This window comes from Anser anser (assembly GCF_964211835.1).
Source record: "Anser anser genome assembly, chromosome: 3".
Taxonomy (NCBI): domain Eukaryota; kingdom Metazoa; phylum Chordata; class Aves; order Anseriformes; family Anatidae; genus Anser; species Anser anser.
Window position 1 is genome coordinate 34,556,126 of NC_139722.1, and position 144,179 is coordinate 34,700,304.

A 144,179-nucleotide genomic window follows, 5' to 3' on the forward strand; every position below is an offset into this window, starting at 1 on the left:
TTTCATGTTGACCTTCTTTTTGGCCTTCTTACTTTATCAATACTTATCCTCTGTTCCTGGTTATTCTTTCTCTAAATGCAGACAAAATGACTATCATTGTAAGTGGAGAATAGTACCTTTCAAAGAGATGTATTTTCACGGAACAGAAATTTTGTGTTTGGTATCAGTAATCGGGTGTTTCTAAATTGGAAAACCCCACATACTTAGGTGGGAGTATATCATCACTATTTGCCTTCATTAAAGGACTTTCTGTTGCTTTCATGTACCTACAAATCTATATTGCATCAGACTGTTCAAGCAGCTTCTGAATCTGCTAGTGAAAAAATGCTGTCTATTAAAAATGAGTGTATTCTCCCTTTTGCAAAAATTGTGCTCCTTCCATTTTTATGCCTTTGTAATATTACTACTGCTGATCTTCCATGTTTAGAGTATTTTGAGGTATGTGGAATTAATTATTTCCATTTATTACCATGTATCAAATAATCATAAAGAATTTTTTTTTCAGAAGGCTAAGTATCCCCTATGTTGACTACAGGTTACTCTCTTATTAAAACAGTAAAATAATGATACTGACACATGGAAGGCTGATCAAGGCCTAGGGTGAGACTAAGATCTTCTGAGTGAGAATAAGATGTTCAAATATGCAATGCAGCCACTGAATTTATGTTTAATACCTACAGTACATAATACCATGTTTGTTTTTTTATTATTAATATTTTTTAAAAGGAGTCAAATTTTAAAATAATGCAAGGAATGTACCAGAGTGATATTGTTATTTAAACTGCATAACTGCATGTTCCATAAAGAAGCTGTGATGGAAAGACTAGGAAAACAGAATGGTTGTGGAAAGTAGTTTAAAAATATAGTTTGGCCAACTAATCATATACCTATACCATATGCTTCCCAGGGTAGTGGTCATGGAACCAAGCCTGCTGGAGTTCAAGAAGCATTTTGAAAAATTTCTTAGACATGTGGTTTAATTTTTAAGTAATCCTGTTTGGAGCCAATAGTTAGACCCAATGATCCTTGTGGGTCCCTTCCAACTTGAGATATTCTCTTCTGTTCTAGTCTGTTCTGTGGTGTCATGACTATTCCACATGAAGTAGAAATCTAAAGCAGTAATTTGTGTGCTTCATAATGTGCTGATGGACAATGTTGACCCACATTTCAAGCAGCATTTAATCATTGTGGACTTAAAAGATGAACAGTTGAACAATTGAAGTGAGGCTCTGAAAAGCCACCAAATAAATCTGTGTTATAAGCCCCCATGAAAATTAGGTTTCTTTACTAAAGCTACCACAGAAATAAAGTGATTGCACAACAGGATCAACATGGATTTGATGGTCTGACTTAAAATTAGGTATTTAAATTCAGATTCTTTTTCCAATTGAGTGAAATCACTACATAATCAGTCTGTAGTGAAACATTTGTCCTAATTGTACTTCTTGAGAGGTTTCCCACCAAATATCCTTTCTACCTTGATCTCAACAGGTCCATAAATTTGCTGACACATGCAGAGCACCCTGCAAAAAATGCATGTCCCAGATAGTTACCACACAAGGAATTTTTTCCACACGGTTTGATTACAGCTTGACCTAGCAACAGCTCTTGGACAATGTGGTATATGTGGACCCATTCCATTATACTTGGTCTTGAAATGGCTGAAGTGCTGCCCTGAGGAAAAGCTCTAATGCTTTGTATGAAGGGAGTTCACTCAGAGGGGGTGGCCAATGGGATATGGGCTGGTGGAAGCCTCCACTTCCCTGTCTGCTGCCCACCTTTTCAGAGACCACTGGTGTTACTGGGCTGACCTGCACAAAGCTGCTGAACAGGAAACACTTGATATGTGTCCTTGGTGCGTCCTTGGCCTACCTTCCCTAGCTGTGTGAACTGGGATCCTGCAAAGTAATGTGCCCCAAAAGAGCCTGCTGTACCTCTCAGATGGAGACTGGAGGGTGAGTTCTCTGTTTTTGGCATAGGAAGAAAGCATCTCTAGCACAACCTGGCACTGTGTCTTGCTCTACAAAGATTGAAAGAGGCATAAATATGGGCACTTCCTCATCAGCTCACAACAGGGCATGGCCAAAGTCAGTGCTCAATGGAAGCTAATTTCATGCCAGATGGAGAGGTGCAGGTGTTGGATTTAGCTTCCCAGGCAAACTCTTGACTTCATTATCACAGCTGCTTAGCAAAGCATCCTACCAGACAAGATATGTGAATCTAGCATCGCTCCTTGGCCTTTCTTGAGCCATATAGCAACACCTGTGTATAAAAGGAATATCAATGTAGGAGGAAAAGACATAGTCTGATTTTAATAATATCTCCAACTTTTAGTTGAAATGCAAACCAAAGGGAGCCAGAAATATGGGATCTGAATGAGCAGAAAGCGATCAGTAATGCATGTAAATGTCAGCTTGTCTTTGTCTGAAGCTGCATGAAGTTGCGTTTGTGCAGTGTGAGAACAAAAAGAGGATCTACATAGGGCTGGAGGAAGAATGAATTTCCACATACAGTAGAGTTGTAAACCAGATTTTTCTTGAATATCTCTAGGTGATTTTCATAGGGTTCAAGAAGATGAATTGAGCCAAGAGCAGAGTCTCTCACCTGTTTTGTATCCATCTGGTATTCAGTAAATTGGCAATATCTGCTTAAGAGAGATGAAGGAAAAAATTGAAGAAACTTCGTCTTCCTCACTTTTCATATGCACTGCACTGCTGAGATCAGGATATACATTGGAAAAGGCCCAGTCAAAACCATGCTTGCAGGATCTCCTGCAGTAAGTGACTTAAAAATGAGTCAGTCCTGCAGCTGCAGGAGATGTGGTTTCTAAATGACTTGAGCATATGCTCATGTTTTGTATTAAAAAAGTGTTGTCTCCTCACTGTTGAGATAACCTGCTTTTTCGACCTGTTGGTATCTTTCCTAAGATAAGACTGTTTTTAAAATGTCACTTAAGATTGACCTCTCATTAAACTCACAGTTTACTTGGAGATGTAGTGCAATACAGGCAGATCACTGCCTCTGCAGTAGTAAATACTGCAGAACATTTGTATGCATCTCAAATCTTTGTTTCCTAGCTTCCACTCCTCTGTAGAATAATTTGATTCATTTCTGCAATGCATGAGATTAAATTCTGACAGGAATTATCTGAAGATATTCCCAGTACTGTCTTTCCCTCAATGCTCAATGGAAGACTGTATTTTTCTTCTGAAAATTCTCAGCTCTGTAGTCCCTGAAACAGTCCCCCTACAGATACAGTTTTAAGTATGATTTGATAATCTGACTAATGAGGAAAAAAAAAAAAAGATACCAAAAGTTAGCTCCAACAACAAATGAAAGCTTTCTTTATGAGTGTTTGTAAGTGAACTTCCATTCAAGGTTACATTCAGTGCAAGGTCTGATTTTTTTTCCTGAGCACTGGGGAAAAGGAAAAAATGTATTTTTTCTTCTTGAAGTTAACCTAAAGAGTGAAAGGTCAGTCTCAAGGGACCTGTGGCAGCAGCTTCTCGAAGTACTCAGATGAAAGACAATACCAGTGCTGAACTTGGAACCGGAAAGGTAAAGTTTGAAGTTGAAATCTTGTATAAGAGGAAGCCAAAGTTAAACTCGCATGAGTTTAACTTTGGAGGAGGACTGTTCTGAGCCCTAGCAAGTGTATGAACAATGTTTGTTAATATTTGAGGGTAAGCACAGCAGATTAAAAACATAATGACTTTAGGGATTTTTAATCCAGCTTTATGAGTTTTTTTTTTCGTGAAAGAAATTTAAAAATAGCACCCACTAGCCTTTCTAAATACAAAATTTACTGAGAAGATCTATTCTGTGTGAAGAAAAAAATCCTAATATTCACTTTGTATTTATGTCTGTCTGTCTATGCATGCATAGCTCTCATTAGAAAAATGAGAAAATATTAATACATCTAGAGCGCAATTTGTCAGTCAAAGCATTAGGTACAATTTTAATCATATAATCACTTACTGGATATTTATGGAATGAAAAGATCAGAGGTGGAAAACCTAGAGCAGGAAAAAGTATTTTACATTAGTAACAACACCTTTTGTTACTAGTGTTACATCTTGTGTCCTCATCTTCCATTTTACTTCATATATCACCTGTCTCATTTCTGCTGTAATGTTTTTCTACTTGCCATTTTTACTGTGTTTCTGTGCAGTTGCTTTCGCTGATGACATAAAAGCTATAAGGAATTTGAAGTGTTAGATGCTTTGTGTGCATAACATGAATACCACCATAATCAAAATCTATGAAGAAACCAGAGACTGACATGATCATACTAGTCTTATCATATTGACATTTAAATCTTCCTATTGATGTGGAGCATTTTTTGCCTAGAATTGATTTACATATGAAAACAAGACTATTTCTTATTGAGTGGAAGTAAATGTGTTTTGGAAGTTGAGTTACCAAGTCTGATTCCAGTACAGATTCAAAGGTTCAAGGCAGCTCTAAGTGAACTAGTGAATCCACACATTTGTTCACCTCTAGTGAATTTCTTGAGAGGTTATTATAAATAGAGTAGGTAAATTGGAAGTTTGGGACCCATCTTCATAGCCCTTGACATTCTTTATTTAATTTCAAGAAATAAAGTCAGATTTTTCTCCTTGAAGAAACCTGGAAGAATGCCCATGTAGGAAGGTTAGTGGTAGGAGGAAGACCATTGTCACAGGGGAACCTCTGGAAGAAAGGCAGTTAGAAAAAGCCACTTGCTACCATGGCATCGATAAACCTTCTCTGTTTGTAAGGAAATCTCCCCTTCCTTGTATAAAGTTATTGAATGTACATTAGTAGCATGCTATATAGACAAATTATTAACGGTTGTTAAACATCTTATGAGTATAATTTTGATGAACTGCAGTTTTATAAACATTGATTAGCCACTTATCAAAACCCTTCCTTGAATTTATTTGTACAAATATGTCAATCTGAATAAAATTTTATCCTTGTCTGAGAAAAGCACAAATTAATCCATCGCTCACCTCTGTCTTCTTTAATTTCATATGCATGGAAAATATGTGGGAAATGTTATTGAGATTTTATTTAAAATCAACTTCAGTTTTCATCTACTGTAGGAACCCTTTCTCAGGGGCCATACTAACCCTATACTAACCCTAAACTATTAAGTTTTTCAAAAACAGTCTCTAATTGACAATCCACCATTATTCTCAAACAGGACATGTCATGGAACTGTTTCTTATTTCTCTTTTTTCTGGAACTTTTCTCACCATATGATTTTCATTGCTTGCTTGACTAAATGTATTCATTTTCTTCAAATATATGTATATATATTCAGCAAAAAATAAATTCTGAAAGTCAGAGATTAGTTGCAATTTTAGCACAGATTCATTAGATATTTTTCGTTGTGGGGACTTTTTTTAATTACAAAATAAATATTTCATTTCAATGCTTTATTTGCCTACAGTTAGTAGCAAAATTTTGTCATATAGTTGTCCACCAAGAAAAGAACTTTTTAAAAAGTCTTACAATAAAAGACTTAAAATGAAATCTTCTTGATCAACCTTTTTTTTATTATTATTTTTGTTTGTTTCCCATTTCTTTTTAGCACTGCCCAAAATTCTGCATAAAACCTGTTTCAGTTCAGGACAAGCCACTCTTTTCTCCGCTGTTCAACCACCAGACTGAAGTATCCTGTATTCCCTCAATTCTGGCTGTTCACAAACTCCAACTTTTTATTTCAGCTTCACTTCATCAGTTCATACATTTGAAGGCCAACAGGGATCATTAGATCACTTAGTCTGAGCTAAAAATAACACAACCAGTACAATTTCACTTAGTTAATCTCTGTAGTAAGCCAAATAACTTGTAATGGGCTCAAGCTTATGTCCCAGCACAGCCGTCATTCTTGATTTGAGGAACTGGAAAAGTATCATCACTTTCCTTGATAGTTCTGATAGTTAATCACCACTGCAGTTAAAAAATTTGCCTCATTACTGTTTTGAATATGTCTAGCTGTAAGCTCCAGCCATTGATTCTTGTTATACCTTTCTCTGCTAGTTGAAAAAGCCCATCGGTGTCCAAGAGTTCTCTCAGTTCTGCACCTTTAGGGCAATCTATGCTGCAATAATACAATAAGCCTCAAAAGATGTCACATTTGAGAACAGTTAGGCATTGACATTTGGATGCTCTCTTTACTATCTATATTCTGCAAAGACTGCTGAAAACAGACTACTTGGAAGTAGTAGCATCTAGTTAACTGTCTAGTTAACTAATTTAACTACTTGGCATCTAGTTAGAAACATCATTGCTGGGAACATAAGTATTGATTACATTATCCTTGTTTTGTGAGGAAATGAGGCTTTTTAATCATACTGTTTTTCTGTCTCTCTCATCTTCTCTCACCTCCCAGGGAACTTGGGAACATACTGAGTATTTTTGTTTGATAGGTCAGTAGAAATCATAAAGTGTTTGTTTTCCTTTATCTTCTTATAGAAGACAGGGGAGCATAGAGGCCTCTGTTCAGTTCAGTTTCCTCTCTGCCCATTCCTCACCCACTGAAAGAATCGCTGCTCTTGCCTATTTAATTTGTGCCAGTACCAACAAGCTGATCGGTATTTGAATGGTTCAGAACCAGCCACATTAAATGCATCTTCACCATCCAGCAAGAAGGAGCTGTGGGAGCAGTTTAAAGGGTGGTTATGAGAAGAGAAAGGGTGGTTATGGGATGGTGGGTGGGACTCCTGCAAGAAGCAGGAATCACAAGGGTGAATGAAAGAATGCAGAATCGGGGTAGGCTAGAAGAACTTACAGGGTAGTATGATATTCGCTGGAGAAAACTGCATTTCTTTAGTTTAGTTACTGACTCAAATTGTGGCAACAAGTTTTTTTTTCTGCAAGCACTCAATATTCTAGATCTGAATATAACAACAATCCCTGCAATATATGTATCAGAATCACAGTAAACAGTCTTTACATTATATTGTGCAGCTTCTTGTTCTAAAAGGAGTATCAGAAAATTTATATGCATAGCTTATAGCCAGAAGACAAGTGTCCACTTGGTATGCAATAAGGTTGTAATACACTGTTTAAAAACAATTCTCTCAGCTTTAATCCTGGTTTTGTGGCAGAAGAAAATATCATTTGTCTTGTGCTGTCATCTTCAGAAACTACCTTTTAGGACCAAAATATAACTTCATAAAGCCAAAAATCAGGTTTCTTGCTACTTCTCACCTTTTCTTTAAACGTCTTTTATCTACTGTCAGACTTATTTTACAGGCGATAATTCCCTTTCATATCTAAGACATGCGAAAGGAAAAATAACCTTTCAGAACTAATTAATGAAGATTATAACTCAGTAGGTTAAAATATGTTTAAAATAATTAACCATGCCATTTACTGGTTGGAATTCTCACAGCTTTTTATTAAGGGTTTTCAGCAAAGGGTTAGCCCACAAGATATGCTAGAGTATAAATAAGTGTCTGCTATGCTTCTGACAGAAACCTATAATGACCTTATTTTACTTCCAATTCAAAGCAAAGTTTTCTTTCTAAAAGTCTGTCTCATGCTGGAACTCTGACTGGAAAAATGAATGAAAACTTTAAACATATAAAAAGTTTCTTTACGGAGAGAGTCCTCTTCTGTGGGAAGAGGATGCTACACAGCATTATCTGGTGTGTGCAAGGAAAAAAAAAAAAAGACAAGTATGGGAACAGAGAACTGGATTTCTGGCAGAATTGCTACATGGACTTCGAGAGCAAATCTCTTAACTTCAGGGTAGTGTTCTGGGGGAACCTGGAGAGAGATAATTTCTCAAGAAGATTTTTTTTTTCTTTTAAGAATCTCATCATTCATATCAAAGATTTTTCTTCAGCCTGATCCCTCAAAAAAGCAGTGAACCTTTTAAAACATTTTTTTTCAAGAGATTTCAAAATAAACTTGAAAGGAAAATTCATATTTGAACTCTACTGCTGAAATTATACATTTCTCAATGGTCAAAACCTGTAGAGGATGACTAAATTTTAAGGAAACTAAGGGGAAAGGCAAACCTCTATCCTTAATATTGTGCATAACTCTATTGAGACATGCATGTGCTTAAAAACACTAAACTGAACTGATTAGCTGAGATGTGCTTTAAACTGGCTTCTATTCCCCTTTCTCAGTATTCATAGCAAAAGTAAATTCACTGACAGCTATATCAAACTCTAGAGTCTGGCTACTATGGACCAAAATAATTTTTTTTTTGGAAATCAATAGAATCTTTTTCGTTAACTTTATTGGTGATTGGCCCAGTCCTTAATTCAAGTACCTCCTAAATACAGAATACCATTGGCTCAGATAATATGGAATAATGTGTCCCATGTTAAGCCTCATTATGCAGCTTTCTCACCCTGTGCAATAAAGAATAAATAAACAAAACTTTAGTATTCTATTTGTGAAACAGTCTCTTTCTATCTTGAGAAAAGTCAATTTCATGATTTTAAATAGTTGCTAAAATTCACCCTTCAATTTTCTAAGCCACTCTGTCATCTTTTTGCAGTGTGTTTAGCTTAACCAATATTTGTATTTCAAGAACTCTTTTTTCAAGTTTCTTATTTCAAGTTTCTATTTATATTTACTTCTCTGCATCAGTTGTTTCTGATTGCAGCCATAGGAGTACTGGAGCCAGACTAAACGATGGCTGATCATGGAGCTTAGTTTAAAAGGGACATAAAACCACCACCAAAACAAAGAGTAATTTAAATGTGACACTGGATAAAGATATATCATTAAACAGAAAATAAGAGATCAATGAGGAAGACAGAACTATCACTTAACAATGACTGGGCTGCAATGCAATTAGTGCCTAATCAAAGATAGGCACTATCTGACAGGCAGTGGTCAGTTGAACACACCGGTGTATAAAGTATTTGTAAAGTAATGGCAAGACTACAGGCAACAGAATGGAAAAAGTAATAGGAGGGGCACACAAGGTGAAATTCAATACAGGGTGGGCTAAAAGAAATGCAACTGGAAAAAAATGACTGAAACAACTATAAAATGTATGTTGCTCATGAAGAATGAAATGGTGAGCTACATATTCTCTTTTGCTGTTTTTAATTGGCAGTACAAAACTGGACGTTTCCATTGTTAAATTGAACCTCTATGAAGTAGAACAACTTTGAGAAAAATAAATTCTCTTGCAGTAGCCATAGGAGCCTGCTACTGAACAAAACAGGTATGGCTATAGTACAGGCAAATTTTTCAGCAGAGAGAAATGCTATTAGAAATTTACTAGAAAACTCACTAGCCTCGTATGGCCATCTGATTATTATCCATTATTATGGATTATTATCCATTATTGTTGTAATTGTATCCATTAATGTTGTATCCACATTGCCAGAGATGAAGTAACAAAGTGTGTCACTAGGGCTCTTACAAAACCTGTCACTAATCTGTCAGTTGTTTGGAGCAATCAACGTGAAAAAGCAGAATTCAGTTGATATCTCCTTCTCTGAGTAGTGACTCAAAAAGATGCTTAAAGAAACTGGATATGATAGAGAGTATCACTGCGTAGATAAACAACTGAGAACTGGAATTGATGGTCAGCTTTTTCAATAAAGCACAATGTACAGATGCCTGAAGTTATTCAGAGAATGAAAAATGAAAACCTGTTGCAGAGTTGTAGAAGGGCTTTGCAATGCTGACTGACTGAAAGAAATAGAATGGCTGGTGGAACTCAGCAAAGATACAGGCAAGATATAGAGGGGGAAAAAAAATCTTACCTTTTACATAGATAATGCTGGGATCTGATCTGTCTGTTACCATTCGGGAAAGAGACACTGAAATTAAAATAAACTGTTCTTGTTAAGGATCTCACCTAGTTTCAGCTGGGATAGAGTTAGTTTTCTTTCTAATAGCTAGTGTGGTGTTGTGTTTTGGATTTAGGTTGAGAATAATGTTGATAACGCCAATATTTTTATTGTTGCAGAGCTGTGTTTACACTAAGTCAAGGACTTTTCAGCTTCTCATGCTACCTTGCCAGTGAGGAGGTTGGGGGTCCACAAGGAGCTGGGAGGGGACAGAACCAGGACATCTGACCCAAACTAACCAAAGGGATATTCCGCACCATGTGACGTCACGCTGAATAATAAAAATGGGGGGAGTTGGCCAGGGAGGTGGTCACTGCCTGGGGACAGCCTGAGTATCAGTTGGGAGGTGGTGAGCAATTGCATTGTGCATCACTCATTTTGTATATACATTTCTTCATTATTATTATTATATGTAAATATCTGAGGGGAGGGCATCAAGAGTGTGGAGACAGTCTCTCTTCAGTTTTGCCCAGTGACAGGACGAGAGGCAACAGGCACAAACTGAAGCACAGCAGGTTCTGGCTGAATATGAGAGGGCACTTCTTTAATGTGAGGGTGGCAGAGCACTGGGACAGCTTTCCCAGAGAGGTTGTGGAGTCTCCTTCTCTGAAAATATTCAAAACCCACCTGGATGCCATCCTGCGCAACGTGCTCTAGGTGATCCTGCTTGGAAGGGGTTTGGACTAGATAATCGTCAGAGGTACCTTCCAACCTCGGCCATTCTGTGATTCTTGATTATTACTATTATTATTATTTCACCTTCCTTTTCTGCCCTATTAAACTGTCTTTTTCTCAACCCGTGTTTTACTTTTTTTTCCCAGTTATTTCCCCCGTCCCACTGTAGGGGAGTTAGCGAAAGGCTGTGCAGTGCTTAGCTGCCTGTTGGGTTAAACCACAAGAGGATCTTGTGTAACTGTTGAATGCAGTGGAATCTGGGACCCCAACATCCTCCTTCTCAGCCAGTGAAGCCCATGACTGCACTCCAGACCCAGGAGGCTTCTCAGTCCCCACAGAAAATTTTACATAATCCCACAAGTTCCCTATGGAACTTCCATTTCCCATTAGAAATTTCACACAAGTCCCTTGAAAAATTCTGTAGTGTTCATGATAATCATGTCTCTTTCCTTATCAGTTACACAGTTCAGGGTGATTAACATCAAGGCTGTGCCTGAGCAGTTCCCTTAATGGCCATCAACCACTGGCCAAACAACTTTGTTCTTTGCTATTGCTCACCTTTTTCTATATATATATTTGTCTGTTTAATTTATTAATTTCCTTGTTATGTGTTATTTTATACTGAACAGATAATAAAACAGATGTGAACTCACAAACTACCCATGCGCTGAACAATGTTTCTGGTTATCTAAAGGATAAAGATACATAGAAAATTCATATGGATGAGATGAGTCTGTGGAGTGGTATGAGAGGAAAGCCAGGACTCAGTATCCTGTAAAAGAGCTGATGATGAAGTTCTACAAAATCACAGAGAAATTGAACAGGGAGATTGTTCATACTTAATGTGGGGCTGAAGTGAATTACTGGGTGAAAGTTTTTAATGAGCAGTTGGAGGTACTATTTCAAACCACACATTCTTAAAGTCTTTGCTTCAACATACTATGAATGCAAAGACTTTGCATAGATCCAAAGTGCAATTAGAGAAAGTAGTAGAATAAAAAGCTGAGAGGAACAGCCTTCCATCTTGCTACATTATACAAGGAAAATTATCACGATATGCTTACATTAATATTATACCTTCTCTCTGCATCTAATGATGTTTATTTCAGGAGTCACCATACCGGGTTAGGGTAACAGCTTGTTGAACCTATTACAGCTATTTTATGTAATTCTGTGAAAAACTATGGCTTACTTCGCTAAACTGACTCTGGAAAAGATCTCTTATTAGCAGCCTCCAAACCAAACCATGAATCAGTTTAGTGTCTTAGTTATCAAGCCACTAGGTCTCCATAGGTTGCTCTACGTCTCTTCCAGAGTCATCCAAATATTTTAATATTCAAGACTACCCTAGTGGAATAATTTATTTATTACTCATCTGGAAAGTACCCATAACTCAGGCCTGGATAAAGTAGAAGAGAATAAAATTATTCATTTCCAAAATCCAAAATCGGAAATGAAGTTAAAAAGTCATGCAAAGACCACCTGAAAAAGAGAGGAAAGAATCATGATGAATTTTCTTATTAAGTAACCAAGATGAAATCCAGAATAACTCCCTCTTATGAATCCCTCTTGCTACCCGTCTTGCTATGTATTCAGTTATTCTGTAGTTTGGCATGCCATATAGTCAAGAACCGCATCTTTGCACACTCCATAACTCTCTGGCTTCCCTCACAGAGATGAATATAGAATATGGGGACTACACTTGTTTCTTATTTTCTGGTGGTTAATTTAATGGTAAAAGAGTTGTTAACCCAGTGTAAAGAAAATGTTATTTGTCTTCTAAGTTATGCATTTTCATACCCTAGACTTTAAACTTCATTTGAAACTTTTATCTTGCTGCTGAAATATCTTTGGAAAACTTCAATAATATTTAATAGCTTGTCTTTTCCATGTAAATTGTTTCAGCAGTTCAGTTCTGAACTGGATTTGCTTTCATTCAATTGTTCTCTAAAATTCAACAAAATAATGTACGTTAGTAGAATCTGGGGATGCTGACCTACAATTTAGAAGGAAAAACAGATAATTTGCCATATGTAATGAAGAGCACCTCATTTGTGATAATATAAAGTGTCTGTTGTATGGAAACTGTTGACAGTCATACTGAATTGCTTGTGAACTGGCCCTTATTACAATTATGCTTCAGAAAATCTGTCACTGTAAATGAATAATAGGATCCAAACTTTGACATTGCCCTGAAAGTGCCTTCAAGCTTACACTTAAATCAGCAGCAAATTGGACCTCTTCCTGAAACAATTTTTTTTTTCCTATCAAGCTTGTTCTATATGAACAAAACAGAAGCAGCAATAACATGGTCAGTATAATGATGTGAGCCATAATTCACTGAAAGCAACAAATGCTGATTGCATGCATTAGGAACTAGTAATTATACAGTGGACAAAAAAAAAAAAAAAAGCAATAAGGGGAACTCAAAAGGATTTCAAATCAAGCTTTTCCATTGTACCTCAGGAGGTTTATAGTAATTTGCAGATGTTATTTTTCATGAAATATTTCATGTTTAGAAGATATCTACCCCCTTTTTTTTTTTTTTTTTACTGATTTTGTGTTTTAAAATATATATCTGAGAATCAAAGTGGAATGCAGGCAATGAATGTAAAGGGAGAGAACTGTGTGTGGATATGTTTGTGCCTACTTTAGTATCTACTGCTCACTAAGATCTTTTCATTCAGAGGCACCTCAGATATCTGTACTTTGTCAGCATAAGACTTGTATGTTGCACAGTACTGTGAGGACCTGTGTCTGTGTTCTTAGGTGCTGTCTGCCTGCATGGAATAGGGAAAATCAACTAATTGCACATATGAAGCTTGTAGAAAAGCACACGGACAACAAATTAAGATATAAAAACATTAAATAAATATTAATCCTCTCTTGTAGTTGAAGGATTAACTTTCTCGACATGTCATTAGAACTCTGGGTGGAGTTTGCTTAAAACATGGTGATATCCTGAAATAACATACTACAGCCAGACAGAGTGCAGAGCATCTTTCAGAAATATGGTATGGTTTTTATGCATTACTCAGTTTTTGCCTGTTTTAGAACCACAGTACGCTCTCCTAGAAGCTAAAGGCCCTTATGAGAGAAAGAATTTTCCTAATATGTGGAATATCTTGTAATGAATTGGTGCCTCTCAAAAATTAACTGTGTAGACCATGTTCTGACCCTGAACAGTGTTACCTAACTTCAAAGTTGGATCTAACTTTGAAGATAATCCTGCTTTGAGTGGTGTGGTAGAGCAGATGATCTACAACCAATTAGGTTTCCAGCTTGATTATTTTGTGATCTTATGTTTTAATTGTTAATATAAATACTCATTACTGTGGCTTACTGCATTATGACTTGGAACAAAGTAAAATTTTCAGCACAAAGATTTCTATTTTCAATGTTAACTGTCTCACAGTAAGCACAGGAATATGTTTTCAGGGTCAGCCATTCTCTTCTCATTATATTAAACCAGTTGAAAGTTATCTGTATACCTAAGAACTTTGTTATATTTTATATATTTTGCTAGCTAAAAGGAGAAGATTCCCAAGATCTGTTACAATAAGGTTGTTCCAGACTCAGTTAGGGACTCTGTCTCTTGCACTTCGGTTCTTAGAATTTTTTTCTTGCAAGGAAAAAAAGATAGTTAAATCACAGATTCAGCCTAGGACTTTCAGACAAAAGTTATTATTTATATTCATTTACTCTTGAATCTCAGCATGATCAGGACTTCTCAGAAAAATACTTCTAAATCGTTCCCTTGAAGGCAGATGGGAGTATCTTTGTCTAGACTTTCCTAGATTTCTCTGAGACAAAGGTCAGAGTGGGAGGTGGCTCCTTTTGTGAACTCTAACATGTTTTCATGGGCTTACCTAAGCTATTTATTTATGTCAAGAGCTAAACCGGAAGGAGAGACCACTGTTCATTTCACACAACACATTTATAGTCTAAAAAGCTCTGTGAGGTACAGCAATTCTATACTTTATTTCATTAATTTCTGTTTAAAAATAATTGCTGTAAGAGAGTAAGAAGATTTTGTGAATGATGAAAGGATCTTGGAAGAAAGAACGGACAATGTTACCATCTGAATCACAACTAAAAAGGCTATTGGTAGCGGGGTTTACGATTATTAGGAGAGATTTTAATGTGTATTGATGCCAGTTACGAAACTAATCACAAAGTTGGGTTGTACAGAAAAAAATGAGACTTTGACCTCCATGTAATTTGAGCTTTTGTTTTATGTCACAGCAGTTCATACTCTTCTCCCACTGTTCCAGTTATAGCACTTTTCCCCATGCTGGTATACTTTTCTCATATTGAATAAAATGAGTTTTTTCTTCCTATATTCACAATAACCATTTGTATAAAACCCACTATGCATTCTTTCTTTTTTCTTTACACCACAATAAAACCTTTTCTCTCTGTTTTAGTTTACAACTTAGTGTGTTGGTATTATCCATTATGTTTAAGAATGAGTTCATTATTAATGATTCCATTGAAGAGCCTTTAATGGACTTGTGAAGCTTCCTCCAAACCCTCCCAGAAGTTTTGCTCATGTGTTGTTGCGCTGTTACTTTGTTATATTCTGGGAAGAAAAGAAGAGAATTTGGCGCATATAATGCATTTGTGATTGGTCTTATTACAAAAACATAAAAATAAAAAATTTCTTAGAGAGAATTATATTAACAGTAGTTATAATGACTGATCATTAACAATAGAATATTTACAGTTACACCATTATTTATCTCCTCACTTTAGAACACATTCAATGTAATAGTTTGATTAATGTTGTTATAAATAAAATCCAAATTTTAGCCAAATATCATTAAATATTTTCCCCAAATCTGACTTACAGATAGACATCAATCACATCTCAATAAACTGCTGCTCAGTAATCTGCTCAAAAGTAATAACTTAAAAGTTAATTGGTTGCCTTGATGTGATAGGTTTATTCTTTTAGACATTACTCAGCTAAAAATCCTTCTAAAATTAACATAACGTTCACTATGTTTTCCTATTTATTTTATGATTGGCAAAGCTAACAAGAATGTTAACTGCACAATGACTGAATACTTGGGAACAGAAGTGCTACATCTTAGAAGCAGAAATACTTAATCCAGCAATTAATATGTATTCTCTGCACAAATGTCTTCCTGTCATCCTGTTCTATTAAACTCAAAGGACTGAAGAAAACAAATTATTAGGGCTAGCTCATGATAATCACCTTATATTGTACTTCCCACTGGAGTTCCTTAGGACACCAGAAATTGAAATCAATGGGGCTTTTGGAGGTGTAAGGAACTACTCAGAAGAAACAGATTTCCAAGGTTAGACATCAGGTTCTCTGAAATTGCTCCCTTTCCTGGTAGTCCATCTGAATCATTAATTTTCTTAAAGACTTACTGCTTCTGAAAATGTGAAGTCTGTCTTGTATTCTCTCTCAATGTTCCCAGTTACTGTCTTTCAGATTACTATTAATCTTCTAGCTTGGATCTGTTCCTGTCACACTCCTTAATGTCATCTTTTTTGTTTTATAAAAGTTGGTTTCTATTTTCTGAAGTTTCCTGTCTGACTCTCTAACAACTTGAAAATCAACCTTTATTCTGATTTTTATTTTCCATTGAATTTTTACCTTCCCATTTCATTTCTTTCTGTTTCTGTCTTATGTGTTATGTTTTGGTGGGATTCTTCAAGACAGCTGTTGTATTCAGTGTTCATTGTTATAGCAGTCCTTGAACCAATTGCAGTGTTCTATTAGGCCTAATATCAATAAAGAAACTGCTTCATGAAATACTTGAGTTGAACTTTTTCACCTTGCAAAGGAGAGGTATGTTTTTCATGCAAAGGACTGGCCTTTTTTTTTTTTTTTTAACTTTGAAATATCAATACCTGTTGCAGCAGCTGTTGTACTGAATTTCTTCTCATTTTAAATTTATACTTAGTTCTTCCACCACACATATGGTTCTCACATGAATAATATGTAAGGAAAGAGAATTGGTTACATAGCTTAAGTATCACAAAGAGTATGATACATGAGTATTCATGAAACACAACATTTAGAGTTGAAACCTGAGTCTGAAAGCTGGGAACTCCAGGAAACTCAGATCTGAATATTTACCCTTGTCCCATCTCACATCAGGATCTGGGTGGGGGAAGTAACAGCTAGTCATGGGAGGGTCTCAGGTTCTCTGAAGAGGCTGGGAGGAGAGCTGTAAATAAGACTGCAAAACTAAAGAAGTAATCCCGCAACCACAGAAAACCACATGGATAATAAAGCTAGAACCTTGCAAAAGGGTACAAGCAGCATGAAATGGCATGTGGATCCCTAAGGCTATATTTTTCCTCTTGGAGAGGATGAGCAACTTGTGCCCTGAGAGACACTTGTGCCCTGTGATAGAGAACGGTGTCCCAAGAGCCCTAATTTGACTTAAGCTGTGAAGATGAATAGATACCTGATGAAAGGGATGATTCAGTATGGTTTTTATTAACATGCTAATTTTGGCAGAAATCATCTGCCAATTTTTGAATAGCTGTCACAGGCTGCAGAAATGTCTCTAGTTTTAGTATCTTGACATTGAAAATGTTTTGCTTGCAGCACTCTTCTGATGGTTTCCTTAAACCACCTGGGCTTTGTCGACAGTTAACAATTTTAGTTTTCCATATATAATCATTCAATGACTAGTTCTATCCCTCTTTTCAAGACACTATAAAAATAAAATAAAAATTAACAAAGTCTTTCATACAGAAAATGGGTGCAGAAAGAGCATTTTCTGATCACTCTGCCAAGATATAACTGTTTCATAACTCAAAGTGTTGTACAGCCCATACTCTGCTCGGTACCAGAGATGTAGGTCTCATGGTAACAGCTGCTTTGTCGTCTCTCACCGTTTAATTAAGATTTTTTTTTCCCCATCCCGTTTATTTTTCATCATATTGTTCATTGTTTCCATGGTTGGTCCATTTTCTTTTCTTGTCCTTGGTGCCTAATTTTTTAATATATTTATTTATTTATTTTTTCTAAAGGGTTTCATTAAACTAGTGTGTTTTCTTTAAAGAAAACGTTTATTCAGGTGATGTCTCTGCCTTCTTTGGACTGTGAACTGTCAGCACCAGCAAGCTCACTAGAAGTTCACCTGATTATTGAAGAACACTTGGTTTTATTGTGATAATGCCTCTCTAATTGCCCTTATCAGGACAGGGCATAGAGAATTCCCAATCCACTTGTAACTCACAGATCTTATTATCCTCTGCTCATTCAAATGTAATTTTGTTTTCACTGCCTTTCTCAGGTCACATAAATGAGACAGCAGGTTCTTCTTTTCATTACATTTGATGTTTTGACCTCTGTTGCTTGAGGCAGATCATATGCTAAAACCAATTAAAGCCTCATTAGGCTTGTGGGGGAGCTTCAGCAGAGGATACAGGGACCTTTTTTCCTTTTTTTTTTTTTTCCTTTTTTTTTCCTTTTTTTTTTTTTTTTTTTTTGTGGCAGGTAGGTTGCTCTGCTCCCTGCCTTGGCTACCTGGAGCCCAGAGAGCTGCCACGAATGCCTCCTCCTTAACAGTGCTCATGCCAGTTTCTCTTGCAGCAAGGCAGCAAGCCCACAAGGCTGGCTGCTGTAGAGCAGAGATGGGACGTCCTGCTGCCAAGGTGGCTGGAAAAAGGCAGGCTCCCAGCTGCTCACCTTCCTCTAAGAGTCGGGATCAGGGCTGATGGAAGGGTGTCTTTTGGCTAATAGCATTTTCTGCCTGTTGCTGGAGGTGGCACTGATTATTCACAAACAGCACTTTAGCCTTTTAAGTCGGTGCTGACAACACGTTCCAGCATGAAGCTAGAGTGCATGGGGAGACCCTTTGAAAGAGAAATAAAGCTGAAGCCTAACTCAGTGGGAGCATTAAACACCTTTTGATAGACTTTATAATAGCATCATCAAAAAGAAAGATTGTTTTCCACAGCAGTTTTGAACGGACTGGAGAAGGAAGTCCCTGCAGAAAACAAAAACAAAATAACTTTTCTGTTTAATTTTCAAATGTTATATATTTTAGCTAGTTTCATGTATTCAAAGCCACTTTAAAACTTTGTGATGTTTTAAAAGGATATAGAAGGTTCTTTAGAGCAAAAGGAAATAATATGAGATTAATGTGGAGAAAACTAATTTGCATCTTTTACTGTTCTGCTTTTCATGAGGTGGAAAATAGTGAGGAAAATTTTTTTTTTTTCTTCTGCCTCCTGAGACATAGCTTTATCCTACTATATCAAACTTCCTCACGTGTGAGCTGAAAATTGGATTGAAGAATAGTAATTGAAAACTATTATGTGAATTTTGGAAATATCCTGGAATGTTATTCTGAAACTTTTAAATACTAGCAATTTAGGAGTCATCAAGTGCTGTTCCTTTGGCTTTATGCTTTCTGTGATTGCACCTCTAACATTTTAAAAGATAAAAGGTTCACCCAGCGTGATTGAACTTGGAAATACATGAAAAATAATGTGGCACCAGATTTCTAAATGTCAGCGGAATGAGGAGAGTAAATTTCTTTTCACTACTTTGGAAACTATGTAGGAGAGAACAAAACAGACTAAGAAATGGTGACCCACTGCTATGTGTTCTGTGTTTCTACAGACTGAGGAAGTTCAGCACTTGAGAGGAGCACTGTGTTGTACCGTAATCGAGAAACAGGAAAGAAACCTGTATGGTGTGGCAGTAAATGCAATTTGTAAAAGTGAACGTCAGAGGTGGAATGTGCCTTTAATCCACTGTGTTAGTTCATACAGCATTTTATCAAGTATGTTTTAAAAACCTGCTGACTGAAAAATTTGATTCCAAAATTAAATAAGATCTAATGGATCAGCTAATATAGCTATGTGGGCTTTTGTCTTTATGTGGGAAAAGATCTGCACCTTACAGGTGTATGCAGTATTGTGAAAACATCATTCAAGAGGATAAGACCACTTTGGCATGTCAAAAATAAGCTGACTCTTTTCAGATCTCTTTTGATACTTTCTCCCTAGTGAAGTCACTGCAGGCAGTACCTCCATCTCCTCCTCTCCACCCTTTTCTCCCCAAGGCACCTGTCAGTCATCCCCCAAATTCCAGAAAACACAAGGATTTCTTCCAACGTCCTTATTAATACATACATGGGGCATGGAAAAGTTCTACTCTAGAAGATTCTTCAGTTTAGCAGACAGACAGAAGACACCAGTGGCTACAAACTGAAGCTGAAAATAATTGGACTAGAAACAGGAAACATGGTTTTAGCCGTTGTGACAATAACTTCTTGGAAACACTATGTGTGCAAAACTTTTTGTTATAATGAATGCCTTTTTTTTTTTTCTTCCCCTGAAAGTCAAGTACATCATTGATCAAACAACAGTTAAATCAAGGATGTCTTTTTTGTGTGGAGATTAAGTTTCAGTATGCCAATGATTTTATAATATATGGAATCCTGACTGTGGCATTGGAACTTATTTTCTGCTTCTCTGCAAATAATGTTTTTTATTATTATTATTTATTTTTTTTAACCAACAACTATGTAAATTATGATGACAGGTGTTAACACACTACTCCCTTGTCAGACTTTGTACACTTCAATTTCTGTTTGCTGAACCAAAGTGATTTTGAAACTTACCTTGGGCTCCCTTGGGCTCCTGAGTTGTCTCCTCCTTTGATCTTTCTGTTGGGATGTCTCATCTCAGACCCATGTTGTAGTTTTCCACAAGCAGGTCGTCTTTGTCTTGTGGCACAGGTCCAGGGATATTTGTTTATCTCCCAAAATAATCCAATTGCTTAAATACATCCTTTCCCAGAGCTCTGTCTCACAGTTTAATTACTAAAATATATAACAGGAAATGTACAGAGAGATTCCCCAAAATTAGGCTTTACTTTAGCCACCTTTCCAAACCGATTTGATTCTTCTCTCCTCTTTGTGTTTGGAGGCAGACTTTCTGTCTTTCAAAAATTAAAGAAAGGAAGGTCTTTTATGATACAATCTCTTCTGTCATCTAACCATGTAAAATCTCCATTGTGTCATCCAACCTTTTATCTGTTACTTAGTTGGCAGTGCCTTCAAGTAGGTTAATTTCCTTCATCTGTCCACTTTCTTTGTACTTAGAAAACTAAAGACCTTCTAAAATCAGCCCTGTGTCACTGTCATTCCACAGCAGAGCAATACAAGCAAAATTACATTTGTCTTGTGATGATGTATGTGAAAGAGCACAGAATCTTACACTGGGATTCATTAACTGTACATGGGCTCTTCAAATAGTCATGTCTTTGTAGCAGTCATCTTAATTATTTTGAATTAATTATTTAAAGTGAATTAGAATTGAACGTTTGGGAAGGGCTGAAATATGTACAACAACATCAAACTTTTCTATAGGGGGTATTTTTTCAAAGTAGTGTTTATTATTCAGAAAAAATCAAAGATATAAAATAGGATCAAAGTAGCTGCACTTCAGAATGACACAGAAGGAGAGCACTAGGAAGAGAATCAAGTATTCTGACCTACTTGAAGGCCCCTGGGCTCTCTTTAAGTTTTGGTTGAATGCATCAGCAATGCAATATTACATCTCTAAAAACCAACATCTTTGGGGGGAGCTTATATCAATGTTAATGTTCTTTAAGGTTGTGATTTCCAGAAAACATGTTTTTATGTAGAGCAGTTAGAATCATAGAACCACAGAATAATTTAGGATGTCAGAAGGTCATCTCGCTGGGATCCTGCTCAAAGCAAGGCTTTGATGTTTTCTTGGGTTATTGTTAGGTTAGGGATCTATAAGGGAGGATCTTAACTCCAAAAGACAAAATTTTGTCCTGTTAAGGCAGAAATCTCATCAACATTAATTTATGTCTATTTCAAATAACTATGTGTATTCTAAATGGCTATGAAAATATTTTCTTTTGCACTTTTTATTACAAGCATTATTCTTGATGAATTAATTACTGTCAATATCAGCCAATATTCAAGATCCAGTAAATAAAAGAAAAATTCATGCTGTGATCTCTTGTAGATAAGACTGCTATTACCATTTGCTAACTGATATTTTCATTTTTTTGGCCCTATTATATCTGTATTATCTGTAAGAATAATGTTATTTTTCATTTATATGTGTAACTAAAAACAAAACAAAACAAAAAAAACTCACAACAAGCAAAGCAGGAATTAATATGATTTTTCAGAAAAAAAAAAAAAAATCTTATGGAAAATACTCCAAAACCTGCAGAACTAAGAGACAAAAATCACTTCTTTATACATTTCAGTATCCCCAGGATTTTATAGCAAAGATTCAATTCAGCATTCATTTCAGAGTTGTTCTTAAGAGTTATAAAGAAAGCTGTCCTTTCGTTCTTTAATTTTGCTGTATGATGTAAGTATAAGTCATTCATTGTTCTGTCTGGGCCCTGTTGATCCTACGTAAATTAGTTTTTGTTTTCAGTGTTGGCTAGAGGTTTTTTAGTAGCTGAAGAAAAGATGATGAGGTTGTTTAGGGTGAGAAGCGGACAAAAGCAAGTAAATATTTTATAATGGTTGTATTTGATCAGATTGTGTCTTCTCTGTGCTAATGCACATATAATTCCCCTTCCCAGCTATTCAAAATGCAGCTATCGATATTTTCTTGATCTGGCCATAATATTTTTACACTCTGAATCCTCACATTGATCCCCTTGTTTTGTTGCTGACTGCAGGATCTTATTAAGTTCTAGTGAATGTCTTATTGACAATCTGAATTTTTCACATCCATCTTGAGTCCCCAGTCTTTGGTGCTTTTTCTGCAGATGGAAAATTCTCCTTTACATAAGGTACTGGCCTGGCAGAACTGTCTGCTCTCTTTTCCCTGAAAATGTACTTCTCATAGGGTGTTACAGCAGGAAAACTAGCTATAAAGAAGAGGAGATAAGAGATTCAACATTTACTTTGCTTTTACTATTTCTTTTTACGAAGTGGAAGCTCTCTTCTCAGAGATTTAGGTCTGTAATTTGTCACATTTTAAGAACTGTTCAGATTTTAATACAATAAACTTAAAGTAGTTATTTGCTATTGGATTCAAACTAGGCAAAAGTTGCTTCAGTATTATTAGATTTAGAATATGTTTTGTGTTAAACAGTTTCCTTCTCAGAGCAGAATATAAAGGTTTAGACAACTCCATTGAGCTATTACGGCAGCAGGAGATTTTGATTATTTCCCAGTTAAGATCCAATCTCAGCATCCAAATCGGGGAAATTCAACCTCTTGCTGTCAAGTCACACATTTGCCACTTTGACTTCTACGAACAAGTGACACCAAAGCTGGAAATACTCCACATTGTTTTTATGGATATTTTTATTTTGCTTTCCAACAATAAACCACTTTATTTTTTAGTCAAGCCATTGAACATTGCAAACAGTAATTATGTATTTTTCTCCTGTCCCCTTTCCTTTTTCTTAACTCTGACTGCAGACTTAAAAGACAACGCACCAAGGAAATTGCCTGATCTAAATTTTCCTAGAGTACAAGTCACTGCTTTTCAACCAGTTGGCAATGCTTCAGATTAATGAAAATTTCCTGGGAAGAAAAAGATATTCTTGATCATATGAATTTGATCAGGCCATTTACAAAACAGCATAGCAGTGTGACATTCACCACTACACCAAAGAAAACTAGGGAATGAAGTAAATGAATCTATTTTCAGCTGTAGAAATTACCACTTTCTCTTTTACTGGCAATCTTCCCAGTTCAATAATGATTAGCGAATTAGTGTGTAGCAAACAGTTGTGATACATAAACTTTCTCCAGCTGTTGCCAAGTCAAAAATGAATAAAATCACCAAGAGGCTTACAACTCTTTTATGAGTTTCACTAGAAGCTAAATTTAATTGGCTAACTTAATTTCTGCATTTACAGTCTTGACTGTCCAATATGAAACAGTGAAAGTCACTGAATACTTGACCAAATGACCACCAAAGCCTTCTCCCACAGCTAGAGCTGCCAAATCAGTGAAATGGCTGTATTGATGCATCACAACCAAAGAGGGTTTATCTGGCCTGTATGTATATATAGGGAACACAACAGTGGGTTTGAAGGATGCTGTAATATGCAAGGACATGGAGGTTCTATTTGCTAAAGATTTCTATTTATTACAGATCACCACAAATCACCACTAGCAAGTACACTAAGATTAATAAAGCAAATATATAGCGATAGATAATAAACGATTAGGAATATTATTAGGAAAAAATATAGTAGTAGATATTAAAGGTATAGAAACAATAGTAGCAACAGTTAGAAACAGTAAAATCCCTAATATAGCAGCAAATATGAATTGGTATGACAGGTTCAACAAATTTATCAATAATACTATAGTTGTGAATATATTTGTTAATAACAAAGTTAGCAATATTTTGAAAATATACTTATCAAGACTATACCTATCACAAACATATTTGTCACTTCTATACTTATTAAGACTATACTAATATACTTACAGACGTATATGTTCATTAAATCACTGGTACCGATCACATTTAACCAATCCCAGAAGGGAGCAAGTCAAGGTCATAGTGACCTCAGATGGTCTAATAAAACTGATCTCAGAGACCAATCTTCCCCCTAGAAGTTAGCCCAGAAGGGAGGCCAAAGTAATGGAGAGGGTCTCACTTTGAAGCTGATCCACATCTATGGGATGTGTAGTGCTGCAAAATTTGTGGGTCAGTCTGATGTCAGTGTCACAGAGTTAACCTGATATTCAAGTGAAAGTTCAACCTGTTCAAAAATAATATAGAGATATAATATAATATAATATAATATAGATATAGATATAGATTAGATATAGATATAATATAATATAATGTAATGTAATGTAATATAGAGAAGCACATGCAGTACAAGATGTGAGAGGAGCTCCATTTTGGGTAAAAATCAGGCCCTTTTTATACCATTGAGACATAAAGGGGGATTAGGATACCACCACATGGTGTTAATTTCTATCTTCCTTTTGAAATAACTAATAGATGTTGTTGCATCTTATTTTCTCTTACTTTCTTTAAACAAATTTTTATTTCTTACACCAATTCCCTCTTTCTCAGGCTTATTTTCCCTTATTTCAGGCTATTCTTTTTCCTTCTCAGGTGATAAGTTATTCCTCAGTTTCTTGTTTCATCTTTGTTGATGTAGTCTTCAAGATGTCTCTGCTTCTCAGAATGCCAACTGCACCTCTCAAGGATGCTCCCTGGTTCCTATATCCTGTTCCTAGGTAGCAAAGACTAAGTTCCCATGCAGAGTTCCCAGGCTGGCAGACATTTTCTCGTGTCAGAGTTTAGCAGCCATTTTATGTCAGTAGTATCTCATCGTAGTCAGGTTACCTCTGTAACTGCTCCCATCATGGTACTACTGCTAATAGCATTTTAGCACTGGTTGCATCTCATATTTCATAGCTGCTGGAGATTGAAAGAATTGATAAGTATCAGGAACTCCATCTCACTGCTCTATCTGTGCTCCTTTTCTGATTGCTTTATTTTGAAAACTTCCCACAAAGGTCACATAACCCAGCTCTCAATGTGATACTTTCCGTCTCACATCAGTAGCTCTGTGTGTCCTTCACTGCTTTTTCTGTTTTTACTGTCTCCAAGGATACTTCCATAGCAGACTTTATTTTTTTTTTTTTGTCCTATCCAATGCCTGTTTGCACCACTGGGAAAATAAATAAATAAATAAATAAGTAAGTAAGTAAGTACGAGCTGTCTTTGGAGAATCTAGAAAATCTAGAGATGTTCTTTGGAGAATCTGGAGATATAACCAGATCTGTTTCTTCACTTGAAATTATGAACATAGAAAATTCTGAACTCAAAGGCTGAGTTGGAATTTTTTGTCCACTAAAATTCATATGCAGTCTATGTCCCAGTTCCCTTCTTCAGTTGGTCCAATATATAAATATTCCCTCTAATTTTGAAATTTATTGGATGGGACATGCAAACAGACCATTAATACTGTTTAGTGCCAGTTTCTTGACCAACCTAATAATGTGTTTTATTCTGACATTGTGCAATATAATTTTCCAGGATAAAGCATAGAAGCAAATATGAAGGTTAAGCCACTTTACTTCATAAGTAGATCTGAACTAAGAAATGATAGCAATGCATTTCTTATAATCCAATTTTAGGGAGGTGCCAAAACCAGAATTCTGTTGCTACAGACTTTTTACTTCACACTGAACAGCTAAGAGTGATATCTTGCATCTCTGACTAGTTCAGAAGTCCTGTAAGCAGGTGTGGTGCTTTGACAACATCCATAATGCTTGCTTAAATATTCTGTAGACATCCTTTTGCTTGCAGGCCTTGGAGAGGAGCAAAAGCTGACATATTTGTCTTGTATAAGCTTCATTACATTTTGTTCTGTATCTTTGTATGTGAAATTAAATGCAAAATGCATTACTGGTGTGAATACAGACTGGTGCAGGGGTTACTCATTTGACATACTTCTGTACTGAGCATTATGCATTTTTGTATAACATATAACAAAATCCAATGCAATTTGCAAATTAAAAATATTACATTAAGCTATGAGGTATATGGAGGGACACTAAATTACCTTGTTACATGTAGATATTGTAGATACATGTAGAAGTGTGTCCTGGTTCCAGTTAGGACAGAGTTAATTTTCCCTCCTAGTAGCTGGTAGGGTGCTATGTTTTGGATTAGGATGAGAAGAGCGCTGATAACATGCTGATGTTTTAATTGTTGCAGAGCAGTGTTTACACCAGGCCAAGGACTTTTCGGCTTCTCGCTCTGTCCTGCCAGCGAGCAGGCTGGGGGTGCAGCAGGAGCTGGGAGGGGACAGACCCAGGACAGCTGACCCAAACTGGCCAAAGGGGTATTCCATACCATCTGACGTCATGCTAAACAATATATAGGGGTGGCTGGCCGGGGTGGGGGGCCGGCTGCTCGGGGATAGGCTGGGCATCGGTCAGCGGGTGGTGAGCAATTGCATTGTGCATCACTTGTTTCTTACACATTATTATTATTAATACTATTATCATTATCACTATTATTATTATTATTGTTATTATTATATTCCTGTCTTAATAAACTGTCTTTATCTCAACTCACCGGCTTCACTTTCCCGTTTCTCTCCCCCATCCCAGAGAGGGAGGGGGGAGGGTGAGCAAACGGCTGTGTGGTGTTTAGCTGCCAGCCGGGTTAAACCACAACAAAGTGAAACTGAAAAGACCATATATTTTGTATAGTGTGACCCATAAGGTCTATATAAGTATTATTATTTGGATATTTCCCTACTGTGTCTTTTTTTCTGTGACCTGTGAGGAATTTTATGTAATTTAAGGAATACGGATATAACTCATTGCCAAGTGCTGTCTTTTTTTTTTTTTAATACTTATGTTGATATTTTTTGTTGTCATTGTTGAGAACTTTCATTAAATTAGAACAATATATTTACCGGTAATAGCAGTAAAGCTTTGTGGATCAAGGACATTTTATTCAGTATTACAATCATGATATTCACAATTTCTTTGTCCCTCACAATCCAATTTTAAAAATAAAAGTCATGGGTATTTCTTACTAGGTTCTTTTTATTTATCATCTGGGACATTTTTCAAGCTTCAAGAAACTTATTTTTTTATTAAATAAATTCTTATGGATTCCTGTGACTTCAGAGCAGGGACCTCACATTAAATATCTACTTTTTTCTAGACTCACTGTAAATTCAAAAGAACCAGAAAAAAATATTTTCCCTGTAAAAGCCTTTCTGTTATAGAAAAAGACAGAAAATTGATTGAAATTAAAATTTCTTAATCTACGTTACGATTCTGGTGTAAACAAATGATCATTATAGCTTATACTGAGATCAGTGATATCAGATTGAACACCTCAATAGTGATTTGTTATCTTCAAAGCAATTACTATGTATAACATAACAAATATTCATGATGTCTTTTCTAGGAAAATACCGAACAGGTACAATCACCAGTTTGCTGTATGACTACATAAAGAAATCAAGGGTCTTACTGAGGCCCCTGACATATTTCAGTGGGTGTCCTGATCAAATACAGGAGGACTTGACAGAATAATGGCTTTATTGAATGAGGTGGAAATCTAATTCAGTCTTTTTTTTTCTTTTTTTTTTTTTTTTGGTTTCTAGTTATCTGAAGCCCAAAGTATTCCTGAACTTCATGCATCATGTACCATTTTTATCTTTAAGACGCTTTTCTTCCATGAATACTTTAAAGTCTCTGCGAATCCAAGTTAACTGTCAGCATCTCCAGCAGACATAACTCTGCACTATGAATAAGTGTCAGAAATATGTCCTCTTGTTCCTTTTTAACTTGCTGTATATTAACTATATTTCAAACTCGTTAGTCCTGGTTGTGGAGAAGACATTAATCAACCGTTCCTTGTTTGCTGTCTCTGTGTCACTTTTGATTTTGTTTCATCCTCCTTCAGTTGTCTCTCCATGCTGAAGTCACTGTGTATCACTTTTCCTCATACGCAAACCTCATTATATTTTACTTGCTGCCCTTATTAGTATCATTTTTGGTAGAACTGTACACATTTTGAAATGCATAGACTAGGGCTGCACAGTGTTCAAGATGTTTTCCACTTTTCACAATGTTAAGGGTGTCCTTCTCCTTCTCCTTCTCCTTCTCCTTCTCCTTCTCCTTCTCCTTCTCCTTCTCCTTCTCCTTCTCCTTCTCTTTCTGTTCTCCCCCTGTTCCTTTATTCCCAACTACTACATCGCACTTGAACTGCTTTGTGCTGATTAGCACCAAGTTCCCCTTTTCATCAAACTGCTTAAGTCCCAAGACTCCATTCTTGAGTAGTAGCAGCTAGTGCAAAGCCTGTCTTTATGTATGCAAAATCAATTTTTCCTTCCCCATGCAAATGATTTCCCTATACAGACTACAGTACTACTAGCACTGAAGCAGACTTTTTTCACTCCTCAATTTATTTTTATTAAAGAATATATCAATCTCATATAACATACCTACGTATGCTGTTGTATTCCCCTCATCAAGATGTTGTTTAGGAAGGAAAAAGCAGCACTTTGTGAAACTCTGCATGTGACAGGTAGAGTAGCATTATCCTCAGCTATAGCATTGTCTGTAGCAGAGCTACCAAAATCCTACAGATGGGTGTAACACACGTGCCATAACATTATGAACTCCAGCAAGCTATTGAATTCTCTTCTGGAAAGTGTGAGAAAATTCACATGATTGTCATCCACCAATATTAACTCATGAAAGGAACTGATTAAGCATACCAAAAGGTAGTTGTTGTTTTCTGTTTGTTTGTTTTTGTTTGTTTTTAATGATGAAACAATCACTCTACTTCCTGATCCTCAGGTGACAGCTAGAAAACACCTCCAGAAAAGCAAGCATAGGAAAGCTTTAACTGCGCAAGATACTAAAAATCCCAGGCTGGAGAGGTGTATTAATCTTAAAGCACATTATAATCTTCCTCTCTTCTCTTGACAGTCCCTCCATTTACCACTGGTGATAAATAACCTGCCTCACTCTTTTATCCATAGGAGATAATCTCTTTCTCACCTTTCCCTGCTATTATTCTTCCCCCAAACCCAACCTCTGCATTTTACATCTACCTTTTCCCTTTGGTGACTGAACTAACATTATCTAGTTAAATTCAAAGCAGTTTTTCTCAGCTCGTATTTGGCTTTGAAATTTGCTGTTTCTAAGCATTTCTAACCCAAAGTTTGCCTCTTATTTTCTAAATAAACCAGTAAGTTTGGACTTTTCCCATAAACCTTCACCACACCAGTCTTGAGGTCAGCCTGTTAAATTGACTCCTTCCAAATGAGTGATTGTTTCATTCACACTAAAAATTCCTGAGCCACCGGGTGCTCCTGTTAAGATTCTAGGTAAGAAGAACTGATCACTAAAAAGACCAAGATCATTTAACAAATCAGTTACTAGCACTACATAATTGCACTGTCGAGTTTCAAGGGGGGGGGGGGGGGGTATACATTATTCCTCATGTCTATTTATGAAAAGTAATTTTAAAGGAAACATCCATACATTCTGTTATTTTTTTGTTTTGTTTTGTTTTAATACAGTGTGGCTAATTCTTCAGCTTTCTGAAGGTTTCCTCTTAGCTATGGCTGAGTTTTGCTTGCATATAGGAGCATTTATTTCCATATGAAGGGAATTTGGCTACATGGATGCTCCCTGAAGGCTGCGAGAGTGGGAGAAAAGTTCCTTTTCTTCAGGGATGATTATTTCTATTTCTTCCTTCACTTGACGTATTTACATCTTAATGAAACACAGTGTTCAAAACAAATTAACCTTATCACCAGCACACCTCTCCCTGCTACTATTACTATAGCCTAATTTTAGCACACACTATTTAAAGATATGCACATAGTACTTGTACTCCTTAGGATCAGAGCCAGAAGGCAGAAACTGTGCCTTGAGACATGTTTAGCTTCATGGACTTTTCAATTTCATCAGCTATGACAGCCTTTTGTTTACATAATTTCACAGAGAAATCCAGCTTTGAGTGACATTTTCTGTCTGGGAATATTGAAAAGCTTCTTGTGTGGACTGACATTTTGGAAGCAGAAGAATGGCTCATAACTACTGGAAGTAATCAGACAGCATAGCAGGCTTAGGGAGGGACTTTCCAATACAATCTGGTGTTAAACCACATTTCATTTTTAGCCCACACATCAAACTTCAGGTCAGTGCTAGTGAACCATGACAAAGACAGTCTTCTGCTACCTTTTCAATGTTAAGGCTGACAGTGCAAAACAAAACCAAACATGGCTAGGAGCATAGCAGAAGGAATGGAAAGCAAAATTCTGCACTTCCAAAAGTATTCAGATTCAAGCAAGAACACTGAGGTGATGAAAATAAAAGCTGAATGTTAAGACATTGTATTGTGAGTTATCCAGTGTTTCTAAGTGATTCTGCGAGATTATTACCAAAATCGTTCAAAATGGCTGCTCCACAACATACCCTTTTAAGGATTATTTTAATCTTGGTTCTTAAGCTGAAGTAAACCCCTATGAAGGAAATATCTCAAAGAGGTTAGGGCTGATTAAGGTACAGATTCTCAAAGGGCTTTCCATTGCTATAGACTAACAGAGTGTGTATAGGAAACATATCTGGGATTAATGTGGATGTGTTACTGCTTAAGAGTCTGTTGAGGGGAAGGTATGTGTGACCTTTAAGGGTAGCTGAGTCCTTGTACAGCATGACATTTTGGAGATCATTTCAGCTGAACAGACCTGTTAGCTGGTAGCCTCTGCTCAAGACTGTCAACCTGAATTGTTAACTAAAAAGAGCAATAAACAACATTTCTGCCTTTAAAATCATAAAATCATAGAATTTTAGAATGGCTTGTGATGGAAGAGACCTTAAATATCATCTAGTTCCAAATCCCCTGCCATGGGCAGGGATGGCACCCACTAGATCAGGTTGGACAGGGCCCTGGACAACCTGGTCTTGAACACCTCCAGGGATGGGCCAACCTGTTCCAGTGTCTCACCACCCTCTGCATGAAGAACATCCTCCTAATATCTAATATTAATCTTCCCTCTTTTAGTTTAAAACCATTCCCCCTTGTTCTATCATTATCTGCTTACGTAAAAAATAAAAAATAAAAATATTATCTATATTTTTTATGAGCACCCTTTAAGTATTGAAAGGTTGCAACAAGGTGTCCCTGAAGCTTTCTCTTCTTCAGGCTGAACATCCACAGCTCTCTTAACCTTTCTTCACAGAAGAGATGCTCCAGCCCCTTTAATATCTTTGTGACCCTCCTCTGGACCTAATCTAACAGATCCATGTCCTTCTTGAGCTGGGGGCCCCAGACCTGGATGCAATGCTCCAAGTGCTCCAATGCTCTAATGCCTCACAAGGGCAGGGTAGAGGGGGACAAAATATTGCTAGGTTCACCTATGCAAAGTCAAATTTTTCAGGTAGGGGTTTGTCTATTTGCCTTATTCCTTTCCTGTGTATGCCATGGCAGAAAGTCTCTGTGGAGTCATTCTGCAGCAGGTACACTACTTAAAATGTTGTGACCAGTCTTACACATACAGATAGTTAGGACCTGAATTCTCAAGCATGGTTGAAAGGAACAGTAGTAGTTTGAGGTAGAAACTGGGAAGAAATGAACAGTAGAAATGAACAGTAACTTGTCTAGTAAGAACCTGATGAGTAATGGGGTCCCTTGAAATATTTAGCAGGAAGAATATTATCAAATATTTGCTCGGTTATATGAAAGAAATAGAAGAGCAAAGCATTGAAGAAACATCTGTTGTGAAGAACAAAAGTGACTGTTTTCCCTGCTTCTTCTCTCCCTCATTTCTTCCTGCTTTCTGTTTATGATCTGATAATTTATTGGCCCAAATTATTTATTTCCAGGTAGTTTCTCCTTTGTTTGTTCAGTTTGTTTGTTTATTCATTTTGTAGCAGTAGATGTAAATTCACAAAGAGGTACACAGTTATTTCACTTCTAACTACACAAAATTGAAGCTCCATTCTATTTCTGTCATTACTGGCATTAATAAGCTTCTGTACTGTTTGCAAGTATTTTAGCCTACACTCTGGTTTGTCTCAAAGGTGAAGACCTTGAAATACCATGCAGTTGGTTGCAACACTGTAAGATTCTTGGTGATTTCTTGTTATCTTGCTATCAAAGTGACTGCCAGGAACTTAATTTTATTAAGCAGCTGGAAGTTTTAACAACACAGCTGTTAGGAATGGTAATTGCGAGAAACTGGAAGGGAAACAAAACAAAACAAAACAACAACAAAATAAAAACAAACAAAAACTGCTTTCTGTCTATTTCAATATAAAATTAAACTTGTGTTGAAATGTACCTGATGACTCCAAAACCTTACTCCCATTTGATGTCAGTCAGTCCTTGAACCTTTTAAGACTTTGTACGTCACTAAAAGATATTGGAGAATTGGACAAAAAGATATTGGAGAATCTTAGAACAATTTAGATTGGAAAAGACCTTTAAGATCATCAAGTCCAACCATCCAGCTAACATTAAAAGTTCACTGCTAAACCATTCCACACATCTCTTAAATACTTCCAGCAATGGGGACTCCACCACTTCCCTGGACAGCCTGTTCCAATGCTTGACCACCTTTTCTGTGAAGAAGTTCTTCCTGATATCCAATCTAAACCTCCCCTGGTGCAACTTGAGGCCATTGTTTCATGTCCTATCAGTTGTCACCTGAGAAAAGAGACCCGCACCCTCCTCGCTGCAACCTCCTTTAAGGTAGATGTAAAGGGCAATGAGGTCTTCCCTGAGCCTCCTTTTCTCCAGACTAAACAGCTCCAGTTCCCTCAGAAGCTCCTCGTATGTCTTGTTTCCTAGTCCCTTCACCAGCTTTGCTAGTCTTCTCTGCACGTGCTCGAGCAACTCAGTATCCTTCTTGTACTGAGGGGGAGAAAACTGAACACAATACTCAAGATGTGGTCTCATCAGAGTGAAGTACAGAGGGGCAATCATTTCCCTAGTCCTACTAGCCACCCTATTTCTGATGCAGTCCAGGATGACATTGGCCTTCTTGGCCACCTTGGCACACTTTTGGCTCATGTTCACTAGGGTAGCATCCAATATCCCCAGGTCCTTTTCTGCTGGACAGCTTTCTAACCACTCTTCCCCAAGCCTGTATTACTGCATAGAGTTGTTATGACCCAAGTGCAGCACCTGCCATGTAGCCTTGATGAATGTCATGTGTTTGGACATGGCCCATTCACCTAGCCTAACCAGATCCCTTTGAAGATCCTTCCTACCCTCAAGCAGATCAACAGTCCCACCTAGCTTGGTGTTGTCAGCAGACTTAATGAGGGTGCACTCGATCCCCTCATTAGTATCATTGAAAAAGATATTAAAAAAAACTGATCCCAATACTGAACCCTGGGGAACAGCAGTTGTGAACAGCCACAAGAAAACTGAACTTGCTCAAATCCTCTAGGTGTTCAGATTCCAATAGCTTGTGTCAGATTACATTTTCTCTTGAAACAGCTGTCTTTGGTGACAAGAGCTGTTTAGTTTCTGTGTTTAGATGAGAGTCACTGTCCACGTGACAGCACTTACGAATACAAACCATGTATTTCAAGCCCACATGACATTTCCAGAACTTAGGAACGCAGTATCTCAGTTTTCATTTTTCTTATCAGGACAACAACATCAGCAAAAAATTTGAATTCTCCCCTAAGGACACGTGTCTTTCTCTTCAGTAAAAAAAAGGAAGAGTTAGCAACAAATCTGAAGCAAATTGTGCATTATTTTTTGTCTTCTTTTCATCAAGATCTGCTTATTGATTGTATATTTCTCAGCACACATTTGACTTGAGATCCACTCTGGCAAAGAAAAATTATTCCTTTTTTTTTTTTTTCCTAATGTTGTCCTGTATATTTTAGTTTCAAAAAATACATTTTCTCCTCCAAATCTTGCATAACAAAACCTCCTACAAAGCCATGCATGCAGTGATTTCATGAGTCCTGTAAACCAGTAATTCCATACATTGTGTTGATATGTCTAAAAGTATGGTGGTGTTTAATACTTCATTCACAGGGCTTGATTAGTATTTCCCAACTTACATTAAACCTCTTTTGTCTATTTCATATTCAGAAGTGATTACATTACTGACTCAAGACTTATCTGTAGGCGTTAGCTATTCCAATGGAAACATTATATTCTGAGAAGAGCCCATTAAAATAGCAGTATGTTATACATTCCAAGTGGCACCAGATTGGCAAAAGAAAGGGTGGCAAGGTATATCAAAAAGGCAGGAAGGTTAAATTATATGAATTTAGTTGGTAGGAGACCTTGATGTTTTTTCCAAAATATTTTTCTAGTATTGTAATCAAAGTATTAAACTTTTCGTTTATAATGTAAATAAACGTACTAGTACACCTTGACAAATGTCTCTACTAAATTTATTTTTTTGATTGAAAAATTGAACTTTTTGGTATTTTATTTATTATGTGTCATTTTTTTTCACTAATTATATCTTTTTTTTTTTTTTATGGGAAATAATTTTTCATCTCTCAGATCGAAAGATGTGAGGTAACCTGTCAAATCAAAGTGCTGCATACATCTCACTTTACCACGTTTCTGAGCTGCTCAATTTGACTTTTTTTTTTTTTTTTTCTGTAGATTTGCCTGGACCAGTGAGGTGCAATCAATAAGGCAGGTAACAGCAGGCCATCAAGAATGTGGTCCACTGAGAGAGACCAATTTTAAGGAAACTAGAAAGCATGAGTAATCTGAATTTTTATTGAGCACTGCATCAGAAAAAAAAAAAAAAACTAATGCAAATTAACTTTAAACTTTCCTAATGCAAAGCGTTTTTGTTGTGTGACCAAATGAACTGTTTAGATCTGTTTGGGCCAGCCCTGGAGCAGCCTTGAAGTCATATTCTCTGATGGACATATTTGGGTTTAGAGAAGATGTTTTTTCCTTCTAAGTGTTTCAATGAGAAATGCAAGTTCTCCTAACTTGATGGGGTGAATTTTAGCATTTCACTGATTCACTGAATCACCTTTACTGATTCTTTCATGCTACACTTTTGGTCATTTGATACTCTGATTACCAAGATGCTTTATAGAGATTATTTGATTTATTCCCTTCACATGTATTGAAGGGAATTCTGGAAATCGGGGTAAGTACTGAATGACTGGAGAAAAGTAAATGTACTACTTGCTTTAAAAAGAGGCCAACAGGTCAGCCTGGGAAACTAAAGGTTGATCAGCCTGGTGTTTGTTCTTGGGAAAACCAGAGTGAATTGTGGTGGAACACATTCACTGGGTGCTTGTAGAAGGAAAAAATGACTGGAAACAGACAGCATGATTTTACAAGAGTATATCATGACTGACAAGCCTGATTACCTTCTATGTGTGATAAAATAACTGTACAGATAAGCGAGGGAAGGGCATTAGTTTTCATTTACCTCAACATTAGAAAGACTTTTACACTCTCCAGGATAATCTTGTATCTGAATTAGTGCATTACAGTCTGGATGGATGGACAGCTAGATGGATTGAATAGTTGGATAGCTGGGCTCACAGCATGATGGTTAATGGACCACATTCTACCTGGAGGTTGATAACAGGTGGACTACCATGATAGGCTATTGACAGACATGACTTTACTCCGTGAGGAGAGGCTTAGAGAGCTGACTTTGGTCAGAGTGGGGAGGAGATGGCTTTGAAGGGCACCTAGTGCCTACAAGGAGAATATTAAGAGGATAGAGTCAGGCTCTTCACAGTGGTGCACGATAGGAGGGTCAAAGAACACCTGCATGTGTTGAAGAGACATTCAGACTGAAAATAAGATAAACTTTTGAATGAGGCCAGACAAGTAGCAAAGCAGTTTGTATTAATCCGCACACCCAGTCTCGGGTTGTGCAGTCTCAAGACCTGAAAGCATAAAGCATAAAGCCTGGCTTGAGCTGAGAGATGGTTTTGCTGTAAGCAGGACATTGATGACTTCCAAAGGTCCCTTCCACCTTGTATTATCTTATTATTATATGTTTACGTGAAAAAGCAATTTATGGTAAATGTTGTCTGACCAAGACATCATTTCAGAGCTGCATTTCTTGAAAGTTAGAAGACAGATGTGTTTAGATACTTCTGTACCAGTAGTGCCTCAGTGGTTTTCATAGCAGATATTGAAATACACACATTCTGGTTCTGCTGACTCTCTTTCAAGTCCTCTGTGCAAAGGATATTTATGATTGGCTGAATGAAAAAGGAATATTTTAGACCATGTTTTTCTCAACTTCCCCATCCACAAAGTACATATTAAAATCTTTGCATGGTCAAGAGTCATTGGTATCATAACTCATATTTCTGAGAGCTGAGTTGATGGGAAGCACTCTAAGTAAATCATAGACTGGAGATGCCTGTTTTTTAGAGGTTTCCAGATTCTATGGGATGGAAATGGATGAAGTTGAATCCCCAATGATTTACATCACTAGTCCTTAACAGCTCGTAGTCAAGTGTCTGGACTGTACAGTAGTCGCATCCTGTCCCAGGCCTCGTGCTGCTCCTGTGAGGTATAGTAAGCCCTCTTGAGCTGATTTAGAATTACAGTTTTGTCACTACTGTCTCAGGCAATAGAAATTTTACTATTTGAGTTAAATATGAAGTAAAGCATTAAGGGGGGGTTGCATGAGGAAGTGTCAGTACCGTTAAGAGAAAACCAGATGATTTAATGGTTTACTTACTTATTTACTTATTTATTTATTTATTCCAGATTGATTGTTTTTATATGCTGTAGGCTTAAAGGTGCTGTGAAAGATTATGCCATTCTCTTTTCATTGATTTCTGAAACTTACTGGTAGTTATCATGTCCTTACAGTGTTGTCCTCCCCTTCCTTTCCTCTCAAAAAAAAAAAAAAAAAAGCTAAAAATATTTCCATTCCATGTGCTAAATGCTACATAAATAGTAAATACGTGAAGTCTGTAAATCCCCTCCTTACAATCTGACAGTTCTCTATATTCATATACTTTTACATTAATAGAAGTCTATTGCTCTAGTTTAGTTTCTAGGAAAAAAACAGGGCTCAGAGTTTAAAAGTGCTCTTAGCATCAATGTCAGAGGAGAGTTCTTGCTTTCCAGAGAGCTTAAGCTCGGCGAAGGTTCCAGATATATAGAACGCAATATGCTACTTGCTGTGATAATCCTGTTTATGTGTTTCCATACCTTTTTGATATTTATTACAGTGAAAATATGAATATTTCTATGTAAAGACACTTTTACATAATTTATACATTTGACATTATGCAAGTGTCTGTAAGACAACTAAATTACTTCCTGTAATTAAGAACTAATGGAATTTTCTTCAAAGCTACAATGGGCGGTGAGAAGGAAGTCCGAGGCTGTGGTGTGGTTTTGTTGTTGTTAGGTTGTTTTTTGTGGTGCTTTTCTAACATTTGAGTTCTAGGAACCTTGGAGAGGGTATAAGCTCCTCTTGTAGAGCTGGAAATAGAGAGGACCGGACTTATATACCTGGGGGAAGGGCCACCCCACATATCAGAAATGGAAGTGGTGTAACGATCTGTTTGGACACAGAAGATTGCTTTCTTAATTGGATATGAAGTAGTAAAGCCTTATTTCATATTTGTTTGGGAATATAGAAAAGTGATAAATCATATCCCTTCAAAACATTTTTTAAAAACTTTTACCAGGTTTGGTTCTTAAGGCAGGTATTTTGATGATTTATAAATTCCCTGTGATCTTAATGGTGCCATAAATATAAAAGTGATAAAATATGCAAATTAATGAATGTTTAACCAATTGAATAAAGTACCCCACATGTAAATATAATTTATGACCCAGATGAACTGTAAGTGAATATGTAAATTAAATGGTTTGGGTTATGAAAAGACATGCATAAGAAGTGATTACTTCTTGCTTTCCATAAGCTGACACTTTTAAAATCCCTTGGCTGTCAAAGATTTTTCAAGCCAATATTATGAGAATGAAAGGGATAGCAAACTGCTAGCAAGTTTTTGCTCTGTTAGAGCTCTTCTTTGGATCACTTAATAAGCAAAGGTAATATTCCTGTTTGAGTTCTGCTCAAAAAGTTAAAAAATAAAATAAAATAAAATAAAATAAAATAAATAAATAAATAAAATAAAATAAAAATAAAAAATAGTGTGACAGATAAGGAAGAATCACAGAATCACAGACTTGAAGGGGTTGGAAGGGACCTCGAAAGATCATTGGGTCCAATCCCCTTGCCAAAGCAGGTTCCTTAGAGCAGGCTGCCCAGGTAGGCGTCCAGACGGGCCTTGAATATCTCCAGAGAAGGAGACTCCATAACCTCCCTGGGCAGCCTGTTCCAGTGCTCCATCACCCTCACTGTGAAGAAGTTCTTTCGCATGTTGGTGCGGAACTTCCTGTGCTCTATTTTGTGGACATTCCCCCTTGTCCTGTCCCACAAACCACTGAAAAGAGGTTGGCCAGATCCCTCTGTTTCCCACACCTCAGGTACTTATACACATTGATGAGATCCCCTCTCAGTCTTCTTTTCTCCAGGCTGAACAGACCCAGGTCTCTCAGCCTTTCATCATAGGGAAGATGCTCCAGGCCCCATATCATCTTTGTGGCCCTCCGCTGGACTCTTTCCAGGAGATTCCTGTCTTTTTTGTACCGGGGAGCCCAGAACTGGACACAGTACTCCAGGTGAGGCCTGACCAGGGCGGAGTAGAGGGGGAGGATCACCTCCCTTGACCTGCTGGCCACACTCCTTTTAATGCATGCCAGGATCTCATTGGCCCTCCTGGCCACGAGGGCACACTGCCGGCTCATGGTCAAACTGTCATCCACCAGGACCCCAACTCAATTTAAAATGACGGTCAGTATAATAAGTGCTTCCCACAATGCATGTAAATTGTAAATCTTATGTTGTCAAAGTAAACAATGCCTGGCTTACAAACCCTCTCAACTGGCAAGAGAAGACCCAAGAGGAAATATGATGGACAGTAGTCTAAAAGGGTTTCTCACAAGAAGTGGCACATGGACCCCTTGGGGAATTCAAATTCAAGATTGTGTCCCTCCTACATCAGTCCACGCAAAGGGTAGAAGAGCTGTATTGTGCTACCACGATTCAGTCCTTAATTTAATATTTGTCTTGCTTCTTTACTTCTCTTTCTCATTTCTTTTTTCTTCTCTTTCTTGGAACTGTGAACTTCCTGAAATCAATCAACAGACACCAAACTAAGCTACCAAGGAAACAACCTGCAAATTTAGCCAGTGTTCTTTGTGAAAAAGAGCTGAAAATTTCTGAAGTGGATATAAGCAGATTTGTGACAACTCTAAGCTATGCTCATATATGCTGATTAAGCATTTTTTCAGGCTTCAAACAATGTGTATAAAAATAATCTCTCAGCTTGCTTTGATGGGTTCTCAATAGCACACCCAATCTCAGTGCATAACCTCATTCCCTCAGCTATCCCCACCACGCAAGTTTCCTTTACACCTCTGACTAATTCAGCTTTCTGCAGGAAGGATTGGCTGAGAAGTCCTGTACACCTACTCTCATGGTCCCATCCAGACTTAGACCTGGCAGGAAATTTGAAGTTCTCCGGGAACCATACGGAGATACTGAAACTTGCCTGAAAATGAGATTGCTGCCTTATGGCTTCAGTCAGAACATTTTTTGAGGGGGTGTGGATTGCAAGAGGGGTTGTGAACAATGCCAAAGCTAGACATAGCAATGAAATAAGAGATAAAAGTCACACTGTACTAATCAGCAATCCATTCAGATACTTCAAAAATTAAGAAGCTAAGTAGAGCATACTGATTGAGAGAGACAGAGGTAGTTAATAAAGGGAGCTTCCACAGCAGCAAGTTTTTGTGTCTGATTCAGAATTTGTGAGGCTGCAGATTCCTTTAAAAAAATATTTTCTATTTCCCTCAACAGCCCTGGCAATCCCAAAGGCTTCTTAAAACTAAAGAACTGTAAAAGAAACTAGTCTGCTTGCTTAATAGACTCTATTCATGTTGGATTGTGATTTACCTCCCCAGCAAAGAAAATTACATTCTTTTTGGAGCGTTTGGGTCATTGCTCACTGTGGACTAGAACAGCAGAACACAGAACTGGTTAGCGAGTGCCAACTGTAATTATGTTTTGCATAGAATGCGTTTTATATCTGGAGCATATGAGCTCTTCCAGTGCAGAATGTATTCTCCCACAAAGCAGAAAGGAATAAATGTATTTAAATATGGAGATAGCAAAAATGTGGAGGGAAAAAATAGATTTATTTCACTTGCAATATAGCAGAATTTCATTTTTTAGTATAAGTGTAGAGTGCTGTGAGGTTTTACTGTATGTCTTAGTTGACTGCCTTTAGCAGAAAAGCCCTGTGAAGAACTCTAATCTCACCCATACATCTTAATGCCTTTAAATCAAGCAATGGCTTTCATTGTACTTCAGAATAGATACATGCAACATATTCCTGAGTTGTCAATAAGACTAATCTTTTTAACAAATGGGAAATTTTAGTGAGTCCTAAAACAATAACATGATCAAACCTTCACTTTTCCTTATGAGTATTTGGCTAATTATGAGGCTCTGATCCAAAAAGCAAAATCAAAAGAATTTTTTTCCATCGTGGATTTCAACCACAAAGAGAAAGAGAACAAAAGTAATGAAATTTCAGGTCCTGAAACCTGTAATTTTGGTCACTGGGTGAGGGGATGGGAATGATCCTGTTTGTTACTTAAGTATTTATTTGCATGTGAGCCTCATGTCCCTAAAAAGGATTATGCCGTGGTGCTCACAGCACCATCCAAGACTGAAATCTGTAAATCTGGGATTTAGCTTTAGATGGATACATTTTAGACATTCAGTGATGTTTTGTAGCAGAAATATTTGAGAACAGGGATTAAGATATTTATATCCTCACCTTTAATCTGTTACTTTACATTTTGGTGTTGCAGTGAATATAAACTGCCTCCCTTTCAGATATGAGAAGTCAGTCTCTAGTCCTTTTGGTTATTGATACATATACTAAATACATTCTAAAACTGTTGTTAAAATATCTAAGCAAGGCTCCAGCTGAGGAAGGCATAACATTTGCATGATTCTTTCAAAGCTCATATATTTAATCTTCACAAGGACTCAGCTCTCTAAGACTCATCACCCAATTCAGCTCAACAAAATTTTATTTTAACTTCAGGCCAAAATCTGACATTGGCACTTAGGTCAAGCTTCACTGATTTCAAGAGGAAATCTGGCAATTGGAGCTTGACTTCTAAACTTGTCTTTCCTTTTGTCCTCACCAACAACAGTAGGCACAATTTTGTTCTCTGTAATTGCAGACATAAATAATGCCAATTAGTTCTCTGACTGCTTGATCGTACTGCCCACTCAGGATAATGTCTGTTTGATAATATCAGTGTCTATACCTCATAATGTGTAAAAAATTGCAGCTAAGTTTATTTGGCCACAAAATAAATAAATAAATAAATAAATAATAAAAATTGCCTTTAGTGACTTGTCTCAGTCACTAAGATGGTATTTTATATCACTCTTTTCTACTTCCAGCACTTCACATTATTTATTTTACTTTTCTCTTTGAATTTCATCAGGAGCACCTCTGGAATCTCTTTCCACTTATTCAGATGCTAGTTAATATAGAGAGAATGCAAAATTTAATTTCGGAAATACCCTAATACCTTCCCTATTTTGTTCTTTGTGTTTCTGCAGATAAGTTCAGGCTTATGTTGGTCTTTTTCTTGCTAAAATACAGTTTCCAGGTGAAAATAAATAAATAAATAAATAAAACCACTCATATTAAATTCCCTACCTGTACTAAGCTATTAGCTTTCAGGAGAAAAATGTGTTTTGATGAATTACAGTAATACAAGAATAGTAGAATAATTAAATGAAAATAATACATTAGTACTTCTACATTTATCTCACAGACTGTGCAGAACAATTATGTTTCTTAAATCTCAGGGGATCAGGGACATACAATTAAAGGAATAATTCTTCTCTATTTGCTCCACCATCTATTTACAGGTATAATAATTTGTACACAGTACATAGAGGTCTTTATTGCACCTACAGGGCTATTTTCATTCAATGCCATTTAAATAGTAACATTACTAATGCAAAAACTTACTTTGCATTGTTTGATAAACATTTATGATCTTTAGAGGCACTTAATAACACTTCTGTTTTCCATCTTCAAGATTAAAAGCATAAGGATATTACCACTTTAGCATGCATAGGATAATCTAAGAGAAAGTAAGTCTTTTTTTTTGGTCAACACTTAGCAATTACCTGAAATGTTTCTTATATAAAAATAAACAAATAAAGATTGTACATATGTATAATGGCTTGTCACAGTACCCTACCTTATAACCCCATATTCTTTATGAGTATTCTTTTCACTACTGTTTCTGAGGTAGCACTGTACTGTTTCATCTGTAAAAGAAGTAACATTGCCTGTTCATTTGTCCTGCTGTTAATGGATACTGAATACTGTGAGGTACTTAGCTGGGCAATATGCTTGTAATAATGTGTTCATTTTTATCTATTAAGTTAATCAGGACTTGAAACTTGGATATCAGATATTATGAAAATGATAGTAATAAAAGTAGCATCAGGGATCTGGATTCCTGCTTGTGTTGCAGGGACCCATCTCCCTGCCTGTAGTAAGAACAGAGCTAGAGTTTCTTTCCTATGTTGATATATTACTGTGGTCCTCAAAGCAGCCTAGGCAGAGGAGACTGTTGCAATACTAGTTTAAGAGTTACAGAGGGAGATTTTAAATCAATTCTCTTAGCTTTAATCATCTTCTGCCTGACAACAAAGGAGTTGGGCCTTACTGACTCAACACTGCCTAAATGAGGCTATTTGTAACACCTCAGATCAGGTGAGAAAGGCAGCTTCTGACAGGAAAGATCTTGTGGATTCCTGAGACTCAACTAGTTTCAGGATTTAAATTTAAACCACAACCAGCCTCAAAGCTGAGCAGGTCATCAGCTTGGTATCCTTCCAGACTATCTACATATTGGCATGTAGGAAAGTGCAGTCAAGTTTTGATAATACCTTGTTAAGATAAGAACTAAGTTAATGTAATAATCGAGTGTGATTGCTCTTAATCTGCCTCATTAATGGGTAAAATATATTAATACATGCCTCATCTAAACAGTTTTAGGAGGTCCCGTTTTCACCTGGGGCATGCATGGGTTAAATTGATGAACTCCAGTAACTCAAAAATGTTGTCACTGTAACGGAGAAATGTTTAATACTGTGTTTGCACCCTTTCTACACCAAAGCATTATTCAGATTGATTCTTTCAGCTTATCTCCACTTCTAGTTTTCTCTTAATCGTTCTCAGAAAAAGAAAAAGAAAAAAAAAATAAAGATACAACAAGAAGAAATACATTTTCTTGGAGGGAGGCACATGAAATAAAAAAGACATCAATAACTACCATTTTGCCTTCTTTAGCTGGGAGTTATTGCTCCACTTGTGCACATTTATAGAGGTGAATGTCGCTGTGGGTGGTGCAGAATGTGAGCCCTGGTTCTGGTGCTCCACCCAAAGACCATACAGCAGCACACCAACAGAAAGCCCCTCACCTTATTCTTCACTATGCTTATGCTACATCAGCCTGTCACCTCCTTTGTACATCAAGAAAGAGATCATGGAAGGAGAACAAAGCAGAGTCTTGAAAGAATGTCTTCTTGCTTTCTTGCTTTTCAGAGACTACACAATTTGTCTTGGAAATAAAGAAATGTAAGTGTTGCTACTCCCTGTTAGCACTTCTCCCGTCTCCCTGAAGAGGGAAAGAAGTAGAAACTAAAGCTGTATTATTTTGACTGCGTTTTAAAATAGCTAGTGCAATTAGTCCAAACTACTATTGCAAGAAAACACATACATTAGTCAAATAACATCTGCCATTCAGTGCCTAAGCCTAAACATGAGCTGTGTATCCAAAAGCTCTTCTAGCAATTTCAGTGTAGTTTAATATCACCAGCACTGAAGTATGCAAACAAAAGCAGACTACTTCCAAAACAATAGCAGTGCTGATATTTCTGCTGTTTTTATTTAGGATCTGTGGATCATCTGCAACATTTTTGAGAATAAGGTCTCTTGTAGACCCAACATTTTAGGACTCATACTATGGGTTAATTTCACACATCCTGGACATAATTTACACCAATTCAATTTCATGTATTTTAAGGACATCATATGAAGATTGATGTTTTTGCTGTGTATTTAGGCCGATTTTCATATTCACTGGGTGCTGTCACTCACTGAAGTATTAATCATCAGTGAATGGAATCAAATATCAGTTAGCTATATGAAATTTCCAGTAACTTAAATATATATTTTTTTCAAAACAGGAAATTATGGGGATGGAGTTACACTTTTTTTTTTTTTTTTTAAATCACATTGCATTATTTTGTAAATTCTTTTAAAGCATTTTAATCCAAGACTCACTGATGAGTGCTTCCATGTCGGTAGGCTTATAGGAGATATATTGTGTGAAGTAGCCTTGTGTGACAGTTCCATGTTCTAGATAATGGGTCTCCGTTTTCTGAGACAGGGCCCTTAAAAAGCATTTCAGCTTTAGCCTCTGAAAACTGAGATATCATATAAACATGTCATATGATGATACCCTGAAGTACAGTGTATGATTGATCCCCTATGAGTTCCAACCTCATTTCACAGTGCTAAGGTGTACGGAGCAGGGACTGTCCTTTGCTTTATGCCTGCATGGCGCCATGGTGGGACCCTGAAGTGCTAGAGAAGCACAAACTGTCAGGCAGACTGTGGCAAGTGCATTATTTCAGTGCTCAACAAATATTCCGTACTGATACCCTTGAGATCATTAGAGAATGGAAGAAGGAAGAACATATGACTTCTTCATGCTTCTAGTCCCTTCCTGGGATGTTCTTGGGTAGCTGTAGGGTATTACAAATTGTGGATCACAATTTTGTAACACAAGGAAAAGAGAAATAGCTCTCCCACTTTTCTTTTCTTCCTGGGGGGAGACAGGGGAAGAGGTAGGGATCAGAGTATTGACTTTTTTTTTTTTTTTCAATTCTATGCCGAAACATTGCATTGTTTCTGAAACGAAATGAAGAGCCTATGGAGACTATTCTTATCACATTGCAAATTAATAGCCTACCTTCCTGGTTTCTTTTTAAACTGTGGATTTAAAGACTTTTTCTGATTCTCATAAGGTATGCTGGTGTAAGATATGTGCTAAATGTACTGTTTCAGAGTTTTTTTTTTTTTTTCCCTGCTTTACTTATCTGTATAAACAGAGCCTTTGAGACCTGACACAGCCAGGATATGAGAGTCATGTGTATAGTGATCTCTCTTTGATATCTCTCACAACATGAGGAAGAGAACCAAGCTGGCCTTGCTGCTGAGGTGGTCTGGAAAGTGGGAGCTCTCTGCTGTCTGAGAGCTCCTCCCCAAAAAGATGTATTACTTTCTTCCAAATTCTGCCAAAGTTCTTTTTGTTAATGATTGTTTGCTTAACTCACTACTCAAGAGTGGAAGACTTGTTTGCTATTAAGACTTACTCAATTTTGTCTGATTGCTGACTTTGTTACTGCTGTATTTCTGGTAGATGTTTTACAGAAATCATCAGCTGACCCTTAGAAAAGCGGTAACAAGAAACCATTATTTTGAAGGACACACTTATTTTATATTGGATTATAGGATTTATCATTGATAGTAGATAAAATGTGAACAGAAAGTTATACAGAGAAGGTATGGGAAAACAGTGATCAAATAAGAACTCCTGGTAAACAATGCTGAGGAAGCAGTGGTTTAATGCTATTGCCTGTCATTTCTGGCTATCAAATCTTCTGCATGCTCGGCGTCATTAACAACCTTTGCTCAGTAGCCACCAAAGACTGAAATAATAGAGAATATTATGGGTTATGCTGGAAATATTAGCAGAGTCATGCAATCAAATTTATTATACTGTGGTGAGTTCACTCTCCCAGTGAAGTCACTCCCACATTTTATATGAAATAAAAATGGTATCATATGTTAAGTATTTCAGTTTCCTAGTCAGAGATCACCAAAAATGAAAAACATAAACATGAAGTAGATATTTACAGAAAGTGCCTTTGGAGGGAAGGAGGGGAAGTAGGCAGAGGTAACAGGGGACAGGTGGGTATGTAACTCAGGTAATTTCATTTCATATTACATTACTCCATTCTGGCAGCAGAAATGTGCACTCATTGGACAATATACACTGGACGTTCTACTCTGTCATAACTGTATAGATATATTCATACTTCACTAAAACAGTAGTTCTGTCTAAAAGTACAGTAAACACGCTCATATTGGTGGCTCTTTATTGTCCCTGTATGTTGTTCCTGTGGTAAAAGACATAAGTGTTACTTGTATGTAAGTGTATTTATGTATTTATTTTCAGTTCAGAGCTTCTGAAATAATGCTGTAGCCATGTGAAGACTATCAAACTGGTTTTGGAGGCCTTTTTTCAATAGTTTTAAACTGAAGGATTGCACTGGAGATATGTGGGAGGACCCAAATCCATCTCATCTATACCGTATTTGTAATGGTACTTGGCACACAATGGCCCCTGAACTGGGCCCAAGGATTCCATCAGAGGGTGCTTGTTGCATCGTCTAAATTATGCCCGCTGTGCTCAGTTTTCCTCCACTCCCTGTTTATTTAGCTATGTAAATGTAGTCATAGGAGTCCAGCTGCTGTGTTGCTGCACCCTTAGTGTAGTCTGCTTCCAGAACTACACAACCTATCCTAGCATTTCCAGAAACATTTTTTTTTTTCCTGTAGAAGTGGTGTGTGACCTCTATCTCAGCATCTCCATGACCATTTTTTTCTGCAGAGAATTTACATGGATTCATACACTAAGGCAATTATGCCTGTTGTGCACCAGTGTCTGGTGAGTCTGTGTTCCACTGTATTTGCCACTGGCTTGCTGCTAGTCTGCAGCTGCTTTGGGTAGTTCTTAATTTTTAATACAGTTTGGTGATATAAACAGTCCACACAAAATCCCTATCACATAAGTAAGATATATTTGACATCATTTCTTTCTTCTCAAAAAGCCTGTTTCCCAGGAGCTGTCATATTAATGAGGCAGATTCAAGTTTTTCTTTAATGCATAAGCTTCCTCCTGATGTTTGTCTTAATGCAGTTGTAATTTTATCTTTAAACATAGTTTTCAATAGAAATGCATCAGAATGTTACAAGACCTCAGTACTCGTTGTGTATACCCTGGCACAAACTCTTAACTTGAGTTGGCTCCATGCTCTCCAGCAGATACCTTTACATGCCCTCAGTCTTCTCCTGTTTTCCAAGAGGAGCTTCTTTTCCTATCCTTCTTCCTCTCGTCTGCAAACTACCCAGTTTGTATGTCATACCACCAGTTCCTTAGAAAAAGAGTGTACCTCATGTTTTCTGTCAACACCAATTTTCTCTGAGCATAATACAGTTTAGAGCAAGACATTCAATTTAACTGGAACACAGACTAGAAATTCCTGTGGCCTTTCAAAGCTCCAATCAAGTTAAACAAAAATATTTTAAACACTTTATGGTTATGAAGAGGTGAAACATTTCTGATTCATACATTTTCAAATATTTGCTGTGTTGGGATGGGGCCTACTAGCTCCTGTCCACAGCACTGGTCAATGAGGATGACTTGGAAATCTCACCAAGTTCTGCCAATGAGCTTTGTTTTATGGCATCTGACTTCTATAGGCTTGTAAAATCTGCATTACTCAAACACAAGCATTTGCAAAGTCTCCACCCTTAGAAAGCCTGTTTAATTAGCGTGACATTGAAAAAAACTAATAACTTGCCAGATTCTGTTATTCACATTTTGGTTTTCCAATAAGGAATGGAGATTTTTATACCTGAATCTCAATTTTAATAAGTCAGAAAACAAAGAGAAAACAGAAGGAATTTCCTTCTGGGTACACATGAAATTCTAAATAACAATACAGGCTTGGTATTTTTTGCACTCACTGTTCCTTGAACAGGCTTTCTTTAAAACTTTGAATGGCTCCGTGCATTGGAAACATTACACCCCAGCCTTGCTTTTATGTTTCAAATTTGAATTAAAACCATTTATATGAGGCTCAAGCAGCCCTATCATCAAAGCTGAAAAGGCAAACTCTTCATCTCACACTATTTAAAAGAATATTAGAATTTAATTTTGATTGATTTATAACTCCTTTGTAAATTACTGGTTTATGTTAAAGAACAGGTTTTCTATTGAATCTGGGTTTGAACAAAATTAAGATCAGAAAGAATTTGATAAAATGGTTTAGAATTTCATATAATTTATGAACATTTTAGCATGGTCTTTACTGTATAGTTACTCCCTATTATACTGTATTCTAGGCCTTATTCATTCATTCACTACTAAAGGAACTATTTATTGTGAATTGTTCATGCTCGAAATATTATACCTTTGCCTACGTTCTCGCTAGTTATTTCACGTTCTTTTGTTGTTGTCTTTTATTGGGGCTTTCATTTTATGCTGGGTTTTATTTTTGTTCATTTCTTTTTCAAGGTGATCTTATAGAAGATGTCTGTTTTATTACCGTTGATAGTTGTGATAATTAGGCAAATATATATAGTTACCACTTGATAGATAAATTAGTAAGAATTGTTCTTGTTTTAAACAATTGAAAATATTAGTAAATCACACATTTTAAAGGATAAAGGAGGTTTGCTAGGTAGTTGAATTTCAGAAAACAAAAGTTTTAGCTAAATAAATTGTTTTTCATTTTTAGTGGGCATCTTTCTTTTTATTTTCATTTTAAAGGATAAAAGAAGCTAGTAAACAAAGATCTGAGAATTGATCAAGCTTGGAAAATGTTCTTTTGGTATTTTTGAGTCAGAGGTTTGAGAATAACCAAAACCAGATGCAGATGTTATTAGACAGATTATACTTAGGCTTGCATGAGCGCACAAAGAGAGATGTCTGTTTGATCTCGTGCCTTCTCTCTACACCCGTAGATGGCCACTGTCTCTGTCCCAGTGCTCCTGGAGTGAAAGTGGGAAAGAGACCATAGCCAGCAGTGCTGCCCTGCTTGAATAATTGACGGGTGGGCTATAACTCTGTCCTAATTAGAATCAGTTGCCAGATTCAAATTGTCATAAGCTCCTATTGTCAGAAGTGTGAGGCAGTTGCCAGTTCAACTCTTCCAGTGTCTCAGAGCATATGTGGCATACCCCACAGATGGCTTAAGACTAAGTTAGAGCAGATTGCATGTTAAATTCCTGATAAATATATGTTTTTCACCAGCCAAAGTGCCATAGCTTACTGAACAAGCTTTTAGTAGAGATTTTATTTTCAGACTTGTATTAATGCACACTGAACAAGGTCAAAAGAAATCATTGCATCTCTAGAAAGAGCACTGCTTATTACAATCATATCATAAAAGTGAATCATCTGCAAGCTGCCTGCACTTACAGCTGTCTTGCTTAACTTATTGGATGGCACATCATGTGTTGTTTAGATGCAGTATAGGGAATAGGTGTCAGAAAAGATGATTTTACCAGGATAATTTAAATAGAACAACAACTGTTAGCTTGTTAGCAATAATTTCCCTTTTGGTGACTGAACAAGAAAGCATTATTCCCCCATGAAGCTTTCCAACCTGCTGGCACCTGCTCCTGCTTCAGCATCACAAAGCTTTAGTCAGTTGGTCTCCTGGACTGCTTGCCTCTGAGCTCAGGGCTATTCTTGCCAGGGATACCAGAACATCAAGAACATGTTTTCATCTTACTCAAAGTGTAATTCTTGCTTTGATGTCAAAGACTAAGAAAGTACAGAAGAGGAAATGTTACCTAGCCAGTGTTCCCACCCCCCCCACCCCCCGTCTTTTGCTGGATCTAATTCTCCCCAAAGTGCTTCATCTTTTCAGCTAGACAAACTGTTCTGAACTTTTCTTATTAAACTTCTTGGATCTTCCGGGAAAAAAAAGAAAAAAGGAAAAAAGAAAAAAGAAAGAAGATGTATGAGAAAAGACTAAACAAACCCATGGCCTCTGTTTTTAAGCACTCTGAATTCTTATGAGGGAGACACCAATTGTATCCTCCCAGGTGGGTCAAATAATTGCAGAAATTTGAGTTTAATTAACTTCCCTGCCTGTTTAACTTTTTTTTTCTTTTCTTTTTCAACAAAGTCAGAATTGTAAACATGAAAATAAACAATTCTTGCTCAGTTTCTCATCATAGTGCAACATAGTCTAAAACACTTCTCAACTCCCACTCAACTTTCAGAAAACAGAGCATCTCACACAGAGCACCTGCCATCTTGCAGCATAGTGCCATATGTGATTATCTAGCAGATTTATGTAGAAATATAACAGCAAACTTAAGACATAGAAGAATGTTTTCTCTTATTGCAGGCTCTGCTTTGCCACTGAATTAGCCACTGCAAGTGTCTCTTTGTACCTTTTGTTGTTGAGATCTTTTTTAATAATCAAAAACACATAAGCAAGATATGTTAGAAAAAGTAAGGCTGCAATAGGGATAAAAATACTTGAACTTGCAACATGTTACTGATGCCGTTTGGTTTTGCCTTCAAAATCCAATCATGTATCTTGAAAATGTCATTTATTTAAGGATGTTAAGCACAGTCTGGCTTCAAAATCAAAATGTGGATTTTTAATTTCTGTATCTCACAAAGTATATTAAAATATTTTAGCAAATTATTTTCCATTTTAATGGGCTAATTTATCCATAAAATATTCATACATTGAAGTTTATGGTCAAATCTCAACCAAGTTATACAAATTATAAAAGAAGATCTGGAGGAAGGGCAATATGTATTTCTTTCATAAACAGCAGGAGTAAATGTTATAAAAGATGTGTATTTTAAGAGCCAACTGTGTTCTAGTCAGCTGACAGCTCTAGAATCTGTAGAGAGTGTCTATGAAATGCAGGAAAACTCATGACTTTTTTTTCCTATGAATCATTTGATTCCCCGTCTTTATGTTGGAGAAAAAAAAGCCTGGTACATATTTTGAACAGCAGCTGCCACAAAAACTGGCTTTTAGGAGAATTCATTAAAAAGTTTTTCCTCTTATTTATTATAAAGAAAATTCAGGAAATAATGATGCTATACTTGGTGGGAATAATAAGAATGAATAGCACTATTCATAATAATCTTCATATCTATCATGCATTAGCATATGAACAATAGACATCTAATATTTTCAGCTGCTTTCTTTATTCCTTCTCCTTTTTGTGTATGTGACATGTCACTCTTCTGTGTTTTTTACTTCTCAGCTGACTACAAGGACTAGAGTATAATAAATCTGAATTATTTTACTAGCTCTGGAAACCAGGTGTGCCATCCAACTGCCCAAATAGAGCGTTGCAGAATTCCTTGGAGTGTAGTTGTATAACCTGTAGAAGACTAATTAATTCAAATCATTTAAAAATAAAAGATAGGTTCAGCCTTTGCTATAGTCCCACAGCTGCAGTAATTTATCAATTGGAACTAGTGTTAACAGGGACCTGAGTTAACTGATTGAAATGAACGAGACTCCATGTGCATCTTGAAATTTTAGAATAATTCTCCAGTGATATTCATCTTAGTGACAGAGGAGAACTTTCCTGAGTGTATGGCGGCTAATCACTAATATTTAATTCAACTAAATAAAGTTGTTAGAATAGGTGGAGTGTTCCATTTCCAAATTTAAACAGATTAAGTAGATGTCCCAAACAGAAATGAAGACCTGTTTAAATAATCTGTGAGAAGTCTCAGACATGCAGCTATGTACATTCCATAGTTTAAAAAGAAAATAATAATAAAGCAAGCGGGTTTGGGGAGGATAGAAAAGCAAGGCCAAGGAAACAAGGAAACTAATTGGCCAAGGAAACAATACTTTTGATTTTGATGACATTTTAATGATATTTGTGTTAATAATGCTTTCATTAAGCTTGAGACATGTCAAAATTCGCCTTCCACAAGCAGGCATGTGCAGGGGGCTCATAAAATGAATTAACAAAATGGAAATCTATCATCTACATCAGAGCCAAATTGTGCTGGTAGGTGGCAACGTAAATCCAGTCTTGCATATTACAGAGGAGGTGAGAAAGGCAGCACTCTTTCTTCAATCTCACGCTTTCTTTTCCTGCTGGCAGGAAGCTCCCAAGTGGTTTTCTCACAAATGCATCCAACTCTCCAACTAGTTTCTATTTTCTCTAGTGAATGGGGGAAGTAGGAGGAAAGAATCTATCATTGACCTTCATGCATCATAATTTTTTCAGCAAAACTCTTTTACTTCATAAAATGGTGTTTCTTCAGGTCTAAAACATTTGTGAAAATGCACAGGTTTACAGCAAGAGATCTCATAGGATCCCCAGGAAGGAAGTTAATCTTCACAAGAGGGGAATTTCAGAGGAGGTGAATGGTTTATATGTTGAAACACTTGGTGCAGCACTTTGTACCAGCTGCAGGTGACTTGGTGCCAGACCTGGGTGTAGAGTAGCTTCAAGACTGGCATTTGAACCACTGGCTCAGGCACCTACATTTTCCATGTGCTGAACAAAGAGAGCTAGGGATGCTGAAGTGGTAGGAGAGTGCATACCTTAAGTCACTGAATATGTTGGGGGAGGCAAGTTTATGAAAGTATGCATTTTATCTTGCTGAAGTGTCTCACCTTTTTTTCCCCCTAATGTTAAAATGTTCAAACTTCTGTTTTCCTTAACCAATTGCACCTCCATGAGGATTCAAGAAGAGTAAAAATACCCACTTTGCTTGCATTAGACTTTATCTAGCACAAAGTAATTTACAAACAGATGACTAGCCAGATCTTCAGCAATGCAAAATTACATCTACCATGCCAAAACTAAAGGAGGAAAGAGTGGGGTAGGTAAAAACAAGCAAGCAAGAAAAAAAAACAACAACCAACAACAACAAAAAAAACAATACAAAACAAGATTCATCAAATCTGAGGAGTATAAGGACTATTCATTTAAATGTCTGCTCCAGCTGATGGAAAGATAGGGTCCTGCAGAAGGCAGGCAGTTGAAGATTCTGCATGCTTGCAAAAGTTCTCTTATGTTCCTCCAACCCACTCTACCAGGCTGCTATATTCCCCTCATCACTGAGGCATGGAAAGGACATGACATGCACAGAATGGATTTAGTGAACTGCAGCTGTGCCTATGCCACAGGGTAAATGCACTCCCCAGTGCTCCCCACAGTCCTGTGTCTCATCTGCCCACAGCATGGGACTTACCAATGCACGCTACAGCTCTCCTCATCATCTTCCTTCCCCAGCCTTCCTTCCTTAGCTAGCTAGGGGAATGGCCCATATCTTACATTAGTTTGGAGTTAGGTGATGGCTGAGGGTGCTTTTCAAGGGACCAAAAAGGCATTATACTGGGCACCTGCCCAGACAGACAGACACAGGTACTGGTGATATTTGCTGATGACACAAAGTTGGGAGGAGTGGTGTGGAATAATTGCCTGAGGTAACTTGGAAATTAAACTGATATTCACATTTTAAAGAAAAGGTACAGCATTGAAAAAGCTTCCAGGGTGGAGTTCAGCTGCACTATGTAGAAGTTCCCTGGGCGTCCAACCTTAGGTGTTAATCACACTGTGGGAACTTGGTGTGCTGACTCTAAGAGGAAAAGTATGGAGTGGAGACACCCTGGCTAGGTTCTGTGATAAGATGGGAACTTGGTTGTTCTTGTGCACACCGAAACTGATATAATAAGCTGCACATTGCCTACCCTGAGCCAACAGCCTCTCATGTTTTTGACAAAATGCTGTACTTTAGTAAACTTTCCTCATTATAATACCAAAACACACCTCCATCCCAAAAGCTACCCACCTCCAAGGTGCAACCACCCCTCACTGAGCATGCGCTCTGAATTTCTCCGAGTCTATACCTTTAAACAAAAGCAAGGAAAACTTGCATCAATTGTAACCAAGATATGCACGACTAGAGTCACTCAAGCTTCACTTAAAAGATAGAAAATGATACAAATTGGCTTAAGAGAGAGGATGTTACTGAAGATACCATCACGAAGGATGCCTTCTGACTTCTGGGATCAGTTGATGGGCCCAAATTTTCGGTAAGATTTGAACACTTGGCTATGTCGAGTGCCTCCCCAGGAAATTTAGAAATCTCTATAGAGTTGCCTTGTATCTTTTAATGCATTTATAGCTAGGCTGAGTTACTCATACTTCTGGTATTTGCATGTGCTTTAAAGACAGTGAATTTATCACTGTCAATCCAAAGAACCTGTGTACCTGTTGCTTTAATAAATTGCACTACTCATTGAATCTAGCCGTGCTAGTTCTCATTGAACATGACCAAACTCTAAGTGTAGCCATGGTAGTTCATAGAACGTGACTAGATTGAGGATGTATTAAGTTATTTGTGAATCCATAATTTTGATAGTTCAGTACTCTGAACATAACCAGACTTATAACTGCTAATTGGGCATAATTCACAATTACTTTAACCTTTAACACAACAAGTGACTGATACCCCAGAGGGCTGTGCTGCCATTCAGGGGGACCTTGACAGTCTGGAGCAGTGAGCTGAGAGGAACCTCATGAAGTTCAACAAAGGCAAGTGTAGAGTCCTGCACCTAGGGAGGAATAACCTTAACCACTGGTAGAGGCGTGGAGGTGACCTGCTGGAGAGCAGCTCTGCAGAGAGGGACCTGGGAGTCCTGGTAGGCAGCAGGCTCACCACGAGTCAGCAGTTTGCTATTGTGGCCAAGAAGGTCAACGGTATCCTGGGGTGCATTCAGAAGAGTGTTGCCAGCAGGGCAAGCAAGGGGATCCTGCCCCTATACTCAGCCCTGGTGAGAACACACCTGGAGTATTGTGTCCAGTTCTGGGCTCCCCAGTACAAGAGGGATATAGAACTGCTGGAGCGAGTTCAGAGGAGGGCTATGAAGTTGATAAGAGGACTGGAGCACCTGTGGTATGAGGACAGGCTGAGAAAGCTGGGCCTGTTTATCCTGGAAAAGAGAAGACTGAGGGGAGATCTCATCAATGTGTATAAATATCTGAGGGGAGCATGTCAAGAGGATGGAGATAGTCTCTTTTCAGTTTTGCCCAGTGACAAGACAAGAGGCAATGGGCACAAACTGAAGCACAGGGGGTTCCAGCTGAATATGAGAGGGCACTTCTTTACTGTGAGGGTGACAGAGCACTGGGACAGTTTGCCCAGAGAGGCTGTGGAGTCTCCTTCTCTGGAGATATTCAAAACACGCCTGGATGTCATCCTGTGCAATGTGCTCCAGGTGATCCTGCTCAGTAGGGGGGTTGGACTAGGTGATCTTCAGAGGTCCCTTCTAACCTCAGCCATTCTGTGATTTGTTCAAATGTGAATAGGTACTTCTCATTCTGAAGGTGGCTTCATCAATTGGGCCCTGTGCCCTGAAGAGAGGGGACAGGTGAATGTTTGTTAGGAATTTGTGGTCACATGTGTCTGCAAGTTCTATCTCAGCAGCTTGGCATTAAAAATACAGTGGCTTAATTGGTGAAAAGCCCATCAGTCACGTTTACTAAATGCACAAGAGGTACTTTTAAATTCTTGCATTCTTGAAACACTTCTGATCTTTTTTGTGTATCTTTTAGCCTGTCTCTCTCTTCTTACTTGAATAAAAGAAGTGGGAGGATGAAAAAGAGAACAGCAAGGGCTGGAGAATCTCATTATAAATATACAGAGTATCATCTGTAGGTGGTGATATAAAAATTACAATAAATGTTCCTATCTGTTACTGTATATAGATATGCCTGTTTGGTCAAAGTCTGCTACTACAAACACCAGGAATATAACCACATACGACGTTGATGAACGTCATTATTCTACTTGCTCCAATAATCTCATTAGAAGCTCTGCCTTTGAACTCCTTCAGTTTTTGTGAATTGCTCTTGTCGTCTCTAGAACTAATTTGTCAGTTGCAGGTTTTTGCAATCACTTGCTCGTCCCAGCAAATGTTACTCTTGAATGGTGTTACTTAAATATCTTTAGCTCTTCTCTCTCTGTGTGTCAGTCATATGTTACTCTGATTTGTGAGCTGTTGTTCACTTTAGATGAAGCCACCTGAATGGTTTGGCCCTTGTTTTTCCCCCTTTCCAGACCACTGTGAAATTTCCACATTCTGATTTTAATTTTCAGGAATTATTGTCTTGTTTCTGTCTCTTTTGCCTCATTAGGTAGGATAACCTTCAGCAACATCCGATTTTCCCATAAGCTAATCAGAAGTACGTACTCAGCCCTCCAAGCAGTGTTTCACTAGTAACTCAGGTAAGTACCAGCATAACTCTATTAAAACATTACTAATGTATGAAATATTCACCTATCAGTTCAAATGAACAAAACTTTTAACTAGTTTCCATTACTTTAAGAATATCCAGAAGAATATAGGACTGTCTGAAAATATATTTTTACAATGAGATATTGATTTTGAGGAAGTTTTTGCAATAGAAAGGTTTATGAGATCCAGGATGCTCCAGTCACTTCTGATGGCAGTTAGGAATAGAGATCTGAAATGAAAACCTTGTATTATTGATCTAAAAAATATAGTTTTGACAGAGTGCCATTTTTGAAACCAAGAAGATATGGGGTTTGTTCCAATGTGAAATACAAACCAATTTCAAAACCTTTAGAGCTCACAAAATTGCCAGATAGCTTGGTGCTAATGAGTAACTCGCCAGCAGGGACTCTTGTGGTTACAAAGATTAGACTGGTGTTTGCTCATTTTTCATAACAGAATATGCTCTCTGAATAGGGACATCCCTGATTGGCAAGAAGTGTTGGTGTCATCTCAGTTACAGTGTTTGCAGAAGTGACTTCTTGCTCTGAGGACAATAGTATTCTGAAGGGAGTAGAAGATTACTCCCTGTTTTGCAAAAAAAAAAAAATTACTGAAAGAATCCTGAGGTTTGTGGCTGGCTCTGAGCCCAGGCAAAACATGCTGCTCCCCGGAAGAATGGACTGGACGGGCATAGCAGAGGGTCTGCTGCCTACATCTTCCATTTCCGAACTGTTTCTAGAAAGCTGGTCTGGCTACTGCTTCTACCCCTGCAAAGGTGTGGGTGAAGGTATATACAAGACAGGTTATTTTTCAAAGATGGTCAAGATGAGAACAGCAGCAGCAAAATTGCTGTGCCCACTTCCCTGCAGGTATTCAGAAAAAAAAAGAAAAAAAAGAAAAAAAAAAAAAAAGTACTGAGCTGAATTTCTCAGGGTTCTCCTGATTCCTCAGGCTCCCCCAGCTTTTCTTGTCGAGTAAGTTCAACCTTATGTGCTCTGCTGAGAAGACATAGGCAGTTCTCATAAAGACCTAACATGACACCAGTCCTTCCTCACTAGAGATACAGTGTGGGTTGTTAGGTTGACTCTGGTGAGCAGCTAAGCTCCCACCCAGTCACTCACTCAGCACCTCCCAGCAGAATGGGGGACACAATCACAAGGGCCAAAGTGAGAAAAAAATTCATGTGTTGAGATAAAAATGTTTTCATAAGTGAAGAAAATATGAAAAGAAAAAAACCCTCCTGATTCAAAAGCAATCACTCACCACCTCCCACCAGCAAACCAATGCCCATCCAGTCTCCGAGCAACAGCTACTTCTGAAAAAAAATGCCTGGGATCAATGATTGAGCATGACACTATATGGTAAAGAACATCCCTTTGTGCAGTTGGTATCAGCTGTCTCTGCTGTGTTCTCATGCAGCCTCCCGTGCACCCCTACCCTTGTGCAGGGCTATCTCTTGCATGGGCAGAGTGAGAAACTGAGAAGGTCTTGATACTGTGCAAGCACTGCTCAGCGGTAGCTAAAAGATCACTGTGCTGTTAACACTACTTTGGTCACATATCTAGCACATAACACCATACAGGCTGCCATAAGCAAATTAACAACCCAATACAGAAAGGGACAGCACTGGGAATTTTCAGGGAGGTGTATTTCAAGGCCAGTAGACAGAAAACAGTATTTTAAGGCAAAATCTTGAAATGGGGTTAAAATAAATTTGGAACGTGATTTTACATATTGTCTTAGATTCATGCTGCAATGTGTTGTTTATTACATATGGCAATGCTGAAATTTTTATTTTGTTTGGAATTTCACTAAACATTTTCTTAAATCTATTTTTCATTATAAGGTTTGAGTGAACAGAAATATACTTTTGTTGACAGTTGTGAGCTGGACTAGCAAGGACTAAAATTTATGAGCTTAGTTTTTTGTTCATATTCTTTATGTTTTTGTGTTTGTAGCTATTAATATTTGTTTACTGAAGTGAAAACTTTTATAATCTTTACTTCCTGATTATTTTTAAAATGAAAATATTCTTACTAATTAAAATTCACTTGTTTTTTATTTTTTTTTCACATGGTCATTTCCAATTTTTTTCATTATACATTTGAGATTTGTGTATTCAAATGACTGGAGAATATTTGTCTCACTTCTGGGACTTTTTGTTCTGTGCTTTTCTTCAGGTATATACATGGAAAGACATGCAGTATGGGAAGCAAACAGGAGGAGTTGGAAAATACAGTGCAACTAGAAAACTATGACCTAATCGCTATCACCAAAATGTGGTGGGACAAATTGCATGACTGGGACACTGCAGTCAATGGCTACAAACTGTTCAGAAGAGACAGGCAAGGAACAAGGGGCAAAGGGATTACCCTCTATGTAAAGAAACAGATTGATTGTGAAGAGCTCTCTCTGAAAAATAGCAATGAACAGGTCAAGAGTTTATGGGTAAAAAATAGGGACCAAAGGAATCCTTGTGGTTGTTTTTACTACAGGCTACCCTATCAAAGGGAGTATGCTGATGAATACTTCTTGCTCCAGCTACAAGAAGCATCACAATTTCAGGCTCTTATCCTGCAGGAGCCTCATCCTCTTCAACCACTTGGATATCTTTGGGAAAAACAACATGACAAGCTGTAAGCAACCCAGGAGACTCCTGGAGTGCATTGAGGATTAACTTCTTGGTCCATGTAATAACTTAATGAGAGGAGAAATGTCACTGGACCTGGTGTTCACCATAACAGATGAATTAATTGGAGGCAGTCTGGGTTGCAGTGATCATGCCCTGGTAGAGTTCATGATCTTGAGAGATATGGACCTGACAAAGAATAAAGTCAGGAGCCTGAATTTTAGAAGAGCTTATTTCCAGTTTAAAGAATTAGTGGATGAAATCCCCTGGGAAGTTTTCCTAAGGGATAAAGAAACTGATCAGGTTTGGCAGATCTTTAAGGACACTTCATAGAGTACAAATCTCTACGTTCCCATCTGTGAAAGATCAAGCAGGAAACCAGCATGGCTAAGTAAGGGCCTGCTGGTCAAACTGAAGAGTGAGAAGGAAATGCATAGGCAGTGGAAGCAGGTACATGTGGCCTGGAAAGAGTACAGACATTCAACCCACATGTGTAGGGATGGGATCAGGAAAGCCAAGGCACAGTTGCAGCTAAACTTGGCAAGGGATACAAAGAATAATAATAAGATATTCTACAGGATATTCCTGGAAAAGGAATACTAAAGAGAATATACCAACTCTGATAAACAAGATGAGAGAACTGGTGACAACAGACATGGAGAAGGCGGAGGAATTCAACAATTTATTTTTTTTGGCTCCATCTTCACTGGCAATCGCTCCTAACACATCTCTCAAGTCTCTCAAGTCCCTGAGCCACAAGGCAGAAACTGGGGACGGAAATCTCTCCCACTGTGAGAGAAGAGCAGTTCCAAGACCACCTGATGAACCTGAACATACATAAGTCTATGGGACTTGGTGAGATGCATCCCAGGGTCCTGAGAGAAGTGGCTGATGTAGTTACCAGATCATTCTGCATAACATTTGAAAAGTTATGGCAGTCAGGTGAAGTCCCTGAAAATGACTGAATTTTCATGACTGAATGAAAAAAAAAAAAAAGAAAGAAATACCCTGGGAACTACAGACCAGTCACCCTCACCTCTGTGTCTGGGAAGATCATGGAACAGATCCTTCTGGAAGCTATGTTAAGCCATATGGAAAACAGGGAAGTTATCTGAGACATGTCTTCACAAAGGTCAAATCATGCCTGACCAATCTGATGGCCTTTTATGGTGGAGTGACTGCATCAGTTGACAAAGGAATACTGACCAATGTCATCTACCGGGACTTCCATAAGGCTTTTGACAGGATCCCACATGACATCCTGATCTCCAAATGGGAGAGGTATGGATTTGAAGGGTGGACCATTCATTGAATACGGAAGTAGCTTGAAAGTCACACCCAGAGAGTGGTGGTCAACGGCTCTATGTCCAGGTGGAGGCCCATGATGAGTGGTGTCCCTCAGGGGCCTGTCCTGGGACTAGTACTGTTTAATATCTTTATTAATGACAGAGACAGTGAAATTGTGTGCGCCCTCAGCAAGTTTGCTGATGACACTAAGCTGAGTGCTGCAGCTGACATAATAGAAGGAAGGGATGCCATCCAGAGGGACTTTGACAAGCTCAAGGGTTGGGCCCATGGGACTCTCATGAAGTTCAAGAACACCAACTGCAAGGTGCTGCACCAGGGTCAGAGCAATCTCAAACATCACTACAGTTGAGGTATGAATGGATTGCGAGCAGTCGTGAGGAGAAGGAATTGGGGTGCTGGTTGATGAAAAATTGTCTGTGAGCTAGCAATGTGTGCTTGCAGCCCAGAAAACCAACTGCATCCTGGGTTGCATCAAAAGAAGTATGGCCAGCAGGTCAAGGAAGGTGATTCTCCCTGTCTGTTCCACCCTTGTGAGACCCCACCTGGAGTACTGCATTCAGCTTTAGGACCCCCAACACCAAAAAGATGTGGACCTGTTAGAACAGGTCCAGAGAATGGTCATGAGGATGATTAGAGGGCTGGAGAACTTTTCCTGTGAAGAAATGCTGCAAGAGCTGGGGTTGTTCAGCCTGGAGAAGAGAAGGCTCTGGGGAGATGTTATTGCAGTCTTCCAATACTTAAAGGGGGCTTATAAAAGATAGAAGGGGATGCCTTTTCACTAGGGCCTGTAGCAATAAGCCAAGGGGTAGTGTTTTTAAACAGAAGACATGAGGCACTGCAACAGGTTGCCCAGAGAAACTGTGGATGTCCCTTCCCTGGAAGTGTTTGAGGCCAGGTTAGATGGGGCTTTGAGCAACTAGATCTAGTGGAAGATGCCCTTACTATGGCATGGGGGTTGGAATTAGATGATCACAGAATCATCTGTGATTCTAGAAGGTCCCTTCCACCCCAAAACATTCTGTGGATTTATGATTCTGTGCTTCTATGATTCTATGGTTCTGTGATAATACATTGTATGAAATAAATGAAGAACCCCTTTTTCTTTTGTTTTCTTCATATTTCCTTTCTTTCTTTTGCGTTCTTGATGTTCTTCTTCCTCTTCTCTAATATTTCTTGTTCCGCAAAAAGCATTTTTTACTTTTTTTTCATTTGTTTCACTATTTTTAGTTTTACACAAAATAAACTTTTTTTTTCTAGCTTATTCCTTTATCTTGCTCTAGTCTCTTTTTCAGCCCTTTCTTCTGCATCTGTTCTAGCAGTAATAATTTTCATTTACTCTCAGATCCAATAAATGTTTTCTGTTGCTTCCCCATTGTAGTAAATCTTCTTTCATCAGATATTTTTCCTTCACTCTATACCTAGCTATCCCTGAAGCAGTAGCCAGTAGTCATGTTAGATATTGGATTTTCCCAGGAGTGAATGAAGGTGAGAGAGATTTTTCTCTTTTCCCCTGCTTCTTTGGAGTATAGCATGAATTAAAATTCATTCTTAGATGTTTATATCTCCTATTAGCTAATAACTTTATGTTTGTGTCTCTACTGTAGTATTTTCCATATAATTTTTTCTTATTCTTCTTCAGACTATATTTGGCTGTTCAATTTGACTTTAAAAAACTTGAAAAAGCACAACAATAAGCTTTCCTTTTTACCTTAAACAGCTATAGCAAATTAACTAGAGAATGCAAACATGATTAAGAATAATGCATAAATGAAGCAGATTGTTCTCCCATTTGAGACTTTTTTTTTTTAATGTCAAGAGAAGGTTATTGGCAAGCCACTGAGTGAAATCATTATGTACTGCCATTATTTGACTCTGATATTTGGTAGCAAACCATGTGTTGGCACTGCTCAACTTTTTATATTTGTAATTAGAATAGTTCTCTTTATATTAATCTCTACCTGTACATATGGAGAGAGACACAGTGTTGTGCCAATTAAATATTCTAAATAGGTTTGTAGACTAAGAAACTGAATACAGTGGTGTTAATTACCTTTATGAACAAATAGCTAGCACAAAGACTTTAGGTAATGGTTTTATAATTTCTATTTTAGGCTACACATAGATAGTTGAGGTAAAACTTTCTTTAAACCTATCTGTTTGTGGTGTTGAAGTCTGAATCCATATTTCTTTGATGTACATTCAAAGGTCATTATGATTGATTGTTTATGCTACTGAGGCTACAGAAAATCCAGCCTGAAAAAAATGTCAAATACTCTTTGTATCAGACATAGCACAACAACCAATTCACTTCTGTCTTGAAATTCACTAATAGCATCAGTGACATTGTTATTTAATGTTTCCTTTTCACAGTAAATGTTTAAGAAGAGTGCTGAAAAAAAGTATTACTTTTCCTACATGAAGGAAAAGTGTTAAAAAATTCCCAAGCTCTTAAGAGCCATTAGACCTCTTTATTTCAAGCTTGTGTAGGTGTCACTGCTCTCAAAGTAAGGCTTTCATTCTTCAGAATTGTTTTAACAGGAGCTGTCTTTGGGGACCACTTTATAGTCAATGAGACCAAGTTAAGTTTGACAGCTTCTTTGCTAAGTATGGATGGGCACATCCCAGGGACTAGGGCAATTCTTTCTAAGGGAAAGGATGTTCAGCCTGTCCTTTGAGGTTCTGTCTTCTCTTCTGGCAATATTCTAACTCTCTCATTTGAGCAAATCATGCAAGGAATATTTCCCATAACAGAAATAAAACCTCATGTTCCTTAGGAATGGAGAAATGGTTTGCTGGTAGCAGAAGGAAACATTTTCCCTGGTCGTGCTGCACAGGTTTCAAGGATGCTGCTTTCTCAGGGGCTGTCTGTACAACATCTCCTATGAGCCTTATATTGTTTAAGATCTCTTAAAATGTAATTGCAGAGACTATTCATCTTCTGTTTGATTGTGCAAGCTGAAATAAAACACAGCCTCTGCTGAAGAGTTAAGCTCTTTCTTAACTTCAAATCCTAACCATTTTGCATGACAGAGCTATATAGAAATACTACTCAAGAGAATTTGTAAAATTATACCCGTTTGAGAAATCTGGATCCTTCCAAAGACTTAAATGCAGCATAAAACTTTGACTGAGTAACTCTTTGCTTAATCCAGGCCCTGAAATCTCAACCACTATTACTCCATATCTTACCAGGACATAGCTCTGTAGAAATCCCTCAGGGAAATTCCAATGTCTTGCCAAATCTATAAGGGCCCATGGAAAATTTTCCTATTAATTCCATTTTTGCCATTGACTTCAGCAGAATATTACCTCTCTTCTTATATTCAATAAATAACTATTTTGAGGACAATTAATATACTTTGCAAATTAAGTTTCAACTGTCTGAGTATTAATAACATTTATATCTATATTTGTATCTTATTATATCTATATTTGTATCTTATACGTATAACATATAATTTGTATAATTATTTGATCTAAGAACCAAAGAAAAATTTTGTTATTCATCATACAATCCAATGACGTTATTTTTGGTCATCAGAAAGAACAGATTTAACTGTGAAAAGAATGCATACTTTAAAAAATCTGATGGTGTGTTAGCATAGAAACAGTCTTTAACACTTTGAAACACACTGAGGACATTGTATTGTGAGAGGTTTTATGGTTTAAAGCAAAGCCAAGATACTACTCATAAAATATGCATTATGGAACAAAGCATATTTATTCATTATGCAAATTCTTCAAATTTAAGGTACTTCATCAAAATGGCTGTTATGAGCAAGGCACTATAGAAAGAAGATATGCAAAAGGAATTTTTTTTTTTTTTTTTTTTGTCATACTACTGGAAGAATTTACAAAGAGGTCAAAGACTGGTGTTTGTTTTTTTTTGGAGATGTGCCTAAGAAGTAGGAGTGGTGAAGGAAATGATGAACAAATTTGTGCAGACACCAATGCTGTCTTTGTTCTAATTATGTCTGTGAATACTGGAATATATAAACACCAACATACTGGGTAAAACACTCCAGCAAATGCTTTTCTGAACTTTCCTAATAGGAGAACCTGAGAATTTCAGATGTCTCTCTGAGCCCAAATATCTCTGTATTCTCTAACACGTTTTTTTTTTCCATTTTTATTCTGATGCTTGTGTGACCACCCCTGCTCTTGCACTGTGTGATGTTATCCAGTCAAATGTGCAATGTCAATGAAATAGGATGAAGAAAAAAAATATATTCTTATTGACAAGAACTTTTATCTGCAAAACATCAGACCTGAAGACTGTATGTGAAATAGTCTGGAGTGGTGTTTTTGCATATCACACCAGCTATTCACATGTCATTTATTATTACTAGGACTCACTACTTAGCTCACAGCAGTAATCAGTACACAAAGACATTCTGCAAACACAGGGCAGAGTAAAACAGTAAAAGATTTAAAAGAAATTGAGGGAAAAATAGGCATATCTTATAAAAAATGAATGACACATAGACAATGTAAGTCTGGAACAATTTTCATTTAGTTAGTAATATAGCAACACTCTACTTCAGACACATGAATTTTACCCCAACTATTCCAGTTTTCACTTGGTATGACCTGAGCGCAACTTGCTGTCCAAAGGAATGCTTTATCATGCTCTTTCCCATGCACCTATAGAACTTGCATATCTCATTTAAAATGTCACTTGCTGTGTCTTTTACAGGACTGTGATCAGCTTTGTCAACTTACTTGCACAGCCGTGCTGTCTGTGCTTTAAGAATAGCTGTGCTTTCCACTGCTCCTGCAAAGTGGTCTTGCAACCTGGGACATACCCTAGGTTTTAAGCCATACCTAGCTAATAGCTTTATCAGCCTCCAGTTTGAAGGTACATGGGTGCTGCACTGCTACTGCCATGCTTAAAAGTCAAAATCTTCTTTAACTTACTGAAGCGATCACCCTAATTTTACTGAGTGTGATGGTTTTACCTTGCTAGGCAGCTAAACTCGACCACAACTGCTCTCTCAGAAGAGGAGGGGAATAAGAAAAAAAAAAACTCATGTGTTGAGATAAGGATAATTTAATGAAAGGAATAATAATTATTAAGGTAAAGTTATTGTTAGGGGTAAATTAAGTAATTTAGCTAAAGGAAAAAGGGGAAAAAAAACAAAATACAACAAAAACAAACAAAAAAACCAAACAAGCAAAGTCCATGTAGAAGCATGGAGAGAGAGGAAAGAAATTACTTTCTACTTCCTACCAATGAGTGATGCTTAACCACATCCCTGCCTTAATACACTTAGCCGTTGTTCAGGAAGACAGACATTTTCACAATGAGAGCCCACCCCTCCCCTCTCCTTCTCTTTTTCCACCTGTTATTGTTGAGTGTGACACCACATAGTATGGAATATCCCTTTGGTTGGCATTGGATGTTAGCTTATTAAAGGCTCATAAAGTGACATGCAGAACAACTGTAAACCTTTACAATACATCAAAACTTTAGTGGTTTACAAAGAATTATCAAACCTATAATTTGATTTACATTTATTGCAATCACTGATAGACTAGGAGAAAAAAAAGTATTTCTCCATTAATGTGTAGAAAAGTTGTGTGCTTTTTTTGAATAATTTTATTATGGAACAGGAGAATATTTTTTCAAGATCCCCCACATTTATGTGGAGAATTATGTAAGTTTAATATTTATCAGACATTGAGAAATTATTACTTTCTTTAAGTTACAACCACATCTTTTCTACTTAATAGATAGAAAACCTACAAATTATCATTGATGTTATTCATGGAATAGGACTATTATTCATGAGGTATTACTATTGGAAATATTATTAATGGAATAGGAACAACTGATATGCAATTAATTTTGCACATTCAAGGAAAACTGCCTTTCTGATTAGATCCCAAACTATGCCAACTTCATTGCATAATAGTGCATTACAGGACCACGTTAGAGACTTGTTGAAAGTACTCAGAAGGTAGATGGTCTTGTTTGCTCTAACATTTGGTTCAATAGCAGGTTTAAAATTTTAAGGCTAAGCTGAAAAGATACATGCAATTATTCCATGATTCTTAACTCAATTCCCTATTTTTTTTCTCATCTTGCTCCAAGTCTGGTAAGGTTTTGCATAAAAAACTAGAGGTCCTTCTTTGCAACAAGTTGACCATGAGCCAACAATGTACCCTTGCAGCAAAGAAGGCCAGCAGCATCCTGGGCTGCATGAGAGGGAGTGTTACCAGCAGATGGAGGGCAGAGAATGGTGATCCCTCCCCTCTACTCAGCACTGGCAAGACACATCTGGCATACTGGATCCAGTTCTCAGCTTGCCAGTAAATGAGAGACACAGACCTACCGAAGGGAACCCAGCAAAGGGCTACTGAAATGATGCAGGGTTTGAGGCAGGAGAAAGCTGAAAGCTCTGGGACAGTTCAACGTTTATGATACTGTGATATATTCTCAGTATACAGAGAGTGGCTCTGCCTGGATGCAATACAGGAATGTGCCCTTGCACTGATGCTTCTTTCTACACCTCTCCCTCCTATCTTTTCATCCTTCTGTTCTCTCCACAATTAGGATCATATTCACTGAAGCTATGGACACCAATGAGTGTGGAGGATATTTTACCAGGGATGCTCCACATTCTTTCTTGAGTATTGAATCTAAATAACAGATGACCTCTGGTTCGTTTCCACGGGACTAGAAGCGGCCTTCTTTCAGAATGAAAATGTTTGTTTATGTAGAACATCTTTGTCATCGTGTCCACACCCACAGAAATTCCCTGGTATTCCTTCCGGTTTCCAGAGAGTTATCCATGGAACTCCTTTTAACTTCAACTGAAAGAATGCATCATCAGCGTTCTCTGGCCCTAATACCAGGTTATATAGGCTGGATGTGTCACATTTGTCTCCAGGTCTCTCGTTTGGTCCTTCCAACCCTAAGATGTAATTATGACTTTCTCAGATGAAGTTTTGTTTTGTTTTAACTTTAAAGTCACTGAAAGAATAGGATTCTGTTGCTGCCCTTTGGAGTAAAGTTGGGAGCAGTATTCCCTCAGCCCATGTCTGAAGTGTACATTAAGTTTGGTGGTGCTAAGCCTCACGGGACAGTGCTGGAAGACTGTGTGGGGTGGAGGAAGCCAAATCTAGTGGAGTTTCTGGTGCCTACTGGAAATAATTCTTGATCCCCCATGCCCCCGGCCAATGACTAGTATTGCCCTGGACTAAACCTGACGTGGTAGTACAGAACATGGCAGTTCTGGATAAGTCTTCCAGAGAATCAGTAATCTGGTATAAAAACTCTATAAACCCTGGCCTTGTTTTAACTGGCAGCACAGAAGTGATATCAACAAATGAAGTTTGTATCCCAGTATCAGGAAAGGGACTTCTTTTAAACTAGTTCTTTTAATGTTCCTGTATACTAAATGGAACTAGACTTTTCCTGCTGCTTCATAAAGACTCCTCAGATCTGTCACTCTTAAGTGCTTCAGATTCATTTCCTGTTCAGCCTGGAAACTGAAGCACTCTCAGGTTGGCTTTTAGCTGTAGTCCAGTAGCCCAGGTACAGCACGGTTATCAGCTGCTGTTATAATATATATATATTTTTTCCTCATCATTTATCAACAGAGTCATTATAATAGAACATGCATAGGAATGCAGAGAAATAATTCATGGAAAATTAGGTAGGTTTGAATCAAAGTATCAAGAAACAAAGAAAGAAAACATAGATCTAAGCCTGAAATTAGCAAGTCAAGCTATATCTAATTTAAAGAGTACTGACAGTACTCAGTATTTATTTCTGCTGAATTTGATTTTCTTCTTTAAATTGCTCCACTGAATTTATAGATTAACTTTCAACGAAAACCTGAAACCATGTCCACACATTTTATTTTATAGACTTTCTTTTCAAATTGTTGTTTCTGGACAAATTTAGTTGTTGATTTTTTGATGGACAAGCTCTGCTTCTGAGTTTTTAAAGTAATTTTCATTTCCTTTAGAACATCTTGAGATGTCATCTGATGTATTTACTCTGATAAAAGGTGAAATTAGTTGTCAGCCAAGACTGATTTAAATGCAAAGGAAGAGGCAAATAAGCATTTAACTAGTATACCTAGCTGAACTAAATTGCTTTATCATGTTGATTAGCTTCTTTGGAATTCACAGGGGAAAGAAATTTAGAAATTCCATGGGTTATATTTGCAATGACAGCTTAATTTTATAACATGAAAGACCAAAAATAATGTTCTCTTTTACTCATGCCTTCAAAATGAGTGGACTTTTTTTTTTTTGGTGAGAAAATTTTGTTTATATTTTGATACTCCTGGGAATGAAGCTCTGCTGTTGGAACAGTATTTCAGACTGTCCCTTTCTATCAATATTTCCTGTACTGGAAATTGTGTAGTTATAAGTGTGATCACCTCATTACTATTTGTAAATATTAGCTTTTCTTCTTGCAAAGAGGTGTATCTGCACACTCTACAGTTTCAGGAAGGCTGGAGAAAAAAGCTTGGACTTCTGAGTTTCAGCAGTGATGACCAAATGCTGAAATCGGAAGACGTTCCTCTTCTGCTTATAGCTCTGATAAACAGTCAAAACACCTATGGTAAAATCACATCCCAGACTTCTGTTGTTGCATAGGGGGGATGAGTTCAAATCAGTAAGGGAATAACAGGTAAGAAAAAAGGATAAGACTTTTACAGGTTTTAATTTCCTTTTAACATTTTTTTTTCATTGTCCAAACTGTTGCTAAATTTAATATTCATTAAAATCCAACATTGAGCAAATAACTGGTAGATTTTCCCACATAGTATTTTTTCAGTCTTTAAAAACTGATCTGGCCCAAGCACTCTAGTAGTGAAGTGTAATTTATATTGTTGTGGGGGAGGACTAAGAATGATACTGATAACAGTATCTGATAACTGATAACAGTTAAGTCCTTACAAGTTCCCATGGAGGAGGGAGGGAATGATTGATAGACTTATGGGGTTCTTTCAAAAGATTCAGAGTAGGGATATTTGCTCTAGGAGTATATGGGGGAAAGTAGGGAAGAAACTTCAGGCTCTGTTCTGTTTCTTGCTCTCCCACGGAGAATGGATTTGTGATCATGCTTAAGTTTCTGGGTTATAGGCTGACTGGTGCATAATGTCTTGTCAGAATCCTAACTATGCCTGCTTCTTCAAGTTCTGTACATATCTATTTGCCAGTGTTCAGAAAAGATTAATTCACACCAAGGCAGATACATAGATTATTATGATGCTTGGGTAAATAGAGAGGCTAATAGAGAAGAGGAAAAGAATTAGGCTTATTCCACCAAGGAAAAGAAAAACACTGAAAGGATATAATTTCTGTCCATAAACAAACTGAGAAGGGCAGGTAGACACCAGGGAAGTAAAAGAGATACTTAACTTAAAAGATCTTTTTGGCACAAGTACATATACATATAAATGAGCCATGAATATATTTAGGTGGGGAGTTCTATTGGCATTCCTAATTATCAGAGTATTGAGATTCAGGAACAATCTTTCAATTGGAGAAACTGGGCAAAAAGCCTAATCATTTTTAGAGAGGAGTTTGATCAGTGTATGAAAGAGATTATGCCTGTAGATCTGGCTTTAGGCACTGGCAACAATAAGTGGTTACTTAGCTTATCAGAATTATTGATGGGGATAGGGAGAAGAAAATTTGGCTCCAGACCTTACAGGGTACTAAAGCTTCCTGCCTTTTCTTTTCATGGCCTTAAATACTAAAAGCTCCCTGACTACCTGGAGAAATAATAAACTAGTGCTTTAAATACCTGACACCAATATTGCTCTCCATTGTCTCTGACAAGGTCTCCAGGGTGGAGCAGTCTCATGTCACTGCTTCACCCACACACCGTCATCATTCCTCACTGCCATGATTTCAGCATGCATCTCAAAAGTGCATGCACCACTAGTCTTGCCTTTGCAGACCTCAGAGGGGACTACTGAGATAAAAGATTATTTGAGTCTGCTTAAAACAAGCTCTGTGCATATGTGTGTGCATCTGTCTTTGGGCCTCTCTGTATGATCTAAAGTTAAAGGGTATTGCATCTGAGGAGTGACATCTGTTCGCTTCCTCAGCAAAATGAGGCTATCAGCATGAGTGCTACAGTTATGGGATCCAGTGAAGACCAGACTGAGTTTAGTGTGGAGGCCCACATGGAGATAGTCTCATTGTAGAATAAAATCAGATAATCTGGCAAATTAGAGGACTGCTGAACAATATTGAGGATATCCCTGACCCCAACCCAGAGCATACATATCTTCCAAAACTTATGCTCAACAGCTCAAATGTCACCACAAGGATTTTGCTGCCATTGTGACTTGATGACATAAAACATATTTGCAGTCCTTGATTCCTACATCCTTATAGAAAAAGCTTTATTCCCTTTGAGTTTCTCTTCTCCTACACAATAAAGAGTGTGAAATGGAGACCTGTCTCACATGATTTTTGTTAAGGAAAATTCCACGAAGAATTCCAATATGAAATGTGAGGGAAGAATGAGTAGGTGGAGGGTGCATTTTGTTGGACATTTTCTTTGGTAGGAGAGACAGCCTTTAGAAAACCTTGGTTGCTAGTTCTTATTCACATACTACTTTGGTTTATGTTAGCCCAGCTACTAAGAGGCTGCATAGTAAGTCAAGCCAAGGGGCTGAGCAGAGTTAGAAAAAAAATGTGGAAAAATGTGAATATATTTTCTGAAGCACTTCACTGTGTGGTTGCACACACACAAAAAAAATGGAGTGGGATTAAGTGAAGGAAAGATGTGGAGCAGAAGCTGTTAAATAGACTGCTGCTTAAAGAAATACTTTTTAAGCCACTGTTTGAGGTATAAATGAACTTTGGAAAGAAAATTATCTGGCAACTGAGGGAACAGTGGATCAGGACAAACTGCAGAAAAATTTTTATTTATGGGGAAAAGGGTGTGATAGAGGTCCATTAAGATCTCCTTTGGAAGTAAATGAAGCAAAATAGTGCTCTAAAGAGTGAGCGTATTAGATGCTAAAGAAATATTAAATCTTTGACAGAAAAATAGAATATATCAGTGTACACAATATTTAGGACAGATAAATTATATATCCTCCTAGAAAATAGAACAAAAAAGTAGCAATTGAAAGAGATGCCTGGAGGATTCCAGATAGACATAGTGTCAGTAGAAATTGGATAGTATCTTGTGAATGGATAAGCAACATCTGTGCACTTCACAGAAATGTACATTTCCTTCTAATCATTTAATGAAAATTTCTGATACTTGATTTTAGCTATTTCTTCATCTGCCTTGGATGTATTTGTGAAGCACAAGCTGGTGTTTCATGCAGGGACTGAAGATGACAGGAGTTTCAGGACTGGGCTTGATATGAGCAAGACATGAGGTCTCATTAAAACACTTATTTAAGAAGCCAGCAGTTATCAGATTTGCTGCCTTTTTAAAAGAAGAATTGTTTGAATAATACTTAAAATCATTCTTTATAAAATAGTCACTTCTATGGGGTAAACAGTTCTGTGAGCCAAATTGTATGTAATTTACCAGTAGATACATTATAACTGTACCTTATATTTTATTATATTTTAATTAATAAATATATTAATTAGATACTATTTTATATTTTATTAATATTTGTATATATTTTAATCAAATTTATATGATTAAATACATTCATAGTATATTAAATTATAGCTGTACATCCCACAGAGATTTTCTGTGTTGTAAATGTAATGCAGGGAAAAAAAAAAAAAAAGAAAAAAAAAAGAAATAGAATTATTAGAAATAAAGTGTAACTATAATATCTTAAAATTGCTTTCTGAAATTATGTCTTCTCAGTCTGTATATTGCAGGAGTATGACAATCTGGGTTATAACTTTTTGAAAAATGATTTCTAAGTCTCTGTTTTATGTAAATTGTATCTTCCTCTGGTCTCAGTAACTCCAGCACATTTTATCACCCTGAGCAGGTTGGAGTTTGTCAGCTTTCTTTGCCTGAACTAGGGGCTGGAAGTTTTCATGAGTACTGCAGTAGTACATTAAGGCTTTTTTCATCTTCTCATTTTAAAACGACTTTACATAATGCACACTGGACTGTGAGATAGGCATACAGTAACTGTGCAAGGACTCCTCGGGACTAGTAAATCTTATGAAATAGCTTCTGACAATCTGGTACATTTTCAATAATAAGCAGCAGCCACCGGCACCCTATTTATGTGCCTTAAGGTTTACAGTATTTAGAGGTATTAGCTACTTTGGTGCACTTAAGTTCAACTCTTACCATCAGTTCTGGCTATGTGTAGCAGTGTAGAATACCTTATATATCTTAAGGCAGTCAGTGCTTCAGAAAGTGGAAACCAGACACCAGATAATCAGGTCCCAAAGGGCAGTCCTGTTAAAAACAGTACTAAGCTTGTAGGGTGCATTTTTGGAAGTGATTTTTATTCCAGTGACAATAGGGAAAGCCTTCAAAAGCAAAAATTAGGAGTTAACATAAAAGAGTAAACACTATATGAGGGTTGTGCCATTATTTTCCAATGCCATCGTCCCCAGCCTTTCCAGCGAAAGGTTGGTTTTGAGTTCTATTGCAGTAGAAATTGCAGAGAACCTTATTAAAGATTTAGACCCTCAAGACCCCTATTAAAAATTTAATAGGGTGAGGAATGTGCTCTACCTAGGAAAGACAATAGTTTATATATCCCTCCACATTCCTGGAAGCAGTAAATTTTGATCGATGGAAGGCTAAGACTGTCTGAAGCTGTGCTGACGTCTTGAGTAGTACATAAAGCCTGCCGAGGCTCTCTGTTCCTGAGGTCACCTGGCACAGCGTGTCCACAGGACTGAGTGGTCTTCCATCCCAGAACAAAGCATCAGCACCCATATCGCCTATAGGATGTGATCACTGGCCCACATCGAACCTAAAATATTGCCTGGGAGGAAAGCTGTTTGTCCTAGGTCAAAACCATGGAGCATACTAACAGTTTTACAGTGTCAATAATTACTTGCCAATGCCCAGACAGATCCCCTGGTCCTGTTTGCTTATTAATACAGACTTAATCAAAGACTACAGTGGAACAGATGCCTAGAAACCACAGAATTACAGACAGAAAAAGGGGCAACTAAGGCAGCGGATGTATTCAGGTTTGGGCTTCCACACTGAGGTTCAGTGGATTAGGTGTAGTTTAAGAGTTGAAAAATAGTGTTCAAACCAGAGATGGCTGCTCAAGACACTTTAGAAAAGTACCTAAACTACAAACATTTAGGCATATTCTCCTTTTTAGTAGGAGTGAAGGATTTACTGTAGCATTAATGACATTAAAACTGTCAGATGGTTTCTGCATTTTCTTTCTCAGCTTCTGCTGCATATCTACTGGGATATACGAAGATAATCAGCAAATACCTTTTAAAAGCAAGGTAATATACAGATATATGTGAATCAACAACCCACGTACAATCTTTCAATAAGACAATGTTGTGTTGGATCATTGTTCAAAAATTGCTGTATTTAACTGACATTAAATGTTCATGATCTCTTAAGGTAAAAAAATGGTTTGGTCAAGGTTGCGGCCAGTTTCAAATGTTACTTTTGCTCCAAAGGTTGTCTTTTCAAGGTTTAGTTTAGGTAATTTCTTTAATATTACTGTACATTACTGAACATTACTATAAAGTCTATGGAAAGACCACTCTATAAATGGAATCTTGAACTCTTCACTCTGGCAAACACTGATGGGGTTTAGTGGAAATTAGTCATGAAATATTACATTACAATGACCACCTGTTATGATGTTACTGAAAAAATTTACCAATCTTTTTAATAAATAATGGATATTCTGCACAGGAAACGACAAAAAAAAAAAAAAAAGAATGAAATTGGATCACTTGAAAAGTTTGGCTGCTGGCAGGAACTAAGTCAGCAGCACATACCTAAAATCATAGAATCATAGAATGCTTTGGATTGAAGGGACCTTAAAGATCATTTAATTCCAGTTCCCCTGGACAGGGACACCTCCCACTAGACCAGGGCCCCATCCAATCTGGCCTTGAGCACCTCCAGGGATGGGGCATCCACAGCTTCTCTGGGCAACCCGTGCCAGTGTCTCACCACCCTCTGAGTGAAGAATTTCTTCTTCTACCGGTTTGAGGATGGTATGTTTGCTCTGCTCACTAGCTGTCCAACACAAGTGAGAGAGTGTAAGGAAGGTGATGTACTGTAGCTTATACATTGCAATGAGCTGCTAAAGCACACACTGAAATTTTGCTTCACAGAAACCTTTTAAAACTAATCCGGTACTGCAACTATTTTGAGTGTTGAAAGATACGTTTTCCTTCTGAGATATTTTGATTGTTTTGTGCTTACTATTTTTAATGTATTTGCTCATATCTAGTGAACAAAATGTGCTCTGAATCTTCTGAGGCCATTTGCGCAATATTTATATTTCAATTTTATTTCTAAAATAAATAAATAAATCCAACATGCTGGGTTTTGGGTTGCTTCCGGGAGATAGTTTGGAAGGATACACTAGAATTCATGATCATCTATGATTAAGCTATGAAAAAATCACAGATTTAGCAAAGACTATATTTACATTTTGCCAGCTGTAGTATTGAATTATTATCAACATTACATTTTTTTAATGTATTTTAAAATCAGTATTTTCAAATTATGCAGAACACTTACCTGTTTTCCAAACCACTGAAGAATTTGAAAAACTGTCACTGGAAGTGACAAGTTTTTCTGTTTACACATCTCTATTTTCTTTTTAAGAATGAAAAAAAAAATCTAATTTACCTTTACATGAAAGGGATCAGTAGCACTTTCTCATACTCAATATTCAAAACTGTTATTTATGAGAAAGTATGCAAAATATGACAAATATCTAAGCAAAACTCAATATCTGGAAACAGATATAGCATATATTTCTTTCAGTACATGAATTGATGATATTCTACTATTCAAGAATGGAAGGTGACTCCCTCCTCAATTGTTAGAGTCTGTGCTGTACAGAAGACTTCCTCACCAAAAATCCTTGAAAGGAAATGAAATTTCTCGGTCTCCCTGAGTCATTGTCTGTGATTCAGTAACCTCCCTTCCCCTCAATGCTAAGGATCATCATGTGACATTAATGCTCTAACTGTGACACAGATCTGCAAGTCTGGTTTGCAGTCTGGATCAGATTTCAATCTCGTTGTAGTTTTGTGCAGTTGGATTACTTCGATCTCTTAATGCCACTGGAAAGACTCCCCAAATTATACCAGATTATTCCACGAAGTGAAATCAAATTGTTGGTCAGCTTCTGCTCACGGTGATCATTTTGTGAATCTAGGATTGGTCTTGTACGCCTTTGTTTGGTTTACAAGACTGTTCCTGTCATTAATATATCTTTTTCATACATGTACATATGAGAGTTATCTAACAGTCTGTGCTGTAGTCAATTTTCTGTCCAACTTTTAATCCTGCTTCTTTTCCATTTTTATGTCTATACATGTTGCAGATGCTAACCTACATCACTGTCACCTCATTCTTTTTTTTTTTTTTGTGCAATATTAATACTCTTTGAATCTTTAAGATTTATTTGATGTTTAGGGATTTATTATAAAGCCCAGAATATATATATATACAATTTATTATTTATTATGAAATTTATTATTTATATTATAAATTAATGCCAGATACCTTTCCAGGTTACTGGATGATCCAAGATTGGTCCAACAGAATTTAATCTAGGGCTTTGGGTCACCAGTGACATTCTGATCTGCAGGCATCAGAACTAGGCATAAGGTTTGAATTGGTGTGTGGAAATGGTTGTAACAGGCTGCTGCATTTTGACTGAAGCTAGGCTATGTTGTGCTTAGACTAAATGGGTAGAAACTGTCCAGGAAACTGAATGGTGGTTTCTTCCACATATGTTTAGTACAAGGGAGTCCTACCAGATATTCTTGCTCTTCTGTGTTCCTCTTAGAGCTTTTATTCTCTAGGAATCTCTGTCTCTTGTAATTTTTTTTAAATTTTTATTTTTTTTTATCCCTGGGAACAGCAGTTGTACTGAGAATTAGCAAGAGGAAGTGGCAGTATAAATATATTACAAAGTTGTAACTTAATAGATGTAATGAATATGTGATGGGATAATTCATATATAAGAAACAATACAAACAGCATAACTTGTCCAGGATGGATAGAAAACAGAAAAAGATGTTACCTATGTGTTACCCTACATATTGGTGCTACTTTCTCTGAGATTAAGAATAAAGAGGGGCATGGAATGCCTCATTGCTCCTGAGTAATATTTAAAGGAGAAAAAATGCTACTGTTCTGATGGCAATCAGTAGCGGGACATCTATTAAGGAGATCATGCAATGGGTCTTTTGTGAGCAGAATTATCTAAAGCCCATTATTTGATGACATCAGTGTTTTGATTACAGAAATTTCTCTGTTGGGGAAAGAATACAGCTGGTTAATGGCTAAATCTTCAAATGTTTTGGTAAAATTTTTGATACATAAGTTGGAGAAAGCAACAAGAGATGCCATTTTCCAGATTTAATCCTCTGGTAAAGCATGAAGGAAAAAAACAACAGTTAACCTGGGCACTTCATGAATGATCAAGAAGCAGAATAATTCATGATGAACAGGAAGGGAGGCAACATACTTCAGCAGAACAAATTATAGAAATTCATAGAACTAGTAAGTGAGATCTTGTGGGAGACAATTCTGAGAGAGTTAAGAACAGTAGGCAGTTCTTTAAAGAAACTATGTTAAATGCAAGTTTATGCAAAACTATGCAAAAGAAACGACATAAAATTGCAAGTTACAGGAGTGTGGAGGAAGGATAGGAGCTGTAGATCACTCACCAAAGACAAGACTTTTAAGATAAATGGGTGAACATTTGAGGGCAAAGTGAACAGACTGAAAACAAGTGTTGTATAGGTGCTGTTTATTCTCAGTATTTTAGTGCCCTAGCAGGTAGATTAGGCTAAGAAAAGACCAGGTCCACTTCTCTGAAAAGTGAAGGCTCCTGTCAAACAAAGCCTGGAAACCTGGTAGTTTTAGTTCCTTTTTGGTTTACTGTACAGGTTAATCATGAACAGCTGGTATAACAAAACTAGTATCCTTTAACAAAATGGGCAAGAAATATGCTGAGAGGGGAAAAAGGATATCAGAATTTGTGTGGCTAAATGATATATTTTCTGACCAGGTGACCAAGATGACGTTTGGAAAGTCTAGAAAAGAGAAGAAAGAGTGTCTATCTTTAAAAAGAAATAAAAGAGGGGGGTTAAAATTATAAACCAAACTGTTAATTTCAATTTCTATTGACATAGTGGAAAAAAAAAAAAAAAAAAAAAAAGAATTAACATTAGTTGTGAACATTTAGAAAATAGTACATAAATTGGAGGGAGTTGTCAATAAAAATCATATCAAGCCAAAATAATTCCATTCTGTTATGAGATAACAGTTCATGGGGCTACAGAAATGTTGTTGATGCTACATTTTGATTTTAGTGAGTCTTCTGACATGGTCTCCTAGAACACTCTCATAAATAAGATGGGAACATATGGTCTATATGAAAATGTTGCAAGGGAACTCAGTCAACTACAGCAGTACATTGAGTGGGTTTTTTCAGGAATCTGTCCTTGTTCTGGAATTAGTTGATATTTTCTTCAATGACTTAGCTGATAGAAAAGGGAAGGTGCTTATTATATTTGCAAATGACATGTTTGCAAATGACACCTAGCTAGGAGGAAATGCAGGTAGAGGATTAAAATTCAAAATACTCATGATGATTTAGAGAAAAGATATCAGAAAGAGAAGACTGAAATACAATAAGAAAAAAAGTGTGTGGCTCTCTACTTCATCAATAATCATCACCTGCCCAAGCACAGGTGCAAGAGTGCCCATGTAGCTATCTATGCCATCCAGAGGGACCTTGACAAGATTGAGAGGTGGGCCAATGAAAACTTCATGAAGTTCATCAAGGCCAGCTGCAAGGTGCTGCACCAGGGTCAGGGCAATTTCAAGCACAAACACAGGCTAGGCAGAGAATGGACTGAGGGCAGCCCTGAGGAGAAGGACCAGGGGGTGTTGGTAAATGAGAAACTCAACATAAGCTGTCAATGTGTGTTTGCAGCCAAGAAAGCCAACCCTATCCTGGGCTGCATCAAAAGAAGCTTGGCCAGCAGATTGAGGGAGGTGATTCTCCCATCTACTCTGCTGTAATGGGACCCCGCCTGGAGTACTGCGTTCAGCTCTGGGGTCCCCAGCACAAGAAAGACATGAACATATTAGACTGAGTCCAGAGGATGGTCAGAGGGCTGGAGCACCTGCCATATGAAGACAGGCTGAAAGAGCTGGGGCTGTTCAGCCTCGAGAAGAGAAGTCTCCAGGGAGATCTTATCGCAGCCTTCCAATTCCTAAAAGGGGCCCACAAGAAAGCTGTGGAGGAACCCTTTGTCAGGGAGTGTAGTGACAGGAAAAGGAGTAAGGGCTTCAAATAAAAGAGGGAAGATTTTGATTAGATATTAGGAAGAAATTTTTCACTCAGAGGCTGGTGAGGCACTGGAACAGGTTGCTCAGATAAGTTGTGAACGACCCATCCATGGAAGTGCTCAAGGACAGATTGGATGGGTCTTTGAGCAACCAGATCTAGTGGAAGATGTCCCTACTATGGCAGAGGTGTTGGGATTAGATGGTCTTTAAGGTCCCTTCCAACACAAATCATTCTATGATTCTGTTTTCCATTCATGGCATGCAGATCATGAGTAGAATGGGTGTTGGTAATATCATGGAGCTGTGAAAAAGCACTTGCAATCCTGTTTTGTGGAGATAATTCTGGGGGAAAGAAAATTGTTTTCCATTTCCCTGGGCTCCCTGCCTGCCCTGATATGACCCAGCCTCCTTACATTTTGATATGAGGCATTTGTGAGCTCCTGTGACACCTCAGGTTGTAGGAGTCCTTCTGAGCAACCTGTACATTTAAGCTCCTTTTGCTTCTCATCTACTACAGTCCTGAATCATTCATAGAATTATAGAATCATAGAATCATAGAATCATAGAACCATAGAACCATAGAATGGCTTGGGTTGGAAGGGACATTAAAGATCATCTACTTTCAACTCCCCTGCCATGGGCAGGGACACCTCCCACCAGACCAGGTTTCTCAAAGCCCCATCCAGCCTGGCCTTGAACACCTCCAGGGATGGGGCATCCACAGCTTCTCTGGGCAATCAGTTCCAGTCCCCCACCACCCTCTGAGTGAAGAATTTCCTCACAACCTCTAATCTAAATCTCTTCTCTTTCAGTTTAAAACCATTCCCCCTCGTCCTGTCATCTGACTGAGCAAAGAGTCACTCTCCATCTTTTTTATAAACCCCTTTTCAGTAGCTAAAGAGCTACTGAAAAGCTCCAATGAGGTGTCCCCAGATCCTTCTCTTCTCCAGGCTGAACAGCTCCAGCTCTCTCAGCCTTTCTTCACAGGACAATATGAGGGAGAGAGGCTTGGCAACTACATCAGCCAGTTCCTTCAGGGCCCTAGGATGCATGTCATCAGGCCCCATAGACTTGTACTTGTTCGGTTTCATCAGGTGTTCTCGAACCTGACCTTTACTTACAGTGGGAGGGCCTTTGATCCTCCAGCTCTCATCTACAGGTTCAGGGAAATAGAGACATGGGAATCCTGACTGGTAGGGAAAACTGAGACAAAGAAGTTGTTGAGCACTTCAGCATTCACCATGTCTGTCATTAACCAGTCCTCCCTTCTCATTTAACAAAGGGGGAAGACTGTCCTTGGCCTTTCTTTTCTGACCAATGTACCTATAGAATTCCTTCTTGTTATTTTTTTGCATCCCTTGCCAAGCTCAATTCCATCCGTGTCTTGGCTTTCCTTATCCCATCCCTGCACAACCAGACAATTCATAACTGTTAACTCAATGGAAAAGATACCATCTTATATTTATATAGTCACTTATTCTTCACGAGGCATGGTAGTATCGTACTAAGGAGCAGTCCCTGCTGAGAAGCAACACTGGGGATCTATTGTGTGTGATTATAACTCTGTAGAACAGAGGGTTTTAGAGCTGAATTCAAATTTGCTAAAAATCCTACAGCATATTGTAAAAAGTGTGTAATTTCACTTTTAGAACCACCTAGAATATTTCATAGGGAATTTATGCTTTTTCTGCTTAGGATGTGTCCTTGAGCAGTTGATTACCCTCATCTCCTATAGCCATATTCATTACCCAGAATTCCCCGTTGTTTCTGGACACAATTCCTAGCTAGAAGACTGTTCTCAGGCAGTTCAGTCCCCCCAAACTTCAGCTTGGCTGAACATTTTCAGGGAGAGGTGGAAGAACTGATAATAGAGTGCCATGGAGCAATTAAGCAACAGATAGGAGATCTGTCACTGGGGTGGACTGCTCCAAACAGGCTCCAGAAAAGCCTTTCACTGGCTATATACATTTAAGAAGAATGAGAGATTGTGAAGAATTCTGCTACTGTCATATTCCATCTGTATCATAGTAACAGGAATGATATAAGCTTTCACAGTACTGACAGTAACTGGAGTCTTACTGTACCACACCAGACTAGTGCATGTTCTCTATGTGAAACACAAAGTACAGTGAGTGTTTTCAGGAAAAATGTAAAGGTATTTATGAATTACATTGAAATTGTATTGATTCTGTGAGTCTGTGAATTTCTTTCCTTTCTCTCAAAAAGACAGTTTAGTTGCTATACAGCTAAACAAGTCAGTCTCTTAAGGGGAAATATGTTGTAAAGTGTAGTAGTGATAGAAAGGCCTTCTGATACGTGACCAGGTTACTGTATAATGCATTACCTTACCCATCCCCAACCTTACAAGTCATCACTAAGGCCTACCACAAAAATGTAACTGACTTCCAATGCTGAGGTATTAAGGCCTTACAAATGGATTTTTCATGAATAAATCAGATAAAATCCTCTCTTTCAAGTCCTCAAGCTGATGTCATGTCATTGGGAATAAAGGTACATTTGATAAGACTATGAGAAATAAATTTACTGGCAAACTACTCTTCTACACTTGTTGTATTGTTATCATTTTGAATCTAAATGATCTAAAAGCAGTTGAAAGCTGCTTAAGAGTTTGGGATGTTAAATTAATCAGAGATGGTGGATTACTGTGCAGATGAGATTGAGTGATATCATGAATTCTTGGCATGTGACCCCAAAATTAAAGGTAATGTCAAATTGTGTGGTTGGTATGTCTATAAGACATTTATAACCCAGAATTATTATGTAAAGTAGATGATGTGATATTATTTCCTCTTGGTTTTGATGGCCTGTTTGTCGAAGAGAAATCAGAAGCATTAAGTCAGTCTCTGTATGAAAGTCTGCAAGGAATGGTATCAATTTGTCCTGAATATGTCCCTCCATATTGCTTCAGCAGGAATTTGGAAGCATTGCACCAGTCATACCTATCCTGGCCTTCAAATCTGCATTTGTCACTCGAAGATGGAATCCTAGTGGACTCTTTCTAGGCTGGCACGTAAGGACCCTGCCACTTAGGGCTGACATTAAGAACTGTGTGACAGGCTTGAATCATTGTTCTGCTCTTTTCCCAGTGTGTTTCTGTGCACGCCCTCAACTAGAAGCATAATTGGCAATAGGATGCTGTGTTTAGGACTGAGCTAACTTAAGGGAAAAACTACACTGAGGTATTTTTACATTAAGATAGATTGCCCATAGTCAAAAACACTAAAAAGTAATACACTGTCATTCCAGTGACGATGAAAGTTATAATACCAGTTTCATTTATCAATGTTGGTCTGAATTATTGTACTTCAGATACAGATTAATAAGAACTTGATTTACATGTTTTATTAAACAGAAAAACAATTGTTTTGTTCTCTGGTTTAGGAGCACAGATGGAGTGTAAAACAGGGCAGGTGAAGGAGACTTAAACACAGATTTGTAACAATTTATAAGTTGGATTACAACTTTTAAGTAAGAGCCATGTGATATAAATAAATCTTTCCTCTGTGGCACATTTGAACTATATATTGGATATAAAATAGCAATTAAATGGCTGGAAAGCAGCTGCTTGCCTGTCTATAAGACATCTGTTTTTTTTCCTCAGCTCAGGAAGAACAACTTGCTGCTACAGCCAACTGTTGTGTTTTGGGGACCTGTTTTATTTTCCAGCATAAAATGTAAGTGTAATGTGACACAAACTGATTTCCTCTTTTAGATTGCTTAGAAATTTTAGGTTCCTTCTTTTTTTTTTTTTTCTTTAAGATCTCTACTGCAGAAACCTCTGTTACTTCTGCCATTCTTTTCTGCTGCCCTTCCTGCCAGCCTCCTGACCCACTAGTTGGGTTGGTTTAATCGTTATATTTGGCATAGATTCCCTGCCTTTAAAAGGCCCAGCACCTTGTCTTAGTGGTGTTTTTATTATTTAATACAGGCCAGGGAAAGATCATGATGAAATACTTGTTTTATGAGCTAAATACAGCCATCTGAACGCTTTTGAGTCAAGAGGCTGCAGCTATGCCTATGGAGGCTGTCAGCATGACTATCAGTGCTGTCTCCTGGTGCTCTCTACTAGCCTGGAGTCATAGGGGATGTTTTCTTTATATCTTTGCTGATTTCTTGCCCTCATGAGGAATGCTGAAGTGTTGAAACAGTGTGGAGGCATTCACTTGTTGGAGAGACACACAGTGCAACACTATGAGCTAAAGCTCACAAACTAAAATTCTCTCTTTTTAAGGAACATAAGAAATATGATTTCCTTTCTAATATGAGATGAATGGAACTTCTGTATTTCTGAAAACCATTGAGCTAACTGAAAAGTCCAAAAGCCTTCTGCTTTTATTTTCTATTTTGTATTTCCTGTTTTCAAAAGTTTCATGAAACAATCACTGACAGACAAAGAAGCTGAAGCTAAAGATCACTCTTTCCCACTTTTTTGCTCAGGACTGGTTAGTAGTAAAAACATGTTATCTCTTGTGGAGTGATGAAATGCTTATATATTTTTGTTGTGAATTTTTGGGAGTTAATTGAGGTATAATCTGGCATCCTGTTTATCTGTGTAAAAAAGCAAATTAGGTATTTTGTGTGGTATCTCTTTTAGAACAAATTATGGAAAGAGGATCATTACATATAATTCTAGTAATGTAGAATGGATCACAGAATGCACACCAAACTTGCTTTCAGCAGTGATAAAATGTAGACCACTGCAGGATCATGGTAAATTCACTGTTAAAGTTATCACTTTAAAGTTTTCACTAAATTATTGTAGCAATTGAATTAACAGGCTGAGACAACAGGGTGAATATTTAAGTAGTTATTCAACGTTGTTATATTCCAGATGAGTTCCTGCAGAAGGAAGGAGAAGCTGTAGCTGTAGTAGAAGAAAGTTTCTCCTTTTACAATGTTTAGTCAGAGGCATGTTTATTTGAAGACTCATCCCTTGGTTGCACCGCATTGGTGGCAAAATGGGAGGAATCTCACAGTGAGCAATTAAATTTAATCAAAACCATCACCCATTTTAGCTAAAATATATATATATGTTCAAGTAGTTTTGAAGAAAGCATGCACTCTTTTGTCCTTTAAAAGTACATAATCTGATTTGGCAGGGCACATTTGTGGTGTCTCTGTGGTAGAATTTCTATTAAACTTATGTAAATGCTCCCATTCTTGAGAAAATAAGCCAGATGAGTTGGTTTGAGACATTCATTAAAGCCTACTCCAAAACATGTTTTATATGAAAAATGGCTTTGCTACTGAGAATGATTGGTATGTCAAGAATTTCATTTCAGGCAACATTTTTGTTATTAGAACAAGCTTCTGTTGTCTACTCAGGGGTTTTGTTCAGAAAGATATAATGCAAGATAGGAAAAAAGAATCCTTCCAGTGTTCTTATCTACTATGCAGTACTTCTATTGTAAGCATAGATAATAACAATTCTAATATTTTTTTCATTTCCTTGGGTGCTGCTTCTTATAATGGTCCTTATGATTTTACTGCTGGTGGCCAGGAAAATAATCAAAGAGCTTGTTTGTCAGTGAGCAGTGTACTTGTTTATTGATACCTTAGAACTGGAAGCCTTAACGGTGATCTTTTAAATCCCTTTTTACCTTTTTGTATTTCTTGTGTAAAATACAAAGACGATCACATTAAAGCATTTTCCTTATTGGTTTCTGCATCATTAAAACCTGATAGGACAATTTCTCTCCTCTTTATATTTTGAAAGACTACCAGTTTTTGAGAAGAATAGAAGGAAGGGAGGATAGGGTACGTCTTCTGGTGACATCAGGCTCAAACCGCCCCAAGAGGAAAACTAACTGTAAATGGGGAAGAAAATGAGAACTTGATTGAAGCCAAAAGAAAAAGGAAATAAAAAAAAAAAAGAGAGAGAGAGACGGAGCGAGAAAAAAACAAACAGACTCATAATTTGTGAGGTGGGTTTCTGTGGTTTATGCATTGCTTTGTTTTTGTTATATCCTGTCCCACCCCTGCCCTTCTGGAGATATTATTAATTCATATTATTATGGTAGACACCTACCATACTTTTTTTTACTACAGTGACTATTTTCTATTTTTTGCACAACCCTTGTTTCCTGAACAGCAACCACATTTCCAGAGACTGTTTGCATATGCCAGCAGCAGATAAAGTTAACATGTTAAGCAGCTGGGGCAGCTAAGGAATGGGGGTAATGCACTGGATGGTGCTTGATCTCTTTTTTTTTTTTTTCTTTTTCTCCCGCCTATTCATTTGTTTATTTACTTTTTTAAAGCTAGACTAGAGAATGAAAGCTTGCAATACTTGCTGGGACATAAAACACCTGAGTAATATATGCTGCCTCTGACCATAGGCTGGCAATGCAATGTTCATCACAAGATCTTCACAACTACTATACAACTACTACTATAAGGCACAGCACAACATCATCACTGGATCACATGAGCTCCCTGGATCTACTGTTAAAATATTACATGGTAGCTAATTGCAACAAGCATTTTCTTAATGCAGTTTTTGTCTTCTCTAGTGTGTACAAAGTACAGTGTCATGGCCAGTAAGCTATATTGCTGGAGCATCTGAAAACCCAGGAATTGTTTGGACATCATTGGACAAAGAAAATTAGAAGGAAAGGAAATAAAAGGATTATGAAAGAGGAAGTTGAGATGACCTTGCCACCCAGTGTCCCCTCTCAGGTCAATGTCAAATAAAGAAAGGAATGGAATAAAGGATAACCAGCAGACTTCTGCTTGCCAGCTGAGCAAGCTACACACTGCACCCTGGAAGAGTCCTGGGGCATGTTTTAAATACTCCTCTACCCTATCTCCAACCAACAGGATCCTGTTATTTCCAACCACTTCCCTGCTTGCCTGTCTCTGAATGTCAGCCTTAGGTAAAATTGACACCAAAGCATTTAAAGGATCTGTAATAATTAGTGGAGGAAGTTTATTATCATTTGGAATTGTGCTTGATTATTTAAAGGTCATTTCTCTCCTGCACATAATCAGTTTTCTTTGCTTTTGTTTTTACTTTAACAACTGCCAAACTGAAATAATTAATGGAAAATTAAATATAGGGGCAAAAATGACTTTTATGTACAGATCACAGTATGGCTGGTTTGGAAAGGGCTTCTGGAGATCATTTGGTCTAACCCCCTGCTCAAGCAGGGACACCCAGAGCAGGTTGCCCAGGACCATGTCCAAGGGGCTTTTGAAGGTGTCAAAGGGTAGAGATAGCACAGGCTCTCTGGGTGACCTGTGCCAAATCTTGGTCACCCTCACAGTGAAAAGGTTTTTCCTGTTGTTCAGATGGAAACTCCTGTGTTCCAGTTTGTGTCCATTGCCTCTTGCCCTGTCAGTTAAGGAGGGGATAATAGCCAGCTGTGAACTAAGTAGATGGAAGTTAATTTATATATTTTGTTCTCATGTCTAACTAAAGTATGCAGCACAGGAAAGTCTCTGGCAAAATCTTTGGTTCATTTCAGGGAAAGGAAGGTGTGAATCTTTCATTTCATGCTGAAATGCCCTCAGCATGGCCAGCCACTCATGGATGCAGGCATTGGCACTAGATGTGTCTTTAATTCCAAAGGTGTAAAATATTACCTTCAGTCAACTCCATGAGCATTCATTTTTCTTCCAGAATTTGGTCTTCAGACCCACAAATCTCAGCATGAAGCACCACACAAATCTTTAAAACTGGACAGTGGGTAGGATGTGCTGCTTTTAATTCTCTTTCAACCTCTGCTGAGCTGCTATTCTTTAAACTGCTGCTACAGCTTCTTAATTGCCCTCCCCAGCATTATAAGTTTTGGGGTTTAATATTAATATTATTCAACAGTTTCTTCTTGCTTGCAGGGTGGAAGATAATAGCCACATCACAGCAATACAGCACTAATGGCAGACACCAGCCCTGATGGTATCATGGCTGTGTCACATCATGCAGAATGCTGTGGGTTGCTGGGTCACAGGGGTGACATGGAAGATTTTTAGGAATCCTTTTGGGACTTTTTAAAGAAAACATTTTGGGACATTTTCTTTTGAATAAGGATTGCATAAGCCTCAATTTCTTAGGAAAAGAGTCCCCACAGACCTTTCCAGGCAGACCAGCTCCTTGAGTGCAATGACTCACCTTCCAATATCCTTCACCCCAGTTCCAATTATCCTTTTGATCACAGCTTTCCATTTGAATGGAGAAACTTTGTTACTGATAGCAAATCTGTCTTTCCTCACATAAGGCTAGAGTACCTACCCTGCCTTTTTCACTAAACAAAGAGCATGAAACAAAAGGGAATGGCAAAAGCATTACAAACGCCCCATCCTTCCCTCTCCACCAATGCATTTACCTACAGCTGCACAAAGGAAAACAGAACTGTATTATTCTGTATTATCTGCAGAGAAGAAAATGTAGCCCATCTTTTCTGGTGTCTTGGAGAAAATGTCTGTATTACAAAAAATTCTCAGTCTACCTCTAAGCAACCAGCTCAGGATGCTAGAATTACTTTAATTGTGTTAGCATGGCACTCTCCTAGGTCTATTCATCTGTCTGAGTAGTGCCATCAGTGCAGGGAAAACACTATTAACATATCAGTACTTCTTCAGTGCCTGTGCAAGCTAGCCTGTTCACATCTAACTGATACATTACATTATCTAGACTTAGACTTGTTTTAAGCCTTGTTGCAAAAGCAGCAAGATTACAAGTGCAGAATAACACAGACATTCTTGGACAGTGTTAAAAAATGTTTGGCACAGGGTAAATAGGTGGGAAAACAAACTCTGAACTGCTGTTCTGCTCAGCTCTCACAGCCAGCTGGCCCACAGTCCTGGCTGGCCACTCCAGAGCATACATGATCCATCACTACTGAGTACCTTACACTAAGTAAAAAGCCTCTCTATTCTTAACTATGTACATAAGACTAACCTACACATTTGTTTCAAAACCTGCAGGAACAGTTTCTACTGACTATTGTCAGGTATCTCACTGTGTATAGTTTAATCAATTCTGCATTAAGAATCACCTGGTGAGTCTGTGGGATGGCCAGATTTTCCACCCAGGATATTATTCTGCACACTGAAAGGTACAAATGGTGCCTATTATTCTTCCAATTGCAGAAGAAGCTCCCTGGGGCAATCACTGTTCAAAAATCCCAGCTGGATTGCTCCTGTGCCTATTAGTCACATGCTTTGTCATGAAGGTGGCTGGGAATTCAGCCGGTCACCTTCTCTCAGATCAGATCATGGTCTCCAATCAATCCATTGTCTCATCTATGAAGATGTCTAGCAGGAGAGTATGTATAAAACAGAAGGAAGTGCGCCGTGTGGGCATAACAACACAGCCCCAGTCCCCAGCTACTCTGCAATTACAACTATTGGACAAACCTGAATTTAATTAGTCTGTCTAGGTTTTAGTTTAACTTTCTTATCTCTTGCCAGAGAAGCACATGGTTTTAGTGAATTGAACTTCTAGAGAATGATAGTAAGCTACTCTGGAATTCCCCTTCTCTGCCGTATGATCAGACAGCTTACAGAAATCTCTGAAAAGGTCCATCAATAATCTTCATGAATTGAGCTAGATTTAAGTAGGGAAAAAAAAGAAATAAACATAAGAGGAGAAAGCAGACATAAGGCTCTGAGCAGCTATGAAAACAGACATGCACTCCAGGTAGCTGTCAAGACTTAGATGAAGCCATTTTCATCTTTTACTCTGAGCGCAGTGGAGCTGTCTCTCCTTTGTGTTGGAGATCACAAAGGCCTGGGGATGTAGAAGTAGCAGTTGCAATGTTAAAGGTCATTTCATACTATCTAGCCCTTCTCCTGCTGATCCATGTCTCGTTGTTGGCAGCCACAGAGATGGAACTTCAGGGTAAGTTCAATGTCCTGAGGGTCTCCCCGGAGTACTACCAACATTTGTATTTGGACCTGCCTTGTTTAACATCTTTATCAATGATCTGGAGGATGTGACAGAGTGTACCCTCATTAAGTCTGCACATGACACCTTAAGGGGGGCCTGGTTCATATACTCAAGGTTAGGGTTGTAATCCAGACAGGCTAGAGGACTGGGCTGACAATTTTGTGTAACTCAGCAAGGACAAAATGCAAAGCCCTGTATGTAGGAAGGCATGATACAAGCTAGGAGTGTCTGGATGGGGAGCAGCTCTGCAGGAAAGGCCCCTGGGGACCTTGGTGGGCAGTGAGTTGAGTTAAGTTGAGCCAGCAGTGACTTTTGCAGTAATAAAGGTCAACAACATTCTTGGGCTGTGTCAGGAGAAACACAACCTGTTGATTGAATGAAATGATTATCCTCCTGTACTCCATATTTATTAGTCCACATCCAGCCTACAGCAGCCCATTCTAGGGGGCCCGGTGCAGAAAAGATGTCAATAAACTGCAGAGAGCTCAGTGGAGGCCAACAAGATAGTCAAGTCTGAACCAAATGCCCTGTGAAGAGATGCTGGAGCTGAGGAAGCTGGGCTTGTTCAGCCTGATGAAGAGATGGTTTCTCGGGGACATAACAGCCATAAGTGCCTATCTCGGGGACATAAGTGCCTCTGGGGAAGGTATCAGTGGAACAGAGCCAGGTTCTTCACAGTAGTGTATGTCTAAGGAGCTGTGAGCGGATGTTGAAACAAGATAGGTTTAAACTGACAGTTAAGAGAAACTTTTTCCCCATGAAGATTGTCAAGAGTGGAGCAGGTTGCCCAGAGAGTTGACTAGTCTTCATCCTTGGGGTTTTTCAAGACTCAGATAAATCATAGAGCAACCTGGTCTGATCTCAGAGCTAGCCCTGGTCTGAGCAGGACATTGGACTAGAGACCGCATGAGGTTCTTTCCCACCTGAGTTGCCCTATGAGTGTATGATTCTCTTGGAAGACGAGTGATTTCTGGCTCCTGTCATGAAATAATTTTTCACCTCAGTATTTCAGTTTGCATATTGATCTTCTCATACTAATTCTAATCTCTTCATATCTTATCCAAAATATATCTTTGTTTTTCAGGTATTGTCAGAAGTTAGTCTCTGCACTTGAAGGCTATAAAAGACTAAGTTTTATTACTGTTATTATTTTTAATCTTGAATTTTGTTAGCACTAGGTGTGTGTCTTTAACTTCTGTTGAGCTTGACAATTTTATGTAGCAAGCTGTCAAGGGCTTAGTTGTCTATGGCAACAAAGCCTAGACCTCCACATGAAAGTATTTACTATTCTTTACCCTGATTCCAGTGTGATAGAAATGTTCTATCCACCTGAAGATGAGCATCTGATTCAGAAAGTTAGCAGCAGTCACTAGTCAAACCAGAAAGTGGGAAAATGGGTCTCAACACTTCCTTGGTTTGACTGACTGAATAAAGCAACAAGGTATCAAGTTCAGAAATTGCTTGCCTGTCATCTTGCACTGTGTTCAACTTGCACTCTAGTCAGAGAAAATCTGCTCAGTTGCTAACTTTTAATTTGTTATTATTTCTTGGTTTTGATAATAATATAAATTTAAATCTTTACATAGCTTGGATATAGGCTTATGTGGCCAACCTTGTAGGAGTAATAACTAAAGATCTGAATTTAGATTGAACAGATTATTATTTTTCTTTTAACAAATGATTGATAAATATTGATAGAATTGTATTGATAAGCCATAGTGATAAACCTACACTAGATTGAAATGGCTTTTGAAATGGTAATGTTCTTCAAAATATGCAAGTACACACTATAAGATGCTCTTTCCCCTATTTCTGTACCTGGGACATACTCATGATGTCACTGTAAAGAAAGCACACACATAACAACATATAATATGTATATGGTGTCACTAATGTAACTGATGGACTTGGACTCACTGTCTTTACAAAATGACATTGTTACCAAAGAATGAAATCTTTAAATAATCATAGATTCATAGAATTCTTTGGGTTGGAAGGAACCTTAAAGACCATGTAATTCCAACCCCCACAAGACTAGGTTGCTCAAAGCCCCACCCAGCCTGACCTTGAACACTTCCAGGGAGGGGGCATCCACAACCTAACTGAACAACCTGTTCCAGTGCCTCACCACTCTGAGTGAAGAATTTCTTCTGAATATCTAATCTAAATCTACCTTCTTTTAGTTCAAAATCATTGCTCCTTGTCCTGTCACTACAGTCCCTGATAAAGAGTCTCTCTCCCAAGGGGGACTCTAGTCCCAAGGGACTCTAATAAGCACCATGACTTCTATCCATCCAAACTAGTAGTTACCATTCATTAACTTACCCATGTTGGATCAGTGTTTGGAGGAAGAGGTGATATCCACAGCTCAAAATTCCTTTAATTCCCCATCATTTTTAGTAGTTTCCTGTGGTTCTTGAAGAAGAATGAAATGAGGCATCTAATTGCAATTTAGAGTTCATTATCCACTCCTTCTACAAATCACCACAAATTAGCCAGGAGAGGCCAATGTCAAATCATTTGGAGAACCTGGCAGAATACCAAGAGTAAGAACAATTACCTGACTTGGAGAAAATAGTAAGAAGTTTGCTTAATGAATGATATAGTTCCTTAAATTAATTTCAACACTCCTGTCCATAAACAGAATTTTAGATGGTGCTACTGAATACATAGAGCCACAAAGGAATGTTTTTTAAATTACTTTCAGTCATAAGAATTTGAGGTTTTGCAAAATCTGCCAAGAAAAGAACATTTTCCTATAGGATTTTTTAAGTTTTCCCTGAAGCGTGGATAAGCTCTAATACATACAAGTACTGCATATAAATTAGCAATCACATCTAAAAGCATTGGACTGAAAAGAGGACCTTTTAAAAGGTGACATTTATTTCATCAGGAAAGTGTTATCTTAATTGTCAGTAAGTTCATATTTTACTAATAATTTCCTATGCTTTTTGCAGAGGAAAATTGAAATGATTTCTTTCTAAATAGTCAAGATGCATCTAAAAGATCCATCTTAAGTAAAAACAAGGCTAGGAGCATTAAATTTCTGCTGAAAGCATGTTTCTGTTTCACTGACCACTGTGCATTTCCAGGTGTCCCAGATGAAGCAGATGTATGAAGACAGATAAGCTGTGATGCACTTTTAACCAGGTGTGAGCCATTTATGGGAAATTAGATGTAACTTGGTGCTTTCATAACTAGCCAGTTGCTTGCTTTTATTTTATTTTATTTTATTTTACTTTATTTTACTGTATTTTATTTTATTTTTTTCCCCCAACAACTGAAGAAGCAGAGAAAAGAACCAAGACTGAAATGATGAAAATACATTCTGTACTAAGAGAAGAAATTCACAGTTGTGACTTCCTTGATTGCTCCTTTGGTACATGCTCTTGTGATGGTCAAAATGCTTGGCTATATGGACGGGTATGGACAGATCCTGAGTTCAGTGCTGGCTTGGCAAGGGCACCATTATCCAAAACCTCTCTGTCTGCATTTACCATTGTGTGGTGTGATAACACCACACACCTTTGTGTGTCACATATTCTCACAGTTACCAAGCCAGCACAGCAGTGGGCGTATGTGAAGGTCTGACTGGAACACATGCCTAGCACAAGTCAGATCACCGGACAGAGTCTGTAGTTCTTGTCATCTTCACAAGTCTCATAAGAATCTCTGGGAATGTCTGTAGCAGAGGGTGTAGGCAGCCTGAGCTAATACAGATTAAGTAACAAGTAACAGGATATGAATTTGCCAGTTAGCAGATGCATGGTTTGGATTTCCTGACCATCCCTGTTAAGCACATACTGAATCAGAAACATGTCCCAGGGTGTGAAGGAGCATTTAAAAAAGGCTGAATAAGAGAGCTACATTTATATGTTTACTCTGCTATGCTGTGTGATTCTGTATTTTTCAAGCTGTGCCATTCTATATGAATCTTATTTTCAGTTCACCTACAAGCAGTATATAAGCAAACAGTAGCCACATTTAGGTATGTAAATCTATTGAAATCTGAATAACACTTTAGAACATCAAAGGAAATAGTACTCCATTAGTAGTTTGTCACCTCTCATGTTTTAAAACGGGAAAAAAAATAACTCTACAGTGAGATATCTAGTTTGATTGTTTTGCTTTCAATCATTAGAATACACACATTTTTCAACTTGTAGAATATCTTGAAGTTAACATGCTAAGAGAGTAAAACGTTACACTTTGCATGCTTTTGTTCCCTATCCAAGAGTCTTCCGACAGCAACCTCATGACAGCTACATTTTCAAAAGTCCCTTCTTCTCCTTATTGAAGATAATTGGAAGCATCTGCTCCATTATCAAAGTGTACGCTACTGTGCTTATAGCTATAGCTGAAAACTGTGATTGCATCATATCCAAACATCTCTTCATCTTTCCAGCTTCAATATCATTTCCTAGCTCTGATCATGTACTGGAATAAGGAGTTGGTTATTTTAAGTAGTCATTCCTTGATTTGTATCAATTTGAAGTTATTGCAGAACTGTAATTTTCAAGTCAGTTTTCTCTGCTTGCTACCTGTGAAGTAAAAATTATGCACTTTCCAAAAGAGGTTCAGCAGCTGGTGGTCAGTGATAGGTTCCTCTGCCGTTCCTGAAATTTCATAAGTGTTACAGCTTGGCTCACATGGCAGCAGCAATTCTGTGGTACAGAAGATCCTGAGTCTCAGAGGTCTGTTCATGAAAATAATCAATCTGGGCATGCCATTCCCTTTGGTTTGTGAGGATCCTGTCAGGCTGACTGCCCAAAAACAATCAAAGGAAAGAGATTCCTACACTTTTAAAGGATCCTGTAGGCTTTTTTCTAGTACCATATTTTGCAGCTGTTGCTGGTCACAAGGGTCAAGAGCCTGACAGTGGGGATTGTCTCCATGGGTATGTTCAGTGAGCTTGTGACAGATAAGCATAAAGTTTTAGTCACAGACATAAGGGTGAAATAGGGTTTGCAGCTCTGCAGCAGAGGCCGCTTTTCTGTCTACAGAGGAGACTGTGCTTGCCTATAGGTGGTAGCTCCTATTCAGAAGAGTTCAGACACAAAATATGCAGGTTGTTATTGCATGAGAGCATTGCACAAAGAGGGCAGAGTTAAAGGAGTTTGAGGACTAGCTCAACTGTAGCCTTCCTGCTTTTGACAAGTTTTACGGTTGCCGTTCTTGTAAGAGATTTCAACATACCCCAAGAAACAGATAATTGTAGTGTAATTTGATAAAGCATTTTTAACACTGAGAATGATTAAGATACCTTAATTTATGTCTACAAATGAATTAGGTGTCCAGCCTGACATAATAGTTAATGAGACCCATACCAATGAGTCTAGTAAGCGACTCAGCTCACCTTGGCGTAGAGACTAGCAGCTAGTCTGATTCCCTCCCTCTGCTGACTATGAATAGACCTCAGACACCTGTCTTTAAGATAGCAACATCTAGTAGATAACTAGAACTGGCTGCCTTCATTTGCAAAATTGCATGCCTGCCTGAATCCCCTGTCACCGTTGCCATGAAAGAGACCTGCTTTTGTAGGAGTTAATGGTGCAGTACATGACTGCTTGGGGTGCTACAGTGCGAAGTGGGTGACACTGGGGGATTTCTAAATACTTCTTCCTACTCCTGGGCACTTATCTATGAAACAAAGAAGATGAAAATATCTTTTCATGCTCTTCTTATCATCCTCTCCTTCTTTTTAAGTAATTACTATTCTGAAGCCACTAGCGCACGCAGAGTTGTTCCAGACTTGTGAGTGGCAAGCAGCAATTTAAAGGGTGACTGAAAGCAGTGGTATTTTAGCCTGAACTACACATCTAACCCCTTTTTGGCAAGCCTCCTAGCCCTGCCTCCCATCCTTCTACAGTCCTGGAGGTCCTCACTGCTTCTCCATACATACTTCTGTGTTATCTGATTCCTTTTGACTTTTTCCTTCACTTACACACTTCCCTCATGAGTGGCATAACTCATCTTCTAATCCTCTATGCCTTAAAGCCAGCATTTGCTGACATAATTTCTTTTTCCTGAAAATAATGTGACCCCATTGTGAACTTCCTCCTGCAGAGGACATTTCTACAAAGTAATACTTGTTAGAAGCTTCAACCAGCTGACAGATTGCAGTAAGTAGCTTCTTTCTCTGGATATATTTGCCAACAGTCATGTTCGAGTGACTCTGCTTGGGGCTGGGCAAAGCTGGCTTAGTGAATGATGTACATTCACATAAGCTGCCTGATTCATGTAAATCAGTCAGATCAAAATGCTTTGCGGTTAGGAAGGGTATTTCTGCACAGGCAGATGCATGCAAGTGCAGTCCATCTTTAGTCTTAAAGATGTGTACTCTACCTGATATGTTACGCTTCTTTGGAAGGTCTAGCATCATACCAGCTTGGCTATCTGCTGTCCACTAAAGAAGAGGATTTCTGTGAAAAGAAACTGCATCAGTCTGCACAATTAATCTTATTACTGTTTTGCTTTGATATTCTTTCAGTATTACTGAACTATCCAATTGTCCATCTCCAGCTCTTGCTTTCCTTGCTGGTCATTCAAAAACATTTTCCATTCTGATGTTTCTCTGCTGTTGAATGCTGTTTTGTCAAAAACACAAGCAGGTCTAGCAGCCACTCTTCTGAGGAGTAGACTAGCACTCAGTTAAGGCACTTTAAGGTTCAGTGCACCAAACTCTCTAATGGCCTCCACAATTTGAATACAGAAGAAGTGGTGAAGACCAGATTCCAGGTCTGCTGGGACCAGGTACCAGATCTGCTCAGAAGTGATAGAGAAAAAGTGAAGAGTCAGAAGATCCAGAACTGCAGTCTTCACCCATGCTCAAGCCTGCCAATTACTCCTGATTTCTTTTTCCACAACTCTTGTCTTCATTAATGGTTGGCAGGATCAGACTACAGGTAATATTTTCTTTGTATTGTGGAGAAAAAGTCAGTATAACCCAGGTACAGTGTTTAATAGGTAAATGTCTTTTCTCGCATAACAACTCATTTTTGTAAATTAATCATGTTCCAACAGCCTCACTCTAGGATAACTCAACCTACCATCTTAACTCATTTTCCATGTTCTGAATGTGGAAACATTAAATCTAGGTCAATATTTTCAGTAAATTCAATAAATTATTCACAGAGTCAATTATTTTCTCAGGATCTTTTGTACCACAAATTTTCTACTTCATACCACAAAACCGTTTTAATATTCAAGGAAAGAAAGCATTCCTATCTGCAGAGGAATTGCACAGGCATGCATCCGAATTCTGAATTTAACATCACTGGGTATAACACAGCAGGGAGTAAATGAATTTCACCCCATCACACATTTGATTATCATCAGAACGAGATGTACTTGTTTCTATATCACCTTCACAAAGTCAAGAAGGTGAAAATCCTCCATTAATGCAATAAAATTTGTATATTCCTAGAAGCAAGAAGTTGTTCTGTTATTTGTCTAACATTGGCTAGAAATTGAATATAGCTTCTGACTACTTGTCTGGTCTTGTAAATCAAAATGTGCTCATTGTAGTTTAGCAAATTGTATTTTTTTTTACTTATTTCCATTTTGATTTTTGCAGCTTACATGTAGAATGATCAAAATCAAAACAAAGTAAAAATTAGAAGTAAAAAATTGGTAATAGTCTCTTTTCTTCATTATATTTATGGGCTTATTACAGAAGTGAACTGTAAGAAAAAGTTGAATGAAAGGTATGGACATCTGACATGCAAATACGGATAAATGGTTCTAAGAATAAGGGCTGGGCAAACCAGATGAAGGCAAGAACACAAATAGGATGCAAAGAGGTGGTTTGGAGGGCGCACTGGGAGGCTTGCCAACACGGGGAGGGGCAGATTTAGACAAAATGTCATAAAAAATTCACAGAGCTCAACCACATTAGATCAAAAGGTAAAAGGAAATCTTCCAGTAAATCCCATCAAAGTTGACATGCTCAACATGCTGTTCTTTGCAAAGCTATCCCCAGCAGCTGTACTGGTAATGAATGACTTGAACTGAGATGCTGCTGTAGAAGTTTCTGTCGTATTGGCAAGCTGATGCTCATTGGCTGTGGCAGGTGTTGTTGAAACTGGCAAATGTGTCCCACTCTGCCTGTCAAATTTACCTTTCCTTTTCCCTTAAGTGTTCCATTTGCTTTCATCACTGTCACATCCATCTTCCAAATCAGGTCCTTTTCCTCAGCTGCACTCTTAGCAAAAACTCAGGTACACAGGGCCACGCAATCAGAACCTCTGATCCCACTCACTTCCAAAAATTAAACATTTTCCCCCTCTGCAGTCTTGACCTGTTAATGGTGGTGATAGGAGGAGTAAACTGTTAGTGCTGCTCCACTGAGTTTGGATTTGAAATGTTCAGCATGCCATTTGTTAGAGCTGTAATTATTAATGGGCTTTTTTTTTAAAAAAAAAAAGTCATTGCTGACGTGCGTTATTTTTTTCACAGCTTTAGTTCTGATGACTAAGGAATTGCCAGAAAGAACAGATACTGTTTTCACAGTGTCACACTTGGACGTGTTTAACCAGCAGTTTTTATTTCTGAGTTGAACAAACTCAAGAGCCCTGCTTTTAACCAGTTTTCCAGTTAGACTGACTAATGTACAGAGAAAAGAGATGAAGTACCAACTAAGTCCTAATAAAATTAGATGCTTCTGAAATCAGAATATATGACTTCCTTAGTTCTGAGTCTTTTCTACAAGCCATTCTGTCAGGACTTATCTAATTACATAATATTTTACACAATAAATGCAAGCATTGTACTTTGTTGGCATATCTTACATCTCTATTAGAAGAAACTAATTAGACCATATTTTCCATGTACAGAGTGAGTATGTGCTAGCTGAAGTAAGATACATGGAGTTGAATGTTATAGCAATTAACAATGATTCGGTGTACAATTTTACATTTGGGATTTGAACTTCAGCAGTAACAACACTAATGATGTACATATGTCTTCCACTAACCCACTGAGTTTTTGGGATAGTGAACCTTAAGCTCAAAGGTGCTTCCCTTCCTCAGACCTAAGGTGATGAGACCATATACTGGTCGCAGTGTGGCTTCATTCTCAGTTGTCACCCAAGTGCTTCCATAATGTAAATATTAATCTCTAAAACAAATTAGGAGATGTATCATGTGCCAACTCTATCCAAAGTGCGGACACATCATGAACAGCATGGCAAATCTTAGCATGGTTTCAAGTACATTTGAAAAGCAGGCTATTAGAAGTAGTTTGTTGTGTTTAAATGGCATAAAAGGTTGAGTTTATTCTAAGCTCTATATTATGTTTGACATTTGGAATTTAGTACAAAACAACAGGAACAAACTAGAAGATAGCTCTGGTACCTATTTTTAGCTGGAAAAAGTCCTCAACACAATACAGTTTATATGACAGGGACATTTCCTGTCACAGGACACTCCCACTAACAGAGAGAGATTGGGAAAGTCAGGGATGACAAATTAAATCCCTGAAACAGTTCTTTTTGAGAGAAGGACAGGAAGTGGTGAGAACCACTTTTGCTTTTACCCTGAGCATCTCAACTCTAGGGAAATGAACAAATATAATGTGAGTTGTATTGGTAAGAAGTGAGTCATTGATCCATTTTGTTGATTAAAGCTTAGAAGTATCCATCAAGAAGGAAATAAACTCTTGAATCTGGGGCTTCATCCCCAGGTGGGGCAAAATATGAAGCACACAATTCTTTTCCCGCAGCTCTATCATTGTACCTGACCATGTGAACCACTGTAAAATTGTGAATTGAAATATGTAATGAAAAAGAAATAGTCAAGGAATGACAGATAATCAACTCCACTTTCCCACTAGCCCCTTTTACTTTATCTTTGTGATGTCTGATTTGGTGTTATTACTATGGTCTCTTGATTTCACTGACTCAGTCTGCCGAGTGCTGCAAATCCTTGCTGAATGCTTTATCTTTTAGAAATGCAAGGAAGCTATAGGCACATTTCCCTCATGGCATAACTTGCATGTAAAGATGCCTCTTGTGAGTTTTCCTTGCCACTAACTTGATGCAGAATGAAAAAAACGCCTCTGCAGAATCCTATTGCCCAAGCCAGTGCTTGCTTCAGGCAGAACTGAGGAGCTAAGTAGTGAGCCTGCTAACACCAAGCTTAGGGCCAAAAGAGAGGACATCAGGGTCAGAGAACACAACCTGCCATTGCTTGACAAGTTGCCCAGTGTGGCTGTGTGTCAGCTGCAGGTTCATGACAGCAGCAGTGTATTCCTGATCCTGCTCCTTAGTGTCCTGAGTAGGCACCGAAGAGCCCCATCAAGGAAGAGGGACTGCTGTAGCTGTACCATTCCCATTCATTAATCTTTAATTAATTTAACTAATTTAATTCATGAACCTAGTTGTGGTGGGGAGGCTTAGGTTGGAAATTAGGAGAAATTTCTTCTCAGAAAGAGTAGATAGGCATTGGAACAGGTTGCCCAGGGAGGTGGTGGAGTCATTGTCTCTGGGGGTGTTTAAGGAAAGGTTGGACGTAGTGCTTAGTGGGTGACATTGGTGGTAGGGGGATAGTTGGACCAGATGATCTTGGAGGTCTTTTCCAACCTTAGTGATCCTGTGATTCTATAATCTTTTTTGCAGCTTTGAAATCCAGAGCAGACCAGATTATCATCTTTGAACTTTCTCAGGCTATTGAACTGAAAAAAAAGATTAAAAAAAAAAAAAGTTTCTAGTCCAACACAGGCTGAGTGGGAGTGGGGTGGTATTTTTCTCTGATTTCAGAGCTGTCTAAGTAACATGGGATTCAGTATTTGACATGGGGTTTATTTATTCCTTAAAAGAGTGTTTAATGTTTCTGGATTTTTGAGCCTTCCTTTATGATGGAAAAATAGTGAAAAATAACAAGAAATAGGCGAAGAGAAAAACACATCCTTGAGAGAGGAGGGGGGAAAGAATGAAGGAGGAAAGGGAAATGTCAATATAATCAGCACTGCGGAGATGGAGCTGTTCCAAGCCTGTATGAGAGTGACTGGTCAGTCAACTTGATCTCTGACTTGTCAGGAGTGCAGAGCCTAAGCCATCATTCACTAAGAATACAATGTTCTTCTTAAATTGACTGCATTTTTAGAGAAGTCAGCATTTTACTTGAGAAAACTTTTACAGATTCTCTTGGGTATTGAAGAATATCTGCCTCGCCAAAAGAGGAGCCTTAGGTTTCTTGTTATTCCCAGCCTCTGGCTCCTTGCAATGTCATCTATCATCTTTCAAATTCTTCTTCTCTTTTTTTTTTTTCTTAGAATGTGACTTTACGCTTAGTTCTTTTTTATCTTCTTCTGTCCAGAAGCTTTCAGATTTTTCTCCTTCATATTGAAGCAAAAAGTTTTCTCTTGTTGTTTCAGTACAGCAGCCTTTATGTTTCACTTTCTATTTCAGCAGTGTGTTGTATTTAATAGGAGACATTTCCAAAAGGGCTGAGGGTCAGACTTTCAAGTTTGCAGCACTTAACTGCTGCATATGGTTGAGCTGAACATCCATTCAGACAACTATAAAGATGCCCTGTTTCACAGCATGCTAAGCTTGGCCATGCAACACAACGCATTGCTGTGTTATGGATTCCTGAAGCAAACCCTGGTGAGCAGAAGCAGTAGTTTGAGGCTAAAATCAGGATTTCTGGGTTAGAGTTTCTGGTCTACATGATTTTGCCCCTCCAAAATTGATTCAGGTCAATATTGCCCTGACACTGTAATATTGGCCTTTCCAGGTGGGGAACTTGCATTAAATCTTAATTTAAAGCTGAAATGCAAGAAACACTTTTTCTTCTCAGTTTGCTGCACGTTTTGAAATAGTCTGGCTTCTGTAACAATGTTCACTTCCCAATCTCTCCTTCTGGTCTTGAAGGTTGCACAAAATTGTGTCACTGTAATCACCAACTGCCTGACTCTACATACCTGGCTTGTAGTTCTTGACTAATGTGGTTAACGTTTTTCTTAAGGCTCAAAATAAAAATTCTATTAATTCAGAATCAAAGTCATCACCTCTAAAACAGAAAGAGATTTTCAGTTCCAAATTGAAAGTCTGACTGAAGTTCAGTTTTGAGAAGTTTTCTTTGTCATTTTCTGAAAAAATACACCAAGTATTTGGAAGGTTTTGCAGTGGACCCTCCATTCATGACAGATTTGTTATCACATATTCTGAATTTCGCTGCATTTTTGCTGCTACCCATGCACAATGATCAACTAATTTTGCATAATGTGTCCACAAATAAAAGCAAAAAAATAAGCATTTTACAAATCATCTGACATTCTATCAGTATGCTGTTTTTTGACTTCAGATGACTCACTGTCATATTCATTTGTTAGCTTGTTCATCTATTAAATAAAACATGATCTATAGCAAGTGACCCATTTCATTTTCAATTCTAATTTTGCCTTTTTGGAGCACCCTAGTCTGTTGTTGTTTTTTTTTTTTTCCCTAATGTGAGTGCCAAAGGTTAATACCTTACATTTAGACACTTAAACAAAAGAGGGCCACAGTAACTTCTAAGTAAACAAAGCAATTATAATTTTGCAGCTACAAGCATTTCTTCTCTTAACTTTCTATAAATAAAAACTTTCCGTAAAGATTTTGATGCAGTTCTGTTCTGGGCTAATACTAATTATAAAAAGTTATTCACAAATTCAAATAATTCCAAAGTTATGAGTAACAAGATAATTTTCATAGAAGTCTTTAAAATTTTCAAGTTTGTAGGTATTTTGTTCAAATTAGAACACCTGATTACACACTGACACAGAATGTAAGTACAAAGCACATTTTATATTAGATATTCTTGCAGATTAAATAGATCTTGATTAGCACACATGGATGGAATGTGGTCATCAATGCCATCACAAAACATACACTTTAATAGTGTTCAAAATTGTTGATGTTGGGCAACCTCTGTAACAGCTTTAATATTTTATAGTAATAGTATTGCATTGATTTCCTTTAGGTATTTTTCTCCTTTTTATTGAGCTTATGAATCTGCTACAGGTTCTTTGCTGTTTGTGTCCAATGCCTTTTCAAGATTGGTGTGTCTTCCCTCTCATTCCACGTATAGTTTTTTCAGCTCTATCCCTTCTCTTCCAAGAAGGCCAGCATAAATAAACATTTTTTGAGGCCATAAAGGCTGTGTAAAATGTCTGAATGACAAAGTAATGAACACTCTTTGTGACTGGAGTCAGCACAAGTATTTATTGCTAAGCAACAAAGACTGATGTCAACGAGTTTTGCCAAATGCAGATGGTGAGTAGGTTTGTTGAAAAAATGAAATCACTCTAACATAACTCTTTACAGCAGATTATAATATAATAGAAATAAAATGCACTCAGCTGGTCAGAGTGAAGGGCTCCACAGAGAGGGATGAGGTTAATTTAATAACAGTTTCTGCTGGCTTTGCTGTATTTTAGGGAGTTGTTCATATATGAGAGTACTCCTAACTACCTCTTCTGAAATCTCAACGAGAAAAGACTTAAGGAATGAAAGACTTCTGCAGAGCTTCCCTAAAGTGCCAGCCTTCTCAAAAGCTGCCATTCCAAATGTTATTGAGAATAAAGGAAAGAAACAATATACGGTACCAGGCTATTGGGCAGGTAGTGTTTGGAACATGCAAATACATTACTGGTCACTTTAGCTTCTTACAGTGTAAATGATTTTTAGTCCTGCTTAGTGAATGCCTCTGTGTTATTTCTCTGAACAACTCACCAGGTGTGACTGCTGGGCTGGGATTGATGATTATGTCACTGCAAAGCTGAATGCATGCACTTCAGGGAATGTACACCAAACTCCTTTTATCCCTGTGTGAGACCAAATCTGCTGCAGTGAAGAACATGCTCATTGATCTGCTTTGAGCACAGAAATGAAACATGGTAATCTTTATGCATATTCTTTAGGCAGAGCTCACTGTCAAAATCAGATGCAAATTTTTCTTATTGCCAGAGAGAGTGGACAAAAGCATACCTTAGTCCCAAACTGTGAGAAGTCCTGCCACTCACAGTGGTATGCCTAATCTGAAGAAGATGAAACCAAATGATTGTTAGCTAGCATTTAAGTACAGTGCTGGAGGCAATATAATCTGATTCAGTAAAAAAATGGCTAAAATCATTTGTCGTAACTCACCTTGAGTGCAACTTACTTCAGGAAGCATCTACCTCCTTACCTGGAAGCCATCTCACCCATATACTTTGTTCATCCTCCCAGAAACAAACTGCTCATACTCAGTTTGACAGATCAGTCTGCTGCCCAGCTCCAAACATCCCTTGTCTTCTTTGCACAGAGGATCAATGTCTGGCCCAGACTTTTTGGTCTTTGGCCCTGAACTGATGACATGGAAAGGCAGGCACTTTCCTAGGTTCTCAGTCTCCACAGTGAGTCAATCTTGCTGGCCTGTACCAATAATAATATTAGTGCAAGGGCTGGAACAGTAGCCCATAATATGATAAGTATATTAAACGGTTTGGTGATTGCCATAAAGTAAAACACACATAGAGAGACCCAACAACCCTACATCTTGTTATAGAAGGTGGCCTAACTTGCTTCAAAGCAAAGATCCTGCACCTTGGATAACTCATTATACAAGTCTCTTGTCTGTGAATGAAAAATGAAATGTGTATGAAAATTACTATCTTAGCTTGACTGAAAGAAAATTCACTCATACCTCGTGGCACTTAGCTTAGCTGGGAAAAAAAAATAAATTACTTGAAGCTATTTTTATTTCTGTTAGTTGTGTTAGGCAACCAGCCATATCATGTCATCCAGCCACAGCAGAAAGACATGAGGGGTTGTTAAATTAGAATTAGGCAAATTCACTTGATAAAAATAATAATTTTGACTAGTGATTGCATTTGGGAAAGATTTTAAGAAAAGCTGTAATTTTTTGCCACTTGCTTTGCCGCTTGATATGTTGTTGGTATTTTGGGCTTTTTCTCAGTTTGGATCTATTTGTTCAGATTCAGATTTACTTTTTGTAAATGTTCATGAGCTAGTGAGACTAAATGACTTTTTCAGAGCTTGAGGTATTCAAGGATTGTTTACTTCTGCAGTTAAATGCTTGATATTTGCCGACCTCGTATGTTTCTGGTGTCCAATCAGGCAAACAAAACTCCTAAACTGCAAAAAAAGGGAACTGGTGACAGTGAGAGTGACTGATACATACTAAATGATACTACCTGAGAATTGATTTCTTGGATTTTTCTTGGATTTAGATATATTTTCAGGAACATTCATCCATTCAAATATTTATGATATGGTGTAAAATAATATCTGGGTAATGCAAATTTAATTTTAATTTTAGCTATCTAATAACAAACTCCTTTATGAATGTTTGGATAGGTGGAAATTCCTGACTTTACAAACAGTTCTATTAAAAGCTGATCACCAGGCATGCACACAAAGACACAAAATTCTGTTTTCTCCATCTCTAATGCGCTGCTGAGATATCTAGCACTTATGCCATTTAATCTTAAAAGCTATTAATGCAGTTGGTAAAGATAGAAAGCAAAATCTGAAATCTTGTCAAGCCTACTGAAAGCTGTAGTCAGTCTTTTTAATAAATGTTTTTCAGAAACTCTGTTTTGTTCATGATAAATGCACTTTTTCAAGCGTAGCACAGTAGATTTAGTACATAGAAAAATCTCCCGTTGACAATAGCTTTATTCTGAACTTTTTATTTATCTGTGAAACAGCCAGAGTGGACACAGAGGTAGTATAAACTTTTTAATCCCATCAAAGTTCTTTACCCTTGAATTGGTCAGACCATCTGTAGACATAAGAGGATGCTTCCTTTTCCACGTCTGTTCAGCTGTCAGACTTTCTGCTGAGCCTGGCAACAAAGGCTTAAAATATGACGGTGGAAATTAAATATTTAGCAGATGATGGACTTGGTTCTTGAGTCCCCACATGCCACGTGAGTGGCTAAACTGTAGTTTTCCTTGGCCCTACACGTAGGTGCTGATTGTTTAAAGAAAAGGAAGGAGTCCTCCAAGCCAGGTCTGGAGACACTGCCATTGGCAGCCCTGGGTGTCCCCACTTGGCTGTGAGGTCAGAGAACTTCCTCAGCTTAAACTTCCAAGTCCTAAATCCCAGGCAATTACTGCAGCCATGGGGCTCTTTGCAGTGCTTGGGTTTCTCACCTAGTTTGCCCAGTGAGCTCTCTGGTTTTAGATCCAGCTGACTACAGGAGAACTGCAGGCAGGAGGAACACCCAGCATTAGACAAATTCTTTGCAGCCAAGGACTTACAGTGCCATTTATGACACAAGGTGCCTTATAATGTCCCACTGAGCATAATCCTTCTCTAAAATAAGTGTATTACAACAAGCAGAGAGGGCCAAACTGACACCATGAGTATCTGACTCTACCTTTCTTCTGAGGCATATTCTGTTATGATTTGAAGCCTGATGCTTCTTGGTTGTAAGGAATATGAAATTCATACTCATACTTAGAAGAACATTATCTAACACTTTACACATAGTCTGCCCCTTAATTTTCATCACAGTAAATTTTAAATTAGAATATCATACGGCCTTAACAGCTTTATGGAATATAGATATTTCTTGTCATTGTGGCCTGAATTCTGAAATAGTAGACCTCATTTTGCTTTTGTCAAGAGATTTTTAAAAGGAAAACTCTTTATCCCTTAGAAAAAAAACTCCAATTATTATTACCATTAAACAGATATCAGCAATCAAGAGACAAGCTGAAACGGATAACAAGTCTCAATTTAATAGCTTTCATATGGTTATCCAAACCTAACATGGAATCAAGATCTTTTAAACTGCATCTATTTATAATGTTCCTTGCAATTTGAATTATGTCATATATTAGGCAACTCTTGTCTAATCAGCTCCCTCTGTATTCATGTGATAATATTGCCCAGCAAGTATTGATCTATTAGCAGATACTATAGATCACTTTCAACCAAAAGCACACGTAACAAAGGTCCTTTAAAAATCAAATTTTCCCCTTGAATTAAGGCACAGTCTGAAAAATTCCACTGAGTAAAAGAGCCAGTTGCAGGGAATATATGTCTTACTTGTTAATGGAGAACAATATTAGCATATTATAGTACCCTTAGAATAACTCAATATATTTAAAAACATTAAAGTATTATGAGCTATTAAAGCCCTGATGCTGGTTTCATGTATGTATCTTTTGGATGCCAGATGGTATTGTTGAAGTGCTGTGAAATGATCCAGTTCTGGTGTGAAGATGGAGAATTTTGAAAGTCTTATTTTATTCTGATTCCTCTTGTCCAGGATGCGTGTTGTTACCCCATATCACATTAATAAGAGGGATGCAATGCATACCGTAGTGTTATGGAATGTGAATACATTTCTCTTAGAGAAAACAAGGAAGATTACTTGAGAATATGACTGTTAGCTACTTCTGGATGTGGCCCCAGAAGTCTTCTGGTATGTCTGATTTCAAAATTCAAACTTTCAGCTATGTCAAGATGTGTCAAATGGAAGTGCTTTTATTTGGCTCCTTTGATGTGCTGTATATTGAATTGTCTGATAATCACAGTATCACAGATTTCTAGGTTGGAAGAGACCTCAAGATCATCGAGTCCAACCTCCGACCTAACACTAAGTACTCCACTAAACCATATCTCTAAGCTCTACATCTAAACGTCTTTTAAAGACCTCCAGGGATGGTGACTCCACCACCTCCCTGGGCAGCCCGTTCCAATGCTTAATAACCCTTTCGGTAAAGAAGTACTTCCTAACATCCAACCTAAAACTCCCCTGTCGCAACTTTCGCCCATTCCCCCTCGTCCTGTCACCAGGCACGTGGGAGAACAGACCAACCCCCACCTCTCTACAGCCTCCTTTAAGGTAACTGTAGAGAGCGAGAACTCTCTAACAAACTCATATCTTGTCTTTTTAGAGAGATGGAAGAAAATAATGGGCCTCAAGGGGAGCACCTTTCAGAATAAGCGTGTTTTCTTGGTGTACTCTTTGAAAAGAAAACAAGGAAAAGTAAGTAGAAGCAGATGACATTTTATTTCATAAAGCCATCTCTCAGAATTATTTCACCTAAAGCCTCAATAATTCAGGTAACCTGTCTGCAACAGAATTTATGTTTGCTATTAGGCCTATTCGCTTCTGTATCTATTGCTGTGAAATGTTTGAGAGAAATGAAGTCATGATTTTCAACCAAAATCAGTGATATTTAATAATCATAAGTCACAACAAATATTTTCCTTTGTTTCTTATCGAAATCTTGCTCTTGACAGAGATCTTTGACAGTCAAGTGGTTAGCTTCTAGAGGAAAAAAAAAAAAAGCATAAACAGAGATGGATGGTAGTATCGATCTTTGTGGTGGTGGAAATTAGGATACTGAAATGCCAGATATACTGAAATGCCAGAATTTTGATTGACTTAAAAAAATAAATTCTGAAGCTTTAAAACTTTCTAATTCAATAACTTATAAAGGTCAACAGTTTAGCTGCTTTTTTTTTTTAAAAAAAAAAAAAAAGTCAATACATTTTATACCTCTGCAAGATTCAGCCTTTAAAAATATGTATCTTGCTTAAAAACTAGGCAGCTATAGCGTATTTATTAACTTGTTTGTATGTTGACATGCACAAAGCAGATTAGGAGCTGATCTCTGTGTATGTGTGTATGATTTTTGTGTGTATCTCCTCTACTTTCTCAGCATTCTGAACTTCACTCTGAAGCTGCAGCACAAGGATGCCCTTGCTGCAAGAAGCAGAGCTGGAGGAACTGGGTTTGCGGCTCCTGCTGTCCCAACAGGATGAAGGGAGACTTACTGTTGCAGCAGGAAAGGAGGTCACATGACACCACCTATAAGTCTTTTTCAGAGGTAGCAGCCAGCTAGTTTTGCAAAACTTAAGAGCAGATGAAACAAGCAGATGTGCCGCAGGTGTTTGGCTACCCTGGCACTGCCTTCTTTGCCTAGGGCAAAGTGGTCCCTGTTACCAAACCCTGCTATTCCAGGTAGCTTGCTGCATGGTTCTGCTAGTTCATGCAGGAACTGATTCTGTACTTCATGAAGAGCAAAGACAAATCTTCCACTTTCTTTATGATTTCTACTGCTGTGTTGTTTACATTGCGGGAGTTGGTAAGACTATGAAGAAATAAGCAAAGAAACTTCAGCTCAGGAAACATCCAGAGAAACATGAGGTGATGGTAATTTTTTATCCAAAAATATCATGGGTGAATACTGATGCACTAGGGTACACAGGTTTTTGAGATAAAACCTACTTTGTCCACTAATGTTAGAAAAAAATAATCTAAAGGAAAAAAAAAGTCAGTATCTTAATAGTCCTTTAGTAATCTGAATTTACTATAACAACACCACACAGTCAGAAACAACAAAAAATGATGGTAGAAAGCTCTTAATAATGTCTCTAAACTCCCGGAGGTAGGGGGGTGAGGTGGGACAATGACAAAAAAAAACAACCACCTTGTTAACAATGAGCTCTATTCAGTGTGATAGTTCCAGTAACACATTTACTGAATCACGTCTGCTAATTCTCAAAAACATCTTCATATGAGACAAGAATAAAAGACATGACATAAAGTACACAGTTTACACCAAAGCTTTTATAGAGGAGTAGCTGCTTCTATACCCTCTTGAAAATGGCTCAGCTAATCAAAGCTTGGTAAGATGTTCTAATGTTGTTTGTTGAGACCAGTTAAGGTTTACATAATGATCATAACATTATTTCTGAAATTTCCACTCTCTTTATGGCACTACAACAATAGCTAATTGTCTGCCTCCACAGAGTCACGGAAATATCAAAATCTCTTGAGTCCATTGCTACTCTATCTTCCTTTGACGAAACTATGTAACAGGACACTGCTATGCATGCTTTTGGGGATCCCATCACCCCAAAGTGATTAATCATTATTGTGTCTGCTTTCAGTCAAGAGCCTATTTATTTTTGTCATGGTTAGATCTTTGTACCAGACATATTTCTTATATACCAACTGTTAGAGAACATGAAGTACAGTTTAAGATACATTTCACCACATCCGAGTCAAAAAGAGAGGAGGAATGTGGAGACCTTTCCCTACTCATAGATGCAAAGGGTTATTAATTAGCTAGTCAAGGACTTTGGTCTAGCAAAAGACATTTGCATCTCCAAGGAGCTGAAATAAAAACACTTATTTTAATTAAGAATGATCAAATAGTCTCTTAGATAAAAAGCAAAAGAATAAGTTTCAGGAAGAAAGATTAGGTCTGTCAGGGCTTCCTAGAATATTTCAAAGGAGAAATGTCTTATAAGAGGTAAGATATTGTTCCAAGGGAAGAAAAATAAGTATAAGGACTAGCTCACTCCTCAGGGTATGCCACAAGCCTGCTCTGATGGATATGCTCTGGCCATGTTCCAGCTCTGTACTGGGAGACATACATACCACCCTGGTCCCCTTTAAACCTGTGGAGATGTACCCTAGAACTCAGCCAGACTCACCAAAAAGACAACAGCACTGCAGACATGAGCATTTACTTGGCTAGGACTATGCAGAGCCAACAAGCTTCTGCCTCTCCTAAGAAAAGGCATCATCTATTGGATAACAAAATGTTGCTGTGATGAGAAAAAGACCCTTTTCAGAGTGTCAGTCATCAGACTCATTCCTCCTGTCCCCCCAAATTAGAAGGATCAGCTTTCCCAAACCCCCACATCAGTCTTGCTACTGCTGCTCAGGCTCCACCTGACTTCCATGATGTAAGAAAGAAGGTCCTGATCACTCAGCTTTGGGATGTCAAAATTAATATCTACCTACTTGAACAATGACACTTGAGCTGGTGGTTGAAAATGTATCAAGCATCCCTAGTTTTTCATTGGAAAGCCTGTTTTTGCAGATCTCAGGCCATTTGTGCAACTCTTGTCTGAATGTTCTTCAGTTCCTTTCAGGGCTTTTGAAGGGCAGGCAGCCTTCCAGTGGCAGCATCACTAATTCTGCAAACAGGGATATTACTGCCCCTTTGTTCCCCCTCTGCTTGTATAACCACATGACTGCCTTAAACTCTTTTTCTTTGGGTTTGACTCAGCAGTCTTGCTGAACTTGATAATTTACTGATACCTCACATTCTTAGGTGTTATCTCACACTGGGATATGGATATATCCTACCTAAAAAGCACTTTTTTTTTTCTTTCCTTTTTGTAGTTCTTCTGGTGAAGGTAATGCTGCTAATCCCTTCCACCAGAGAGATAAAGAAGCACCTCGCAATCTTGCAGATGGCAGAACAAAGGACTGTAAAGGCTGAGAAGCTTCGAAGTGGGACTAGTTAGCTTCATAACAGCTATACTTGTTATGGAGGTAGCTACAGAATCCACTAGAACAGCAGTTCAGCCACTGTACTGCTGCTTGCTGATAACAATATGGTCAGAATTACACTCCACTTAAACAAAAAATACAACCATTTACAGTGGAAGCAAAAATAGGAACCATAACAGGAATCTTCTTTATTTGTAGTTATATAAAGAGCTAAGAGAGAAGATACCAGGAGGTAGAGCTTGAGAGTACATAGCTCGGTTCTTCAGGGTAAGATAAACACAGCATGTACACTGCCAATATTGTTCTCTGTGGAGATCTTTGTATCAGCCCTAGTGCTTCCTCTGAGGGGTGAGAGGCTCTTCAGAATATCTCAGGAATCAAAAGCAGAGAAAAGGTAACAAAGCAGGAGGGAGGAAGGAGACATTTAAAAGCAATTAGGTACTTCCCCACTATTCAGGAACTCAATAAAAGTTTCTTGGAGCACAGCAAAACTCCCACTAGGAACTGCTCTTTTCTACCTGGGAATGGATTTCTGAAATCTTGAATAGCTCTGTAAAGGTGTCTTTTCAAGGTCAGAGGAATAAGAGAGATGTATAAGCAGAGCCCTGATGTTCTGTCTTATCTTTACTTACTGTACTTTCTGCTTAGTGTCTTCCCAAAACACTGCATGACAACCCCAGAAAAGCAGCTCTGAAGAATACAGAAAGGATTTTCCTTTGGAACTCTATTGAGACATGCTGAATTCAGCATCAGCAGATAGCTACCCCCCAGGGTAATTATCCATGAATTCTAAATTTAATCAACATCAAATATTTTGAGATTCTGATTAGCTCTCCTTCAAAACAATTTAAATTAAAAAATGAGCCTAAGCATATACCCCTGGGGCCTGGACAGGTGTCCTCCTACAGATCTGCTTTAAGAATAACCTTCCTTGTCAATTTAAGCTGACCCAGATGGCTTTCCACTGAAATAGTCAATCGCATCAACCATTGTGGCATTTTAACTTTGGGGGAGTTAACTTTAGCTGAGAGCAGTAATTTCCTACAGTGCTTCAAACAGATTCCCAAGAGAAATGTCTCACTGAGTGCTCTGACACAAATCATAGCCTCTTCACAATCAGCTACTGTTTAAATGAAAAATTACAGTTTAAAAACAAACAAAAGCAAAGCCACTGAAAAGTTCTGTGCTGAGATCCAAAAACACAGAGACTGAGTGCCAGAAGCACACATAGGAACAGAGAAACCAGTAATTCAAAATCTATACTTTGAAAATCTTTGGTCTGAAAGGTATGTTCCTCAAAACCAGCATTTTAATCACTCTAAATCTTTTATAGGCCTATTGTTTTTGTTAATGATTTTTTAAATATCAACTAAAGCTATAAAATGGGTTTGTTCCTGTGGCACAGACACACAAAAGCTCCTGTTCATTTAAATCAGCGACAGGACTGGGCCATTTATATCTCTATAGATGTGTTTCTATAGAGATGTGCAGGAAACTGGTTATTAATAAGGGAATAAACTGATGTAGGGTGCCAGTTGGTCTTTGTAGTTCAGTTTGGGTCAAAGGAGTTAAGGTAGCATAAGGAATCATAAAATCATAGAATGGCTTGGGTTGGAAGGGACCTTAAAGACCATCTAGTTCTAACCTCCCTGCCATGGGCAGGGACACCTCCCACCAGACCAGGTTGCTCAAAGCCCCATCCAGCCTGGCCTTGAACACCTCCAGGGATGGGGTACACACAAATTCTCTGGGCAACATGTGCCAGTGCCTCACCACCCTTAAAATGAAGAGTTTCTTCCTAATGTCTAATCTGAATCTATTCTCTTTTAGTTTAAGACCATTCCCCCTCATCCTATCATTATCTATCAGAGAAAAGAGTCCCTCTCTATCCTTTTTATAACACCTCTTTAAGTATTGAAAGGTCACAATGAGGTGTCCCCAAAACCTTCTCTTCTCTAGGCTGAACATGCCCAGCTCTCTCAGCCTTTCTTTGTATGAGAGGTGCTCCAGCCCTCTGACCATCTTTGTGGCCCTCCTCTGGACCTGCTCTAACAGGTTCATGTCCTTCTTGTGCTGGGGGCGCCAGACCTGGGTGCAGTACTCCAGGTGGGACCTCATAAGGGCAGAGCAGAGGGGGACAACCTCCTCCCTCGACCTGTTGATGCAGCCCAGGATGCAGTTGGCAGTCTGGGCTGTAAGCACACACTGCTGGCTCATGTCGAGCTTTTCATCCACCAGAACCCCCAAGTCCTTCTCTGCAGGGCTGCTCTCAATGAGTTTTTCTCCCAGTCTGTCCTCATCTCTGGGATTGCCCCCGGCCCAGGTGCAGCACCGTGCACTTGGACTTGTTGAACCTCATTAGGTTCACATGGGCCCACTTCTCCAGCCTGTCCAGATCCCTTTGAATGGCATCCCTTCCTTCTGTTGTATCAACTGCATCACTCAACTTGGTGTTGTCTGCAAACTTGCTGAGGGTGCACTCAGTCCCATTTTCTATGTCATTGATGAGGCTATTGAGAAGCATCAGTCTCAAGACAGGTCCCTGAGGTACACTGCTCATTACTGGCCTCCACCTGGACGTAGAACCATTGACCACTACTCTCTGGATGTGGTCATCGAGCTAATTCCTTATCCACTGGATGGTCCACCCTTCAAATCTCTACCTCTCCAATTTAGAAATCGGAATGTCATGTGGAACTGTGTCAAAAGCCTTACAGAAGTCCAGGTAGATGACATTGGTTGATCTCCCTTTGTCAACTGATGCAGTCACTCCATCACAGAAGGCCACCAGATTGGTCAGGCATGATTGCCCTTGGTGAAGCCATGCTGGTTGTCTCAGATCACTTCCTTGTCTTGCATGTGCCTTAACATTGCCTCCAGAAGGATCTGTTCCATGACCTTCTCAGGTACAGAGGTGAGGCTCAACAGTCTGTAGTTCCCCAGGTCTTCCCTTCTACCCTTTTTAAAAATGGGAGAGATGTTTTATTTTTTCCAGTCACCAGGGACTTCGCCTGACTGCCATGATTTTTCAGATATGATGGAGAGTGGCTTGCTTACTACATCAGCCAATTCCCTCAGGACCCTGGGATGCATGTCATCAGGACCCATAGACTTGTAGTTTTTAAGTTGCATCAGGAGGTCTTGAACTTGCTCTTTACTTACAGTGGGAGGGACTCGGCTCCACCAAGGAGCATCGTTGCTCTTCCTCATGCACTAGCAGCACATTTGGATGTCAGATGGGATGCCAGATTGTGTTTAGAAACTCTAGTGAAGAGGATATGTAGGGAATCCTGCTCTCACCTCTGTGAACTGTCACCCACAACAGTTGTCCAGGTTACAGTTCTCCCCAGGGACTTTACTGGAATTGCACCATGTGGTTCTCTTTCCACTTTCCTTCGGTCCCCTGATACTGTGGTCCAGGTGACCATGCTGTAGCCATCCCCAGTAAGGTACAGCTGGCAGGCATTGCATGTTATTCACAAAGGTAAAGCACAAAGGTACATTTGCCTCCTCTGTAGGCAGGAGCTACAAGAGCTTTTGTCTAGGCTAGCGATTCTGAGCCTCCAAGCTGTAAATCCTTGAAGCTGCAGTGATTACTTCTAAGGGTTTCATAACAAGTAATTAAGAAAGGCAAGCTTGTTGCCAATAGGTTTAAACTCAGTATACACAAAATAGGTAAGGAAGAAAAAAGAATAAATAAAAGAATCAGTGAGGTAGGACTCCTCTTATGGTCAAAAAGCATTTAATTCTTTCATTATATCAATAAAAAAAGAAGAAAAGGGTATTGCAACTTTCCTGATGTTATTGAACTTTCTGAACAAGCAATCAATAGGATTTCAGGCAGCTTCCCTGCCAATCTTAGCTCTCTGTGGAAGGAGGAGGAATTACTCTTCCTTTGACCCTCCATTGAAGGCCATGAGCAGGAGGATTGGCTCTAATTTTTCCATGCCCATAGAATTCCTTGTCCCAGCAAAAGCTGCTGCCCTTCTACACAGTGACGTTCTCCGATGCCTCTGGCTCTCTGCAGAGCAGACGTAGGTGCACTGAGACAGGGAGTGAGAGGAAGCATGGCCAGCTTGCAGCCCTGCTCCTCATGGACCTGAGAGGCCTTGCTGATACAGCTGACCTATCTCTGACAAGGCAGTAGAGTGGCAAAGATAGGAAAGAGTTATTTCTGTGCAGAACAGGGAACAGGACCGTCACTGCAGATACCCAAATCCATGGTAATATTGCCTTACAACTTGAGTATCTTTTGAAGTTCCATGCTTTTGATGATGTGATACTGGTATGATACATCCATCACACATCACCAAGGTCACATCTAGAAGATGTCACTGATGAAATGATATAACAGAACTTGAAGGCTGAAATATTAATTTTTAATAAACAATGATACACATATATATATATATATTTTCCCCCTCAGGGGCTGTGGGTGGTGATGGTGGTGTTACTGTGCAGCTGACAGCAGGTACGAGTATAGAATTTGTTGAAGTATGAAACATCATCAGTAGCTATACCATTAGGTGTATGAGAGCACTATCTATGATCTCAAACAAGACACAAATGTATAAGAAACTTTTGTCTTAAAAGTATACATGCAAAAGAGACAAGACAGATTAAAAAAAATAAAAAAATAAATTAAAAAAAAGTGCTGTTGCCTCCATGCTTTAGTCTCTTTCTTCTTAGGAAAAACTCACTTTTTACTCCAATATTTTCATCACTAATTGTCCATCTTCCAGTGCTTTCTACAATATCTATCTGAGATTCTTCTTCCCTACAACTTAATTTGTAGCTTTTTCGCTCTTCTCAAAATTTTCTCAAGACAGCCTCAAGTCATTTTCTTGGTTAAAGGGCAAAATTGATATTTAACACATCCTATTATTGTTTTCTCATCATCAGCAGAAGTATTCTCACTTGGTATCTGTAACTTGATCTTCTCTCAGTTAAATTCCTCCCTTTGCAGTTGCTCCTGTAGTAGAGGTTTGAAGACGCTTATTAATTTTCTCCATGACCCAGCATTCAGCAGGGTCTTCACAGTCTTATTCTCTCTATGCTTTTTGCCTGTGAATAAGTCATACTGATAAATAGAAATTCATCTACCCTCCTGAGGTCAGCGACCAACAGATTTATTACCCATCCACAGGTTTCTCATTTACTCCTAACTAAACAGTCTGTTGAGATGACATTCCCTCTTAGTGCTTTGACTTAAGACTTTAAGCTTAAATACAACATGTCCAAAGAAGAATCCTGTCTTTCTCTTCATTACCACTAGCTTTACAACTGTGGAAAATGCCACAAAGACTTACAATCAGGAATGGTCTTAGATTTGACCTCCTTCTCCTTGTCTACCTTGCAATTCTCTCTGCATAGCACTTCTTCACAGCTGAGACTTATAGCCACATCACTCATTATCTCATTACTTACTTCCCACAATATTCTTTTCTCTGGTTTTGACAAATACCATCTTGCATTGCTTCTAGCCTGTCAGCTGCAAAGTTAGTTTTCTTAGCTCATTGTTTTGACTATGTCATTCTTCTCCTTGCATCCTATAACAACAAACATAAGCTACTCAGAGTGCTTTCAAGATTTTGTGACTGATCTATCCTCTCTCATTTACTGTATTTTCACAGTTAAAGGCCACATTCAAGTAAACAACCTTACCTCAGATTCCTCCCCACACTCCACCTAAATATATCAATTTCAAATATCAAGTCATATCTGCAGCCAGACTGCTAGCAATTGAACATTAACTATTTTGCTCATTCTTTTCTGCAGGCTGAGCTGTGGACCAGTCTTTTCTGCCTCAACCAGGAGCCATGTGTTATCAGATAGCCCAAGCCAAAGGCTGTGATGGGGATTATTAATGAATGGCACAAATGCTTCAGTAAGCCAGTCATAGTATGAATTTGCTGATCCAATCTAAGCAATAACAACAAGAAAACAAAACAAAAACCTATATTCCCAATAATTCCAGGTCAGAAATCCTAGTAGCCTGCTTTCTACCATGAAAATATGTGAGAGTTTCTCCATTGATCTCAACAGGACTAAGATGGATTTATATATTTAAAACTTGGTTTTGAATTAAAATCTGCACCTTAGAACACTGTACAAGAAGGGGTAGCCTTTCTGCTAGAACCAGGACTTCCTGACAGTGACAAATCTCTTGATTATGCCTTTATTTCCTCTTTTGGTTTTGGAATATCTGTAGTCTGACTGCAATATGTTGTTGTTCAAGTAATTATTTTCAGACAACATACTGAATGTCTCTTTAAGAAGAAAAACTGTCATTTATTCTTTTTCTATCCCACAAGATAAAATAATATTTTCTTTTATATTTCTTTCAACCTTCATATTCCACTCAGATTGTTACTCTTACTGCTGTTCTATCAATGAGAAGGGAAAGTTCTTTCAGCTTTTATGTGGCTCTAGATTCATGACTTTGGCTCTTCCCAAGCATCCACACTGTACAGCCAGCTGACAACAGGTATGTGGCCATGCAGGGTGTGGAGTCAGGAGGATCTGTATATGATTACGGTATAGCTCTCTGTTGCCACCATTGGCTGCAAAACTGGCACACCGGGTCAACAATGCTTCAACAGACAGACCTTTCACCTTACATTATTGCGGCCCTTAAAATCTCCACTTGAGATTCCTTCCCAAGTTTTGGTTCCCTCAATCTCTATGAGAACATGCAGAATAGGAATGGACAAGTGAAAAGATTTTACAGACATAATAAATAAATCTCTGGAGAGAAGGAAGATACAGACATCAAGGGTGACATTTCAAATGTTACAGTATTCCTCAAAGACTGGGTGCACAGTTAACGCCAAATGCACCATTTCTGCAGAATTGCAGGTTACTATCAAGTCTGGTCTCAGTTAAAAGTCAATAATGACTCTACAAGTCATACTCCCAACTTTTTGATCACAGGTCACAGAATTTCACTAGTCATCACTGGTCACAAGCAAACATTTCTTCCTCTCCTTGCTCTCATGATAATTTGCCGTACAGTATCTATGGGGATTTATCCTACTGCTTTTCAGATAACAGAAATGTAATATACTGGATAACTTGGCACTTTTTCAAGGTGTTCAATGTTACGTTTTTAAGATTTGTAACAAATTGGGGTAAGGAATATCTTGCCAAATTTCAGATGACTGCCCAGATTTATTGCTAGATAAGATTACAGATTAAAAGAAACTTATTTTAAAAACAGAAGTTTTCAGTCATGGGATAAAGTTATGAAAGATAAAATGACAATGGCATAATTAAGATTGCATTTAACAGTGCATGTTCTCCCTGAATGAATTCAAACAACAGCTATGTTCTACCTCATTCTCCTAGATTTATTTGGAATTTTATCTTCTACTGTTGAGTTAAAATGGGTTCATTTTGTTGTGATGGTTTCTTCATCTGTCACAGGCCTTCCTTCCCCACACTCACCCCCCACCCCTCCACCCCCCTTTGGACATGGAAAGGCACAATACAAAAGCAAAGGACCTCTTTCTGAGTCATCTCAATGCAGAACATCTCATCTTGTAAGGAAGCTTTCTTTCTCTTTTCATGTGAGTGATGTCACACAATATTGAGGAACAAGATATTTTCTCCCCCCCTCCTCCCTATGTTTCCATGAGGCAGATTGCTACTGTTTTTCTTAATTAGCACATTCAGCCTGCTTTTTTAACAACCATCGTAAAGCATACACAAACCAATTAAAACTAGGTAACAATTTACATAATGCAGATCCAACTGCTTTTGGTTGTGTGGATTTTCTTCTATCTACATTGTTTTGTACAGTATATTGTTTAAGGTATACCTGTGAAAAGAAAGGATCAATGGATGAAGAGGCTTCCTTCTGAAGACTCCACTATTGAATGGGAGAATTCTTAGTGGACTCATGATTTGCTAATGGTTTACTCAAGCACAGAAATGCAAGTGAACTACCTTTATTTGCTAAACAACCCAAAGGACTACAACAGCTCAAAGCCCAAAAGAGAACAACATTTCCCGAGCTGGAGGAAACAGATAACAGTTTTGGTCGGGAAGTAAAAAGGGAGTGAGAAGTCTTTCCTGTCTGAGTGACGGATGAAGCAATTGCTTGAAGGAATTGCTTGGAAGAAGAGTTAGATCTGACTGCAAGGTCCAAATCCATGCCTGGAGTGCAAGAAAATGTGAGACCCCACACATCTGGAGTCTGACAAAATGCAAGTGGATCCAAGCCCACAGCAAGAATGGTTGTGAGTCTCTTGGCCAATCTCTAAGGATAGGGTAAGGAAGAAATGTAAAGTTAATCTAAATAACAGGTAAGTGTAGAGCTATTTCCTTGCACTTCTGCACTCACAAATATTTGGAAGACTTTTTCCACTGTTCTGTCTAATGTTGACATATGTATAAAAATACTTCTGATTGCTTAACTTAACTGGACTTAAAGGGTTTAAAGGTAGCTCTTTAACAGCAACACATTTTAACCCTCTGGCTCAGATGTTCCTCATAATCAGGATTCTGGGGTACTCTAGGGATGATTTGAGAGTTGATAACAGAGAAATAGGACTGGAAAACTTGGTTAAGAAAGCACTGTGGCACACAGCAAGGTAGAGGAGAGTATGCATGGAACCTGGGAGTCCTGAGAGAGCACATAGCACTCACACCTGGAAGTGTAGTGCTCTGCAGTTGTAAGCTAGAGGACTAGTTAGTGGACTAGTTAGTAGACTGCTCTGCCCAATAATGAACCAGGCCTGAATTTTATATCATTTTGTTCCGTAAAGGTATGGACTGTTGAACAAGTTTTTGTTCTAATATCACCTACATTCTGCTGTTTCTCTGTCAAAAATTTAGGTAAATCACCAGCTATCAGCATCATTTTGCATTGAAACGTGTTAAGATGCAGCTCATGGCAGATAATTCACTTTGAGGTATACTGAAGAGGAATGGTGACAGGAAAAGAGCACTGTGATTACTGAACGTTTAGGTCTGGCCTGCAACAGGCCAGACAACAACAGCATCTGAAAGCAAAAAGGATTGATAATCCTGTTTGTCACCCCATATCATGTTTTCTGCAACGGTGGATGGGGTGGGAGGCTGCAACTGTCATTATTTTTGTTTCTGAAGCATTAAGGGCCAAATCATGTGAGTACTCTGATGAATTCCTACTCCCTTGGAAATCAGCTCTTTATAGGGCTGACATAAACATGTTCTGAAAAGTATATGATGATAATAAAACTTATTTCCACAAAGGAAGAAGATTGGTCTTCCTTATTAGGGGGGCACTGAGGCACAGAATTACTCAGGGTCACTTAGCAGATCAAACCCTGCTATGCCTTTCTTCTGCTCCCAGATCCAGTTGATAGTTGGGCCCCCAGATCAAGAAGGATGTGGACCTGTTAGAGCAGGTCCAGAGGAGGGCCACAAAGATGATCAGAGGGCTGGAGCACCTCTCCCATGATTCTGTGATAGTCCCTCTTTTTGGCAATTAACAAGTATTTCTCCATCTATTGTTTGTTTTGATCACAAGATCCCTGACAGGGATGAGGAGCTACCTCACATGTCCCTCAGCATTGCGCAGAGCCTGACCAGCCTGCTGGACCTGGTGCATGGAGCAGTGAGAGGTAGGTGCCAGATAGTTCCCCAAAGGGAGCACACTGCAGTTGGTTGACATGTAGGACAGGATTTACGCCTGAAAATGCGCAAGTGTCTGCCCAGGTCTAGAAGGCAGAAAGCTGACTGATTTACAGCTGTAATATCACTGTCTACTGGCCGTCAATGGTCTAAAATCATTCCCAGCTAGTGAGTTTTGGTCTCTAATGGAGGACATGCTCCCTCAGTCAAAGGTAGTAGTATTGCCTCCACCATCTCCAGCAGCCTTTTATGCATTACATGAACGTTAAATTGCAGTCATCACAGATGTTAAAGGAAATCAATAGTTGCCAACATGTACTATGCAACAGTATTGAAAAACTACTTCTTTTACTAATCCAGTGCACCACAGAACATGAAGTCTTGAGCTAGATGAGATTTTTAGCCGTGAAAGTTTTCCTTGGGACCTAGAAGTGTTCACGTATTCTGAAAGCATTAAAAATCTTTTTTTTTCTTATACAACTAACCTACAACTATACAAACCCCAGTGTTGCTCTCTGCTTAGGAACAACGGTCTCATTAAATACAATGGGATATCACACTTCTTACTATCTTTTGAAATGATGGGTCTGAATTTGGAATGTTCTGTCTAGCCAATTCAAGGATTTAGTCCACATACGCTACTTAGTCAAAAATGCCATATGTAAAGGAAGTTGAAAGTGTAAAGAACCTCATTCTATATAATGAACTAGTAACTACTCTGCTTGGGAAAAGTGTGGTGGAATCCCTTTAGGATCCTACCCCAAGCCTGATTAAAGGAACTCAATTATTTCTGCTGACAAAATTCACAGAATATTTTGTATGCTTTAACTGAAGTGTGACTGAAACCTGTCATTTAGACAGAGATCAATTCACTGTTCCTATAGTGAAATGTAAAATTCCCAGTACTACTAACTCTTATTGAATTGAAACAAATACTGCAGTTTAAAAGTTGGGCAAGAGTATCCTACAGGGTGTTTACATCCAGCTGTTTTCTGTAGGAGCTGAGTTACAGCAGTGTCTATTTATGAACTAGTGAGAAGGTCTGTGATTTAATTAAAGAGAGAAGAGATAAAATCCTTCCTTCATAAATGAAAGCTAATGCCCTCTAATTGTATATAGATGAGGAATAATACAGAGAAGCACGTGTGAGCCTTCTCTCCTCATAATACCCTGGAGTCCCCAGTTCTGGGAAACTGCAGGATGATTACTTTTTCAAATATTCAGTTCTGTTGTACAAGTAGAGACACACTTAATAATGTAGAGCATCAGGAACTGGGCTCTGGAATTTCGAAGCAGTCCACTAGCTCCACAAACATCAATCTTTGCATGCCAACTCTAAAGACACAAGGCAATATTTCCTTGGAATACAGACTTTACTGTGCCATTCAGAATCCATTTTAGCTGCAATTTAACATCTACTAGAAGAGTCACAGCAGGAAACCGTGGCAGAATATTCAAGGATCTTAATTCCTCTTTGCCTAAAGCAGAAGTAGGGCAGGCTGGGGAATCAGCATTCCTCTAAAACTAGAGACAAGAAAAGTCTCAGAAATGCTTCCTCAGGATTTTCGGGCATCGTAGAATGCGAGTGAGCCAGACAGCATTTAGAAATGTGTCATTTTGTATAACAATCGTTTTCCTCTGAATATGCCTGCTTTCTCTTTACTTACTGTTGAGTTGTCCTTGCGTGATACCAAGGAGAAAACCTTAAGCACTGGCTCATCTGTCTTGGTAGTGAGAGTGCAGGATTACTTGTGTCCAAAAGAGGCTTCAAACACACCTTGATGATATTTTTTTTTTCCCTTGCATATTTTGTAGTTCTACTGTATCCTTTCTGAGGCACTTTCTCATAGTGCACAGGATACAGGACATAGGAATTTAAAAGGTGGAACAACTTGTCTTCTGCTTTGTTTTCTCTATGCAATATTATTTGTTCTTTTGACTACAGCTGTTTTCCAAAGAAGAACTGTTCCTGGTGTCTCTAAAAGAGGTCTCTCTCTTTTTTTTTTCTTTTTTTTTCTTTTTTTTTCTTTTTTCATTTTTTTTCTTTTTTTTTTTTGGGGGGGGGGTGCTAGGGAGAGGGAGGAATGTGTGTTATTTTTATTGTGCATTCATAAGCAGGATTATTTTTTTCTTTGTTATATTATTTTGCCCTTCTCAGCATCAATCCCCTTTGCTTGTTGAATTTCCAGTCTCTCTAGTTAAAATGTTGAATAATGTATGTCTTATGCACATCTGTGGGACTTGGCTGTTGTCCAAGAGGAGGACAATACCTCTCCCCAAGATTTCTATGAGGCCCCAAATCACAGACTCTGGAGATCACCTCTTACTTATATTTGAAAGTAAGGAAGTGATTGGTCTGCGTCAAGCTGTATCTAAATACACTGCTCATAAGTATATTTAAATATGTGAATACATTGCCCAGGTATGAGTACCTGTCCTGTGCCTTACTGGCAATCTCGTAAGGAATTAACTCCAGCTTCTTCCTAACTTCTAGCTCCTGCTATAATTTTAACCAAAGCACAAGCATATAAATGAAAGAGGCTGATTAACTTATGAGGACTTTTTCAACCATCTTTTCCATTAGTGTGCAATTCATCAAAGTTCAAAAAGCTTACACAAAGGTACTTGAGTTCTGCCTGGTACGTAAGATCTCAACTTGTGATATGAAAGATCTAGTTCTGGCCTGACATGTTAGGACACATTAGGTTATTCTTCAGGGTCTCAAAGCTGAGAATAGATCTGAATACTCATTGGTGAGGTGTTGAAGATTATTTAGTGGACACCTAAATAACCATCCTCTGCCTATTGTGTCTATACATTCATTCAGCAAGAAGACTTCACAACAGAATATTTTCTTTCCTTACTATAGTTTAGTAGGCAGTTTCTGACATCCTGATTAATTCAACCTATATTATTTGTATCAGTCACACTTACTCTTCTGACGACAGGCAAAGTGGTAGCCAGCTATATCCCTTCTCATTTTCTCTGGAGAGAGTCTGTTTGGTTACCTGCTAAAAAGCTCCTCTGCTCCCTCAGAAAAGAGCACAAAGAGACACTGGCAGGAAGAGGAAGCTGAGTAATACCCTGCCCCAGCTCTTCCCAGGCCCATCACACAGACCATCAGGCTATCAAAGGCCCACCTCCACAAGCCCAGAAGAGCACAGGGGCACCATGGCACGTGTTGCTGGGGAAAACCAAATTAAGGACTCATAAGAAGGGGCACCCAAATTAAGGACTTAGAAGAAAAGCATCAAGCTGTGTGTCCAGGCCTGAAACCCATCATGATGAGTCAACAGGAGCACCTTTTGAAATAAAGGGGATTACAGCCTGGTGGTATGTGACACATCAGGAGACGTAAGAGAAGAGCATTTGGGGGTTGCACAAAACTTGTGGTGGGACAACTGTAAGGAGAGGAACTGAAAGTGGGGAAAGGGAGGTTTCAAAGTGGTTTGGGGAGGAACAAGTGTGGGAATGAGTGATAAAGGGGTAAAAGGGGCTGGCCCTGTGTTGGCTGCTTGGTATTGCAGTCTGGCCATGCCCTGTGCCTGATCAGTGCAGTCTGTCATGTTTTCTTATTAAATTCCATTTCCAATTCCTTTTCTGGGTAAGGAACCCTGTTTTGTGTGTATGTGTGTGGCTGGAGGTCCAAACAACTGCAGCAGGACTACTGTACCCCATGGTGTTTTTGTGACCCCATGGTCAGGTTTATGTGAGGTCTGACCTATTGTATGGTCCTGTTTGTATCATATCTGTGTCCTTCAATTCTAAAACATTTTTTCTTCTAGGAACAGAGTTCAAGGAAGGACAACCTCCTGTAAATAAGAAAGAGGAGCCTTGCTTGCTTTTTCTCTATTTCTCTTAAATGTTCTAAATTCTCTAAATATGAGAAACAGTGCTTCTCATAATTTCAGGGACTGGATTTTAGAGGGCTGGGTCCAAACAAGATTCTAAAGATGTTGTAACCCCAGCACACAAGTAGAAAATAGCACAAAGAAATTGAAATTTGAATTTGATAGGAAAAAGGGTGAGTGAGCTTGGAAAGTGTATGGCTTAATATAAAAACAGGTATGAACATATTATAAACGTTAATTTAATCATACCTGGGAATAGCAAGATTTTTAGAAATGATATTATGAAACTAATATTAGGAAAGAGGGACCCCTGAGGTATCTGGATGGAAGGAGAAGTCTAATTTAATTTCCATTTCACTGAATTCTTGAAATGTGTTTATTATTTTTGCCCCATTCAACCCTAAACATGTTCCTGAAATCTAATGTAACCTCATAAATGCCTAAATTGACCAGATATTGTTTTTTCCCTTTTATTCTAGCTTTTGCCTTAGTTCTGTATAGTGAAATAAATGCAGAAAAGGGATTATTTTACATAATAATCCCCTGTTCCTGTCTTTCCTATTTTTCTATGACCATTCAACCTAAAAGACAGAATATATTATTCGGTGAAAGACTTGCAGCCATGAACTCTGTCTGTTTTGTAGCCTTCAAAGCATTATTTATATAAAGACAATAAGAAAGTCTTGTTCCTTTATAAGGATGACTGCAAGGAGTTTGATCTCTGAGAAGAACAGCAAAGAATGTCTTTCTCCAGCTCCTGAAAATGACTCAGTAAGAGATTTTGATCTCTGTATTGTAAATTTGATATCCTGTGGATCTCCTCTTCACCTTATGTATTGAGTTGCCTGTTATATTACATCTTTCAAGCTTAATACGTGATTGATTAAAAAGCTTCATTTTCAGCCTGCTTTTCTATATGACCATTTTGAGCTTAAATGTTTCATGACTGTTTTTATCAGCCAAACCCACTGCTATAGGATAGTTCACTTAAACTATGTATGTATTTTGTTTTAGATACTAATTGTTGGAATAAGAAAAAAAATACTTCTGTCAAAGTAATACGAACTGCAAACCTTTCTGTCCTCATACAGCCAGGCTGTTAATCATAAAAAATATCCTAGTACACAAAAAGATGTCAGAGACTACTTCGTTAAATAAATGAACACCTATAATTTTTCTACATCTCCTTGGTACTGTTCTTCTCTCTGAAACTGTTGTCTCACCTGTCTGCTGGAGTCCTGAGACATGAGAGTAATAACCCCTTTTTTTTATGTACACCAGATCAAGGATTGTAAATTTGCGATGACTTCTTTGTCCCCTCTCTTTGCTACAGGCTGTGTTGTTGCTGGAGAAACCGTTCATCATCCGATACACTTTTAATTTGAATGGGATTTCACCATTTGAATACAGGATTGCCCTTTCCCATGCTGCTCAGCCCTATTTGCGACTGCAAACCACAGTGCTTGTTTGCCAATATGACAACCTCTTTCAGGTATTACAACCCTGAAAGAATTCATTTAGACAGATGTGAATGTGCTTCTGACAATATCCACCCGTTTCTGACCAAGTGCGGCCCACAAGGCCATGGCCAGGCTCTGCTCATGGAAGGCAGGTTGGCCTTTTGCAGGCCTGAGGAGAGGAGAGCAGCAAGCTGCTGCTCTACATGGAGCATTACCTCTCATCCCTATTCCACGGAGCCCTGCTGGAGGCTGAAGACCAGCCCTGCTTTCTCAGGTGCTGTGGCAGTGGATATGGCATAGATTTCCGAAGAAAAAGTAGAAGGTCCTTTTGTCCCACGGAGCCTTGGCACAGCAGGCCTTTTCTTACACATGCCGAAATGGTAGAATGGTTTGCCTGCTGCACAGGGATATGAAGGTTCATTATGAGGGATTTCCTCTCCCATTTTCTATATTCTGTGGCTGTGTTTTATTAATAGGAAGAAAAAGAAATGATTCTTAGGAAAAATTGTGAAATACTAGGAAAACAGCACAGCTAGGGGGCTGCAGGCAGCTGATCCCTCAACTGCAGCTACTCTTGAGCAGTCATATGTCTCAGAGCGCTTGCAGTCAGCAACACTATCACACACATAACCCTCTACCATTAAACGTGGGAAGCACAGGTCTTGAAAATGTGTGATCAGCTTCAAACGTCAGTGCCTGGCAGATTTTTTTTCACTGCAACATTATTTGGCAATGTTTGAATCTAATGCTACAAATAAATACACAAATAAAGGCAAGGCACGATGCTTATGGAATGAAAGACTGAAACAACACAGGCTTAAGAACCTTTGAAGTTCACCTGTAGGATCATGAAGAGGGCCTCGTGCCAAAATAACAGAGAGGCAGACTCCTCTGAACCCCACCGAGATAGAAGGATAAAAGGGTTAAAAGGACAGCCTCTCCCACTGAGGATTTCAGCTGCTCCATCCTTCCCAAGGCAGAGCCCAGTGGCCAGGCACTGCGAGGAGATGCAAGAGGACAACATCCTCAGATCCCCAGTGCTCCCTAGGAGCTCCAGAGAGAGCCAAAGCTTCACTGCTCCCTGAACCCTGACATGTGTTAAAACCTAGCCAGGACACGCTCTGCTAATCACAGATTAGGGAATAGCTCATATGGGCCTCCCTTCCTGTCCTAAAACATGCTAATGAATCCTTTCATCTTGGGATGTTTTTCATATATTTACATTTGCTTGCACCAGGCGATGTTTGCCCTACATTTCTTCCCTCTCACTGTGAACGGATGCACATCCTCACTCTACCTATCTCTCTGCAGGAATGGTTTTCTGAACTAGATGAGACTGCTCAGCCAGCACGAGGCCTTTAGCCAGAGTATTTCAGCAGGGCTCCAGTTCACTTCCCATCTCTGGCCCCTGGTCGCTCAGCAGCTTTCACAACAATGTCTTCCCAGCAGTGAGCATCAGGTTATCTGAAATGTTTGTGCAGAAAGCTCAGAGCCTCAGCATAAATTGGGAAGGAAAATTTCTTGATAAATTAGCTTCACTGCTTCTCAGCAAAATTCTCACATCACAAAAGGGAGCCAGGAGTTTTTGCTGTCTGTTGCTGAAGATAAATGTATGCTCCAACAGCGGGAGGACCGGGAAAGTCCAACCCCTGAACTCCGTGCTCTGCAAGTCACGTAACTTTGTAAAACTCTTGAAAAACATAACTGCCTTGCAGAAATGCTGAAAATATTAGTTTTAGGGTCTGATTTGCCAATTCTTAGACACACAAGAAGCCTCTTGATTTCATTGAGAATTTGGGGTAAACAAAATCATTCTATTATTACAGCCTTGGAAAACGACTCATTTGAGAATAGGTTGAGAATTGTTGAATGCTGTCCTTTTTGCTCTCTCCACCCCATGTATGCAAATCGATAAATAAATTTAAAAGCAACTTAAGCACCTCAATAAATTAAGCTGCTGTTTTAGAAGATTCCTCTAATTAGATTTATCTTTAATAATATGAGGGTACTTTCTAGAAGCTTAGCATGGTACTTCTCTTTTATAGAGGTATGCAATTTTGAGGCAAGTCTTCTATATTTCTTCAAATTACTAGAAATGTTTATTTTCCACTGCTTGAATTTACGTCTTGCAAGTGTCTTTCCTGCCCATGAACGCTTCTTCCTCTTTACAGTTAATGGGAGTTGCAGAGGCACAGAGGCTCAGGTTCTTTTTTACTTTTCAATTAGGTAAGTAAATCCTTATTACTTAAATGACTCTCTGAAGAATAATAGGTAGATAAATCATGTAAGGTTTTTGCAATCTTTATAACAGCCCCCATCTGGAATGTCTATTTCTGATATATACAGTTTTAAGAGAACATCAAGTACAGTATCCACCAAGTACTAAAAAAGTTTTGTTTCCTTTAATGGATTAAGAAAAATATTTGTCAAGAAAAAAAAAATAAAATTTAATCTTGGATTATATAAAAATAATAAGTTTTCTCTAACAGCACTGGTTAGGAAAGTTGCCTATTAAAAATCTGACCACTGATCGAAGCTTGCAATTTCAGCCTTCATCAGTGGCTTTCTTGAGTGACTCATCAAATCAGTTACCTAAAAAGTCAATATTGAGAAACCAGGTAAACCAATAAATACTCCTTTCAGTCACACACTTGCTACCAAACACTCTTGAGAACACAGTAAAGCGTTTTATTGTTTATACTCATTTTCATTTACACATAGGAGGAACAATCAATGCAGTTCTATCACAGCAGGTGGACCATATCCTGAAACTCTAACTTTGACTGCTGTAGACCTTTCTTAAGGTCTGATCAGATCAAAAAAAAAAAAAAAGGAAAAAAAAAAGTTGGGGGAAATAGGGAGGAGAGTAATTTCAATAACATTATTTTATTAATGATTCATGGGTATTTATTTTGCAGGTGATACAGCTCTTCTGAAAGAGCAAACTGCTTCACTTCTTACAAAATAGACAATAATGTAATTACTTAGAGAGTTCTAAATTTTGCAGTGGTTCATGCGGTAAGGGTGTGCAACTGACACAAAATGGAAAACATGGTTACAACAGCAAACTGCTACTTCTATTCCCAGCTGGTTTATGGAAAAGGTCATTGGACTTCTTGTTTTCTGCTCTTGAGTTATGGAGTAGAAGCAAGAAGTATTTACATTATGAAGGCAATGATGAGGACAGGCTATAGATATGCAGTGCAGTTGAACAGGTCTACAACTCGCTTCTACAGTACTTGCATTTGCTATTGTTTGGAAATACAAATATAACTTTTGCACACTGCCACTTCTCACACATGTTCAGCTGAAGGAGTCATTTACAGAGTTTACTGTGATGCTCCTGATTTTTTTAAACCTCTGTCTTTCCTTCTTCTGTGGCTCATGGCAAGTGAGCAACTCTTTCCACTGAAAGAAAGAAATTACAGGTGTGCAGAAGTACAACTATGCTACCGACACAGACAGAGACAACTGTGCTCTGGTGCACACCCCTACAACCGGCTGGAGAACAAATTAAGTTAAGCCTGCAAAATAAATTGAGTTTACTCTCAAACTTTTTCTTCAGTCCAGATGAATTATAGACCTTGATTCGAGGCTGCCCTCTTTTATTTTTTTATTTTTTCTTTTTCAACAGATCTGCGTGTCTATTGGAACAGCGTCTCTGCCAGAGTCATTACACTGAAATGCAGAGCTGAGCAGTTTGGTGGCAGTATGTATTGACGTTTTTGCAGCATCATGAGTCTGGCAACTGGCTTGGGGAAGTTTCAAGCAGTGGGTCTTTACAATAGCAACTTGATTCTGCAGACAAAAAGCAAAAGATTGGCAGAATTATTAAAGTATCACAATAAAGGCGAGCATGTCTTCTGCAGTCCGTGGCACCGGGTGGAGCTATTAGCTGGCAGCCACTTTTGTCAGAGGTGCAGAAAAGCACGGCTTTTCAGCGAGTGAGGAGGAACGTGAAGGTGTGGAGCCTTTCCCGGTGGCTGGAGGGCAGCTTTCTTCTAAGCATCCCTGCTCCCAGCTCAGGCTGGGACTCCGACTCCGTTCCCAGCACAAGTCGGAGCCGTAAGGAGGCCAGAAAGTAGGCTGAACTTTGCAAGCAGCCTTGATCTAGGGCCTACCCTACCTTCCTCCCTTTCCTAATAATAAATAAATAAATAAGGAAACCGACGCCGGCAGCGGGGCTGCACCCGGCCCCCGGCTGCTGCTCCCGGGGGATCGGGAGGCGGCGGCGGGGGGCAGCGGCAGCCGGGCACGAGTGTGCCCTCCGGCGTGCGCTAATTAGCCTAAGCCGGGCATTAGCATACGAAATGGCGGCACGGGGGTTTAATGAAGGGGGGAAGAGCCGATTGCCGAGAGTCGCCCCCCGGCAGCCGTGCGACACGCGCGCGCACACACGCACAAGCACACGCACGAACACACGCGCGCACACTCGCATGCACGGGCACACACAAGAACACACAAGCACACGTGCACACGCACAAGCACACGCGCACATACATGCAAGCGCACACGCATGCAGACACGCACTCACACACACGCACACACACTCACGCACCCATACACACCCTCACACGCTCACTCTCACACACACACACGCACTCCCTTGCCTCGGGGCTCGCCCCCACCCCTCCGGGCGGGCACAGAGCACCCCGACCCTGCCGGGACCGCGCCTCTCCCCGCCGTTCCCGACCCCCCCCCCCCCCCTTCGCCCCTTCCCACCCCGAGCACCGCCGCTGGGGGGGCCGGGGGACACCCACCTGTGGCGTCGGGCACGGGCGTGCATGGGGGCAGCCCCGGCGAACACATCGCATTCAACATTTTCAGCTTGTGCATCGGAAACGTATGAGTTTGTGGAAAGCTTGTTTGAAGTCTTCGTTCGACATCGTATAGATGATGGGGTTGATGAGGGAGTTGAGATATCCGAGCCACGTGAAAAAGTCAAAGATGGCCATGTGGAACCAGCAAGCGTTCTTGCAAATAGGCAACACCAGGCTGATGATGAAAAAGGGCAGCCAACAGACGATGAAAGCTCCTAAAATAATCCCTAAAGTCTTTGTAGCTTTCCGCTCTCTAGCGGCCGTGAGCTTCTTCTTCTCCAGCAGGGCGTCCGAGACCTTCACCTTCACCTGGTTCATGTACACGGGCGAGCCCGTTTCGCTGGATCCCTCGGGGGCCTTGGAGTTTATGGACGTGACGGAGGAGGACGACCCCGGGGAGTCCGTGATCAGCTGAGCCCGAGTTAGTCTTTTACCCGCTTTCTTTGGCGTCTGCTTCAAAATTCTCGATCTGGCTTCCACGTAGATCCTCCCGTAGAGGGCTATCAGCAGCAAAGTGGGGAAGTAGAAGGCTCCCACCGTGGAGTACACGGTGTAGAGGACGTGGTCCGTGTTCACCACACAGTGAGAGACTTCCTCGGCCTTCGCCTGCCGCCAAAACAAGGGGGGCATGGAGATGCAGATGGAGAAGACCCACACCAGGGCGATCATGCCCGCTGCCCGCTTGGGAGTCCTTTTCGTGGAGTACTCGACGGCGTCGGTGATCGCCCAGTAGCGGTCCAGGGCGATGACACAGAGGTGCAGGATGGACGCCGTGCAACAGGTGATGTCCGAGGACAGCCAGATATCGCAGACGATCTGGCCCAGCGTCCACCTGCCGGTCACAGTGTACACGGTGCTGATGGGCATGACGAGGATGGAGACGAGGAGGTCGGTGACGGCCAGCGAGGCGATGAGATAGTTGGCCGGCGTGTGGAGTTTCCTCGTCTGGTAGACCGTGGCGATGACAAAGGCGTTGGAGAGCACCGTGGCCAGGGTGACGAGCGCCAGGACGACGGCGAGTACGATCTTCCCGGAGAGGGGGGTGGCATCTTGGTAGATCTCTTCCTCGGCGCTGCAGTTTCGCCCGTGGTAAGAGTCGTTGGCGGGGAGCAGCGGCGCCCGGCAGGGGCTCGCCGGCTCCATCCCTCCGCGGCCGCCGCCCCCGCAGACGGCGGAGCTCGGCACGGCACGGCTCGGCGCGGCACGGCACGGCACGGCGGGGCTCTACCCCGGCAGGACCCCGTGGGTGCCGGGGGAGGGCTGCAGCATCCCCGCTCCGGCACCACCTCCCCGCCCGCCCTTCCGGGAGCGCGGAGCTGCCTCACTCCCCGCGGGCCGGGGAGCGGGGGGCAGCGGGGGCCGGCTGAGCCCGCTGTCCCCGCCGCCTCATCGCCCCGCCGCCTCCCCGCCGAGCCCCGGGCATGGGGCTCCGGCCGCCCCTAGGCGCAGCCCCGCCGCCCTCCGCCCCGCTCCGCGTCTCGACGGCCGCAGCGGCAGCGGGGCCGCCGCATGCCCGCGGGCGGCGGCTGCGGCCCCCCCCCCGGGCTCCGGGCGCGACGGCTGCGAGGGCAGCGGAGCCGCCCCCCCGGGCCCGGCCTTTACGCGCGGCCCGCGGCGGCCAGCGGGTAGCAGCGGCAGCCGCGGGTGCGGGAGGAGCGGGAAGAGGAGGAGGAGGAGGAAGAGGAGGGTCCGCGGGAGGCACGGGGGGAGACCACCTCCCATGGCGCCCCGCCGCCGGCCATGCTGTCGGGGCACCGGCCCGGCCGGTGTGAGGGAGCGCCGAGCGGCCGCCGCCCTTTATATAGCCCGCGGCGCGGCGCCGCTCCGCCGGCACCGAGCAACCGGTGCGGCTCCGGGCGGGCTGCCCGCCTGCCCGTGGAGGAGGAGCTGCCGCCTCCCAGCGCCCTCCCTCCCGCCCCCCATCCACCGCCCGACGGGGGGGGTCCGGCCCGCCCCGGCCCCTCGCACCGCCCCGGTCCCCCGCCCCGGTTCCCCCGTCTCTGCCTTTGCAGGCGTCGGGAAGGGGATGGGGATGGCGAGCGGCACCCCTCCGCGGCCCCCCTCCGCAGCCCGGTGGGGCTGGGGGGATGCCCGGCTCCCCACGGATGCCTCCGGTCCCTGCCGGAGCGTGGGGAAGGGCAACCCGGAGGGTCCCGGGGCTGCCGGGGCCGGGCGTCCCGCCGGGGCGCAGCGCCCACTTTGCGCTTAAGCCTCGCAGCAATTCAGCGCCTCCCGGGCTGGAGCTTCGGTGCCCTTATCTTTATTTCACTTCTTTGTAACGTGCTTGGGAACGCACAGCCGTGAGCGAACCGCCTCGAAGTGCCCTGCAGGATCCCGGAGTGCTCGGGAAGGGGGCTGCGGGGACAGGGGGTGCACGGGGATCGCGTGTGTCCGTGTCCCCGAGTCCGTGCCGTCGTCTCTTGTTCGCGGCCGCCAGAAAGTTTGGCACGCTAAAGGAGAGGCGAGCCGGATTTTTGCTGGGTCAGTGTACTTCCAAGCTCAGTGAAATGTCTGCTCCAGCCCTCTGGTGAATCTCCCAAAGCCACGACAAAACGTCTAAAAGAGAGGCAAGGGTCTGAGCCTGAAGGCATGTGTGTGCACACCTGCACACACCGCTGCTCGCCCAAGCTCCCTGTAAACTCTCAGCGCTCCTGCCTGGCTGGTTTGCCCTGTGGCAGCAAGGCAGCCTGTCTCTCTGCATCCCCTGTCCGTCCTGGGCACCACGTCTGTCCTCAGCACTGCTCAGGGCTACCTAGCTAGACACCACGTTTGGTGTCTAGGTGACACTGTCTGGGACGCTGAGTTTATGTGCTGGGTGAGAAACCTCATCGCCCTGTTGGAAATCCTTAAGGAAGACAGACCTGAGAAGATGCAGGTCAAGGACAGATGGCAAGAAGAGGCTGGAGAGGATGGGCTGGGATGCAGAGGAGTGAGGAAGGTCCAGGAAGAGAAGCACAAAACTGGGGGAGAGCTGGGGCTGCACGGCAGTGTGGGAAACCCAGAGCCCTCAGGGACGATCCTTCCCCTCCCCATCACAGCGCTGGGCAACGTGCCCTGATCTTGGGATGTGCTCAGCACCCACATGTCCCCTGAGATCAAAAGGCAGGGACACAAGCTTGACATTTTGCAAAATCTGTCCCAGATCTGATCTTTTAAGAGCTGTCTCTCAGGCGGGGAGGGTACTGCCTTGGATTAATCAGTGTGGTAGTTGAGGTTTGCCTATGTTCACCAAATTGTCAGGAAGGTAAAGTACCAACAAACCTTTCTGTTTTCCCAGGAGGGCTTGGGATACGGTTTGGTCTGTTTCCATGTTTTTGTTTTGTGGTGCCTCCTTGTGCTCAATGGAGCCTGGTAATTGGTTGGAGCCTCCAGGCTTTACCACGTTACAAATAATAATATGGAGCTATCTACATTCTTCCGGTCTCTTTGGTGGGCAGAGATTTTATAATCCTAGTTTCTAATACACTTTGCTGTTCCTTCCACTTTTGCTCGGCATTTCTGACTGAATTTAGTTGTGCTTAAGTTGGCAGCTGCCCTCTAGCCTCCATAGCTCAATATGTTTCCCAAAAAGGGCTACATATGTGAGCCTGATTTAAATGTAAAACACCAGTAATAACAAGACCAAAACCTAGCCCCGTCATTCAGTTTTGGAACTGCTTTCCACTTGCAGGAAGGCTCTTCTGATAAAATTACATAGCCTCCAAGGGTAATCTTCTAACCCCGGTCACTGCCTTCAGCCAAGTCATATAATGCAAATACGGTGTGAACAGGTGATGAGTTCTGCCCACCCTTTTAATGTTGCCGTTCACCATTGCTATAAAATGTTTGTGTTCCTCTGAGCACTGCTTTTGCTGTTCTTCTTCATTAATTCTGGGTTATTTTCTATCAGTAATCATCGCTCATTGCTTCCCTCTTTGTCTTGGCAGGAAGATGCTTTTCTTCTCCTTCCTCGTTCGCTTTCTTCTGCAGTGTTGCCTTGTTTTTTACTCAGTTATGGAGTACTACTGCCAGCGGCCAGGAGCGTGCTCATCCAGGCCGTCCCAGGTCTAGCTCTGGTGACTTCAGCTGACTTCCCATGGGGATCAGCTGGCCCCCTAGCAGGCTCAGCAGTCATTCCCTATCCTTTCTCCTGGGGCTTCAGTTTGGGGTTTGGAATAGCTGCAGCTACAACGTAAAGGCAGCTTCCTAACAGTGCTCCATGTCGTGGAACCGGTGCTGTGTAGGTGGGTGGTGAGGACGTGTCCCCACCCAGGCTCTGGAGCTCCTGTTCTTTAGGCAGTGCATGGTGGTTCCCAGAATTTGTGTTGGAGCAGGAGGTGCTCAGCTTTTCAGAAGTTACCCTTACTCTCTGCCCAGCCAGGCTGCCCACAGCCCCATGCCACGGCTGGGCTCCCACACGGCACGGCTTGATGGAAGCAGGAGCCAGCTGGATCGTCAATATAAAGTACTGGAGTCTTGGAGCACCAGTCGGAAACATATTGTGAATCATATGTATTATCACATGAATGATCGTATCTCACTGCCGTGCTGCCACTGCAAAGCTTGCATTTCAAAGCTGAAGCCATGCCCGTTGTTTACCTTCCCCTCTCCTAACTGGATCTGAAAAGATGCTTATGGGAAGAGATTCTATTTCCTGAAGATTTTGGCTTCTGTGCAGAAGCAGGCATAAAATTAATTTCTTTCCGCTGGTGTACAACTGTTAATACTTCTTATATCCAGGTTTTCATGTACTAAAATACCAAAGTACAGAAATTGCAATGAAAACCAGCCATGTTACTGGTTTATTGCATCACAAACCATCCGTGAATAATTACTGATATGGCATAAATATCATCAATGACTTATAAATATATTAGAGAGAGGGAGGGCAGACATGCAGAAAGAAACCCACGTATCAGAAATGGAAAGCTTTCATCCTACAGCCAGATCTGGGCTGACCACAGATAATTTTGTGTCGGTTTGGCTTTTGGATCTTTTAGGTATATTTGAACACAGGATTAAGTGTGCAATATAAACTTCACCTCTGCCCTTGCCCCAGGTGGCAAGTTGTGTGCAGTGCCATCTGTAGCCTCCTGCACTGTGATGAGATTCATCCTCACATTTTAACTAATGAAATTCGGAGTCCTTCTGTTAGCAAAGATAACCTTCACTATGTAAATCAACGCAGTGCTATTTTGTTGAGTTTGCCAACAGACAAATAATGCTAATATATGTTATGTGAAGTTTCTCAATGTTAACTCTGAAATATAGCTGAGGCCATTTAAATGCCAACACTTTTAAGTCACTAGTCAAAATAAAAACACCCAGCTTGAGTTACTGAAATTTAATTATAAGGAACAGCTGGGGCTGGTTTAGATTTTGACTCTAAGGACCCAGAAAAAGAAAAAAGCACATGGGCTCCGTAGGCACACAATATATACACACACTTTCTCATCCCAAGGGAATGAAGCCAGATTGAGTTATCTCCTTATTCTTCATACTGGTCAGGTACAGGTGCTGAAAAATGAACTCAAATACGCTGCAAGGAGTATTCAATTATTCTTTAAGTAGACAAGTGGGGTCAAACAAAAAGAAACTCCAGTTCCCCCTTACACCATCTCTGTATTTCATCTCCAGACACGGCTTCCACCCTGACAAACTTCATTTCATGGAGGAAGTAGTAGAGCTTGGCAGCTGTTCCTCATTCAGTTACGGGTCTTGCTTGTTAATGATGTTCTTGGAGATACTCCACAGGAAACTGCTTCAATCCTGCCCCATCTCCTCTCCTTCCACGCTGCCCATTATTCTCCTGCTTTGCTACAGAGCAGAAGAAAAGACTGGTTGTGTGAAAAGGGCTGTTGCCACCTCGTTATTGTGGTTTCCATCTGAGGTTGCTGGAGACTCTAATTTGCAGGGAGATCAGTGCAAATGCCTGTTTTGCAGCAAGAGGGTCTGGCTGAACAACCATCCCTATGGTTCAGGAAGTCTTTCGTTGTACACCTGAAGGACTTTAAACCCACCAGGATCTGTTTGCGATGAAATTCATGCAGATCTGCTGGGGAATGAGCCATAGGAAATAGTCGTGACACTACAACAAAAAGGCACAGCTGCCTACCAAGGCTGAAAGTGGATGGCATAATATTTAACTCCAGTCTGTCATGTAAGGAAAAAAAAAAGAAAAAGAGCATCTGTTCAGCATGAAGGGAAAGGACCCTTCATTTAGACTCTGTCGGGATTCAAATGAAAAAAGTCTTATGTTGTATGCTCAGACCTGGCAGAAGATAAATCCTCCACTTTCAGGGTTTAAAGCTTTGGCCCCCTTCAGTATGTTCAGATCTTTCTTTCTGCAATAGAGGGTGAAATCTGTAAGGTTTCCTTTCAGGATCCATGGTTGATTTCAGATGGTTCCCAAATACCAAGTTTTCAGAAATGAAATATTGAATTCTGTGTTTAAAAAAAAAAAAATCTGCACACATTTTAAAGCAACAAGCTACTAATGCAGAAGGCTTAAAGAAAACTTGTGCAATGAAATGAATCACAGTGAAGAAGTAAAATTACTGAAAATTAGGAATCAGAACTTTTCTATGTGAAATAAACATGTCAACACTGAATTAAGGGGAACTACAAATATTTATTCCTACTAGAAATCTGGTTCTTCTGCACAGTTAATTAATATTTATCTAGGAAAGAACATAACATGTGCTAAGCCCACTGCCACTACATGTAAGCATGCTCTAGTCTTCTTTGTTCCCGGAGGTAATCAGAAACAAGGGGCTTTCACTGATATGCAGATATGGGCTGCTAATTTAATAAAATTCATTATCCATTAATCTGAGCCCTTTTAGAATGTCAGTGCTGTTTACTAGTTGGTGTTTTCTTCTGCAATACGAGACTCAGTTGCAAAATTTAGTTGACTATTGTGCTTCACCAGAGGCTTAGAGAGAGGGTCTTACAACATGACAAAATTCAGAGAAGGAAGAAATTCTGAAGGCCACAAAAATATTGTAGGCCTGGTTTCATCAGCAGAATTTGGCAGCAGGACTAAAGCAGTAGCAAATGGCTATGGCACTATCTGGATGCCAGAGCTTGACGAGGTCAGGAGGTCCTTTGAGGGAATCAGGGTACGCGCTCTTACTCTCAGAAGCACTTTGCAAGGTAGCACACAGCTGACGGTCTCATTCTAATGACAAGTGAGAGTTTCTGCAAACCTATGAGGTCCAACATAATCTGGTCTTGGTGTGAAGCTGTTATGAAACTTTAGGTCTGGATGCTGTACTGTGTGCAATTCACTCCATCAGAGAATAATCCAGCCAGCAAAGGGCATACTCTGTGCATCTCTGTCTTTGAGGAAGAGAACAAAGACTCTGAGACGCAAAAGCCTCAGAAGAGATAGATAAAATTGTGTCACTCAGGCTTCTCTTGCCCAGAGAAGCTGTGGATGCCCCATCCCTTGAAGTGCTTGAAGCCAGGTCGGATGGGGCTTTGAGCAACCTGGTCTAGTGGGAGGTGTCCCTGCCCATGGCAGGGGGGTTGGAACTGGGTGTTCTTTAAGGTCCCTTCCAACACAAACCGTTCTGTGACTCTATGATTCTGCCAAATTCAAGACAATGGTACTTGCCACTGACTGGAAGCAGACCTGTGTCTCACCTGATCTTGAGAAAAGTAACCAGGTAAAACTGCAGATCCAGACCAGCAGCTTGTATCAGCCTCACCCCAGTGATTTAATGAGGCTGCTGTACTGAATGCCATCTATGTATGTGGCCTGTTATTTTCCAATCTTTTCATTATCCAGATTGTTTAACTAACAGCTGTCATAGATGTCTGTAAAACTGTGTTTCTTTATGTCTAGTAGATTTGTGTGTTTACTGGGGAAGGGAATGCTTAACTGTAAAATATAGATGGGATCTCTGTTTAGAACAGTATGTTTTATTTTTCTTTACAGGAAGAAGTCAATGTTAAAGGATTGAGGTCTCAGGTCAAAACATACCCAGATAAAGGTTTGCACTGGTCTCAAAAATATCTTGCTTCTGAGTGCAGCCTTTAAAATGTTAAAGGATTTTAAAAACTTGAAACCTGGTCTTGGCCTCCTTTGCAAGTTTGTTTCCATGACTATGGAAGCAGAATCAGACAACTTTATTTTTTAGTTTTTATATTTCAGTTGGGAATTTCATGGGTTTATCTTTCCTTCCTTGGGAAAATCTTGTTACTTACCTTACATAGACAAAGCTATAAAATACAGCTCTTTTCTGTCTGGTTATTTGTCATATGTCTGTTTTTTGTCTGTCTGCCTCTTTCTTTCTTTTTAATGAACATTAATTCTATGCAACTAATGGCATTAAAGATTTAGATGTTTCTGTAAGTAGCTGGAATTAGGAAGTTATGCTACTTATGATTCAGGACAAATTAACAGAAATATAAATCATCACACTTTAAGAAAAAAACTCACCTACTACCTAAAAAGAGCTTGGGAAGAAACGTTCTCTCTGTACACATTTTTCCATCATGGTTCACTATTCACTAAAGGCTCACTGAGTATATGGTTCACCTCTTTAAGAGCAAGACAAGGCTTCCAAGACCAGTCTTCTTCTTACCCAGCACAAGAAAAATACGCATCTATCAAAAAAAAAAAAAAAAAAGCAACCTGGATCTCCCTTTGGGCTTCTCTCTCTTGGCTTTTTGATCACCCTTGAACATTCTCTGGACTTGGACACTAAATCGTGGGGGATTTCTACACTCCAAAACCTCAAGCCCTGTGTAAGGTGCTGGTAAAACCTAGGGTGAAGTTATCTCATTGGCCAAGCTGCCCCTCTTTAGGCTGAGCTAAAGAGCTTCAGCAGCTGGTTCCCTACCGTGTTAAATTTCAGCTACTTTTTTTTTCTAGCCTCGGAAACCACATTATACCTGTGTAAACACTACCATTTCCATTGCCTGCTGTTGTGACCATGACCCCACTCTTCTCTTCATCCCTTCTTTGTGCATCCTTTCCCTTATCTCACACCTGCACTAACAAGCAAATTTCTTTTTACTAAAGACTTTCAGAGTCTTTAGTAGTTTATCCCTTTCTCATCACATATTCAGGTCAGTTACTACCTCCCACTAGCTTCTGATGCTGGCCCCTCCCAGAATCTTGATTTCAATCAGATGTCTTCATGCCTTCCCAGGCTTGAGAAGCTTCCCCTAGCAGGCACGGATACCCTCATTATCTTACCTAACAGTTCTGTTTTACTGTGGTGCCTACGGACCACACTCAACATGAACATGAACTATGACTGCTACCTGTTATTCTTACTGGTAGTATTGTGTTTGCTTATGTTCCACCATCTGTGTGCTTATCTCTGACTGCAGTTCGTAAGACCAGGCACTACCTCTGTGCTCTGTGTTTGCAGTGCCTTGAAAATAGATTTAAGTGTCCTGATCCTGGATTTCGAGTGGCCTGCTATAAACTGCTTTTATATCAATAGTTGCTACTTAACAGCATTTTTCCAATGAAGACAAGCTGAGGGAGTTCAGCCTGGAGAAGAGAAGGCTTTGGGGAGACCTTATAGGAGCTTTCAGTACCTAAAGGGGGCCTACAGGAAAGCTGGAGAGGGACTCTTTGTCAGGGAGTATAGAGACAGGGCAAGGGGGAATGGCTTTAAACTAGAAGAGGGTAGATTCAGGTTAGATATCAGTAGAAATTCTTTACTCAGAGGGTGGAGGGGCACCGGCACAAATTGCCCAAAGAAGCTGTGGATGTCACCTCCCTGGAAGTGTTCAAGACTAGGTTGGATGGGGCTTTGGGCAACCAGATTTAGTGGAATATTTCCCTACTGTGGCAGGGGGGTTGGAATTACATGGTCTTTAAGGTCCCTTCCAACCCAAACCATTTTGTGATTCTATGATTCCTTTTCTGCCCTTTTATATCTGTACAGTTCAGAAATCACTTTTTCAGTGATCCAAGGCTGATACAAGGCATACCCTTAGCAATGCATGACTGATCTACATCAGATGGCATGGTCAGTGCATCAGTGAGTTCAAAATAAGATCAACCAGAACCTACAAATTTCTCTTTTTCTTTTTAAGAAAAACTGGAATGATTTGCTATTTAGAAAAGGTAATAAGAAATGTCCCTTATCACTCTTATGCAACTATTCAGAAATAAAAGAAAGTAGAAGAACAGACTATTAACATGCAGTGTGCACCAGTTCAACATTTACCATCGCTTCTATGGCAGCTCTGAATTCTGAGCTGTAGAGATAAAAGGGGGAAAAAATACTGGAAAAAATATTCCCAAAGGCCAGGGTTTGTGAAGCAGAGTGATTGCCCTTCCCATTCTGCAAGATCTGTCCAGAGAGATCAAATTCTCCAAAGTGTCCCCAACTGAGAATTTCTCACTTACCTTTTGATTATAAGAATTGCTGGTTTCATGTTAAGTAATTCTGCCTAACCTCTGCCTAAAGTGTATAAACTTACAATAAAACTTCAGGCACCTGGGCAGGACAGACAGGATCTCTATTCTCAGCAGCCTTCCTGGTCTTTTTCTCTCTCCTTCAGCTGTAGTGCAAATATTGGCATTTATCCTAGGAAAGCTGTTTCATTAGGGGTATGTTCCTTGTCTCGGCGAGGCAGGCTCTCTTACTGGCTTAGTACTGTATGCAATATCAGTTGTTAATTCACTCTTTTCTTCCACCGTGCTGGTTGGTTAATGGCCTTCGGACCAGTGATGGCAAACCTGGTGATGTGGGGTGCTTTTCTACTTGCTTCAATATAAACCTGATGAGATCTCAGCAGTGTTCATTTCCTACATCAGGGACAGTTTGTAGCTTCCTACAAAAAGAGATTTTAGTTTCACATTCTCGAGGAGACCAGTTAGATTTAAGAAATTCCCATTAAAAAAAAAAAAAAAGAGTTTTGATAGTACTGTTCAGTCTTTGCCATCATTTTGATTGCCATTAAGTACACAAAGTTTCCTGAGACATCATCCTCAAAGGAGAAGTGCAATGGCTCAGTCAGATGTTGGCAGCCTAATATTACCTGACTGAAACAGCATAAGGAGAGATATTCCTGGGAACTGATGGTCAGGTGCATTCTGTTAGATTTGTTACATGAAAATTATTAAAGCATGTGTCTCCAGGAAGTTTAGATATCCTTCTTTCCTTCCTTAAGCTTGTTACGGAGATTTTAGGCATACTTTAAAATGATCTGTTGTTTTCTTCATACTTCACTCCTTCTTCTGGACACAATACTACTTTCAGTTACAAAAGTCAGACTGCTGCTTTTGACTTTCATTTATATATCATCAGTTTCCATTGAATCACCTATCGTCAAATTTACCAAAGACACAAAACCAGTGAAATGAAAAAACAAATTACTTGGATATGTAATCATAGTCACGTTTAATGTGACCTTGAAAAGGGAGGACTGGATGAAATGGTCCTAGGGTGCTTTTGGTGAAGTTTCAACATTTTGATATATTTCAAGCTAAAGGGCACAATTTTAATCTCTCTAATTTAAAAATGCTAAGAGCACTTAGTGGGCACAGCCAGATGTGAGGAAAGCACTAGATGAATTTGAGGATATTTATTCAAGTATTTGAGATAATTTAAGTCTTTGCACCTTGACAATAGTAGATTATGCAAGCAGTAGCCTCGCTAAATTATACAATATTCAGATAGAGGTGATTTGCAAATGGATGTATCTTGACAGGAATGTGAAAGGAAAATGAACAGCAAATGATCTGAGAGACCAAAAAAACAATTGTGAAAAAATAAGGACCAAACCCTGCTATCATTTAAGCAATATAACTATGTACATTTGCAGTTAAATCCCACCTACATTACTTACACACTGGGTAGAATTTTTTTAATATTTGAAACTTGTTAAAGAATTTGAGCATCTACCTATTGCAAACAGGAAAAAAATAAGATAATGGCATTATCATAACAGAAACTTTTTAGGCTGGAGTCAAATCAAACTTGGACCAACATAGGATGAGATTGTTAGGAATTGATACAATAACTGAAAAGGAAAAATAACAACAGTAACAAAAACTGATAGTCATGCATAACAAGGCCATTGGAAATTATGCTTGAAAAGATTTGGATAGAGACCAAGGCCTTGATCTAGACATCTAACGTTTATTCATAACCATAATTCATATTCAGAAGAAATAAAATGGTTAGTTACTCTTACGATACCACCCTTCCCTATTTATCCACAGTCAAAAATGAGAAAGTAAGGGGAATGCTGTGGACTTAAGTTCCTTCACTCTGATAATACAAAGGTCACCATAGTTAAATGTTGTCATGACTACATAGCAGAAATTAAAGCATAGGTAAACATTATTCTTCAAGGAGAGAATCCTTCTTTTGATTTTGAAAAAATCAGAGATCAATGCAGATGATATTAATAAAGTAAGCATTATATGTAGTTTGTTGAGTAGTGAACAGAGTGGCAGAGTTCTGGGAAAGGCAACATAGTGCTACTATAGGGAGATGGAATAACAGTATGGTAGACTACACGTGTCTAGAACCAGTTCTAAGAAACAGCATCTGTCTATATACAGAAGCAATGTAAAAGTTGAGGAGATACATCTACCTGTCTGAAGCTTCTTGCAATCCATAGACAAGTAATAGATTTTTAAAAACACAAGGAGTATTAGGGTTTTATTCAATAACTACAGGCCACAAAATTCACCAGCCCTACTCTGACTCAAAAGTTGGTGACTAGAGTGAGAATCAGACCATAGAGGAGGAAGACAGGCAATATATTTTATCAGCCCAGCTGAGAGAGCTGGGAGAAAAGCAGGTAGGTTCTAAGGGACACAAGAGAGAGGTCTTCAGCAGGTCACACACTCAAATGCTGACCAACCAACTCATTCTCCCACATCCCTTTTTAATCTACTCTTCCAGTAAATTGCTTTCCTTGATAAAAATTTCCATCTTTTTTAACATGAACTGCAGTGGCTTCAGTGTTCAGCATTTGATTCTTGCATGCTTTTGTGTGTTAAATTAAAGAATACTTGGTATCAAATGACTTGTGCTAGTATAGCTCTCTGTAGCCTGCAATCAAGCTTCCTTCTTAACCTCTTTCCACACAGATAAAAGAGACTTGCTATCTTCAACTCTCTATATCCCCATTCCTCCTTTTTGTGCTATTTGGCTTTACAGTCTCATTAGTTCTTCCTACACCTTTCTGCAAAGTTTGCCTTACTTCACTTCGTTAGTATGAGAAGACTGAAATACATAGATATAGGTAGATAGCATATATATAATATATATATTATACACATATACTATTATATATATATATGATATATATGATATGGAATATAGTATAAATAAGTACATACATGTGTGTGTATTTGTGATATATATAAATATATGCAAAAGATGATCACAAAGAGGAAGGGAAGACTCTATTATTCATGACTATGGTGATTAGTGTAAGAAGTAATGGGAAATAGCAGTGAGGAGCTTTTGTACAACACATTTGGAAAACTTTCATTTTACCCTGAGAATAGTGGGGTTTTCAAGCTGTCTTATTTCCAGGAGAAACTCAAAACAGAACTAGTGGAAAATCAGGGCTGCACATTTTATTTTAAAATATACATACGTAACAGAGCCCTTCTCTAGTAGATTGTAGACATACTCCACCATTATATAAACTAATCGGTGAAAGCAAAGCAGGGGGAGATTTCAAAGAGGAGCTACCTCTGCCATCCAGTGCTCACACAGGTCAGCTGGATGACTTCCAGAGGATTCTTCTCTTGCCAGCTTTTCTATTTTTCTTTACATTAATGCAGCAGGACTTGTAAACATAGCCATGAGGGATTAATAAATATTAATGACTGAATTTTGGGAAGGTAGCTTTAGCTCTCAAGGCAATGAAGATTTTTTTGGCCGTGATACAGGCTCACCATTTTAAGTATTGTACATGGCTGGGAGTGGGAAGGATCATCACTTGGTTTAAAATCCAGGCAGGATTTGCATCCTGCCTTGTCTTGCCACTGGCCAGCACAATGTGAAAGCAGAGTGAGGGTGACCTGATTTTGGCAGTGGACTGTTTGGCTTTCAGAATAAATTGCTTTGAAATCACAGGAGTTAGAGAAAATAGGGATCAGACTAATGAAATAAGAGATACGAGGGGTTGCCAGGAATGTGGAAGAGCCCAGGGAAGAAAAGGAAATAACACCATTACACTGCTCCCAGCGTGATTGAAGGGGGACTATAATGTGCTAGGAAGCAGAATTGATGGACTAAAGCAAATCTGTTTAGATTATTGATTGAAGCAAAGTTTTATGTTAGCACATATGAAAGCAAACTGTTAAAATGTTGTTATTATTATTGTTATTCCTATTAGATATCTAGTGCAACTCAATAAAGATTGCTTTTGTGCTAGGCAAACCCTGTGGATCCTATGCTCTTCATATTAATTTTCATTTAGCAGGAACATTCAGCGGCTTCTTTTCTAACTTTTGTTTTATGCTAATAGAGTATTTGTACGGCAGGACAGCTCTTACTAATGTAAGGATTTAATGAGAGGTTCAGTTGCAGAGGCAGTTTTCTGAAAAGCAGAAAGGTATTTATTTGTTCCTCATAAAGCTAAGAAGAATACTAAGTGAAGAGGTTTCTCAATGGAGATTAATACTGGGTT

At 39.1% G+C, this 144,179-nt stretch overlaps 1 protein-coding gene and 4 long non-coding RNA genes across 5 annotated transcripts in view; 3 read left to right on the forward strand and 2 right to left on the reverse strand.

Annotated features, from left to right (window-relative positions):
* The first annotated feature begins 25,747 nt into the window (after positions 1-25,747).
* Positions 25,748-65,716, forward strand: LOC310896126. Its single transcript, XR_014581204.1, has 3 exons — positions 25,748-26,440; positions 56,153-56,243; positions 58,434-65,716. It is a non-coding gene; the product is annotated as an uncharacterized lncRNA (long non-coding RNA).
* Positions 65,717-82,050: 16,334 nt separating this feature from the next.
* Positions 82,051-102,954, forward strand: LOC310896127. Its single transcript, XR_014581205.1, has 3 exons — positions 82,051-91,137; positions 91,653-91,710; positions 91,847-102,954. It is a non-coding gene; the product is annotated as an uncharacterized lncRNA (long non-coding RNA).
* Positions 102,955-127,560: 24,606 nt separating this feature from the next.
* HTR1B (5-hydroxytryptamine receptor 1B) lies at positions 127,561-130,851 on the reverse strand. Its single transcript, XM_083828039.1, has 2 exons — positions 129,507-130,851; positions 127,561-128,544 (listed from the first exon to the last, which is right to left on the reverse strand). The coding sequence occupies exon 1, from the start codon at positions 130,707-130,709 to the stop codon at positions 129,570-129,572; it is 1,140 nt and encodes a 379-aa protein (XP_083684165.1). The 5' UTR covers positions 130,710-130,851; the 3' UTR covers positions 127,561-128,544; positions 129,507-129,569.
* Positions 130,852-131,522: 671 nt separating this feature from the next.
* The window catches only part of LOC310896124, a 59,342-nt gene continuing 46,685 nt past the window's right edge, over positions 131,523-144,179 (forward strand). Inside the window, exon 1 of the long non-coding RNA XR_014581191.1 lies at positions 131,523-137,215. This is a non-coding gene — a long non-coding RNA (uncharacterized lncRNA). The remainder of the gene's footprint in view (positions 137,216-144,179) is intronic.
* LOC310896128 overlaps positions 139,924-144,179 on the reverse strand; it is an 8,250-nt gene continuing 3,994 nt past the window's right edge. Inside the window, exon 2 of the long non-coding RNA XR_014581206.1 lies at positions 139,924-144,179. This exon is cut by the window's right edge and continues 2,689 nt beyond it. This is a non-coding gene — a long non-coding RNA (uncharacterized lncRNA).

Excerpts from the sequence above, each read along its gene's own strand:
- HTR1B (XM_083828039.1), bottom strand. The coding sequence starts at position 130,709 with ATGGAGCCGGCGAGCCCCTGCCGGGCGCCGCTGCTCCCCGCCAACGAC.